Source organism: Anomaloglossus baeobatrachus, chromosome 7, assembly GCF_048569485.1.
Source record: "Anomaloglossus baeobatrachus isolate aAnoBae1 chromosome 7, aAnoBae1.hap1, whole genome shotgun sequence".
Taxonomy (NCBI): Eukaryota; Metazoa; Chordata; class Amphibia; order Anura; family Aromobatidae; genus Anomaloglossus; species Anomaloglossus baeobatrachus.
Genome location: NC_134359.1, coordinates 215,335,509 through 215,479,687, shown reverse-complemented (window position 1 = coordinate 215,479,687; position 144,179 = coordinate 215,335,509).

Sequence of the window (144,179 nt, the reverse complement as noted above, 5' to 3'; positions counted from 1 at the left end):
ACTCTTTTGAATGCTGCTTGTTTTCAGGGTTATACAAATAAATCCAGGTCTCATTCATAGTGACCAGTCGATCCAGGAAGTTCTTATCAATCCAGAAATGCTGACAAATGGACCGGGAAGTTTTCACTCGCATGTTTCTCTGATCTTTTATCAAATATTTATGGATCCACTTTGCAGATAGCTTCCTCATGTCCAAATGTTTATGGATAATGACACAAACATGTTCACGGGAAATCCCCATGATGCCTGCTATTACTTTAGCTGAAATTCGTCGATTCTCCAGTATGAGATTGTGTACATCATCAACAATCTCTGGAACAACAAACACTCTCAGTCGTCCAGGACGTTCCTCATCATTGGTGCTGAAGCGGCCTGTTTTAAATTTGGCAACCCAGTTCTTGACTGTGGAATATGAAGGGCATTGACCCCCAATGTCTGGGACATATCACCATGAATATCTTTTGCAGACTTTCCTTGCAGAAACAAGCATTTTATCACTCCTCTGCTCTCAGTTGCTGCGAATATTGCATTAGACTGTGACATTTTGCTCTCCCACATGTGTAGAACACTGTTGCAATAAGCAACAAACGCAAATTTTGAAAACATATATTAGACACAAAAAAGCTTTCACGTGATGTAAATTCGTTACCACAGAATCAAAAAAATATTATAAAGCCAAAGACTTATTAGCAGCCCCTCATATAAAGCCCTTTTTTCCGTGTGGCATTTGGGTCTGGTGTACCTTATGGGTAAGGTTGGGTTTATCTGCATTATATACTGCATAATAGGTGTTTGGTAGACATCCTATTATACCCATAGCAGTTTTCATTGTGGAAATGATGTCTCCCTTTGCATTGTAATAATTATTTGCAATAACTGGTCACCCTTCTATACCCATATCACCTGAATAATTGCCTTTCACCCAGATACCTATCTGCTGTTTGTGTTCATCCTATGAACTTTTTCATGTTTGTAGTCATTCAATAAAATTATATTTCTTTTATCCACATACTCCAGGGGTCTGTGCTGTTTTACTTATTTAGACCCTATACCTGGGTGTTCAAATGTTACTTGTTGACATCGAGCGCAGACACATTCACCCTTGAACGGATGTTCAAGGCATGCTTAAATCTCACAAGATGCTCACCTGGTAGCATTGTCCATAGACCACATACTATTTTGGGATAAATAGTACAGATTACAGCAGAAAAACAATGGAAAACACCACACTGTGCTCTGGTGTTAAACTATGATATTGTGTTTAACTATGCACTTATCTGCAGCCCAAAACTAAATGCAGCCATCATCCGCTCAGCAGCTGTCACAATAACTTTGGGATAGCGAGGAACCAGAGCTTCTAAGCTGTCCCTTAAGCTATAGGACTCCCTTAAGCTATAGGACCATATGCTATCTCTAATCTCAAGCTTACTCCTAATGGTGTAGATGCCTGAGTCTCCTTCCTGGCCCTGCTCCTTACCAGTCGTGATCTGATTCCCTCTGCTCAGTGACACGGACCATGTACGTGTGTTTTCCGTATGGTCCGTGTGCGTTTTTTTTATTTTTTTTAATGGTGAAACGTCTCAAGACACACGGACTCCATACGACTGCACACGGACAGGAAATGTACGTATCTCACGCATACACGGACATTCAATACGCATGCACGGCAAGCATGCACCATCACAAGGATGTCATACGTACCGGAGAAGTGGACATCAAAAACGGAACACGCACCAGAAAAACGGAACGTAAGACACGTACGTTTTTAATCCTGAAGTGTGGCAGAGGCCTTATCCAGCATTCCCCTGGTTGGACTTTAATTCACTGTGCGTAGACATACTGTGTGCAGTTTTACTTTTTTCCTGCCACATCCTTGATCTATTATTATTATTTTTGTTTTACTTGCAATTTTTGGACTTTAGTAATTTTAATTCTATTACATGATAAAATTTGATATTTTATCCAAACACTCTGTTTTCTCTGTTTTTCTATATATTTGACACGGAGTGGGCATATTTAATATGGTTAATGATGTGCCAGCCATTCTTTAGGCAGGACATGGATACATACTGCCCCATAAGTCCCCTATAGATATTTACATATACTTTAGTTACCTCCAATAACTTTTTGTATGGTCTGCCCCATTTTGTACCTTTTGTACTTTTTTGTAGTTTACTATATATATATGGGCTACTTTACACGCTTTGTGATGTTTTTAATGGTATTTTGTACTGAATAAAAATTAATTACTGTTTTCAGCTAAATAGTCCTAGTGTTCTCCTATATTTCTCTGCACTTAATGATTAAGGATCCTGAATAAAAAAAAAATCTGCCCTATGCTGTGCTTCTAAATAAATAAATGCCCCTCACTGTGTTACCTATACAAAATATGACCCACACACTGTCCCTCTTATGGTACATGCCATCCTCATTGCCCTCTTCTTTCCATACTGTGTCCCCTCTATACTACCCATTCTTCATACTGTGCCCCTTCATCACACTTCCTCTTCTAGGTATACTGTCCCCTCTTGCCACTGCCTCTCCATACCATCCCCTCCACACTACCCCATCTATATTCTCTGCCCTTTCACACTTTTCTCCCCGCATATTGTTGCCTCATACTATTGTCCTCCATAGTCTCATACATTTCCCCCTCCCTTATACTGTCTCTTTTCACATCCCCCCCTAACCATAATGTCTCTTCCTATACACTGATGAGCAAAACAGTTATAATACAATGATATGACAAGAATCTGCACAACTAATCAAATAGTTGCAAGTCAAATGTATGTATGTGATCGCCAAGATGATTGTCTGTTCTATAAAATTAAGGTAGTATTATGTTTAAAAGCTGTAGTGGATGGTAAGATATGGAGCCTGGAAGTCAAAAGTTCAAAACATTGTTACCCTTTTGCTTGTCAGTATATTTATCCCATTGCTCTCAGCACTCTCTCCTCACACATTCCCGCTGATCCCCATGGTGTGCCCGCTCCCATCCCCCTCATTTCCCATACTGTGTAAGCATACATTCCCCTCTTGCTCCTCAAACTGTTTCCTCATTCATCCACTCTCACTCCCCATACTATGTCTGCATCCATTCCCTGCCCTAGCTCATCATACTGTGTCCTCAAATTTCTCCCTCCTCACTTGCTCCACATATTGTGTCCGCACCCATCCCCACTCATACTGCTTCCTCATACATACCTCCTTCACTCTCCATACCATGTCACCTTTAGAAATATATTTACTTAAAAAATTGTTAATGTATTCAATATTTAATTCACCCCGCTGTACATACTCTTGCCATGGAATGCTAGAAAGAGACTGGTCTGCCATTTTGGATGTGCAAATTGGTAATTATCAGAGTAGATTGAGAGTTGTACACATATCTATTTAGAGACCAGCCCAGCAACATAATAATAATGGATAACATCTTCTAAAAATCTTGAGACACACATGGGAGGAAAGAGAAGAGGAAGTGGGTGGGTGAAGATCTGATTTTTGATTTTTATTTAAGTTAAAAAACAAAAGAAATGAAAAGAAATATGTTCTCTTTTTGTTTTCCTGTTGCTTTTTTTAATAAAAAGATTGAAAAAAAATATATAGCTTAACTTTAGATTTGTAAAATTGTGTCTGATTGCATCAAAAGCAGAACACTTTTGAAAGGTCAAAGACAAATTATAATTAGATCAGTATTTTCTTAAAATACAGTACACATTCTTGGGGGATAAAGGGGTTAAATACTGTACTGATGGAAGGGAGTCAATAAATGCTAACGATCTATGGTTTTAGGGGTGTAGGGGTTCCATTGCTCTGTGTGGTGGCAACCCATGCTTTTCCACTAATTATCATGCTATTTCATCAACCAAGTACATTTTAATTATATGTAATTGGAGCACCCCACGAGGTCTGGGGGAATACTCGTCGCCGGGCCGCTGAAGGATCAGGGGATGTCACGGGTGGCCCTGCCCAGCTTTGTGACCCCGAGTTGTCCACGGAAGGGAGGATGGATGGGATGGATGATGGTGGGGTTGATGATGAGGATAAAAGTGGTTTCACGTGACACCACCTGCGATTAGCTGCCACTGCTGTCGCTGTCCTCAGGGGCGAATGGTATCGCAGCAAAGATGTTTCTGCTCACCACAGGTAGAGCGGGCCCCGGGGAGGATGATGAGAGGAGTAGTGGTCATTGGCGCCAAAGTGCGGGGCGACGGCGCTGGCAAGGTCAGGCTGACATGGTCTCTGTGGTTCAAGGTTTCTTTACTCACAGTCCGGTTGCCACCCCAGGAGTACCGGTGTTCCCACTGTGAGTCCTTTCTGGTCAGGTTCCCTCCAATCCCTGTGTGTGGAATGTGAAATGGGCTGCGGGTGTTTCCTGCACTCTCCGCAGACCCAGGAATCTCGTGTAGCTGTAGAGAACTCAGGCTGAGCTACCTACTCCAAGCCACAGGTCATATGGTGCTCCCAGAAGTGTGAGAAAAAAGAAGAATGGACTGAAGTCCCAACTGTGTCCCTCACCCCAAGCTGTGCCCGGGGTTGATTGGCTAACTGTGAAGATGCTCCTTCCCTATTCCTCAAATGGTGCCGGCCCCCCAGGTGGTTGTCCTAGTGACTGGGAAAGTCCATTGCCTTGTGATGGCCACCTCCCTGTCTACCCTAGGCCAATCCCAGTGGGAAAGCACCTAACGGTGTGTGTGGTGTGTGAATGGGAGAAACAGTTTAACAGCAGAAAATACTATTGGAATTGTTTAGGTTAGGTTTACAAACGTGTAATACAAATCCTTTAAAACTCAATTTTTATTTAATTAATCTTAAAATTGCCCAGGTGATTAACCCAAAAACTCAAACAAATTAAATTGATATAAAATAGGGAGCTCATATGAGTCTGGGGTAGTCAAATTTGTAGTACATGTAGGCAAATATGATAATACCAATCCAGTACACACACACCTATACTCAAGTGACCCTAATATGTCACTGTGCCTGGTTCTGCCTATCAACGGAGGGTATGACACCCTAACGTAACTGGGCGCCCCCGTTCCTCGACGACTGGCCCTCACTCTCCCTAAAAAAACCCTACCAATAGATGATAAACACTGTACCTAATAGTTTTTACAGTTTATAGGGGTATCAGTACTCCTCATTCAATTACACCAAAGGATCAATACCTTAATACTAGAAAACCAGGTACAGAAAGATCACACCTGCTGCTACAATATGCTCACAGCATTTTACAAAATAAGATACTGCACCTAATGATTCTTTACAATTTATAGGAGTACCAATGTTCCATATTTAATAACATACAAGGATCAATATCCTAATATTAGTAATCCAGGTACAGAAAAACACACCTGCTGCTACAATATGCTCACAGCATGTTAGAAAATCAGATACTGCACCTAACAATTTTTACACTTTATAGGAGTACCAATGCTCCATATCTTATAGCATACAAGGATCAATATCCTGATATTAGTAATCCAGGTACAGAAAACACATCTGCTGCTACAATATGCTCACAGCATGTTGTTCTTAGATGAAACAAAGAGAGATCAAGGTACTTCCCTCAAGCTGGTGCTATACGCATGGCCTCGACACGTTTTCCCGCCCGTCATCGGATCATCAGGAGGCCCGGGAAAAAGATATATGAAGGAAGCTTTCAGCATCATGTATGGTAGTGGCCGGCGCCACTGAGTTGCTGGATTAAATAGACCAGACCCAAATACCAGAGGTCCACTTCTAGAGGACATCTGAAAAAGACTACAGTCCTCAAAGCGCTAATGCGCATGTCTGTTCAGAACAGCAACTAGAGCACCCAAAAGCATCAGAAATGGGCTACTGCGCATGTCTCTGACACATCAGTCCTGATATATTTTTTGACATGGGTTTGGGTTCTGTAACCTAACCTGTGTATTTATGATATATTACTTAAGGTGATTACACCATGGCGGAATCTAATGTGGCCCCCCTAGTATTACTCTCTGGATTGGGGTTTGGAAGGGATTAAAGAATTATTATAGCAATACAGATTATCCCTAATTTTTGTGGGGATTGCTTGAGACCTCTCAGGAATATAATATACACAAACATACTTAATTCCCCTGTGTGCTGCTGATATGTAATAATGGTCCCCATCACAGCATGAGGAGACCTATGAGCATCAGATTATGAGATATAGTGGAAAAATGATTGGATCTGTGCAGACAGCATGGCTATCTGCAGTTATAAAACGCTTAGGATCTTAAGATCGGGCGCTACTATAATGACAGTTAGCTGTCAACACGGGGATATTATTTCCTGGTAACAGCGATGCCTATCACTGATTGGCTGCTCCTGCCCACGTGTATTATGTTGCTGATATGCCCCTTATTGTGGTGGGATGTGTCTCTTCCTGAGCAGGCGGAGTGGCGCCTTACCGACAGTATGGGACACCATTTCCTGGTTATGACAACACAATCATTTGATTGGTTGCTGAGGGCTCGTCATCAGTGACACACGTGATAGTGCCTGGTCTCTGTCGTCCTGGTAACGGCGATATGGAGCATTGGTACTCCTATAAAGTGTAAAAATCGTTAGGTGCAGTATCTGATTTTCTAACATGCTGTGAGCATAGTGTAGCAGCAGGTGTGTTTTTCTGTACCTGGATTACTAATATTAGGATATTGATCCTTGTATGTTATTAAATATGGAACATTGGTACTCTTATAAATTGTAAAGAATCATTAGGTGCAGTATCTTATTTTGTAACATGCTGTGAGCATATTGTAGCAGCAGGTGTGATCTTTCTGTACCTGGTTTTCTAGTATTAAGGTATTGATCCTTTGGTGTAATTGAATGAGGAGTACAGATACCCCTATAAATTGTAAAAACTATTAGGTACAGTGTTTATCATCTATTGGTAGGGTTTTTTTAGGGAGAGTGAGGGCCAGTCGTCGAGGAACGGGGGCGCCCAATTACGTTAGGGTGTCATACCCTCCGTTGATAGGCAGAACCAGGCACAGTGACATATTAGGGTCACTCGAGTATAGGTGTGTGTACGTGAATGGGAGAAACACCAGCGATTAGTCTCTTCCTTACCCGGGATGAGTACTGCACCTTAAGTGAGATGCACTAACCTTTGGCGACTGAAGCCTCAGGGGCACCACATAATGGTACAACCACATCCTTTAGGATAACAAGATCCAATAGATAAGATTGCAATTTGTTCCCTTTACTCTTTGCATTAGTAATTGAGCCTCTTGCTGTTATGGTCAGGGTTGGGATGCCAACCGTCTAGATATTTCAGGACAGTCTGTAAACATTTTTTTTGTGTCTGTGATTTTTTGAGGCTGAAAAATTTTATTCAGAATATATTGGCTTTTTTTACAGTTTACATTGAATGCAACTGATGTCTTCATATCAGAATTATGGGCTGTAGACATGAATCATTTATAATCATAATGATTCAATATGGTTTTTCAATGTGTCAGTGATAAATATTGTCTGTCTGTGATTTTTTGATAAGCTGTCCAGAAAAAAAAAATCAGTTGGCAACCCTTTCAGGTAGGAGAGGCGTTTGGGAGGTTTATGGATACAATCTCATTATATTCTGGTGATACTTTATCTCAGCAAAATTCCCTGAAGCCTATATTTGATTTAATTGATTCTTTTGGTACATTTTCAGGATTAAAGATCATTTGCCCAGAATTATTGTAAAGCTGCCACATGAATTCTTATAGTTAGAGAGGTCAGATCAGAGGTTAATAGGTGCAGGAGAAAGTCTCCAATATCTCGATATTGATATCTCAAGGGAACTATCAGATTTTGAACATTTATAGTATGCTCTGTTATATAACGCTCCAAAATAGGAAAAAAGAATAAACTAACAAACCATCTGCTTCTGGATATGGAAGATAGCAGTAACCTTAATAAAATGATCCTTCTTCTGTATGTACAAGAAAGCTGTTAAATTTTACCGAGTAATACATTTTTCAAGCCATTTTTAAAAAATGTATTTTAAAGGGCAAAAAAGTCCTTTTAAAACTTAGAAATCTATATTTTAGATAAATAGAAAAGAGCTTATTAGTGATGGCCATGTGTGCTCGGCACTGATCGGTACTTGATTGAGCATCGGAATGCTCAAGGTACTCATGCTCATATTCAGGTGCCATGCTTGCGTCCCTGTCCACCTGTTTTTCAGCCACTAAACATGCTGGGATTGCCTGCAAATTATAGTAATGCCATAGCCATGCTGACTTTACTGTGATTGGCTGGCTGCATAGCATCATTGGGTCTGTATAAGACCTAATGACGCCATGTTCAGTACACTGTACCTGGAAATAGTGTAGCAAGAGTTTGTCGTGGAGAACAGAGGGTGTTTTATAGTATTATAGCACCTTCTGGTGCAGCATTAAACCAACAGTCCAATTCAGGGCTTATTTAAATAGATTCTATTCTCTAATAATACCATTCTTAACCTGCAATTAGTGTAGGGCTAGTTTCTGGAGTAGAGATAGTGTACTGAAGGCATGTAGGCAAGGATTCTAGCCTTACAGACCTTCCTGCTGCTACGTAAAAAATCTATTATATTCTCTAATAATACTGCTCTTAGCTGCATTTAGTGTAGGGCAAATTGCTGGAAAAAGGATAGTGTATTAGAGACATGTAGGCAGGAATTCTAGCCTTACAGACCTTGCTGCTACTATGTAAAAAATATATTCTATTCTCTAATAATACCGCTCTTATCTGCATTTAGTCTAGGGTAAGCTGCTAGAAAAGGGATAGTGTATTGGAGGAATCTTGGCAGGGATTCAAGCCTTACAGACCTTGCTGCTGCTATGTAAAAAAATGTATTCTATTCTCTAATAATCCCGCTCTTATCTGCATTTAGTGCAAGGCAAGCCACTGGAGAAGGGAATAATTTATTAGAGGCATGTAGGAAGGAATTCTAGCCTTACAGATCTTGCTACTACGTAAAAAAATCTATTCTATTCTCTAATAATAAATCAACTGAAAATTCTGACAGGCTGACTCTTACCAATATTAACAAAGAGTGGGTTAGACCAGACTTCTCAACCTCACTGGATGACAGCAGCCAAACCTAAAGTAAATTGGAATGCTCCTTTTATTGCTGTGTATTCCCATGCACCGCTTCTCAACGGTGTTGGTTTTTTCTTTATTGTGTCCCCTTCCTCCTCTTTCACCATATCAACAGGGTCATGATGCAACCCTTTCTTTTAATTTTTCCAGGACTTGTATGTTACCTTAATACATAGTTTTTAGAGGCCTATCTCATATAATCTCCTATATATATATATATATATATATATATATATATATATATAAATATATATATATATATATATATATATATATATATACACACACTCATATGACAAGGTTTGGGCACCCCTATTAATGTTAACCTTTCTTCTTTATAACAATTTGGGTTTTTGCAACAGCTATTTCAGTTTCATATATCTAATAACTGATGGACTGAGTAATATTTCTGGATTGAAATGAGGTTTATTGTACTAACAGAAAATGTGCAATCCGCATTTAAACAAAATATGACCGATGCAAAAGTATGGGCACCTCAACATAAAAGTGACATTAATATTTTGTAGATCCTCCTTTTGCAAAAATAACAGCCTCTAGTCGCTTCCTGTAGCTTTTAATCAGTTCCTGGATGAAGGTATATTTGACCATTCCTGTTTACAAAATAATTCCAGTTCAGTTACGTTTGATGGTCGCCGAGCATGGACAGCACTCTTCAAATCATCCCACAGATGTTCAATGATATTCAGGTCTGGGGACTGGGATGGTCATTCCAGAACATTGTAATTGTTCCTCTGCATGAATGCCTGAGTAGATTTGGAGCGGTGCTTTGGATCATTGTCTTGCAGAAATATCCATCCCCTTCAACTTCGTCACTGATTCTTGCACATTATTGTCAAGAATCTGCTAATACTGAGTTGAATCCATGCGACCCTCAACTTTAACAAGATTCCCAGTGCCGACATTGGCCACACAGCCTCAAAGCATGATGGAACCTCCACCAAATTTTACTGTGGGTAGCAAGTGCTTTTCTTGGAATGCTGTGTTTTATTGCCTCCATGCATAATGCCTTTTTGTATGACCAAACAACTCAATCTTTGTTTCATCAGTCCACAGGACCTTCTTCCAAAATGTAACTGGCTTGTCCAAATGTGCTTTTGCATACCTCAGGCGACTCTGTTTGTGGCGTGCTTGCAGAAACGGCTTCTTTTGCATCACTCTCCCATACAGCTTCTCCTTGTGCAACATGCACTGTATTGTTGACCGATGCACATTGACACCATCTGCAGCAAGATGATGCTGCAGGTCTTTGGAGGTGGTCTGTGGATTGTCCTTGACTGTTCTCACCATTCTTCTTCTCTGCCTTTCTGATATTTTTCTTGGCCTGCCACTTCTGGGCTTAACAAGAACTGTACCTGTGTGCTTCCATTTCCTTACTATGTTCCTCACAGTGGAAACTGACAGGTTAAATCTCTGAGACAACTTTTTGTATCCTTCCCCTGAACAACTATGTTAATCTTTGTTTTCAGATCATTTGAGAGTTATTTTGAGGAGCCCATGATGCCACTCTTCATAGGAGATTCAAATAGGAGAACAACTTGCAAGTGGCCACCTTAAATACCTTTTCTCATGATTGGATACACCTGCCTATGAAGTGCAAAGCTCAATGAGGTTACAAAACCAATTTAGTGCTTTAGTAAGTCAGTAAAAAGTAGTTAGGAGTGTTCAAATCAAGAAATTGATAAGGGTGCCCATACTTTTGCATCGGTCAAATTTTGTTTAAAAGCGGATTGCACATTTTCTGTTAGTACAATAAACCTCATTTCAATCCAGAAATATTACTGAGTCCATCAGTTATTAGATATATGAAACTGAAATAGTTGCTGCAAAAACCCAAATTGTTATAAAGAAAAAAGGTTACCATTAATAGGGGTGCCCAAACTTTTTCATATGGCTGTATATATATATATATATATATATATATATATATATATATATATGTCTTTTCCCAATTTCTGAGTCAATTTGTTTTTAAAATTGTACCAGAATTGAATCACGATCCACTTTCCACGTCTCTTATAGGGAATATTGCAATGCCTGCTTGTCATGTTAGCTGGGCCTTTCTCTGAGAGCATATGCTTTCCCAGTTTGGTAGTTATAATGGGTTTTTTTTAAATTGTACCAGATTTAAATCAGAGTCCCTTCTCTACATCTCTTGCTGGCTGTATTGTAATTCCTCCTTGTAATTTTAGCTAGACCTCACACTGAGTGCATAGGCTTTCCCAGTTTCAAAGCCAAAATATTTTTAAAATTTTTCCAGAATTGAATAACAGTCCTTCCTCTACTGTATATCTCTTCCAGGTTGTACTGCAGTGCCTCTGTAATTTTATCTAGGCTTCACACTGATTAGCTTTCCCACTTTGGGAGTCAGAATGTTTTTAAAATTGATCCAGAATTGTATCAGAATCTCTCTACTACATCCCTTGCTAGCTGTAGTTCAATGTCTTCTTATAATTTTAGCTAGGTCTTGCACTGAGTGCATACGTTTTTCCAGTGTCTCAGTTAAAATGTTTTTTAAAATTGTATCAATGTCTCATCAAAGGTGCATTGCAATACCACCTTGTAATTTTAGCTAGGCCTTGCACCCAAATGAAATTACAGTACTCACTCTACTTCTTTTCCAGGGTGCACTGCCTTGTAATTTTAGCTAGGCATCACACAGAGTGCAAAGGTTTTCTGAGTAAGAATGTTTTTAAATTGTACCAGAATTAAATTACAGTCCCCCCCTCTAGGTCTTTTCCACGTGTGTTGCAATGCCTCCTTGTCATTTTTAGCTGAGCTTTTAAAATTGTACCAGAATTGAATCATAAGGCCGCTTTACACGCTGCGATATCGTTACCGATATCGCTAGCGTGCGTGCCCGCCCCCATCGGTTGTGCGTCACGGGCAAATCGCTGCCCGTGGCGCACAACATCACTCGGACCAGTCACACATACTTACCTGCCTAGCGACGTCGCTGTGACCGGCGAACCGACTCCTTTCTAAGGGGGCGGTTCGTTTGGCGTCATAGCGACGTCACTAAGCGGCCGCAAAATAGAAGCGGAGGGGCGGAGATGAGCGGGACGAACATCCCACCCACCTCCTTCCTTCCTCATTGCCGGAGGACGCAGGTAAGGAGATGTTCCTCGTTCCTGCGGTGTCACACATAGCGATGTGTGCTGCCGCAGGAACGACGAGCAACATCGTAGCTCCAGCAGCAACTATATTTGGGAAGAGAGCAGCGTGTCAACGAGCAACAATATGGTGAGTATTATCGCTCATTAACAGTTGCTCCTGCGTGTCACACGCAACGACGTCGCTAACGAGGCCGGATGTTCGTCACAAATTCCGTGACCCCACCGACATCTCTTTAGTGATGTTGTTGCGTGTAAAGTGGCCTATAGTCTCTCCTCTACGCCACTTACTGCCTGCATTGCAAAGCCTCCTTTTCCAATTAGCTGGATCTCTCTGAATGCATAGGCTTTCCCAGTTTGAGAGTCCGAATGTTTTTAAAATTGCACCAGAATCGAGTCAGAGTTTCTCCTTGATGTCTTTTGCTGGCTATATTGCAATCCTTCTGTGTAATTTTAATTAGGCTTTGCAATGAGTGCTTAGGCTTTCTCAGTTTCGGAGTCAGAATGTTTTAAAAATTGTATCAGAATTGAATAACAGTCCCTCCTCTACATCTCTTTCAGGGTGTACTGCAATGTCTCCTTGTGATTTTAGTTACAGTCCTACTCATCATTATTGACACTCATATAGTTTAAGTACATAATGTGGAATATCTCCTGGAAAAAAATGAATAAAGTTAGACAGCTTTTTTGTATCGAGCACTCGTGTTAAATACAAAAGAGCAAATGATAAACAACGATTTTCAACAAAAAACAATGGGAGGGAAAAATAGAAAAACCTAAAGCTTGCTGTGACGCTGGTATTGACTAAATTAGTATGGAAACACATTTTGACTCACTTGTGGTAAATCACAAATGAGAATCACTTGTGATAAATTATTGGTGCCCATGGGACATGAATTAGTCAATGAATGATGACTTCAAAGTTTTAAAACGCCACATCGTAGGCTCTGTTTCTTCATCACAAGGATATGAGGACATTAGAACTGCTATTATTAGCAAACACAAAACTTCCAAAGGGTATAAGGCCATCTCCAAGACCTTGGTATCTTAGTTTCAACAGTGTGCAATGTTATTAAGAAGTTTGCCAATTATGGAGCCATCAAGAACCTCCTGGATATGGGGGAATGAGGAAAATTGACAAGAGAAGTCTTCGAAGGTTGGTGCAAATGGTGTAAAAAACACTTCAAACATCCAAAGACATGTAAGCCAATCTAGAACTGAGGTCATGGTTTCAACAAGTACTATACACCGCATACTAAACCAAGAAAAGCTTTATGGGCAAAGGACAATGAAGAAACCATTGCTGAAGAAAAGACATAAAAATGAACAGCTAATCTTTGCCAAAAAGTAACTTGACAAACCACAATCCTTGTGGGAAAATGTTTTGTTAATAGATTAAAAAAATAGAACTTTTTGGCAATGCAAGCAACAGTTTGTTTACAGATGGCGTAATGAAACTTATAAGGAAAAGAACACCCTACCAACAGTTAAGCATGGGGGAGGATCCTTAATGCTGTGGGTTTGTTTTGCGGCACCTGGTACTGGATGACTTCCTGTACCTCAGGAATCATGAAATCAGAGAATTATCAAGAGATTTTAGAGTGAAATGTCCTACCTAGTGTAAGAAAACTTGGTTTAAGTCGAAGATCATAGGTCTTCAAGCAAGACAATAAGAAGTAAATGGCACTTCCTCTGTGCTGATGGTAATAGATGTAGGGGTGCGCTTCAGGTTCCAAGGCCTTTTGTCAATAGAAGAATACAAGGCACTCCCAAGATTGGCTTTCAAGCAAGACAATGACCCAAAGAACAAATTCAAAAGTACACAGGAATGGTTGATAAAAAATATGAACTATTTTAAAATGTCCAGCAATGAGTCCTGATTTCAGTCCTATTGAAAATCTTTGGGGTAAGCTAAAATCTGCCATTGGGAAAAAGAAGTCTCCAAACATTCGAGAGCTTGAACAAACTGCAGAAGGAGAGTGTGAGAAAACACCAGCTGAGGAGTGCAAGAAGAGATGGCTACAAGAAAGGTTTGAAGGCTGTCATTAATGCCAAAGAATATGCAACCAAGTATTAATTAGCGATATCTTTATTGCTGCACATGCTGTTGATTTGGTTTCTTCTTTGAATTTGCCACATGTACGTTAACAAACAATGTTTTATTGTTGGATTACTTTGGACCACTAATTAAAAAGTCCTGAGTATATAACTTTGGTACATTTCCATTTATTTCTGAAGATATTGTACAATCTATGAAAAAATGAAGGGGTACCATAACTGGTGAGCAGCATTGTAGGCCACTGAGTGCCTAGGATTTCCCAAATTGTTTTTAAAATGGTACCAGAATTGAATCAGAGTCTCTCCTCTACATCTCTTGCTGGCTGTATTACAATGCCTCCTTGTCATTTTAGCTGGGTCTCTCTCTGAGTGCAGAAGATTTCCTAGTTTGAGATTTAGAATGTTTTTAAAATTGTACCAGAATTGAATCATAGTCAGCCCTTACACATAGTGCATAGGCTTTATTAGTGAAGAAATCCTACTCTTTAATAATGAGAAAAAAATGTATTTTCAGGTCCTCCTCTATATGTCTTGAAGGGTTAATTGCAGTCCCTCCTTGTAATTTTTGGATAGTCATTGCACTTAGTTCATAGGCTTTACCAGTCTAGGAATCTCACTCATTAAAAATGGTAAAATAAAAATTGTCTAAGTCCCACCTCTACTTTTCTTTCATGGAGTATTGCAGTCCCTCCTTCTAATTTTTGGCAGCCATTGCACAGTTTTTATGAGTGTAGGAGTCCCACTACCTATCATTTTTAACAAAATTTGTATGAGGCCCTCCTTTGTGTCCTATACAGGATATATAGGAGTTCCTCTTCCTTCAAATTTTTGCCATGTCTTGCACTATCCTCAAAGGCTTTGTAAGTTTCAGAGTCCCTCCTTCATAAATTAAACTACATGTGTCTGACCCTGTCACACACACCAATTTCCTAGACAAGGCAATAAAATGTTAACATTACATTTACCGGTGAATGCTTTTTCTCACCATTGAAAGCAATGAGGAAGTAAAAAAAAATCACCTTATATACTATACAAAGCGTTATACTGGAATTAATGTTTCCTAACATTTCTTTCCTGAAAAATCAATTTTATCCTCAGTTTTGTATTTTTTATTGTTAGTCCATAAAAGTAGGGTAATACTCTGACAACATTGTTTCTGACAGAAATCTGGGAGTCAAAAATGCATTCAGACATCTTCTCAATGCTACTCCCATTCCATTTTAGTGCTGTTTACATCCATTTTTATCGATTTTCATTCCTCTCCAAACATCCTGGGAGGGGTTCCCAGAAAAATGCTCAAGTTTCCTATTGTCTTGCATTATACTCGTTACTCAAGATGAGCACTCAAGCATTTTACTGCTCACTCATCACTAGCATATACACATCCAGTTCAACACTTGACCAACACCCGCCCAGGGTGGACATATGGACCTCCATTACTGGTAATGTTGAGGTTCTATCATGGTCCTGTTTATTGAGCAAGAAGAATGAAGCTATTAAATTGTATATATTTTTTATACAACAATTATACAACAATTAAGCAGTGATTTAAAAATATGCAAGATGTTATAAATTGGACTAGATAAAAGTATGTACAGTTACATAAAAAAATAAAAGGGATAAACAAAAAAACGTTACTAGACCTGTTGCTGTAGGAATGGAACAGATCTTGGGAAGGGGAGCACCCCATTTAGAAAATGGCACAGTTCTTACAGCATGCTGTATGCCGCTTCATCAAATATGGGTTCTTGGCCAGGATCTGCTTTTACCAGGTACCAGCCACTATCATATACCTCCATTTGTGAACTCAGATGGGGGCCTGTAAATAAGATGTGGACCCAGGTACCATAAATTATGTGATCCCTGATCTTAAGGATATCTTCCCCTCTAGAGGTCCCTGGAGGATGACATAGCATCATATTTTCTATTACATATGATATATAACATATACCACTTTGTCCACCTGGTAGATATTAATTCTAGTGTTATGGGCAGAAGATATAGCGCTAACCCAATTGTGTATTATGGTATTATGCACTTTTTAGGGATCAAGTGTATGTAGCATAGAGAAGTTATAATATAAATTTTAATAAATACCTTAAAATGACATATTTATACAAATAGCATTGAAGTAAAAAATGCAAGTGCTAAATCAACAGTGCATCAATGGACCATATAGAAAGGGTAGATCTCACCAGTTACTTTAGTTGAGAAGAGTGGTGGAACGCACAGGGATCATAGAGTGCGTCGCGCCACATAGGCGATGCCGCTACTATTTCATGTCTTTTCCCAATGTCGGCACCGCCTGTTCAATTATGAATGCTGTAGAGTGTGATGTTTTCCATCCCTACTAACCAGCGTCCAATCACACTGTAGATGCCGCCTGAGTAGTGACATCTGTGGTCACATGTTAGCAGCCAGTGGAGCTGCTGTTATCACTTCTATTGTCACTGAACACAAACCACAGTACCAACCACAGCCTACCAAACACTATTCAGATAGGTGACTGTTTTCATTCACAATAAATCACCCATTTCAGAAGGTTCCACAAGTTCGCAATAGGTTTTAGATCAGATGAGAAAGAGACCCTGTTATTATTATTTCATGAGTAAAGGGTACTTTACACGCTTTAACATCGCTAGCTAGCGATATCGTGCGCGATAGCACTCGCCCCCGTCGTTCGTGCGACATTTGGTGTTCGCTTCCGTAGCGAACATTATCGCTACTGCAGCGTCACACGCACATACCTGTGCTGTTCTGCGATGTCGCTGTTGATGCCGAACAATCCCTCCCACCGACGTCACAAAACGGTCATCCAATAGCAGAGGAGGGGTGGAGATGAGCGGCTGGAACATGCCATCCACCTCCTTACTTCCTCATTGCCGGTGGACGCAGGTAGGGAGATGTTCGTCGCTTCTGTGGTGTCACACATAGCAATGTGTGACGCCGCAGGAATGACAAACAACCTCGCTACTGACCTGACAACGATTTTTGGTAAATGAACGACGTGTCACAGACCAACAATTTTTGCCTCTTTTGCGATCGTTTAAGGTCGCTCATAGGTGTTACATGCTGCGATATCGCTAACGACGCCGGATGTGCGTCACAAACACCATGACCCTGATGATATATCGTTAGCGATGTCGCAGCATGTAAATGGCCCTTAAGACCTTACTGACTGGCCAATCAGTGAAGACTTTCATGCATGAGATGGATCATTGTCCTGCATCCAAATCATGGTTTCTTGAAAGATGCAGATGTTTTCCTGTGTTGCTGCTTCAAGAAAGTGTCATCTAAAAACTAGAGGTGGGTTTGGGAGTTGATTTTAAGTCCATCTTTAATTAGTAAAAGGTCCAACTAACTCATCTCTAATAATCGTAACCCATAGCAGTATCCCCAACACCACCAAGTTGAAGTGAAGATCTGTGCCGTTACTGATTCAGCCAATGGTTCATCATACCGGTTTGTCAAGAGCCCCTCTCATCTCATCAGTCCATAAAACGTTTGAAAAATCTGTCTTTTCATATTTCTTTGTCCAGTACTGACATTTCCACTTCTGTGCCTTGCTCACTGGTGGTCGGGTTTCTGCCTGTTACTTCAGCCATGTCTCTGAGCACTGAACATCTTGTACTTCTATGCACTCCAGTGATGTTGCAGTTCTGGAATATGACAGCGCTAGAGGATAATAGGTTTCTAGTTGCTTCATGTTTGATTCCTATCAATTCTTCTTAGTTTGGGCATCTATTTTTCTCATCATGTTTTTTCCGACCTTGTTGACTATTTACATCAAAACTTTTGATGGTTCTGTGACCACCTGATCTTCTTCATCCATTAAGCATTCAAGTTTATACAGCTTGAAGGTGGAAGATTGCATAAAAGTGCTCATATGGTCAAAATACTCACTTTCCTAATAATTGTGCACACATTGTAACAAATCAGGGATGACAAAGTATCTACTGAATAATTATGTTTATCATCACATATCTCTTAGTAACATATATGTTGCATATGGTCTATCCTTGGGTGGGGTGTCACTGTCAATCCAAGGAAGAGAGGACATCAGGCAAGAGGGAACGTCAGGACCTGGTGCTAGGGAGAGGGGTGCAAGGTCATGTCTTAACACTCACCTGAGGCTGCTCTCTGCACTCTCCAATGTCCCTAGATGGGTCCTTTCCCTTGTGCGCCGTTACGTGCCTAGGCCCTCACTGACCCTGAACTCCCTCTGATAACTGAAGCCCAACTAGATGCTAGTCTCACCACTGCAATAAGACAACAAGAGGAAGTTAAGACAAACAGGTGGGGAAAGATGCAACAAATAACACTGCACAGGTTCTCCAGGGGACACTTTACAGCTGCAACAGAAGTGACGCCTCAGCTTCCCCAGAGACTGGCTCCTTCAAAGTGGACAGTATAGACATGAGTATAGATATGAGCTATAGCCAACATATAGAGGAACTGATATTTATAGCAGAAAGGAGTGGCTGCAGTTGAGGTTACAATTACCTGTTAGGTCCCTGAAGGAGAGAAAGGAACCTTAACCCCTTCAGTACCGGATGGAATTAAATACGCTCAAATTCAAAGTAAACAACTAAATTGGATCAGCGATCAACAATGCGCTGTGTCTTTCTGATCCCAGATCTCCCAAGATCACATCAGTGAGTGACACACTCATGACACTCATGACAGTAACATGTGTGAGTATAATGTGTATGTACTGTATATGTATCATATATATGGGTTGCAAATAAATAAAAGCATACATTTGTTCAGTAAAAGTTGTGTATAGTGGCATGTGTCTTGTGTGTAGACAGTAGCTGGTGGCATATGTACAAAACGTAAATGGCACAATTGCATTTTTGAAACATTTCTAAAATTATTAAAAAAAATCTTTCAGCACCTATTTTCATACAGCACCAGTGGTATGGCTGCATGAATAGAAATTATACATTTTTTTCATAGAGATTCAATGTGGTAATCATGAGAAATATAGCAAATGAGCCATATGCAAATCAGCCTGGAAGTGGATTTAGGGAGTGTGAATGGGGGAGAACTGCTTCTTCACTTGCCCCGGTGCAATTCCACCCTGATTTACATATAGATTCTTCCAATTTACATGTTTCTTCACTACATTTCTCATAACTTGCACAAAATGGAACATTTTACTGGAAAATCATCTATACAGGCATACTATTACTGTCATATGTAAATAGTTATTTAAAACAAGACGTGAGAGAGCTACGTATAGTGTATATGATATAATATGACAGAGCAAAGACATGGGAATTTTTTCCAAAGGTTTTGTTTCTATGCTTTGTTATAATGGAATTTACAGGGTATTTTATTCGCGTTTAAGCTGTTGTATGCCTAATATGACAATGAAAATACTTCTCAGATGGCGGAATATTGGTTTAGTATTTTAGTGCAATGCTGGAGATGACCTCACCCGAAATATGAATAATTTAGCTTTTACATCTTACAGCATGTTAGTCCGGTAATAAACCGGCAACAGCAACAGTCTAGTTTTCACATCATCCTGCAGTATCCAGCATCTAGCGCTTAGCTATTTGTAGACTGGTCAAAAAGCGAAGTAATTGTACAGCTGAGCACTCGTTAATGGATTTAAATAGACATAACTCAGAGAATTTCCCAAATAAAGCCAATGCCAGATTTAGTCTTACTTAAAGGGGTGGTCTGAAATACAAGAGTTTTTATCCTAAATCTCTATCTATTTAATGCTATAATCTAAATAATTTACTAATATCCTTGAATTCAACATTCCCTCTCCTTTCCTAACTACACTATCTAAGGCCTAAAACACACTTCCGCAAAAAAAAGTACGTGTCTTACATTGTTTTTGAAACATTTCTTTGCCAATCTCAATATATGCTTCAGGTCGTTGTCCTGCTGGCACACTATGTCATCTTTATCATACCTGTGGTGCACCTGACTTGGTCAGGCACCACTGAGTACTGCACCCATGCTGGGGGCAGTACAAAACAGTTAATCCAGAAGGCTGACCGGGGTGTGGTTACAGGTCTCCCACATTGACCTTTGAAGGGACCCCTGGGTAATCCAGGAGGGTGCGTGGCCTCCATCTCCACTCAAGGTGTGTGGTAGAAAGCCTGGTTGCTAAGTTGCGTAGGCAGGCACAGAGGGGAGGAAGCAGCGAGCCAGTCTGAAATGAAGCTCAGGGAGAGCAGTCACAGAGGAGGAGACCTGGAGGCTGTCACTAGTCAGACACCGCAGGGGCAGTGGTTACTGACGGAGGAGAACGGTCACCTGGTAGTGCCGCCCCAAATCCACCCAAGGCTGGAGTGCAAAGGGATGGCTGAGTACGGGGACTGCCAGGTGAGGACCAGGCCCGCACAGGGTTACAGGTCCCCAGAACAGGGGCCCATTCAGTTGGCCTGCTCAACCTGCAGGTGGGGGTACTTCACACCCTCCACCACAACACCACAGAGTCCAGAGCCACGTAGCAACGAGAGGGCCCATAGTTCACAAGAGGCAAGCAGCCAGAGTGACCTGGTCCAGGCTACAAGCAGACGGGTCGAAAAAGGGGAGAACAGGCAGAAGCAACTTCCCTGGGTGACCCCGTAGGACTATAAGTCTGGGTCACCACAAAAACACAAGGGCTAGGAAGGCGAGTCAGTAGCCACCCTCACAAGTCAGCCTGAAGGAATTCCTGGTTCCACCTGTTTATCACAGCTTCGCCCGGGTTACTCACCCCTGCCACCTGAAAGTAAGTAAAAACCCTGAAGGACATTCTTGCTGTGCGTGTGAGTCATTCTGCAACCTGTGGTTCCACACACTTACACCGGGCCCTGGGGCTAGCCTCACTCTTGGGAGGCCACTACATCTAACTTCATCCAACATCAGCCCCAGGCGTCCCCTAATCTGCAGTGGCGGTCACCCTGACCACAATACCGAGAGTGGCGTCACGAATGCAATAGAAGTCAACCTACCTGTGACCAGAAGGACCCATCATGCGCCTACCCTGAAGACCCTGAGACGACCTGAAGTTAACGGGGCACTGGGCGGCACATACCGATCGTACTGAAATGTACAAAGTAACTCATCTTGTAGGATACTCCCATATAGCTCAGCATTGAGACGACCATTGAAACTGGTTAAGTATCCAATGCGTTTGGCTGTGAAACAACACCATATCATCATTCTTCCTCCATGGAACCTGACAGTTCCTTAAATTTTTTGATCCATTAACCTCTTTTTCCAGTGTCTTTTCCAGACTTAATTGCACTCATCATGACCAGCTGAGGGAGAGTTCTCCGGTTGTGATGTCTGTGTTACCCAACCCCTTTAAGCTAGTTTCACACTTGCGTTGAACGGCATCCGTTGCATTGCGTTGTGTGACGGATGCAACGGATGTGTTGCATATAGTGGCACAACGGATGCAACGGATGCTGCAAAACAACGCAATTTGTTTTGTTTTTTTGTTTTTTTTTTTTACAGTTTTATCATTGGCAGACTATTGTGAGCGATCAGCTGATCGCTAACAGTAGTCCGCCGCCGGGTGATCAGCTGATCACTAACAGTAGCCGGCAACCGGGTGATCAGCCGCTCACTCACAGTAGCCGGCCGCCGGGTGATCAGCCGATCACTCACAGAAGCCGGCCGCCGGGTGATCAGCCGATCACTCACAGTAGCCGACCGCCAGGTGATCAGCCGATCACTCACAGTAGTCGGCCGCCGGGTGATCAGCTGATCAGTCACAGTAGCCGGCCGCCGGGTGATCAGCTGATCACTCACAGTAGCCGGCCGCCGGGTGATCAGCTGATCGTTCGGTCGCCGACAATGTGTGCGGGGAGCGGGGGGCGGAGTGCGGTGGGTGGAGCCGAGCAGGGCCATGGCTGAGGACGTCAGTGCCGCGGGGACTGCATCGCTGGGGGATAGGTGAGAGTGTGTGTGTGTGATTGTGTGTGTGTATACATACGGAGTGCGGGGAGGGGGCGGAGCCGAGCAGGGAAGTGTCGGGCTCCCGGCACTCGGAACCAGGGTTCCTTGGTTACCCGATGTGTACCCTGGTTACGGGTGGAGGGAGCCAGAGAGAGCATGCACAGTGAAATCAAAAGGTTTCCGCTGCTCAAAAAAACGTTACATGCTGCGTTCCTTCCGCCTGACGCAGCGCCAAAATAACGACGCTGCGTCGTCCGGCGGATGCAACGCTGACACTTGCGTTACAGTGCGCCATCCATACAAGTCTATGGAGAATAGCGCAGTGCGTTAACGGACTGCGCTATTCTCCATAGTGACGGACTCCGCTGAACGCAAGTGTGAAACTAGCCTTACATATATAAATAAACATGCGGACTGCATGCAACTTGATTCAAATGGCCACAGCAGCCTTTATTGCCTATTGTTTACAGACTAACACCTTGGGGATGCTATCCACCGGGCGACCCAAAACAACAACATAAAGGTAACAATAGACAATACCATTTTACATGACCCCCCGGGGCAGGCCCAGTCCATGAACTACTACTCCCCCTATCCCTGGCCGCAACACACCGAACCCAGGGATGAGGTGCCAATCACCCACGGATTGACACCCCCACACTTTAGCAGAACCCTGTGCCTGCCACATACCGGAACTGAGAGCCACCATACCAAGACGATGACTCCCGGTCCAGTTACCAATCACTTCCAAACCTCTGGACCAGACCTACCCCCCACCCGCTGTGACAAATAGCACCCCAACTTCCAAACCACATCCCCCAGACAACAACTCAAAGGGAGGGTGGGCGGGGATCGCTCGGCGTCCGGAAGAAGAGAGGAGGTAACCCCTTAGACTCCCAGACTAACCCTTTCCCTACTCCTCCTCTTCCTCCCCAACTAAACCACCCACCAATGCCATATTTGGCATCCCTGCACAAACTGTCCCTATTAACCCCATCACTCCCTAACCTCCCCCTTGGTCATTTCGCCCCTCCACCCCAGGGGTTCCATGGCTTTCTTGACCAGCTGAGGGAGGATTCTCCAGTCATGATGTCTGTGTTACCCAACCCCTTAACAGATATAAATAAACACGCGAACTGCATGCGACTTGGTTCAAATGGCCACAGCAGCCTTTATTGCCTATTGTTTACAGACTAACACCTTGGGGACGCCGTCCAACGGGCGACCCAAAACAACAATATAAAGGTACCAATAGACAATACCATTTTACAGGCCCAGTCCATGAACTACTACTCCCCCTATCCTTGGCCGCAACACACCGACCCAGGGATGAGGTGCCAATCACCCACGGATTGACACCCCCACACTTTAGCAGAACCCCGTGCCTGCCACATCCCGGAACCGAGAGCCACCATGCCAAGACGATGACTCCCGGTCCAGTTACCAATCACTTCCAAACCTGTGGACCAGACCTACCCCCCCGCCACAGGACAGACCACGTGACAAATTACGTGGCCTGGACCCGCCACACACCAAAAGCTCGCTCCACACCATCCTGCAGACCCAACGCCTATAAATCTGCACCGATGTCGTTGAGGTGCACACCATCACCCCTCCGAAACTGCCAATTCGGCGACTCCAACTCTCTGTGCCTCACCACAATCCCACAATTCCGGATCACAAACTGCGCCACCACCCGATTCACCTGGGCCCTGGCCTTATTGACCTTGCCAACCGACCGAGCACCCCTCCACGACAACCTGGTCACTATTGCGAACCACACGACAATCAATCCCGGGTACTGCTTCCACAACCGCAGCAAGTCAATCTTTATATCCCGGATCAGATCCCGCGACGCCCGGACACCCAAATCGTTACCTCCCACATGTAATACCAGCACGTCCGGAGGCCGTTCTAGCTTACAATGACACCGGAATTCCGGAACCACCCTGCACCACTCCATGCCCCGTACGCCGATCCCCCGAACGGTCATCTGCGCACGATCCAGATCTAGTTGCCAACCATTTGGACGAACCCCAAAATCCAGATCAGGCACATCCCTACAACAAAGTGAAACAAAAATGAAAATCAAAACAATATTACAACAGCAATCGAACACAACTCATAAGTACCACCTCTGCATCCGTCTTTTTTTTTTTTATATATATAGCAATTCAAAACCAGCAGACCACCTTCACCCAAACCAAAATTACCCTCCAGCTACAACAACTGCGGTCTCACATACCGCCAAAAACAAGCTGATTCCCATCTACCAATGCGCTTTACCACCTCATCTCCAAGCCCTCAACGAGCAGCCTCCGTAGCGGCACCAATCCGGAAGGAATGTGACCCGAAATCCTCCGGGTGCTCCCCTACGCTCCGTAAACTTCTCCGCAGAACCGCCACAAACTGAAATCTCGACAAGAAAGAACCATCCGTATGCCGCAAGAACAGGCCCGGTAAGCCCCCCCTCACGGCCACAAATCTCTCCACCAAACGCAACGGGCACAATTCCTCCCCCGGAACCACGTGATCCACGCTTTCCCCTTCAAACATTGAATCCAACAACTCCTCCCATTCAGCCCACACCTTGGCATACTGGCACCATGTCACCTCGGTCACCGAATTCCGGATCAAGTCTGAGATCACAGCCTCACCAGATTCCACAATTTCTCGGGACACTTCTCTCCGACCTCGTCCGCCCATGGCAACAGCGCCCGAAACCTGCTGAACTGAAAACGAGACAAAACGTCAGCCACCCCATTGTCAACTCCTGGAACATGTCTCGCCACCACCTGTACATTCTGCTGCAGACATCTCAACAACAAGCGCTACAAATACACCACTACCGGCTCTGATTTCGCAGACAAATTGTTAATAGAATGCACCACTGCCTGGTTATTGCAATGGAAGCACACCTTCCTCCCAGAAAATTGCGACCCCCATAACTCCACTGCCACTACGATGGGGAATAGTTCCAACAGCGCCAAATTACTAACCAACCCGCTCTCACGCCACGCCTCTGGCCACTGACCCACACTAGTGACCGCGAAAAACCGTCCCAAACACGGCCGACCCAGCCGCATCCGTGAACAGCTGTAACGCTTCATTAGACGCCACCTTCTCCATCACCAACGCCCGGCCATTAAAACACTGCAAGAAATGATCCCATACCAGAAGATCGTCCCTGATTGCCTTTGTGATTCGCACAAAATGAACCGGCGACCGCACACCTGCTGTAGCCGTTGCCAAACGCCTCGCAAATACTCTCCCCATCGGCACAATCCGGCAAGCGAAATTCAATTTCCCCAGCAAGGACTGCACCACTTTAAGCCGCACCTTCTTTGCCGCTTTCACCCCCTCCACCGCGGCTCTCAAGTCACGAACCTTCTCCTCTGGCAACCTACATTCCATAGCAATGGAATCAATCTCAATCCCCAGAAAACGCATCAGCGGCACTGGGCCTTCCGTCTTGTCCGGTACCAAAGGAATTCCGAAGCTGCTCGCAACTTTTTGCAACGAAAATAGCAACCCCGCACAAACCATCGAACCCGCCGGCCCGACACAAAAGAAATCATCCAAATAATGAATAATGGATGTAAGCCCGGACACATCCCGAACCACCCACTCTACAAACGAACTAAACGCCTCAGAATAGGAACACGAAATTGAACAACCCATTGGCAAACAACGATCAACATAATAACTGCCATCCCACCAGCAACCTAACAAATGCTGACTATCTGGATGAACCGGTAAAAACCGAAACGCCGCCTCTACATCTGCCTTTGCCATCAATGCACCCCAACCCGCCGCCCTGACCAGGTCCAACGCCTTGTCGAACGACACATAATACACCGCCAACTCTGGTGCAATTCCATCATTCACCGACATCCCCTCCGGGTAAGACAAGTGATGAATGAGCCGAAATTTGTTCCGCTTTTCTTCGGCACAACCCCCAGCGGCGAAACCAACAAATTCAGACACGGCGGGTCGTCATAAGGACCGCCCATCCTACCCAAATCCACCATCCATAAGGAGATGTCCTTATGGTCCCACCGCATACTCGGCCGCAACGCCTTCCTCTGCCTAAATTGCTTGTCGCAACGCAGCCACGCCAACCCGCCGTAAACCCGATAGGCCTCCTCTATCGCATCCATGTAGCCGAACAAAGCTGAACAACGCTCCGGCTCCTTTTCCCCGACAACGCTTGCCAATATCGCAAATGCCTGCAACCAGTTCGCAAAAGTCCGAGGAATAAGCCTATATGGCGTTTTTCCTCCTCATCCTTCTCTTTTTTGGAGTCGCTTGGCTTAACCTATCTAGATTGAATTTTTACAGGGGAAGCAGAGAAAATATCTCCACATATTCCCCTTTCCAAATTTTTTCCCGCACCTCCTTCTTTAAATGTGCCCCCAGCGGGCCCTCGAAACAAACATAAACCTCGCTTTTTGCCCTATCGTCTAGCCGCACAACTTCGTCCTCCTCCTTTTCCTTCGCACCCCCGCCGCACTCTCCGCCTCGCCCCCACCCCCCGCCTCGTTACCCCCTGCCGTCGCGGCACCCCGGCCCGCCGTCCCGACCCACGCCGCCGGCGGCGCCTGCGCCCCCTCCCCCGCTGCACAGGTAACCACCGCCAGCCCCTGCAACAACCCCAACAACTGGCTCCATACTGCTGAATCACCGGGCCATGCCATATCTGCAGCCACCCCCCCAGAACACCCCACCAGCACAACCCCTGCCGACACCGCGGCCGTCTCACCCAACCGCGGCTCGGTGTCCCCCGGAACCGCCGCCTCGCTGTCCTCTGTCTGCTGTCCATCCGATTCATCCGAGATACCGAAATCCTCTTTTTCCTCCTCACTGCTGGCCTCCTCTTCCATCCGACATCCGGGAGGTGCCGCCACAGCGCCTCCCCCACCACGGCCGCCGGACCGGGCCGCCGCATGGGCAGAGCCGTCCCCGCTCCGTCTCTTGCCCTGAGGAGACAGCTCAGGGGACCGTCCTGTCCTCCGCGCCGGCACCCCGGGTCTCGACCTCTTTCGCCCGCGCCTGCCCCCTTGCCGATTGCCAGGAGGCTCCGGATGCGGATGTACAGACGCCCGGCTCTGGATCCTAGCCATCGCTGCCTCCAGCCCTCCAGGGCTATCGCAGGCCTCCTGTTGCTGGATCCTCCCTCCCCCAAGGGGGGACAGCCACTACCGAGGGCTGCACAGCAGCCCTGAGTGACCGGGCGGTCGCCGCAGGGCTCCTGCCATCACTCCCACGCACTGCCGCACCAGGGTCAGGCACCACAGACCTCCCCCTGGCGCTGGACCTACCGCCGCCTGCAGCCCCGTGGTCCCCCCACCGACTGCAGAGGGATCTGCTGGCCTCTCTCAGCCGCCAAGCGCGCTTCTGACCTGGAGCCGCTGCTGTCTCTGTAAATCCAGTCCGGAGGCCGGGACCGGAAGTAGGCCCCATGCCAGCCACTCCCACCTCCCGACCACCGCGGCTGGAGCGCAGATTCCTCCCGCTGGCCTGCACAACAGCCAGACGCTGCTGCTGCTCAGCCCACTGCGGAGGGTCCCTGGAGGGGCTCTGACAACTCCTCCTCGCCCCCCCCCCCGCACCCGGGGAATACCTGAGGGGGGGCCGTGACTGCCGCCCGCTGCTGCTGGGGGAGCGAGGGGCAAACACCGACGGGTTAACCCTGGCAGCCCTGATGTGGGACTGCACTGCCAGGGGTCCGTGTGCTGCTACTGCTGCCTGGATGATTCACTGCATGTCCTGGATGTCCGCCATAAAGTCCACGTGTTGATCACTCGGCGTCTGGAAGAAGAAATGAGGTAACCCCTTAAACTCCCAGACTAACCCTTACCCTACTCCTCCTCTTTCTCCCCAACTAAACCACCCCCTAACTAACCTTCACAAACTGTCCCTATTAACCCCATCACTCCCTAACCTCCCCCTTGGTCATCTCGCCCCTCCACCCCAGGGGTTCCATGGCTTTCTGAACCTAGTCTATTGCCTTTCGCCTCATGGCTACTAGGATGGTAAGCGCTGATGATGTCACCAGTCCTGCTGCACCTGCAACTAATTAGCATAATACTTCAACTGGTAATTACAGAAACGTAATTACATGGATTGCTTCAACAAAGGTATCATTTTAATCTATATTGCAGCTCCATTATTGGCATGTCTTTACTTTAGATTCCAAATTTATGCTGCCAGATCCTCTTTAATATCAAGTGTAAAGAATTATGTGACAGTAGAGACTTCTTTATTCTTAACCCTATCCAAAAAGATCATATGAATCCTTAAGACACCTATCCTGTAATAATAGCCTTTGAAAAATAATGTTTGTTGTAGAGTACCAGTATTAGACTTACAATAACTAATTCAAGCTTTTTAGATTTTTTTCAGAGATCATCAAACAATTGATTAAAAGCTTCTGCAACTTAATCAGTGCAATCCAAAACCACAATCATATCGTTCTTATGCCCTTTCCAGCTTTTGTTTTACCACAATGGATTTTTAACAAAAAAAATGATTTTGTTTCTAATTGTTTCACTGTAGTTTATAGGAACAAAAAAAACTCTGACTGTTGGTTCAATTGACTAATAGGGCATGGAAAAAGTGAGCGATTAGATATTTACTCTCAGTATTGCCAGTTAATTGCTTTTTGGTTACATGGGGCTGAACACTTGTTTCCTGGGACTTTCAGAGAAGGGTATTTGACACCAGTTTGAAAAGGTCCCAATTCAACATGGCTGTTTTTCCAGTTTTCTTTAGTAGTTAGTGTGACGGGGTCCTTCTCCCATATCACACAATCAACAGAGCGAGAGATGAGGGAACAATCCAAAAAAACATTTATTACATGCAATCCAGAAGGTTCATAAAACATAATCCACGACATAGAGGGTAAAATAGTCCAGAAACACGGATACAGCCCAGTAATGGCATAAATGTCCCGGGGATCAGTCCCACTCCTCCAGCAGTCCTTCTCAAGGGAAATCGGAGTTTCTCACAGTCTCTCTGGGGTGCTGGCTGCAGCCTCAGCGTCTCCCTCAGAGGGTCAATCCTTCTCTCTTGTCCTTCCCAGCCTGACTGACTAATTCTTCAGGTAAGCAGAGAGTTTAGGTGGATCCCACGCCCCCCTCCCCCAGACTTAGGGACAGAAACACTACAAGGGGTGATTACCTACAGACAATACAATGTACACACAAGCAAAACAGAGAATGGACAGTGAACCATGCCTAAAATACGTACCTACACAATATGATACACAACTCCCCATATTTCACGATCACAGCTTCTTTTTAGTGGCTTTATTATTTGAACTTCATACCCTATACAATGTTCGCCACTCTATAAATTGTTTTAATCTTTTTTTTTGTCGTTGACAACTTTACATATCTAGATATTTTATACGGAGTCATAGATCACATTGTGAGCCTCAATGAGGACAGTGTTGCCAATGTGTGTAAAGAGCTATGGAATTAATAGCGCTATATAAATGTGTAAATATTATTATTACATTATTATTATTACTGCCAAATGTTGCAATTTTTTCAATTTCCTCCTGGAATAAGGTTTCTAGAGGCATTTTCAATTTGGCGCTTTTGTTGCAACTTGTGACAATATTTTTATCTTAACATCAAAAGAAATGTTATTTCACATAGTAACAAGTTACTTTTTCTCTATTGATGCCATTCACATTTAGTGATTGTATGATTCAACTTGTCAGAAAATACAAGGAAATGGCTTTCTAATTTGATTAAGATTTTCTACACATCAGTGTTATTAGAGTAAATTATGCATGCAAAATATAATTATGTCACTGAGTGTTCCTATCAGCACAATGTAAATGATTTGTTGAGCATGACAAATTAAAGGGTCAATTTTGAAAACCATTGTCATAATCGAATGCAGGCAAAACGATAGGCTCCAAATGACAGGTCGGTGTATATGATCACTGTATAAAATCATAGTCTTTCCATCACAAAATATTTATAAATAAATAGCCATAAGGTAATGCAAAATTCTTTCCAACAATACCCTAGATCCCAGCAAAGGAAATTTTCTTAGTGCTGATATTATTTTTTATCTACCAGGGTGATTAATTAGAGATATGACCTGCTGAGAATGTTAAACACTTTTATTGTAGGTGAAATAGTGGAGCTTAGAAGGCCCGAAAGATTACATGTATCAAGCCAACATGCTATAGTCAATACTGTAGAAAGAAGATTCCACCTGGTAACCTCAATTTATCCTCAATATTTAGTGTTTTCCCTTCTCTTTCAAGACTTCTCAATTGACCCTGATATTTTGGATATCAACTTTTGAACCAAATGCCGACTTATTACAACCAAAGGATTGACCCCAGGTTCTCCATCGGGTTGAGACATGGGGATTTTCCCAGCCATGAACCCAAAATTTCAATGTTTTGTCCACTAAGCCACTTAGATATCACTTTTGCCTTGTGACATGGTCTTCATTAGGTTGGAAAAAATATTGTTCATCACCAACTTTCTACTGGATGGTTGGGAGTAGTTGGAGGATTTTTAGATATTTATTTGTTGTCATGATGGTGCTCTTAGGCAAAATTATGTGTAATGCTCTTTGAAACTGTAGTGGATGTTGAGATATGGAGACTGAATGTCAAAAGTTCAAAATATTGTTACCCCTTAGCTCGTCAGTATATGTGCACTCCCGCTGTATTCTAAAGAGGATAAAAGTGCCCTGTTCTGCTGATCAATGCAGGTCATTATAATTAGACTAACACAATAAGTTATTATTATTATTTATTTTTTAATATAGCACCATTTATTCCATGGCGCTTTACAAGTGAAAGATGGTATACGTACAACAATCATTAACAGTACAAAACAGACTGGTATAGGAGGAGAGAGGACCCTGCCCGCGAGGGCTCACATTTTACAGAGAATGGGTAATGGTACAATAGGTGAGGACAGAGCTGGTTGCGCAGTGGTGTACTGGACTGAGGGTTATTATAGGTTGTAGTCTTGTTGGAAGTTGGAAGTTATCACCTTTTCTATGGATAGGCGATACGTCTTGCAGTGTTGGAGTCTTGGGTTGAAATCCACCAAGGACAACATCTGCAAGGAGCTTCTATATTCTCTCCATGTTTGCATGAGTTTCTTCCCAGTAGTCCCGTTTCCTCCAACACTTGCTAAGACAGACTGCTGACATTGAAATTTAGATTGTGAGCCTCAATAGGGACAATAGTGATGTTGTCTGTAAAGAGCTGATAAATTAATGGCGCAATATAAGCGAGTACAATAAATAAATAAAAAATATTTTCACTGGACAGCCCCTTTAATACTATATAAACCTGTAGAAATACGAGTCAAAAATCCACCAAAAAGTTATATGCAAAATTTCAATTTATTGGACATATATCATAAATAGTAAACAGTACAAAACAACAAGAATAGGTGCCAGTAAGGGAATCAAGTAAGGAGGAGCACAGTATTGCAGGATAAAAATACATATATAGGGTGGGTGTAAAGTGCACGTGCATAGTAGCAGCAGAACAGTACTTAGATTCAACAAATTCAGAAAATTCCAAGCCCACCACTAAGAATATGGTGCCAGTGCAAAAACATAGCTAGAGGGCTGAATATGTCAATGTGACAAAACACTTACCCATAGTCCCCAACTTCCAGCAATACAGAGTCCTTCCAATACCCCTACGCTCGTTTTGCGTGGGCTTCTTCCAGGGGGTCACGAGGTTAGTGTGTTATACGAGCCCCTTTAATACTGCATAAGCCATTGACAGATGTAAAGTTTGCTGTCGAATTACAGTTTTTTTGCAGCATGATATTTTCACTGTTACGTTATCTGTCAGGATAACCTTTGTTGGGTTATGTCAGGAAAACCTTTGTTAGAGCTGTAGTTTTATGTATGGTAACTCACAAATTTGTTGGACAAGACAGTAGTTATAATACTGTATTTCCAGCAGCTAAGAACTGTTTTTATCCTGTAGAGTAAAGTTTAGGTCCCGATTATTGTAGACATTACAGTAATTGTTTTGATATTTTGTACAGACGCAGTAATTCAATTCTAGTAGGCATTTAAGTCACCAACATGCCCACACTGAATGAATGTTTGTCTTTGTGTGCAGTTAGCATTACTATCTGTGTCTTCTATTACAGGATGTTCCACTTCATAAGGAAGAGAAAAGACAGACTCATCCCCGAATGAAGAATCCTTTAATTAAACAAAACTAATAACGTTGAAATGAGAACATGGATGACTGCTACTATCTTCCCGGAAATCACTGCTGAAACAAAACCAGTCATGTCATTCTTTGACATAGTTTTAATTTACTTGGTTAACAAACCTAGAATAATTGAAGTGTTATATACAAAAATCAGAAGATAAAAGTAGGCAAGTAGATATGATAAGTAGGGATGAACGGACCTGTGGAAGTTCAGGTTTGCCAGGTTCGGCCAGACTTTAGTTAAACGTTTGCTTCGGGACCCACACTTGACACCGGAACCCGAATCTCATATAAGTCAATGGTGACACAAACTTCTGTGCTATAAAATGGTTGTAAATTAGTAGCAGTAAAGGCTAGAGAGCTGTAAAAGGAAACAATATGGGGACATTGCCCTAAAAACAAATGTTTATAGGGAATATAGAAAATAAATTACACGGGCTCCCACCTATTTTTGACAACCAGTGCAGGTAAAGCAGACAGCTCTTGGCTGCAACCCTCAACTGTCAGCTTTACCTTGGCTGGTTATCAAAAATAGTAGGGGAACCCACCCCATTGTTTTAAATTACTTAAGTAAATGATTTTAAAAAACGACGTTGACTCAGCCGTATTTTTGCTATTAAGCAAGGTAAAACAGACACCTGGACTGGTATTAAAAGAGTGGGGATTTGGGCCCTCCAGGCCTAAAAATAGCATCATGCAGCTGCCCCAGAAGGGGTGCACAAGTATGAGAAATTCCGAGCTGCCCCTGAACCTGCCTGAAGAAAGGTCAGGTCGCTTCTTTTTGACATTTCAATGCTCTTCAAGCCTGAAGCAGTTAAAAGATGTTAAAAAAGCCAAATAATCAACAACTAACTGTTTTGACATTACAGTATGTATGGTAATTTTTTCAGCATTTTTAAGTGCTTTTTCAGGTGGGTTCTGGAGCAGATTTGCTTGAAAAAGATTTTGTCTGCACATACTCTTCGACCTATGGCGATATGGAGAATTTCTGTCAATTAATAAAGAAAACCTATAGATTACTCCTCTGATCAATAAATATGAATAAATAAAATAAATCATAAAATGCTTAATTCAATTCTATAATGCCCAATTCACTTTTTTTTAATTATTTGTATTGCGGGCATAAAAAGTTTGAATAAAAATGTTGTAGTTACAAGGTATGGTTAAGATTTGGAACAACATGATCATACAAAGACTGATAGATCATATGATCTATGATATTAAAATGTTATGGTCACCGAGGGGCGGCAACCATCCAGGGGTGAACCCACTGAGCCATGCACTGAAGGAGCAACCAGCAGTGGACCCCTATACAGGGATTGTGAGGTGCTCCAAACGGAAGGCCTAAAAGCACGGCAGCCAGGGACAAAAGGTGATAGTCTCTTATGGACAGTTAGAGTCACAATGTTAAGTGGAGGAGTTCTCAGATGTGGCGGCACAGAGGTGTAAGCTGAGATGAGACAACACTGTGGTGATGGCTCTGGCTATGCGGCACTGTCGTATAGACTCAGACATAGCGGCACTATGGTGGCTGTACAAATGTGACGGCACACTGGCAATGGTGGAGAACAGGCTCTAGGACGAGACAGAGGTTAGCAACAGGAGACTGGTATAGGGATAGACAAAATAACATACAGGGACCTGATAACTAGCAGTGCACTATAGGCAATGTTGCTCAGGCGCCTTCTGTCAGGGGAGGTGGTTTTAAATACTTTTAGGGAAATACATGACCTCAGGCATTGCTTCCGGGTAATGGGACACTGGCCCTTTAAGAAAGAGGGCGTGGCCACATGCACCCTACGGAAACTTACTGAAGCCCTGCGTGTGGCCTGAAAGCAGAAAATGGTTGCAGCAGACTCCGAGACATGAGAGGAGGGAATGGAGCTGCCGGATGGGTGAGAGGGAGGACGTCCCCGCCATGGTCTGGGAGCGGGGACGCATGGAGATACCATGTTGGGACCAGAAGCTGCAGAGCTGCTAGACAGGTAAGACGGGAGATGCCCCCACTGATGTTTGATAGCGGGGGCGCGCGTAGACGCCACGCTAGGATTGGGACTGGGTGCTGCATAAAGCAGATGATTGGTTCCCTTTAAATCATTTTTAAAAGCTTAAAGAGCAACCATCATTTTTATTTTTTTCATAATTCAGTAGTAGAAATCCCACGAAATTTGAGTTATTCTCTACAAATGGAATGTCACTTATTATGCTGTTGGGTCTTCATCAAAGCATAATACTCAACTCATCGCTCACTTCTCTGGCCCTCCGCTACTCACTGCAACCCATCCGGTCCTTGTCACATGTTCTGATTACTGCTGTTTAACCTGAAATCTCATGCTAACTCAGGCCTTCCGTCTCTGATAAGCCCCAGGAAGATTCTGCGGAAGGAAGTGAAAGGTCATAGCATCATGATGTGCGCCGTAACCTTGCATATGCATATACAAAATCATTCTCATCAGAGTGAGAAATCTTGCCCTAGTGTGGGAGACCTGGAAATTTCAGTGCGAGCTTCGGGGATCAGAAATTGTGGCGGAGACTGGATGGGTGTCTGGAGAGTGCAGAGGCTGCAGAAGTGAGAAGTATGGTAAGTATAAGGATTTTTATTTTATTTTACCTGTTGATGGACTTATGGGTTTCCGAAAAATGGTGGCTAGTGGTCGCCATTGTGCTCAATACGCGAGGAATCCAGTTACAAAAAATCCACATATTAGTGAATGTTTATTTTTGTAAAATTTCACTAGAAGATCTACTCTAGTATATTCACTCATCAGTATTGCCCATATGGCTATGGTTTTCTTGCTATGGGCTCTAAGAAATTTACCAAATAAATGCTGTTTATTATAGTGAAATCATGATTCATTAAAAGCACAGACAATGAACCAACCTTAGAACCTAAAATTATGTAGCCCCAAGTTACCAATAAATAGAGGTAGGGATACAAAAAGAGAGGACCACGGATAATCACAGTGAAATACAAATTTTGTTAAATGTAAATGTAAAGGTGATACAGGACACACAGTGGTGGCAGGCTAGATGGAAACAGCCTGCCAGAAAACAACCCACAGCAGTACCAGGACAGACCACCAGATGGCAAAAACCTGCTGACAGGCAGCAATATAATGGAGGATTGTACAGAGTGTAAAATGGCCCGTGAAAAGTCAAATAGGGACAGTGTAAAGTAAACAGTTTATGTGGGAGATCTGTAGAATCCCATAAAAGTCCCAATGGCAAGGGGGCATAAGTAGTTAATCAGTATTACCTTGCGTCATGTCAGAGCAGAGATGGTGGATGTGTCCGGGCGTGGGGGCGGGGCCTCGATGCGCGTTTCACCAAAGGCTTCGTCAGGAGGCGTGGCTATAGGTGATGAGTGAAGGGTATAAGTAGGGAAGTGTAGGAGCCCATTAGCAAGTCGGCGCGCACAGCGTCATGTTGCCACGCCCCCCGACGGCAGGGCACACCGAGCCCCCAGGTCATGAGCGTGAGAAGGAATTGACTTCATTCCCACGTTCAGCACAGGGACCCGCCCGGGCCCAAGCCGCAGGGGGGAGGAGGCAGCGCATGACAGATGCGCGTCTGTGCCAATCAAGTGATGAGTCAGTCATGTAGCAGAGAATGGGGGAGAAGCCAAAGACGTCATGGGGAGCTGATAGTAAAGCACGAATGTGTAAACACAGCAGTGTGAACAACAGACGTGCAAGGATAGACAAATCGGTATGTGCTGCAGCCAAATGCTGCAGGGAGGACAGTATATGTCCATATGGAGAGACAGAATCTGTCATGGTCAAAATATATCAAAGGTGCAGAAGTTACATGCATGTATGTCACCCTCTGGATAAAGAGAAAAAGAGGAAGGATATATAAACAAAATGTGTGCATGAAATACATGCTCACATGAACCGTAGGTCCAAATACACATAAATGTACAGGAAATGGATTTTCCATATATAATAAATGGAGGTTGGTGTGTAGTAAAAAGGCCATGGAGCATGTATGTATCATAAGGACATCGGCATATATATACACACATTTGTATACAGGAAGTGAATACATATCAAAAATATTCGATATCAATAATGATATGTACAGTGTTACAAACACAGAATTAATAATCATGCAGACTGTATCCAATCCCGAATAAAGATACGAAAGGGAGGATTCCATATGAAGCAGCACTCCACAAGGCAATTGCTCCCGACGTCCCAAGCATGACATCATGAACTGCAACAGAGATGCAAATGGGCGCCTAAGAAAAGAGAATAAAAATTAAAACCCAGAAAAGAAAAAACACAAAAGACCCACCATAAAATTCGCGCTGTTTACAAAAAAGACTTAAAGCTAACCACCTCATTGAGGCCCAATGGAGCAACAGTACCCAAAACCGTCATCCATCTTGTCTCCTTTTGCAGGAGTTTACGTTTGACATCACCCCCCCTAGAGCCGGTGTAAACGCGGTCAATTCCACGCACACAGAGGCCTCGGGGACTGCATCCATGGCAAGCCCGACAATGTTTGGGAATAGTCTTTAGTTTTTCGGGTTCTAAAGACTTGGCCACATTCCGAATGTCACGCACATGTTCTTGGGTACGGACACGCAAAGTACGTGTTGTCATGCCAATATAGATAAGACCACATGGGCAGGTAAGATGGTAAATAACTGCCTCCGTACCACAAGAAATGGAGTGGACAATTCTGAAGGTCTTACTACCACATGAACTCAGAAATTCTAATTTCCTAGGAATGAACGGACAAGCAGAGCATGTACCGCAAGGTGAAGAGCCCCAAGGAGGGCCACGGCTATCAAAATAAAATTTACTGCGAGGAGAGATATAATGGCTCTTAGACAACATGTCCTTGAGATTACGAGATCTGCGCCATGTGATAGCTGGATGTGGGGTGAGAGCCAAACGCAGGTCCCTGTCGGTAAGTAGCACAGACCCGTGTTTCTCCAGGACATTACGGATCTCATGGGATTCTGCGTTAAACATAGTAATAAACCGAATGGTTTGATCCGCAGGACCACCCTGAGATCGATTTCTGGAGAGCAAAGACTGTCTTGTAGTCTGACAGGCACGTTGGTAGCCGGCAGTAATATCTGTAGGCCTGTAGCCCCGATCACGGAATCGGCGCGACAGAACTGATGCCTGCCGATGAAATGTAGTGTCATCAGAACAAATTCTCCGAGCCCGGAGAAACTGCCCGACTGGGATAAAACGCTTGAGCTGCAAGGGATGTGAAGAAGAGAAATGAAGGAGGGAGTTGGTGGAGGTGCTCTTACGAAAAATGTCAGTATGTAATGAACCATCAGGCGTAACAGAATTAGACAAGTCCAGGAAATCAATTGTATCTCGACTATACTTCCATGTCAGTCTGATGTTCCTGTTGTTGTGATTGAGGAGGCCAAGGAAGGTGTCAAGCTGCGATGTGGAGCCCTGCCAAATAAACAGGATGTCATCTATGTAGCGCATCCAGGAGATGACCGCCCCATGTCCCTCAGTGTCAAGGACCGTATCCCTTTCCCATAGGCCCAGGAAAAGGTTGGCATATGAGGGTGCGCAAGCAGCCCCCATAGCCGTACCCTGGAGCTGTAGGAAGGGGCGGTCCTTGAACACGAAAAAATTACGACTGAGGATAAACCGGAGGAGGAGAATGATGAATTCCCTCAATTCCGGTTCCAAGTTTGTCATGTTGAGAAAAAACTGGGATGCTGCTACACCTTGTTCATGACTGATGGATGTGTAAAGTGACTCCACATCACAACTGACAAGCCACATACCATCCTCAAGAACAACGCCATCAAGCCTCCTAAGAACATCATTAGTGTCCTGGACAAAGGATGGTAAAGTCAGGACACTTTGCTGCAAATAAAAATCAATGAACTGACAAGCCGGTTCACAAAGACCCCCAATCCCTGAGACTATGGGTCTCCCAGATGGGGACCGGGGGTCCTTGTGGACCTTGGGAAGAAGGTAAAAAGTAGGGATGGTAGGGCAAGTGGGGTACAAGGCATCCCGCATTTTAGATGTAATAGCCCTGCACTCAACTCCATCATCAAGGAGGGATCGTAGCTCCTGAGAGAAAGTAGCTAAGGGAGAGCAAGGTAGACGCTTATAGCACTGTTTGTCGTTAAGCAATCTAAAGACCTCGTCCTCATACATGCGCACCGGCCACAACACAACATTCCCGCCTTTATCCGCAGGTTTTATCACTATGTCAGTTAGTCCTTTAAGTGAACGGAGGGCCGCCCTTTCAATGTGAGATAGATTATCATGACGGATGTGAGTCCGCAAGCAGGAAAACTCGTCCCGGACCAACCGTACAAAAATCTCAATTTGTGGGCAACCATATTTAGGCGGGAAATGCTGCGAGTGGCGGTGCAGATGCGTAGGGACAGAGGGATTAAGAGGGCTGTCATGCTCTTGGGCCAAGGACTCAAGGTCCCTAAGGGCCTGAAGCTCTGCATCAGAAAAGGAAGATGGAACATCTGAAGAAGAATACTTTTTGAATGTTAATTTTCTTGCAAAGAGCTGCAGGTCCTTAATGGCCTCAAAATAGTCAAATCTACTGACCGGTGCAAAGGAAAGACCACGAGATAGAACACTAATCTGTGGTGGTGTGGGTACATGTGAGGACAAATTGATTACCTTTAGAATCTCCTGTTGGTCCTTTTCCTGGTGTTGTAACCGTGGGGTTGTCCCCGCCCCATAGGTGTTTTTATTTGTAGAAATATAGGACCAGGAGCCTCTCCAGGAGCTGACCGTATTCCTAAAAAACGAGTAGTACATTCTTCCTCCGAAAGAGAAGAGACGCTAGAGGCCGACTGTAAACGAGGGGCACCCCTAGATCCCGGGTGCCAGTGGTAGACCTCGTTACACTGATAATCGTTAAGATCACGCTGGAATTTTTTGGCCTTAGAGGCCTGGATATCACGTTCCCACTTGTCAAGTGTTTCCTCTAAGGAGCACTCAAAGGTTTTCAAATCCTCAGCAGAAAGGGCAGTCTGAAGTTTGGACCTGATGTTCTCAATGTCTTTCTCAAGAGTGTCCAAGCTCCTTTTGTCCGCACCAATAAGAAGTTCCAGGAGAGTGAGGGAACACTTAGAAAGTGCCTCCTCCCACCTATCAGTAAAAGTAGTATCCTGCACACCTAGGGTGGGAAAAAGTTGTACCCTCAGACCCCTAGGGATTATGTTTTTCTGCAGGTAATTCTCTAGGGCAGCCTTATTCCACCACACCTTGACACGTTTCTTGAGGAGAGACTTAATTTCTAGCTTTAAATCAGTAACATTCTGTGTTTCTGTACCAACCGTGGCCTGTTCACCAAATACAGCACTGAGTTGTGATACCCAGGCTCTATCACGTTTTTTAAAATCCATGAACCCTGTATGGGACTCTGTGGAACAAGAAAATCAACATAACCTAAACAAACTTTCCTATGACCGGAAAGGGGTCCACAAGAAATATAGAACCTAAAATTATGTAGCCCCAAGTTACCAATAAATAGAGGTGGGGATACAAAAAGAGAAGACCACGGACAATCAGAGTGAAATACAAATTTTGTTAAATGTAAATGTAAAGGTGATAGAGGACACACAGTGGTGGCAGGCTAGATGGAAACAGCCTGCCAGAAAACAACCCACAGCAGTACCAGGACACACCACCAGATGGCAAAAACCTGCTGACAGGCAGCAATATAATGGAGGATTGTACAGAGTGTAAAATGGCCCGTGAAAAGTCAAATAGGGACAGTGTAAAGTAAACAGTTTATGTAGGAGATCTGTAGAATCCCATAAAAGTCCCAAAGGCAAGGGGGCATAAGTAGTTAATCAGTATTACCTTGCGTCATGTCAGAGCAGAGATGGTGGATGTTTCCGGGTGTGGGGGCGGGGCCTCGATGCGCGTTTCACCAAAGGCTTCGTCAGGAGGCATGGCTATAGGTGATGAGTGAAGGGTATAAGTAGGGAAGTGTAGGAGCCCATTAGCAAGTCGGCGTGCACAGCGTCATGTTGCCACGCCCCCCGACGGCAGGGCACGCCGAGCCCCCAGGTCATGAGCGTGAGAAGGAATTGACTTCATTCCCACGTTCAGCACAGGGACCCGCCCGGGCCCAAGCCTCTTTTTTGTAAACAGCGCGAATTTTATGGTGGGTCTTTTGTGTTTTTTCTTTTCTGGGTTTTAATTTTTATTCTCTTTTCTTAGGCGCCCATTTGCATCTCTGTTGCAGTTCATGATGTCATGCTTGGGACGTCGGGAGCAATTGCCTTGTGGAGTGCTGCTTCATATGGAATCCTCCCTTTCGTATCTTTATTCGGGATTGGATACAGTCTGCATGATTATTAATTCTGTGTTTGTAACACTGTACATATCATTATTGATATCGAATATTTTTGATATGTATCAACTTCCTGTATACAAATGTGTATATATATATGCCGATGTCCTTATAATACGTACATGCTCCATGGCCTTTTTACTACACACCAACCTCCATTTATTATATATGGAAAATCCATTTCCTGTACATTTATGTGTATTTGGACCTACGGTTCATGTGAGCATGTATTTCATGCACACATTTTGTTTATATATCCTTCCTCTTTTTCTCTTTATCCAGAGGGTGACATACATGCATGTAACTTCTGCACCTTTGATATATTTTGACCATGACAGATTCTGTCTCTCCATATGGACATATACTAAATTAAGTCTCTCCTCAAGAAACGTGTCAAGGTGTGGTGGAATAAGGCTGCCCTAGAGAATTACCTGCAGAAAAACATAATCCCTAGGGGTCTGAGGGTACAACTTTTTCCCACCCTAGGTGTGCAGGATACTACTTTTACTGATAGGTGGGAGGAGGCACTTTCTAAGTGTTCCCTCACTCTCCTGGAACTTCTTATTGGTGCGGACAAAAGGAGCTTGGACACTCTTGAGAAAGACATTGAGAACATCAGGTCCAAACTTCAGACTGCCCTTTCTGCTGAGGATTTGAAAACCTTTGAGTGCTCCTTAGAGGAAACACTTGACAAGTGGGAACGTGATATCCAGGCCTCTAAGGCCAAAAAATTCCAGCGTGATCTTAACGATTATCAGTGTAACCAGGTCTACCGCTGGCACCCGGGATCTAGGGGTGCCCCTCGTTTACAGTCGGCCTCTAGCGTCTCTTCTCTTTTGGAGGAAGAATGTACTACTCGTTTTTTAGGAAAACGGTCAGCTCCTGGAGAGGCTCCTGGTCCTATATTTCTACAAATAAAAACACCTATGGGGCGGGGACATCCCCACGGTTACAACACCAGGAAAAGGACCAACAGGAGATTCTAAAGGTAATCAATTTGTCCTCACATGTACTCACACCACCACAGATTAGTGTTCTATCTCGTGGTCTTTCCTTTGCACCGGTCAGTAGATTTGACTGTTTTGAGGCCATTAAGGACCTGGAGCTCTTTGCAAGAAAATTAACATTCAAAAAGTATTTTTCTTCAGATGTTCCATCTTCCTTTTCTGATGCAGAGCTTCAGGCCCTTAGGGACCTTGAGTCCTTGGCCCAAGAGCATGACAGCCCTCTTAATCCCTCTGTCCCTACGCATCTGCACCGCCACTCGCAGCATTTCCCGCCTAAATATGGTTGCCCTCAAATTGAGATTTTTGTACGGTTGGTCCGGGACGAGTTTTCCCGCTTGCGGACTCACATCCGTCATGATAATCTATCTCACATTGAAAGGGCGGCCCTCCGTTCACTTAAAGGACTAACTGACATAGTGATAAAACCTGCGGATAAAGGCGGGAATGTTGTGTTGTGGCCGGTGCGCATGTATGAGGATGAGGCCTTTAGATTGATTAACGACAAACAGTGCTATAAGCGTCTACCTTGCTCTCCCTTAGCTACTTTCTCTCAGGAGCTAGGAACCCTCCTTGATGATGGATCTGAGTGCAGGGCTATTACATCTAAAATGCGGGATGCCTTGTACCCCACTTGCCCTACCATCCCTACTTTTTACCTTCTTCCCAAGGTCCACAAGGACCCCCGGTCCCCACCTGGGAGACCCATAGTCTCAGGGATTGGGGGTCTTTGTGAACCGGCTTACAAATAAGAAATAACGTTTGGAACTCCATTCTATGTCTGAACTGGGTGCAAAAACCTAAAAAACATCACTATGGGGAGATAAGGTATGCACACCAGTGACTATGTAAGGGGAATACTGCTATTCCATGTATTCCCCTTACATAGTCACTGGTGTGCATACCTTATCTCCCCATTTGTGAACCGGCTTGTCAGTTCATTGATTTGTATTTGCAGCAAAGTGTCCTGACTTTACCATCCTTTGTCCAGGACACTAATGATGTTCTTAGGAGGCTTGATGGCGTTGTTCTTGAGGATGATATGTGGCTTGTCAGTTGTGATGTGGAGTCACTTTACACATCCATCCGTCATGAACAAGGTGTAGCAGCATCCCAGTTTTTTCTCAACATGACAAACTTGGAACCGGAATTGAGGGAATTCATAATTCTCCTCCTCCGGTTTATCCTCAGTCGTAATTTTTTCGTGTTCAAGGACCGCCCCTTCCTACAGCTCCAGGGTACGGCTATGGGGGCTGCTTGTGCACCCTCATATGCCAACCTTTTCCTGGGCCTGTGGGAAAGGGATACGGTCCTTGACACTGAGGGACATGGGGCGGTCATCTCCTGGATGCACTACATAGATGACATCCTGTTTATTTGGCATGGCTCCACATCGCAGCTTGACACCTTCCTTGGCCTCCTCAATCACAACAACAGGAACATCAGACTGACATGGAAGTATAGTCGAGATACAATTGATTTCCTGGACTTGTCTAATTCTGTTACGCCTGATGGTTCATTACATACTGACATTTTTCGTAAGAGCACCTCCACCAACTCCCTCCTTCATTTCTCTTCTTCACATCCCTTGCAGCTCAAGCGTTCTATCCCAGTCGGGCAGTTTCTCCGGGCTCGGAGAATTTGTTCTGAAGACACTACATTTCATCGGCAGGCATCAGTTCTGTCGCGCCGATTCCGTGATCGGGGCTACAGGCCTACAGATATTACTGCCGGCTACCAACGTGCCTGTCAGACTACAAGACAGTCTTTGCTCTCCAGAAATCGATCTCAGGGTGGTCCTGCGGATCAAACCATTCGGTTTATTACTATGTTTAACGCAGAATCCCATGAGATCCGTAATGTCCTGGAGAAACACTGGTCTGTGCTACTTACCGACAGGGACCTGCGCTTGGCTCTCACCCCACATCCAGCTATCACATGGCGCAGATCTCGTAATCTCAAGGACATGTTGACTAAGAGCCATTATATCTCTCCTCGCAGTAAATTTATTTTTGATAGCCGTGGCCCTCCTTGGGGCTCTTCACCTTGCGGTACATGCTCTGCTTGTCCGTTCATTCCTAGGAAATTAGAATTTCTGAGTTCATGTGGTAGTAAGACCTTCAGAATTGTCCACTCCATTTCTTGTGGTACGGAGGCAGTTATTTACCATCTTACCTGCCCATGTGGTCTTATCTATATTGGCATGACAACACGTACTTTGCGTGTCCGTACCCAAGAACATGTGCGTGACATTCGGAATGCGGCCAAGTCTTTAGAACCCGAAAAACTAAAGACTATTCCCAAACATTTTCGGGCTTGCCATGGATGCAGTCCCCGAGGCCTCTGTGTGCGTGGAATTGACCGCGTTTACATCGGCTCTAGGGGGGGTGATGTCAAACGTAAACTCCTGCAAAAGGAGACAAGATGGATGACGGTTTTGGGTACTGTTGCTCCATTGGGCCTCAATGAGGCGGTTAGCTTTAAGTCTTTTTTGTAAACAGCGTGAATTTTATGGTGGGTCTTTTGTGTTTTTTCTTTTCTGAGTTTTAATTTTTATTCTCTTTTCTTAGGCGCCCATTTGCATCTCTGTTGCAGTTCATGATGTCATGCTTGGGACGTCGGGAGCAATTGCCTTGTGGAGTGCTGCTTCATATGGAATCCTCCCTTTCGTATCTTTATTCGGGATTGGATACAGTCTGCATGATTATTAATTCTGTGTTTGTAACACTGTACATATCATTATTGATATCGAATATTTTTGATATGTATTCACTTCCTGTATACAAATGTGTGTATATATATGCCGATGTCCTTATGATACGTACATGCTCCATGGCCTTTTTACTACACACCAACCTCCATTTATTATATATGGAAAATCCATTTCCTGTACATTTATGTGTGTTTGGACCTACGGTTCATGTGAGCATGTATTTCATGCACACATTTTGTTTATATATCCTTCCTCTTTTTCTCTTTATCCAGAGGGTGACATACATGCATGTAACTTCTGCACCTTTGATATATTTTGACCATGACAGATTCTGTCTCTCCATATGGACATATACTGTCCTCCCTGCAGCATTTGGCTGCAGCACATACCAATTTGTCTATCCCTGCACGTCTGTTGTTCACACTGCTGTGTTTACACATTCGTGCTTTACTATCAGCTCCCCATGACGTCTTTGGCTTCTCCCCCATTCTCTGCTACATGACTGAGAAAAAAAGGGAACCAGCACGATCTGAAATTGGCATGCATCATATAAAAAGTGAAAATTCACAAATTTATTCCAACTGTACTATAATAAAAAAAATGAGATTTTTAGCAAATAATTGATCAATTTTTTGAGCCACCCCTGCCAACGTCACGGCAAATCTCAATAGGGGGGTCCTACTCTACATTCTGTATTTCATGTGCCATGCGGCCTCCTAGATAAAGTTAAAAGCAGAACCATAATGGAGCACACATACCTGCAACCTGTATATAGCCGCTTCCATGTTGCAAAAAAGGCACTTGTGGATAGAGACCAGCCCAGGTCCCAGCATGTGCAGCAAGCCCTACACATACCAGGACTATATCACCTCTATCCACAATTGCCTCTTTTGCAACATAGAAGCGGGTATATATACATGTTACAGGTATGTGTGCTCCATTATGGTTCTGCTTTTAACTTTATCTAGGAGGCCGCATGGCACATGAAATACAGAATATAGAGTAGGACCCCCCTATTGAGATTTGCCGTGACGTTGGCAGGGGTGGCTCAAAGAATTGATCAATTATTTGCTAAAAATCTCATTTATATTACAGTACAGTTGGAATAAATCTGTGAATTTGCACTTTTTATATGATGCATGCCATTTTCAGATCGTGCTGGCTCCCCTCTCTCTCTGTTTGGTTGTAGTTATGCTACAAATGTCTGGTGGCTGGTCACCACCATGCTATGCACGCCTGATCTTGGTTTGCAATATATTCCTCCTGTTGGTAGCTGTACACATTCAGTTGCCTCACCCTTTCCACAGGCATTGCTAATTAAGCACCATACTTGGATCTGGTCCGCCTTTATCAATGGTTGCTCACTGGCACTGGGAGGGTCAGTTCTGATATAGTCCTGGTATGTGTAGAGCTTGCTCCACATGCTGGGACCTGGGCTGGCCTCTATCCACAATTGCCTCTTTTGCAACATAGAAGCGGTTATATATACATGTTACAGGTATGTGTGCTCCATTATGGTTCTGCTTTTAACTTTATCTAGGAGGCCGCATGGCACATGAAATACAGAATATAGAGTAGGACCCCCCTATTGAGATTTGCCGTGACGTTGGCAGGGGTGGCTCAAAGAATTGATCAATTATTTGCTAAAAATCTCATTTATATTACAGTACAGTTGGAATAAATCTGTGAATTTGCACTTTTTATATGATGCATGCCATTTTCAGATCGTGCTGGCTCCCCTCTCTCTCTGTTTGGTTGTAGTTATGCTACAAATGTCTGGTGGCTGGTCACCACCATGCTATGCACGCCTGATCTTGGTTTGCAATATATTCCTCCTGTTGGTAGCTGTACACATTCAGTTGCCTCACCCTTTCCACAGGCATTGCTAATTAAGCACCATACTTGGATCTGGTCCGCCTTTATCAATGGTTGCTCACTGGCACTGGGAGGGTCAGTTCTGATATAGTCCTGGTATGTGTAGAGCTTGCTCCACATGCTGGGACCTGGGCTGGCCTCTATCCACAATTGCCTCTTTTGCAACATAGAAGCAGTTATATATACATGTTACAGGTATGTGTGCTCCATTATGGTTCTGCTTTTAACTTTATCTAGGAGGCCGCATGGCACATGAAATACAGAATATAGAGTAGGACCCCCCTATTGAGATTTGCCGTGACGTTGGCAGGGGTGGCTCAAAGAATTGATCAATTATTTGCTAAAAATCTCATTTATATTACAGTACAGTTGGAATAAATCTGTGAATTTGCACTTTTTATATGATGCATGCCATTTTCAGATCGTGCTGGCTCCCCTCTCTCTCTGCTACATGACTGACTCATCACTTGATTGGCACAGACGCGCCTCTGTCATGCGCTGCCTCCTCCCCCCTGCGGCTTGGGCCCGGGCGGGTCCCTGTGCTGAACGTGGGAATGAAGTCAATTCCTTCTCACGCTCATGACCTGGGGGCTCGGCGTGCCCTGCCGTCGGGGGGGCGTGGCAACATGACGCTGTGCGCGCCGACTTGCTAATGGGCTCCTACACTTCCCTACTTATACCCTTCACTCATCACCTATAGCCACGCCTCCTGACGAAGCCTTTGGTGAAACGCGCGTCGAGGCCCCGCCCCCACGCCCGGACACATCCACCATCTCTGCTCTGACATGACGCAAGGTAATACTGATTAACTACTTATGCCCCCTTGCTATTGGGACTTTTATGGGATTCTACAGATCTCCTACATAAACTGTTTACTTTACACTGTCCCTATTTGACTTTTCACGGGCCATTTTACACTCTGTACAATCCTCCATTATATTGCTGCCTGTCAGCAGGTTTTTGCCATCTAGTGGTGTGTCCTGGTACTGCTGTGGGTTGTTTTCTGACAGGCTGTTTCCATCTAGCCTGCCACCACTGTGTGTCCTGTATCACCTTTACATTTACATTTAACAAAATTTGTATTTCACTGTGATTATCAGTGGTCCTCTCTTTTTGTATCCCCACCTCTATTTATTGGTAACTTGGGGCTACATAATTTTAGGTTCTATATTTCTTGTGGACCCCTTTCCGGTCATAGGAAAGTTTGTTTAGGTTATAATGAACCAACCTTACTTTACACACATGAATATTTATGGGACTCAATGGAAATGATTCTTTATTTCTAACTATGAAAAATACTAGTAATATAAGAATGGGTAATTGTATGAAAAATGTCATCATTAGTGTATGAAAATCATCTCTTAAATATACTTACAGCGCCTAATCTTAGAGAACCAAATTTATCACTTAACGATACGTACGTCGCTTTACAAACATAAATGATCTATATACTGTGAGGTAGCGTGGTCGGCTGCGCAGCAGAAGACACGGGATCCAGGCATTAAGGTTCACAGCACACGGTTTTAATGTCCAAACAAAAAAAAGTCCACAACAATATATACATGTGCCTCTCCAGCAGAGAGCTCAGGGAGTTCTGTTCACTCCCTCACACCCGGCACACCTGCCCTCGTTCCTGTTTCCATTTAACCCTTCCTTCAGCCTGTAGGGAAACAGGATTAACCCTAGAGTGGATTTACTTTCTATCATGGAGTGAGCACAACCGGGGCGAGACATACCGGCCGTCATAGATAACCCCGGTCACAGTCTCACATACCCCCCCCCTCAGTTCAAGCGTGCGGGGTTGAACTCCCGCCATCAAACACGGGCCGCGGGACAAGGCATTGGCGTTGCCCTGCAACCTACCGGCCCTATGTTCAACCGTAAACCGGAAGTTCTGCAGAGAAAGGAACCACCGGGTAACCCGGGCATTCCGTTCCTTGGCGGACCTCATCCAGACCAGTGGAGAGTGATCCGTCACCAAGCGAAACTGCCGTCCCAGCAGGTAATAGCGTAGGGACTCCAAGGCCCACTTGATCGCCAGGCACTCCTTCTCCACTACGCTATAATTCCGCTCGGGAGGGGTGAGCTTCCTACTTAAGAAGGTGACGGGGTGTTCCTCCCCCTGAACCACCTGAGACAGCACTGCCCCCAGGCCGACCTCTGAGGCGTCAGTCTGTACTATGAACTCCTTCCGGAAATCAGGGTGTACAAGAACGGGCTGTCCGCACAGGACCCCCTTCAGGGCCCGGAAGGAGTCCTCGGCCTGCGGAGTCCAGCGCACCATGACGGACTTCTTGCCTTTGAGAAGGTCCGTCAAGGGGGCTGATAGTCCCGCAAAATCCTTTACAAACCTCCTGTAGTATCCCACGATACCCAGGAAGGCCCTAACCTGCTTCGTGGTCAGGGGTCTAGGCCACTTCTGGATCGCCTCAACCTTGTTAATTTGGGGCTTAATCACTCCTTGGCCTATCACGTAGCCCAAGTAGCGGGCTTCCGTGAGTCCCAACGCACATTTCTTGGGATTGGCTGTCAATCCGGCTGTTCGAAGCGCGTCCACCACCGCTTGTACCTGTTCCAAGTGGGTCTGCCAATCGGAGCTGTAAATAATGATGTCATCAAGGTACGCTGATGCATACGCCTGGTGGGGTTCCAGCACTAAGTCCATCAACCTCTGGAACGTGGCTGGAGCGCCATGTAACCCAAAAGGCAAGACAACATAGTGGAAGAGACCCTCCGGCGTAACAAAAGCGGTTTTCTCCTTGGCGGACTCCGTCAGTGGCACCTGCCAGTACCCCTTGGTCAGGTCGAGCGTGGTAAAATACCGCGCCTGTCCCAGCCTATCAATCAGCTCATCCACTCTGGGCATGGGGTAGAGATCGAACTTGGATATTTCGTTCAATCTCCTAAAGTCATTGCAGAACCTTAAGGAGCCATCGGGTTTTGGTATTAGGACGATCGGACTAGCCCATTCACTCCGGGATTTTTCGATGACCCCCAGGCGTAACATTGTCTTTACTTCCTCCGATATGGCTTGTCGTCGAGCCTCCGGTACCCGGTATGACTTTAGGCGTACCTTCAGGTGGGGCTCGGTGACAATATCATGTCGTATCAGACTGGTCCTACCGGGCAGCTCGGAGAAGACATCGGGGTTCTGCTGAACCAACCGTCTGGCCTCTCGCCTCTGAGTCTTGGTGAGGGCTTCTCCAATCCTTACTTCCGGTTCGTCCTCTCCGGAGGTCGCTGGAGCCGGAGGTGAACGACCCGAAGAGGAAGGAGATGGGGAAAAAACAGCCATCAGGCTTTCCCGTTCCTGCCAGGGTTTTAATAGGTTGACATGGTATATTTGTTCAGGTTTCCGCCTACCGGGCTGCAATACTTTATAGTTAACCACCCCAACTCTTTCCTTTATCTCGTAGGGGCCTTGCCACTGAGCCAGGAATTTACTCTCCGCCGTGGGGATTAATACCAACACCCGATCCCCGGGTTTAAAGGTCCGCACGGTGGCTTGTCTATTGTAGCGGCTGCTTTGCGCGGCCTGAGCCTCCTGTAAATGCTCCTTCACAATTGGCATGACCGCGCTTATGCGGTTCTGCATACCCAAAATGTGTTCAATCACACTTTTATGGGGGGTGGGCTCTTGCTCCCATGTTTCCTTTGCCAGGTCCAACAATCCCCGGGGATGTCGCCCGTATAACAACTCAAAAGGCGAAAACCCCGTGGATGCCTGTGGCACCTCACGGATGGAAAACATCAAATAGGGAAGCATCATATCCCAGTCTTTCCCGTCTTTTGAAATCACCCTTTTTAGCATGGTTTTCAGGGTTTTATTGAAACGCTCGACTAAACCGTCCGTTTGAGGATGATACCCAGACGTACGCAACTGCTTGATCTGGAGTAGCCGGCATAGCTCTTTGGTCACTTTAGACATGAATGGGGTCCCCTGATCCGTAAGGATCTCCTTGGGCAACCCCACCCGGCAGAACACAGCAAACAACTCCCGAGCTATAAGCTTTGCTGCAGTATGTCTGAGAGGTATCGCCTCGGGATACCGGGTGGCATAGTCAACGATCACTAGGATGTGTTGGTGCCCTCGAGCGGACTTTACGAGGGGCCCCACCAGATCCATCCCTATCCGTTCAAAAGGGACTTCTATAATGGGTAACGGTACCAACGGACTGCGAAAATGGGTCAGGGGTGCGGTAAGCTGACACTCCGGGCAGGTTTCACAGAACCGTTTTACCTCCCCAAAGACTCCGGGCCAATAGAACCTTTGCAATATTCGCTCCTGCGTTTTCTTGACCCCTAGGTGGCCACTCATCAGGTGTTTATGAGCCAAGTCGAGGACCCGCCGACGATGCGGCTGGGGCACCACCAACTGCTCTACCCCCACGCCCCGTATTTCATCTACCCGGTAGAGTAAATCCTGCTTAAGAGCGAAATGGGGGTACCCTACCTGGGCACCGGGCAGCTGTGCCACCCCGTCAATTACTGTCACCCGACTCCGGGCATGTATTAATGTAGGGTCCTGGAGTTGGGCAGTCCCAAACGTATCCGGGGACGCCTCCAACTCCGGGATGGGTTCGACCGTATCAGCCTCTCCTGCCAATACCTCTAGGGGCGACCTATCGGGTTCACATTCTGTCCCTATGATGGGGACCCCTACGGCAGGTGTCCCGGATTCAGGATTGTAGGGCTCAGGTCCCGGACTGACCAATATCTGAGGAGACTTAGGGGGTCCCTTCCATAAAGTCCAAAAATAGGGCAGATCCCTTCCTAGGATCACGTCATAAGGAAGAGTATTAAGAAGTCCCACCTCATGTTGCACCTGACCGCAAGGTGCTGTGATGGTGACAATCCCCGTGGGATAGTCTCGGCGGTCCCCATGTATGCAAACCACCCCCACGGTACGTCCTGTGGCCTTTACTTTAGCCCTCAAGGTGGATCGCACAAGGGTCACTAAGCTTCCGGAATCCAACAATCCTGTAACCGGACATCCATTCACCTGTATTTGGCACAAGTGGGGCTCCGTCTCTGGGGAGACCAGGTCAGCGGTACACACCACCTGAGCATACATTGAACCCCGCCGGGTAACCCCACAATCCATGGGCTCCGTGGTGAGTGGACACTGGGCTTCCATATGTCCCACCCGCTGGCACCGCCAACATCTAATGGGGACGGAAACCCCCTTGACGGGTTGTCGTTTAGGGTACAGAACCTTCCGGACCTCAGGATTGGCGGCCGCGGCCTCAGGCGGGACGGTAGGGGACTCCTGCACCGTTGTCGGCGGTGGGTCCTTGGCCCTAGGCTTGGAGGGGCCGGACCGACGGGCGGTACGCAAAGTCTCAGTGTCCCGTATCAAGTCCTGCGTAGCCACATGCCGCTCTACCAGGGACACTAACTGGTCCAGGGTACTCGGGTCGCCCTGTCCTACCCACCGTTGAACGGTGACAGGTAAAGTGCGCACAAAACGATCCACTACTACCCTTTCCACCATCTGCGCCGGGCTCAGAGTGTCAGGCTGCAACCATTTTTTTACAAGATGCAACAAGTCATAGGCCTGGGAGCGTACAGGTTTGGCTTCCTCATAGAACCACTGATTTACCCGCTGAGCCCGTACATAGGTATTCACCCCCAACCGTGCCAGTATTTCGGCTTTTAGGGTCACATAGTCAATGGCGTCCTCGGTACAGAGGTCCAGGTACGCTTTTTGGGGTTCCCCCGTCAGATAGGGCGACAATACCTCAGCCCACTGGGGGGTCGGCAGCTTTTCCCGCTCGGCCACCCGCTCAAACACCGCCAGGAACGCTTCCACATCGTCCCCCGGGGTCATCTTTTGCAACGCTTGTCTCACCGCTTTCCGGACGCTGCCGTCATCACCCGGTCCCGGGGTTGTTGCTGCCGGTCCGGCACGGATCGACTTGGCCAGGAGAACCATCTGTTCTTGGTGCCTTTTTTCCTGCGCTTGCAAGGATTGCTGCTGACGTTCCAACGCCCGGAGCAGGTGTGCATTGGTCTGTTGCTGCTGTGCATTAGCCTCTTGTAGCTGTGCATTAGTCTGTTGCTGCTGCCTTAGTATGTCCTCCATGGCGTCACCGGGTTTGGGCTGTAGTATAGCCGCTCGGATCCAGGACATGTGCTGCTGGGTCACCAGGGATGATGCTACACCTCACCGGCTGTCATGCCCGCCGATTCTCCACCATATGTGAGGTAGCGTGGTCGGCTGCGCAGCAGAAGACACGGGATCCAGGCATTAAGGTTCACAGCACACGGTTTTAATGTCCAAACAAAAAAAAGTCCACAACAATATATACATGTGCCTCTCCAGCAGAGAGCTCAGGGAGTTCTGTTCACTCCCTCACACCCGGCACACCTGCCCTCGTTCCTGTTTCCATTTAACCCTTCCTTCAGCCTGTAGGGAAACAGGATTAACCCTAGAGTGGATTTACTTTCTATCATGGAGTGAGCACAACCGGGGCGAGACATACCGGCCGTCATAGATAACCCCGGTCACAGTCTCACAATACTTACATACATTTATCAAATTTTATACATGTCATTTTATATTTCTGTTCACCTCATATGTGATCATGGGAAGGAACTGTATAAAACCCTCCCATCTTGTAAAGATCTTGCTATGAGGCTTACACAACTCCTATGTTGCAACCTTCATATGTGTCTTCATCCATGTATTCTTATAATTATACACGTTTTATTAATTGCCAAATTATATTTGCGCATAATGATTACTAATGCAATGCACCAATTTCCACCTGTATTACAACTATCCAGGGAAATAGCACAACGGATTGAAGTCAAGTACAAACTATACTCTATTTCAAAATGTGGAATTGCAGTAAATTGATTTATGTTTAATGGTTTCCTATGAGAGCTCTATGTCCTGAACCTAAATTACTCCAACAATGAATTTTCTACCTTTCTAGTAGAAGATTCTATATCGTGTGTGTTATACAATTAATGCATGTATTATACATGTTCAAAGTGTAATATATACAAGGCGTGTATAATTTAGTCATGTTAAAGTAATTTAGATAACTCAACATATTGTATTCTTAAAGAAGACTTTCCTTACATGAGACGGTCTACTTTAATTTTCATTAAAAATATAAAAAATTCTTAAGAATCTATTCTTACAACTCTTGTGCAGTTCCTGTTATTCTTCAAGAAGTTCCCACTCTGACAAATCAGCACTGGCACTGTCGAAGTATGCAAGTACATACAGTACCTTAAAGGGTCCACTACTGTTACATTGATGCTCTACCCTTAGGATAGGCCATTACTGTCTAATCAGCCAGGGTCCGACACCCTGTACCTGCCGATCAGCTGTTCTCGGTGTCGGCAGTGGAAGCAGGTGTCCGGAAATGCTCAGTTCTGAAGCTGCCCCGTCAACTGATAGCAGCCGCAGCCACGTCTGCACATCCGCCTCCCATCCAAATCAATAGGAAGCAACTATGTAGTTCCCAGCTGCAGGTGATGGGGCAGCTCTGGAACTGAGCATTTCCAGCTGCCTACTCCCACCACTGGCACCGAGAACAGCTACTCAGCGGGGTTGCCGGGTATCAGAACCTGGCCGATCAGACATTGAAGACCAATCCTAAAGATTAGCCATCAAAGTACAGTAAAAGTAGTGGATTACCTCTTTAATTATAATTCTTGGTGAGGAATCACACAAGAACAGAACAATGCACTATTATGAGCAAAAATGCTGTAAAGGCTACGTGCGCACTCTGAAATTTTAACGGCACCCAAACTGCAACCAAAACTGTACTTTGTCACAAAGAGCCTAGAAAAGTAAAAAAAAACATGCTTGTAATGGTGCGTTTTTGACATGTTTTTGTTAATGTGTTTTTTAAAGGAGAAACAAAATATGATAGAATAGGATAATTTATAGGTACCTAAAATGGAAAGATAGATAGAAAAAATAAATAGGTAGAAAGAACATAGAATAGATAGAAAGAACATATAGAATAGATAGTATGAAACAACATATAGAATAGAGAATTGCTCAATAGAGGGATAGCTAGCTTGGCCAGCTGTTTTGTTTTTTTTTTTAAATTGTTTTGTAAACAAATAACAAGGGGTCCCCCCCATTTTTTACATCCAGTACAAGAAGAGCAGCAGCTGTAGGCTACAACTCTCAGTTGTCTGCTGCACCTTGGCTGGTTATGAAAAAGTGAGGGGATCCCATGCATTTTTTTAATATTATTCATTATTACTTTTTTAATAAATGACGTGAGGTCCCCCCATTTTTATAAAACCAGCCAAAGTACAACAGCCAACTGGGGGCTGATATTATTAAAGTAGGTAGAGCCATGGTTATTTGAGCCTTTCCAGCCTAATAATAGCAGCCCACAGCGGCCTCAGATGTGGCGCATCCATAAAATGCACCAATTCTGGGGCTGGACCCGGCTCTTCCGTTGCCCTAGTTCAGTGGCAATCAGGGTAATAAGGAGTTAATAACAGCCCACAGCTGTTACTAGGCCCTAGATTGGTTATTTCAGGCATTTATGAGACACCCTGTATCACTGATCTGTAAGTGAAAGTAAATAACCACAAACACCCCAAAAATCCTTTATTTGAAATTAAAGACAAAAAAGCACCCTCTTTCACCACTTTATTAATCCCCAAAACACCCCTGCAGGTCAGATGAATCCACACGAAGTCCCACGACGCTTCCAGCACTACTACATATGACACTCACAGCGAGCGCCATAGAACATGACTGCCCACTGTGAGCTCCACACAGCAACTGAGGTGAGCAGCGTGGTCAGTAGTGACGTCACTCAAGTTAGCCGCGGCCACAGTTGGAGTCCTACACCTGTGACAGCAAGTCACCCGAGTGACTGAAGTGAGCTGTGTGATCAGCAATGATGTCACTCCGGTGATTTGCGGTCACAGCTTGAGGGGTGTATGAGGAGGGAGAGAGCGAGAGAGGGACTCCAGCAGTTGCATCCAGTGTGCGCATGTAGCTTTTGATTGTTATTTTATGAGAAATACAAATAGTCACTAAAGCTGACGTCAAGAAAAGGTAACACGTCCTCTTTAACCCTATGTAGAGCATACATTACCCCAGGAATATTGACCCTGAATCACCAAAGTGTTTTTGCCAGAAAACACTTGGAAATGTCGCATTTTTGATATTTTGACATATTTGAAGTACAGAAAAAAGTTTGCAACTTTTGGCATTTTCATGCCAGCTTTGGTTCAATCTGCCAAGATGGGCGGGACAGAGTGTGATGAAGAACGAGTGGAAAATTTCTGAAAAGCTTTGCATTGGCATAACTTACACCAGAAATGTACGCCAATCAGGAATAACATTCCTGGAGAGTCACCTAATTCATTTTCTGGTTTTGGCCAACATTTTAGAAATCCAGGAACACCCTTTATAGGGCTCTTGTCCACTTGAGTTAAAAAAACCCCTGCGATACTCAGCTATAAATGTGAGTCAAGTGTCCTGCGTATGGTTTGCGTACAATGTTTTTTTTTTTCTCATGTAGCATCCGTTGACATGCGAGCATCATGTGAGTGCTATGCAAGCAGCGTTGGACTAGCTACCAGAGGAATCTCCAGTAATACCAGTCCTGGCCACGGTTACCTGCACTGAACTCTGGAGCTGTCACCTGAGCTCCGGAAATCAGCCCGATCTGTCTGCAGCTGTGCTGAACTGAACAGCAGGGAATCAAATACTCAGCGCTCGCTGTTCAGGCTGCACACCGGAGCTCAGGTGACAGCTCCGGAATTCAGTGCATGTAACCATGGCCAGGACTGGTATTACTGGAGATTCCTCCGGTAGCCAGTCCGACACTGTATGTAAGTGTCAAGGTTCCGTGTGACATGCGTATGCCATCTGTATGACATGTGTATGCCACCTGTATTCTGATTTTTTCTCTCGCTCCCATAGGCTTGCATGGGGGTGCGAGAGCTGAGACTCGGTGCAAATCGCAGCATGCTGCGATTTCACCGAGAGCACGAGTCGTGCCGTTAAAAATTTAGCAAGAGGACACAGACGATTTTTTTTTCGTATCACACTCGCACTTGGAAATCGCAAGTGGACAAGAGCCGATAAAATGAGACATCATGTAAAGGCTGAGAATGGTCCTGTAAAAAAAAGCACCCCTCATTTTTATCTAGTAAAAGAAAACTGAAAAAAGAGACAGCACAAGTCGGAAACACTGTTTGAGGCCAAGCCCCTGCTGAAAAAAAATACCATATGTCCAACATGTAAAAATTATTTCTACAGTAAGAAGAACACAGTTTAAAATGTTTTTAGCAATGCTTTGTACTTTTAAAACCAAAATAAAATTATAAACAATCTATATATATAATTGCCTTATTCTGTCTGTCTGTCTGTCTGTCTGTCTGTCTTGCTCCAAAATTGTGTCCTGTGTCCTTACGGTGACAAACAGTGGATTGGCCGCTGGGCTCGCCATGGCCCCGCCCCCCTGCACGGATTGGCCGCTTGCCTCGCCTCGGCTCCGCCCCCTCGCACAGATTGGCCTCTCGCCCCGGCCCCCTGCACGCATTGGCAACTCGGCCACGCCCCGCCCCCTCACGCATTGCACGCTCGCTCTGGCCCCGCCCCTGCACGCATTCCCCGAACCGACTCCCAGGTGAGTGCTGTACCCCCGGGAGCCCACATCAGCGTACACCGGCGTACGCTGGTGTGGGCTCCCGTGCGAGCGGGGGGCGGGGTACGCTGGTAACCATGGAACACATTGAGTAATATTGTAGCATGGTTACCAGCGTACACCGGCTCCCAGGTGAGCTCATCAAGGTCCTGCAGCGGTGGAACGCACACACACGCACACGCATAAGAACAGACACACACACACACACATCAGATCACACTCACTCTCACACACATCTCACACACATATCAGATCGCATCCACACACTCACAACATCCCGTGATATCGCTTGCTTCTCGGCGGCGATACTGTGCGGGCAGTGACCTTCCAGGACCTGCTGGAGGATCACATGGCCGGAAGCATGTGTCGCGGGCGGAGGAAGGGACGCCGCGCTCTCCCACTGCTCGGGTCCGGCTGCCGCTGCGACTGCTGCGGCCTGCTGCTGCTGCTCGGTTGCTCGAGCGATGGGCCGGATCCCGGGGACTCGAGCGGCGCTCCTCGCCCGTGAGTGAAAGGGGATTGAATTTTGGGATTGTTTATTGTCCGTGACGCCACCCACGGTTGTGATGATTGTGTTGACACCACCGCTGCTCTGTATGGGGATCCCGGGAGCGGTGACAGGGAGCAGCAAAGTTGTTGGTTCTCCCCTCCGTGGGTAGGGGGTAGTTGTCCCGGGGCCCAGTGATGAGGTGGGTGATGAGGGATGGCGGGGCCGGTGCAGGGCTTGGTGGGGTGCAGGGACGCAGGGGCAGCGCTGTGCCTTACGGCACGGTGGTACTCACTCAGCCAGAAATCAGGACACAGTTCTTAGTAAAACACTCGGCTGAATGGACGGGTCCCATAGACGCTGCGGTGTTTTCCCCTGACCCAGTTTGGTGGTGTAAGTCCTTTCCTGCACCTTCCGTACACTCCTCCTGCGCTCCGGCTTCCAGCTGGCTCCCCGATTCAGTACCGGTGGGCCACCGCCCAGCCCCGGCTACCTACGGTTCAACCAACTGTCTCCCCCGGCTCCCTGCAGACGGCCACTACCGTCTGCCTGACTCTCTGCTGCACGAGGGCCCTAGGCTCCAATCCTAGGCCCCAGTCTGCATCTGCCTCTCTGCAGACCTCTTCTCTCCTCCTCCGCCTGAACTTGACTGGGCTTGTTTCCTGCCTCAGGCCAGCTAACTCCTGGGTGGGCGTCTCCATCTCCTGACTCCGCCCACCTGGTGTGTCAGTCTGAGCCCGAGGAAAGGAATCAAGTTTCACTGGGGGTGTCTGCTGTGAAACTATGGGGGTGGGGGTGTGTGTGTGTTGTTACCTGTGGCCCCTGGCTTGTCCAGGGCGCTACACATGTGGTATCTCCGGATGTTGTGATTGTGTGAGCGCGTATGTGCGATATCGTCAGTGTGTGTGCGTGTATGCGATAGGATGTGTGTGAGTGTGTTCTGATGTGTGAGTGTGTGTGTGTGAGTGTATGCGATCGGATCTGTGAGTGTCGGCAGAGGAGCATGGCGTGCAGCACAGCTGCTGGGACCGCCCACCGGTGGGCACAGGGAGAAGTGGGGTGTGTGTGTGAGTGTATGCGATCAGATGTGTGCGTGTATACTGTCTGATGTGTGACTGTGGAGCACGATGGGGGGTGCACAGCATGGGGGATGGAGCACGATGGGGAGTGCGCAGCATGGGGGATGGAGCACGATGGGGAAGTGCGCAGCATGGGGGATGGAGCACGATGGGGAGTGCACAGCATGGGGGATGGAGCACGTTTGGGAGTGCGCAGCATGGGGGATAGAGCACGATGGGGAGTGCGCAGCATGGGGGATGGAGCACGATGGGGAGTGCGCAGCATGGGGGATGGAGCATGTTTGGGAGTGCGCAGCATGGGGGATGGAGCACAATGGGGAATGCGCAGCATGGGGGATGGAGCATGATGGGGAAGTGCGCAGCATGGGGGATGGAGCACAATGGGGGCAGTGCGCAGCATGGGGGATGGAGCACAATGGGGAGTGCGCAGCATGGGGGATGGAGCACGATGGGGGGGTGCGCAGCATGGGGGGATGGAGCATGATTGGGGGTGCGCAGCATGGGGGATGGAGCACGATGGGGGGTGCGCAGCATAGGGGATGGAGCACGATGGGGGGTGTGCAGCATGGGGGATGGAGCACGATGGGGGAGTGCGCAGCATGGAGGATGGAGCACGATGGGGGGTGCGCAGAATGGGGGATGGAGCACGATGGGGGGTGCACAGCATGGGGGATGGAGCACGATGGGGGGTGCACACCTCCCCCCAAAACACACACACCGCCACACACGCACTGCACAACACACCACACACACACTGGGAACCACAAACACTGCCCTACACAGACACCCACACACACAGACAATGCCGCACACACACAACACCCAACACACAAACACCGCGGCACACACAAATATACGCACATACCGCACAACACACACATTGCACAAAACATACCTCCCCCCAAAACACACACACACCCCACACCCACACAAACCGCGCAACACACACACACAACCCTACAGACACACAGCGCTCTACAAACAACGCAACACACAAACAACACCGCTCTCACCCCCCGCCACACCCAGACAACACCCAGAGCATGTACAGCGCCCTACACGAACACTTGGTAACTACACACAACAACATCTATATATATATATATATATATATATATATATAAAACAAAAATCATACATTAACTACGCAATACGTAAATTCTAGAATACCCGATGCGTAGAATCGGGCCACCTTCTAGTGTGAAAAATAATCACATACTTCTTATTTTGCTTTACACTCTCCAAAAATATCAGCGAAGTAAAAAAAAAAAAGAATATACAAATGACAACTATAAATGTGTGTTTGCAGATAAATAATACAGAAAGGCATTATTTTGAAAATATTTATCAAACTGTATAATTATCTCATTTGTCAGTGTGAAGAACCCTGTGAGTATCACATCAATAATATGCAAGGCATCCCCCTCACACATGCAAATTTACCCAGCTTCTTCCACTGACATTATTCACTGGGATTTGGAGACAAGTGACGCATGTTAAGGCGGCTGCCTCAGTTCTGTATTATCTAGGATCAAGAAGTGTGACGTACGATACAAATAGGTCCATGTAATGCTATTCATTCATTACATTTTAGTTCTAGAATCAATTCTGCTATACATTTTTATCATTGCTTATAATACAGTGACCACATGCAATTTTATAGCATTTAACCCCTTCCCACCATTGCCAATTTTCATTTTTCAACTTTCAATTTTTCTTTACCTTCCTTCCCGGAGTGTTAAAGGGGTGGTTCACTTCCTGCAGTAGTGACCAAATCTCTGTAAAACTGATAGGTGAGGCTTTTTCTAAATACCTTGTTCAGCCAATTCAGCCTCTGAGCGGCGCTGTCACGGTTTGCTCATCCACATTGCATGACCCACCTAGCCTCTGTGATCTCTGGGATCTGGTGATGTTACGTCAATTTCCAGTTGACCTGACATCACCACGGCTGGCCCCAGTCTTCCTAAGTGACTGTACTGTGGGTGGCATTTCACCGCTAGTTACAGCCCAATGTCACAGCTTAGCATCTCTCCTGCTTGTGGTGCTCTGCAGTGAAGCACAGCGCACGTGACATTCTGCGCTTTGACGCTGGGCTGTTATGAGCAGTGAAACCCCCCCAAAACCCCATTCACTCAGGAAGACTGGGGCTGGCTACAGTGATGTCGGGTCAACTGAAAGTTGACCCGACATCACCGGATCTCAGAGGTCTCGGAGCCCGGGCGCCACTTCACGGAGATGAGAGGACCGCAATAGTGCCACTCAGAGGCTAAATTGGCAAAATACGGTATGTAGAAAAAGCCTCCCCTATAAGTTTTACAGGGATATGGCCATTGGAGATGAGCCAGCCTCTAGAGGCTCGAGTTCAGTTCGGTTCGTCGAACGGAGGCCGCGTTCCAGTTCGGTTCGGCGAGCCGCTCGACGAACCTCTCGAACCCCATTGAAAACAATGGGAGGCAATCACAAACAGATAAAAACACATTATAAATGTACACATACAGTTAATAAACATTGCCATAACACTTACCTGTCCTCGCGATGCGTCCTGCAATCTGTCTCCTCACGCTTTTCCTTCCGATAATCACTGCGTCCTCCCGGTAACCAGCACTGATGATAGGACCTTCCGTGATGTCAAAAAAGCATGTGACGAGTCACATGTCTATTATCTCATTGGCTACAGACTGGTCACATGGCTAGACGTAATTGCGAGGTCCTGTCAGTGCATCTTTCCAGTACGCGGTGCTCGTTTGTGCATCCCCGTGTATCGGCGAGATGTTCTGGCTAGAGTTGAGCGCGGTTCGTGGTTCGTGGTTCTCCAGTTCTAGGCTCGAGTGATTTTGGGGCATGTTCTAGATCGAACTAGAACTCGAGCTTTTTGCAAAAGCTCGATAGTTCTAGAAACGTTCGAGAACGGTTCTAGCAGCAAAAAACAAGCTAAATCATAGCTTGGTTTCTGCTGTAATAGTGTAAGTCACTCTGTGAATCACACTATTATGACATTTCAGTGTATAGTGTGCGTGAACAGCGCCTTCAGATGACTGCTGTTTGTATAATGGCGATCGCCATTTTTTTTTTCTTGTCTTCCTTCCCTAAGCGCGCGCGTCTTGTGGGGCGGGCCAGCATGTCAGCCAATCCCAGACACACACACAGCTAAGTGGACTTTGAGCCAGAGAAGCAACGGCATGTGTGATAGGATGTCCATGTCACATGTCCCTGCATTATAAAACCGGACATTTTCTTCCAGGACGCCATTATCTGCCTTCTGCGTCTTTGGTGTCAGACATCACTGTCGCAGCTCCGTCCTCCTGAGTCCTATAGCCGATACAGCTGTATGCGCTGCATACACAGCGTTAGACAGCTTAGGGAGAGCACTTTATAGCAGGCCTTTTAAGGGCTCAAACCGGCAGGGTCAGAGAGCCATAGGTGACAGGTCCTGCAAACAGCAACAGCGTCTGTGTAGCCAAGGTCAGGGATTTCCTCCCTGCATTTCACCATTAGGAGGGAATAGAAAGGCAGGCTTCCATTCCTCTACCCAGAGCACCACAATCCTGCCACTGTACCCTCTTGTCCTCTGCACACTCCAACTCATTATAACTAAGCCATTATACTAGCAAACACTCAGTGTACCTAGTGGCATCCTATCTGTGGCTATTGGACTTTGCTATAGTCCCACTAGTGCAAAGACATTTGCAGAGCACGTCTGCCTGCATTGCACACTCCAACTTTTTTAAACTAAGCCATTTTACTAGCAAACACTCAGTGTACCTAGTGGCATCCTAAACGTGGCTATTGGACTTTGCTATAGTCCCACTAGTGCAAAGACATTTGCAGAGCACGTCTGCCTGCATTGCACACTCCAACTTTTTTAAACTAAGCAATTTTACTAGCAAACACTCAGTGTACCTAGTGGCATCCTAAACGTGGCTATTGGACTTTGCTATAGTCCCACTAGTGCAAAGACCTTTGCAGAGCACGTCTGCCTGCATTGCACACTCCAACTTTTTTAAACTAAGCCATTTGACTAGCAAACACTCAGTGTACCTAGTGGCATCCTAAACGTGGCTATTGGACTTTGCTATAGTCCCACTAGTGCAAAGACATTTGCAGAGCACGTCTGCCTGCATTGCACACTCAAACTTTTTTAAACTCAGCCATTATACTAGCAAACACTCAGTGTACCTAGTGGCATCCTAAACGTGGCTATTGTACTTTTGTCTATTTACACTATTGTAAACATATTTGCAGCATGTCTGCCTGCATTGCACACTCAAACTTTTTTAAACTCGGCCATTATACTAGCAAACACTCAGTGTACCTAGTTGTATCCTAAACGTGGCTATTGTACTTTTGTCTATTCACAGTATTGGAACGTTATTTGCAGCACGTCTGCCTGCATTGCACACTCAAACTTTTTTAAACTCAGCCATTATACTAGCAAACACTCAGTGTACCTAGTGGCATCCTAAACGTGGCTATTGTACTTTTGTCTATTCACACTATTGTAAACATATTTGCAGCATGTCTGCCTGCATTGCACACTCAAACGTGTTTAAACTCAGCCATTATACTAGCAAACACTCAGTGTACCTAGTTGTATCCTAAACGTGGCTATTGTACTTTTGTCTATTCACAGTATTGGAACGTTATTTGCAGCACGTCTGCCTGCATTGCACACTCAAACTTTTTTAAACTCAGCCATTATACTAGCAAACACTCAGTGTACCTAGTGGCATCCTAAACGTGGCTATTGTACTTTTGTCTATTCACACTATTGTAAACATATTTGCAGCATGTCTGCCTGCATTGCACACTCAAACTTTTTTAAACTCAGCCATTATACTAGCAAACACTCAGTGTACCTAGTTGTATCCTAAACGTGGCTATTGTACTTTTGTCTATTCACAGTATTGGAACGTTATTTGCAGCACGTCTGCCTGCATTGCACACTCAAACTTTTTTAAACTCAGCCATTATACTAGCAAACACTCAGTGTACCTAGTGGCATCCTAAACGTGGCTATTGTACTTTTGTCTATTCACACTATTGTAAACATATTTGCAGCATGTCTGCCTGCATTGCACACTCAAACTTTTTTAAACTCAGCCATTATACTAGCAAACACTCAGTGTACCTAGTTGTATCCTAAACGTGGCTATTGTACTTTTGTCTATTCACAGTATTGGAACGTTATTTGCAGCACGTCTGCCTGCATTGCACACTCAAACTTTTTTAAACTCAGCCATTATACTAGCAAACACTCAGTGTACCTAGTTGTATCCTAAACGTGGCTATTGTACTTTTGTCTATTCACAGTATTGGAACGTTATTTGCAGCACGTCTGCCTGCATTGCACACTCAAACTTTTTTAAACTCAGCCATTATACTAGCAAACACTCAGTGTACCTAGTGGCATCCTAAATGTGGCTATTGTACTTTTGTCTATTCACACTATTGTAAACATATTTGCAGCATGTCTGCCTGCATTGCACACTCAAACTTTTTTAAACTCAGCCATTATACTAGCAAACACTCAGTGTACCTAGTTGTATCCTAAACGTGGCTATTGTACTTTTGTCTATTCACAGTATTGGAACGTTATTTGCAGCACGTCTGCCTGCATTGCACACTCAAACTTTTTTAAACTCAGCCATTATACTAGCAAACACTCAGTGTACCTAGTGGCATCCTAAACGTGGCTATTGTACTTTTGTCTATTCACACTATTGTAAACATATTTGCAGCATGTCTGCCTGCATTGCACACTCAAACTTTTTTAAACTCAGCCATTATACTAGCAAACACTCAGTGTACCTAGTTGTATCCTAAACGTGGCTATTGTACTTTTGTCTATTCACAGTATTGGAACGTTATTTGCAGCACGTCTGCCTGCATTGCACACTCAAACTTTTTTAAACTCAGCCATTATACTAGCAAACACTCAGTGTACCTAGTGGCATCCTAAACGTGGCTATTGTACTTTTGTCTATTCACACTATTGTAAACATATTTGCAGCATGTCTGCCTGCATTGCACACTCAAACTTTTTTAAACTCAGCCATTATACTAGCAAACACTCAGTGTACCTAGTTGTATCCTAAACGTGGCTACTGTACTTTTGTCTATTCACAGTATTGGAACGTTATTTGCAGCACGTCTGCCTGCATTGCACACTCAAACTTTTTTAAACTCAGCCATTATACTAGCAAACACTCAGTGTACCTAGTGGCATCCTAAACGTGGCTATTGTACTTTTGTCTATTCACACTATTGTAAACATATTTGCAGCATGTCTGCCTGCATTGCACACTCAAACTTTTTTAAACTCAGCCATTATACTAGCAAACACTCAGTGTACCTAGTTGTATCCTAAACGTGGCTATTGTGCTTTTGTCTATTCACAGTATTGGAACATTATTTGCAGCACGTCTGCCTGCATTGCACACTCAAACTTTTTTAAACTCAGCCATTATACTAGCAAACACTCAGTGTACCTAGTTGTATCCTAAACGTGGCTATTGTACTTTTGTCTATTCACAGTATTGGAACGTTATTTGCAGCACGTCTGCCTGCATTGCACACTCAAACTTTTTTAAACTCAGCCATTATACTAGCAAACACTCAGTGTACCTAGTGGCATCCTAAATGTGGCTATTGTACTTTTGTCTATTCACACTATTGTAAACATATTTGCAGCATGTCTGCCTGCATTGCACACTCAAACTTTTTTAAACTCAGCCATTATACTAGCAAACACTCAGTGTACCTAGTTGTATCCTAAACGTGGCTATTGTACTTTTGTCTATTCACAGTATTGGAACGTTATTTGCAGCACGTCTGCCTGCATTGCACACTCAAACTTTTTTAAACTCAGCCATTATACTAGCAAACACTCAGTGTACCTAGTGGCATCCTAAACGTGGCTATTGTACTTTTGTCTATTTACACTATTGTAAACATATTTGCAGCATGTCTGCCTGCATTGCACACTCAAACTTTTTTAAACTCGGCCATTATACTAGCAAACACTCAGTGTACCTAGTTGTATCCTAAACGTGGCTATTGTACTTTTGTCTATTCACAGTATTGGAACGTTATTTGCAGCACGTCTGCCTGCATTGCACACTCAAACTTTTTTAAACTCAGCCATTATACTAGCAAACACTCAGTGTACCTAGTGGCATCCTAAACGTGGCTATTGTACTTTTGTCTATTCACACTATTGTAAACATATTTGCAGCATGTCTGCCTGCATTGCACACTCAAACGTGTTTAAACTCAGCCATTATACTAGCAAACACTCAGTGTACCTAGTTGTATCCTAAACGTGGCTATTGTACTTTTGTCTATTCACAGTATTGGAACGTTATTTGCAGCACGTCTGCCTGCATTGCACACTCAAACTTTTTTAAACTCAGCCATTATACTAGCAAACACTCAGTGTACCTAGTGGCATCCTAAACGTGGCTATTGTACTTTTGTCTATTCACACTATTGTAAACATATTTGCAGCATGTCTGCCTGCATTGCACACTCAAACTTTTTTAAACTCAGCCATTATACTAGCAAACACTCAGTGTACCTAGTGGCATCCTAAACGTGGCTATTGTACTTTTGTCTATTCACACTATTGTAAACATATTTGCAGCATGTCTGCCTGCATTGCACACTCAAACGTGTTTAAACTCAGCCATTATACTAGCAAACACTCAGTGTACCTAGTTGTATCCTAAACGTGGCTATTGTACTTTTGTCTATTCACAGTATTGGAACGTTATTTGCAGCACGTCTGCCTGCATTGCACACTCAAACTTTTTTAAACTCAGCCATTATACTAGCAAACACTCAGTGTACCTAGTGGCATCCTAAACGTGGCTATTGTACTTTTGTCTATTCACACTATTGTAAACATATTTGCAGCATGTCTGCCTGCATTGCACACTCAAACTTTTTTAAACTCAGCCATTATACTAGCAAACACTCAGTGTACCTAGTTGTATCCTAAACGTGGCTATTGTACTTTTGTCTATTCACAGTATTGGAACGTTATTTGCAGCACGTCTGCCTGCATTGCACACTCAAACTTTTTTAAACTCAGCCATTATACTAGCAAACACTCAGTGTACCTAGTGGCATCCTAAACGTGGCTATTGTACTTTTGTCTATTCACACTATTGTAAACATATTTGCAGCATGTCTGCCTGCATTGCACACTCAAACTTTTTTAAACTCAGCCATTATACTAGCAAACACTCAGTGTACCTAGTTGTATCCTAAACGTGGCTATTGTACTTTTGTCTATTCACAGTATTGGAACGTTATTTGCAGCACGTCTGCCTGCATTGCACACTCAAACTTTTTTAAACTCAGCCATTATACTAGCAAACACTCAGTGTACCTAGTTGTATCCTAAACGTGGCTATTGTACTTTTGTCTATTCACAGTATTGGAACGTTATTTGCAGCACGTCTGCCTGCATTGCACACTCAAACTTTTTTAAACTCAGCCATTATACTAGCAAACACTCAGTGTACCTAGTGGCATCCTAAATGTGGCTATTGTACTTTTGTCTATTCACACTATTGTAAACATATTTGCAGCATGTCTGCCTGCATTGCACACTCAAACTTTTTTAAACTCAGCCATTATACTAGCAAACACTCAGTGTACCTAGTTGTATCCTAAACGTGGCTATTGTACTTTTGTCTATTCACAGTATTGGAACGTTATTTGCAGCACGTCTGCCTGCATTGCACACTCAAACTTTTTTAAACTCAGCCATTATACTAGCAAACACTCAGTGTACCTAGTTGTATCCTAAACGTGGCTATTGTACTTTTGTCTATTCACAGTATTGGAACGTTATTTGCAGCACGTCTGCCTGCATTGCACACTCAAACTTTTTTAAACTCAGCCATTATACTAGCAAACACTCAGTGTACCTAGTGGCATCCTAAACGTGGCTATTGTACTTTTGTCTATTCACACTATTGTAAACATATTTGCAGCATGTCTGCCTGCATTGCACACTCAAACTTTTTTAAACTCAGCCATTATACTAGCAAACACTCAGTGTACCTAGTTGTATCCTAAACGTGGCTATTGTACTTTTGTCTATTCACAGTATTGGAACGTTATTTGCAGCACGTCTGCCTGCATTGCACACTCAAACTTTTTTAAACTCAGCCATTATACTAGCAAACACTCAGTGTACCTAGTGGCATCCTAAACGTGGCTATTGTACTTTTGTCTATTCACACTATTGTAAACATATTTGCAGCATGTCTGCCTGCATTGCACACTCAAACTTTTTTAAACTCAGCCATTATACTAGCAAACACTCAGTGTACCTAGTTGTATCCTAAACGTGGCTATTGTACTTTTGTCTATTCACAGTATTGGAACGTTATTTGCAGCACGTCTGCCTGCATTGCACACTCAAACTTTTTTAAACTCAGCCATTATACTAGCAAACACTCAGTGTACCTAGTGGCATCCTAAACGTGGCTATTGTACTTTTGTCTATTCACACTATTGTAAACATATTTGCAGCATGTCTGCCTGCATTGCACACTCAAACTTTTTTAAACTCAGCCATTATACTAGCAAACACTCAGTGTACCTAGTTGTATCCTAAACGTGGCTATTGTACTTTTGTCTATTCACAGTATTGGAACGTTATTTGCAGCACGTCTGCCTGCATTGCACACTCAAACTTTTTTAAACTCAGCCATTATACTAGCAAACACTCAGTGTACCTAGTTGTATCCTAAACGTGGCTATTGTACTTTTGTCTATTCACAGTATTGGAACGTTATTTGCAGCACGTCTGCCTGCATTGCACACTCAAACTTTTTTAAACTCAGCCATTATACTAGCAAACACTCAGTGTACCTAGTGGCATCCTAAACGTGGCTATTGTACTTTTGTCTATTCACACTATTGTAAACATATTTGCAGCATGTCTGCCTGCATTGCACACTCAAACTTTTTTAAACTCAGCCATTATACTAGCAAACACTCAGTGTACCTAGTTGTATCCTAAACGTGGCTATTGTACTTTTGTCTATTCACAGTATTGGAACGTTATTTGCAGCTCGTCTGCCTGCATTGCACACTCAAACTTTTTTAAACTCAGCCATTATACTAGCAAACACTCAGTGTACCTAGTGGCATCCTAAACGTGGCTATTGTACTTTTGTCTATTCACACTATTGTAAACATATTTGCAGCATGTCTGCCTGCATTGCACACTCAAACTTTTTTAAACTCAGCCATTATACTAGCAAACACTCAGTGTACCTAGTTGTATCCTAAACGTGGCTACTGTACTTTTGTCTATTCACAGTATTGGAACGTTATTTGCAGCACGTCTGCCTGCATTGCACACTCAAACTTTTTTAAACTCAGCCATTATACTAGCAAACACTCAGTGTACCTAGTGGCATCCTAAACGTGGCTATTGTACTTTTGTCTATTCACACTATTGTAAACATATTTGCAGCATGTCTGCCTGCATTGCACACTCAAACTTTTTTAAACTCAGCCATTATACTAGCAAACACTCAGTGTACCTAGTTGTATCCTAAACGTGGCTATTGTGCTTTTGTCTATTCACAGTATTGGAACATTATTTGCAGCACGTCTGCCTGCATTGCACACTCAAACTTTTTTAAACTCAGCCATTATACTAGCAAACACTCAGTGTACCTAGTTGTATCCTAAACGTGGCTATTGTACTTTTGTCTATTCACAGTATTGGAACGTTATTTGCAGCACGTCTGCCTGCATTGCACACTCAAACTTTTTTAAACTCAGCCATTATACTAGCAAACACTCAGTGTACCTAGTGGCATCCTAAATGTGGCTATTGTACTTTTGTCTATTCACACTATTGTAAACATATTTGCAGCATGTCTGCCTGCATTGCACACTCAAACTTTTTTAAACTCAGCCATTATACTAGCAAACACTCAGTGTACCTAGTTGTATCCTAAACGTGGCTATTGTACTTTTGTCTATTCACAGTATTGGAACGTTATTTGCAGCACGTCTGCCTGCATTGCACACTCAAACTTTTTTAAACTCAGCCATTATACTAGCAAACACTCAGTGTACCTAGTGGCATCCTAAACGTGGCTATTGTACTTTTGTCTATTCACACTATTGTAAACATATTTGCAGCATGTCTGCCTGCATTGCACACTCAAACTTTTTTAAACTCAGCCATTATACTAGCAAACACTCAGTGTACCTAGTTGTATCCTAAACGTGGCTATTGTACTTTTGTCTATTCACAGTATTGGAACGTTATTTGCAGCACGTCTGCCTGCATTGCACACTCAAACTTTTTTAAACTCAGCCATTATACTAGCAAACACTCAGTGTACCTAGTGGCATCCTAAACGTGGCTATTGTACTTTTGTCTATTCACACTATTGTAAACATATTTGCAGCATGTCTGCCTGCATTGCACACTCAAACTTTTTTAAACTCAGCCATTATACTAGCAAACACTCACTGTACCTAGTTGTATCCTAAACGTGGCTATTGTACTTTTGTCTATTCACAGTATTGGAACGTTATTTGCAGCACGTCTGCCTGCATTGCACACTCAAACTTTTTTAAACTCAGCCATTATACTAGCAAACACTCAGTGTACCTAGTGGCATCCTAAACGTGGCTATTGTACTTTTGTCTATTCACACTATTGTAAACATATTTGCAGCATGTCTGCCTGCATTGCACACTCAAACTTTTTTAAACTCAGCCATTATACTAGCAAACACTCAGTGTACCTAGTTGTATCCTAAACGTGGCTATTGTACTTTTGTCTATTCACAGTATTGGAACGTTATTTGCAGCACGTCTGCCTGCATTGCACACTCAAACTTTTTTAAACTCAGCCATTATACTAGCAAACACTCAGTGTACCTAGTGGCATCCTAAACGTGGCTATTGTACTTTTGTCTATTCACACTATTGTAAACATATTTGCAGCATGTCTGCCTGCATTGCACACTCAAACGTTTTTAAACTCAGCCATTATACTAGCAAACACTCAGTGTACCTAGTTGTATCCTAAACGTGGCTATTGTACTTTTGTCTATTCACAGTATTGGAACGTTATTTGCAGCACGTCTGCCTGCATTGCACACTCAAACTTTTTTAAACTCAGCCATTATACTAGCAAACACTCAGTGTACCTAGTGGCATCCTAAACGTGGCTATTGTACTTTTGTCTATTCACACTATTGTAAACATATTTGCAGCATGTCTGCCTGCATTGCACACTCAAACTTTTTTAAACTCAGCCATTATACTAGCAAACACTCAGTGTACCTAGTGGCATCCTAAACGTGGCTATTGTACTTTTGTCTATTCACACTATTGTAAACATATTTGCAGCATGTCTGCCTGCATTGCACACTCAAACTTTTTTAAACTCAGCCATTATACTAGCAAACACTCAGTGTACCTAGTTGTATCCTAAACGTGGCTATTGTACTTTTGTCTATTCACAGTATTGGAACGTTATTTGCAGCACGTCTGCCTGCATTGCACACTCAAACTTTTTTAAACTCAGCCATTATACTAGCAAACACTCAGTGTACCTAGTGGCATCCTAAATGTGGCTATTGTACTTTTGTCTATTCACACTATTGTAAACATATTTGCAGCATGTCTGCCTGCATTGCACACTCAAACTTTTTTAAACTCAGCCATTATACTAGCAAACACTCAGTGTACCTAGTTGTATCCTAAACGTGGCTATTGTACTTTTGTCTATTCACAGTATTGGAACGTTATTTGCAGCACGTCTGCCTGCATTGCACACTCAAACTTTTTTAAACTCAGCCATTATACTAGCAAACACTCAGTGTACCTAGTTGTATCCTAAACGTGGCTATTGTACTTTTGTCTATTCACAGTATTGGAACGTTATTTGCAGCACGTCTGCCTGCATTGCACACTCAAACTTTTTTAAACTCAGCCATTATACTAGCAAACACTCAGTGTACCTAGTGGCACCCTAAACGTGGCTATTGTACTTTTGTCTATTCACACTATTGTAAACATATTTGCAGCATGTCTGCCTGCATTGCACACTCAAACTTTTTTAAACTCAGCCATTATACTAGCAAACACTCAGTGTACCTAGTTGTATCCTAAACGTGGCTATTGTACTTTTGTCTATTCACAGTATTGGAACGTTATTTGCAGCACGTCTGCCTGCATTGCACACTCAAACTTTTTTAAACTCAGCCATTATACTAGCAAACACTCAGTGTACCTAGTGGCATCCTAAACGTGGCTATTGTACTTTTGTCTATTCACACTATTGTAAACATATTTGCAGCATGTCTGCCTGCATTGCACACTCAAACTTTTTTAAACTCAGCCATTATACTAGCAAACACTCAGTGTACCTAGTTGTATCCTAAACGTGGCTATTGTACTTTTGTCTATTCACAGTATTGGAACGTTATTTGCAGCACGTCTGCCTGCATTGCACACTCAAACTTTTTTAAACTCAGCCATTATACTAGCAAACACTCAGTGTACCTAGTGGCATCCTAAACGTGGCTATTGTACTTTTGTCTATTCACACTATTGTAAACATATTTGCAGCATGTCTACCTGCATTGCACACTCAAACTTTTTTAAACTCAGCCATTATACTAGCAAACACTCAGTGTACCTAGTTGTATCCTAAACGTGGCTATTGTACTTTTGTCTATTCACAGTATTGGAACGTTATTTGCAGCACGTCTGCCTGCATTGCACACTCAAACTTTTTTAAACTCAGCCATTATACTAGCAAACACTCAGTGTACCTAGTTGTATCCTAAACGTGGCTATTGTACTTTTGTCTATTCACAGTATTGGAACGTTATTTGCAGCACGTCTGCCTGCATTGCACACTCAAACTTTTTTAAACTCAGCCATTATACTAGCAAACACTCAGTGTACCTAGTGGCATCCTAAATGTGGCTATTGTACTTTTGTCTATTCACACTATTGTAAACATATTTGCAGCATGTCTGCCTGCATTGCACACTCAAACATTTTTAAACTCAGCCATTATACTAGCAAACACTCAGTGTACCTAGTTGTATCCTAAACGTGGCTATTGTACTTTTGTCTATTCACAGTATTGGAACGTTATTTGCAGCACGTCTGCCTGCATTGCACACTCAAACTTTTTTAAACTCAGCCATTATACTAGCAAACACTCAGTGTACCTAGTGGCATCCTAAACGTGGCTATTGTACTTTTGTCTATTCACACTATTGTAAACATATTTGCAGCATGTCTGCCTGCATTGCACACTCAAACTTTTTTAAACTCAGCCATTATACTAGCAAACACTCAGTGTACCTAGTTGTATCCTAAACGTGGCTATTGTACTTTTGTCTATTCACAGTATTGGAACGTTATTTGCAGCACGTCTGCCTGCATTGCACACTCAAACTTTTTTAAACTCAGCCATTATACTAGCAAACACTCAGTGTACCTAGTGGCATCCTAAACGTGGCTATTGTACTTTTGTCTATTCACACTATTGTAAACATATTTGCAGCATGTCTGCCTGCATTGCACACTCAAACGTTTTTAAACTCAGCCATTATACTAGCAAACACTCAGTGTACCTAGTTGTATCCTAAACGTGGCTATTGTACTTTTGTCTATTCACAGTATTGGAACGTTATTTGCAGCACGTCTGCCTGCATTGCACACTCAAACTTTTTTAAACTCAGCCATTATACTAGCAAACACTCAGTGTACCTAGTGGCATCCTAAACGTGGCTATTGTACTTTTGTCTATTCACACTATTGTAAACATATTTGCAGCATGTCTGCCTGCATTGCACACTCAAACTTTTTTAAACTCAGCCATTATACTAGCAAACACTCAGTGTACCTAGTGGCATCCTAAACGTGGCTATTGTACTTTTGTCTATTCACACTATTGTAAACATATTTGCAGCATGTCTGCCTGCATTGCACACTCAAACTTTTTTAAACTCAGCCATTATACTAGCAAACACTCAGTGTACCTAGTTGTATCCTAAACGTGGCTATTGTACTTTTGTCTATTCACAGTATTGGAACGTTATTTGCAGCACGTCTGCCTGCATTGCACACTCAAACTTTTTTAAACTCAGCCATTATACTAGCAAACACTCAGTGTACCTAGTGGCATCCTAAATGTGGCTATTGTACTTTTGTCTATTCACACTATTGTAAACATATTTGCAGCATGTCTGCCTGCATTGCACACTCAAACTTTTTTAAACTCAGCCATTATACTAGCAAACACTCAGTGTACCTAGTTGTATCCTAAACGTGGCTATTGTACTTTTGTCTATTCACAGTATTGGAACGTTATTTGCAGCACGTCTGCCTGCATTGCACACTCAAACTTTTTTAAACTCAGCCATTATACTAGCAAACACTCAGTGTACCTAGTTGTATCCTAAACGTGGCTATTGTACTTTTGTCTATTCACAGTATTGGAACGTTATTTGCAGCACGTCTGCCTGCATTGCACACTCAAACTTTTTTAAACTCAGCCATTATACTAGCAAACACTCAGTGTACCTAGTGGCATCCTAAACGTGGCTATTGTACTTTTGTCTATTCACACTATTGTAAACATATTTGCAGCATGTCTGCCTGCATTGCACACTCAAACTTTTTTAAACTCAGCCATTATACTAGCAAACACTCAGTGTACCTAGTTGTATCCTAAACGTGGCTATTGTACTTTTGTCTATTCACAGTATTGGAACGTTATTTGCAGCACGTCTGCCTGCATTGCACACTCAAACTTTTTTAAACTCAGCCATTATACTAGCAAACACTCAGTGTACCTAGTGGCATCCTAAACGTGGCTATTGTACTTTTGTCTATTCACACTATTGTAAACATATTTGCAGCATGTCTACCTGCATTGCACACTCAAACTTTTTTAAACTCAGCCATTATACTAGCAAACACTCAGTGTACCTAGTTGTATCCTAAACGTGGCTATTGTACTTTTGTCTATTCACAGTATTGGAACGTTATTTGCAGCACGTCTGCCTGCATTGCACACTCAAACTTTTTTAAACTCAGCCATTATACTAGCAAACACTCAGTGTACCTAGTTGTATCCTAAACGTGGCTATTGTACTTTTGTCTATTCACAGTATTGGAACGTTATTTGCAGCACGTCTGCCTGCATTGCACACTCAAACTTTTTTAAACTCAGCCATTATACTAGCAAACACTCAGTGTACCTAGTGGCATCCTAAATGTGGCTATTGTACTTTTGTCTATTCACACTATTGTAAACATATTTGCAGCATGTCTGCCTGCATTGCACACTCAAACTTTTTTAAACTCAGCCATTATACTAGCAAACACTCAGTGTACCTAGTTGTATCCTAAACGTGGCTATTGTACTTTTGTCTATTCACAGTATTGGAACGTTATTTGCAGCACGTCTGCCTGCATTGCACACTCAAACTTTTTTAAACTCAGCCATTATACTAGCAAACACTCAGTGTACCTAGTGGCATCCTAAACGTGGCTATTGTACTTTTGTCTATTCACACTATTGTAAACATATTTGCAGCATGTCTGCCTGCATTGCACACTCAAACTTTTTTAAACTCAGCCATTATACTAGCAAACACTCACTGTACCTAGTTGTATCCTAAACGTGGCTATTGTACTTTTATCTATTCACAGTATTGGAACGTTATTTGCAGCACGTCTGCCTGCATTGCACAATCAAACTTTTTTAAACTCAGCCATTATACTAGCAAACACTCAGTGTACCTAGTTGTATCCTAAACGTGGCTATTGTACTTTTGTCTATTCACAGTATTGGAACGTTATTTGCAGCACGTCTGCCTGCATTGCACACTCAAACTTTTTTAAACTCAGCCATTATACTAGCAAACACTCAGTGTACCTAGTGGCATCCTAAACGTGGCTATTGTACTTTTGTCTATTCACACTATTGTAAACATATTTGCAGCATGTCTGCCTGCATTGCACACTCAAACTTTTTTAAACTCAGCCATTATACTAGCAAACACTCAGTGTACCTAGTTGTATCCTAAACGTGGCTATTGTACTTTTGTCTATTCACAGTATTGGAACGTTATTTGCAGCACGTCTGCCTGCATTGCACACTCAAACTTTTTTAAACTCAGCCATTATACTAGCAAACACTCAGTGTACCTAGTGGCATCCTAAACGTGGCTATTGTACTTTTGTCTATTCACACTATTGTAAACATATTTGCAGCATGTCTGCCTGCATTGCACACTCAAACTTTTTTAAACTCAGCCATTATACTAGCAAACACTCAGTGTACCTAGTTGTATCCTAAACGTGGCTACTGTACTTTTGTCTATTCACAGTATTGGAACGTTATTTGCAGCACGTCTGCCTGCATTGCACACTCAAACTTTTTAAAACTCAGCCATTATACTAGCAAACACTCAGTGTACCTAGTGGCATCCTAAACGTGGCTATTGTACTTTTGTCTATTCACAGTATTGGAACGTTATTTGCAGCACGTCTGCCTGCATTGCACACTCAAACTTTTTTAAACTCAGCCATTATACTAGCAAACACTCAGTGTACCTAGTGGCATCCTAAACGTGGCTATTGTACTTTTGTCTATTCACACTATTGTAAACATATTTGCAGCATGTCTGCCTGCATTGCACACTCAAACTTTTTTAAACTCAGCCATTATACTAGCAAACACTCAGTGTACCTAGTTGTATCCTAAACGTGGCTACTGTACTTTTGTCTATTCACAGTATTGGAACGTTATTTGCAGCACGTCTGCCTGCATTGCACACTCAAACTTTTTAAAACTCAGTCATTATACTAGCAAACACTCAGTGTACCTAGTGGTATCCTAAACGTGGCTATTGTACTTTTGTCTATTCACAGTATTGGAACGTTATTTGCAGCACGTCTGCCTGCATTGCACACTCAAACTTTTTTAAACTCAGCCATTATACTAGCAAACACTCAGTGTACCTAGTGGCATCCTAAATGTGGCTATTGTACTTTTGTCTATTCACACTATTGTAAACATATTTGCAGCATGTCTGCCTGCATTGCACACTCAAACTTTTTTAAACTCAGCCATTATACTAGCAAACACTCAGTGTACCTAGTTGTATCCTAAACGTGGCTATTGTACTTTTGTCTATTCACAGTATTGGAACGTTATTTGCAGCACGTCTGCCTGCATTGCACACTCAAACTTTTTTAAACTCAGCCATTATACTAGCAAACACTCAGTGTACCTAGTGGCATCCTAAACGTGGCTATTGTACTTTTGTCTATTCACACTATTGTAAACATATTTGCAGCATGTCTGCCTGCATTGCACACTCAAACTTTTTTAAACTCAGTCATTATACTAGCAAACACTCAGTGTACCTAGTTGTATCCTAAACGTGGCTATTGTACTTTTGTCTATTCACAGTATTGGAACGTTATTTGCAGCACGTCTGCCTGCATTGCACACTCAAACTTTTTTAAACTCAGCCATTATACTAGCAAACACTCAGTGTACCTAGTGGCATCCTAAACGTGGCTATTGTACTTTTGTCTATTCACACTATTGTAAACATATTTGCAGCATGTCTGCCTGCATTGCACACTCAAACTTTTTTAAACTCAGCCATTATACTAGCAAACACTCAGTGTACCTAGTTGTATCCTAAACGTGGCTATTGTACTTTTGTCTATTCACAGTATTGGAACGTTATTTGCAGCACGTCTGCCTGCATTGCACACTCAAACTTTTTTAAACTCAGCCATTATACTAGCAAACACTCAGTGTACCTAGTGGCATCCTAAACGTGGCTATTGTACTTTTGTCTATTCACACTATTGTAAACATATTTGCAGCATGTCTGCCTGCATTGCACACTCAAACTTTTTTAAACTCAGCCATTATACTAGCAAACACTCAGTGTACCTAGTTGTATCCTAAACGTGGCTATTGTACTTTTGTCTATTCACAGTATTGGAACGTTATTTGCAGCACGTCTGCCTGCATTGCACACTCAAACTTTTTTAAACTCAGCCATTATACTAGCAAACACTCAGTGTACCTAGTGGCATCCTAAACGTGGCTATTGTACTTTTGTCTATTTACACTATTGTAAACATATTTGCAGCATGTCTGCCTGCATTGCACTCTCAAACTTTTTTAAACTCAGCCATTATACTAGCAAACACTCAGTGTACCTAGTTGTATCCTAAACGTGGCTATTGTACTTTTGTCTATTCACAGTATTGGAACGTTATTTGCAGCACGTCTGCCTGCATTGCACACTCAAACTTTTTTAAACTCAGCCATTATACTAGCAAACACTCAGTGTACCTAGTGGCATCCTAAACGTGGCTATTGTACTTTTGTCTATTCACACTATTGTAAACATATTTGCAGCATGTCTGCCTGCATTGCACACTCAAACTTTTTTAAACTCAGCCATTATACTAGCAAACACTCAGTGTACCTAGTTGTATCCTAAACGTGGCTATTGTACTTTTGTCTATTCACAGTATTGGAACGTTATTTGCAGCACGTCTGCCTGCATTGCACACTCAAACTTTTTTAAACTCAGCCATTATACTAGCAAACACTCAGTGTACCTAGTGGCATCCTAAACGTGGCTATTGTACTTTTGTCTATTCACACTATTGTAAACATATTTGCAGCATGTCTGCCTGCATTGCACACTCAAACTTTTTTAAACTCAGCCATTATACTAGCAAACACTCAGTGTACCTAGTTGTATCCTAAACGTGGCTATTGTACTTTCGTCTATTCACAGTATTGGAACGTTATTTGCAGCATGTCTGCCTGCATTGCACACTCAAACTTTTTTAAACTCAGCCATTGTACTAGCAAACACTCAGTGTACCTAGTGGCATCCTAAACGTGGCTATTGTACTTTTGTCTATTCACACTATTGTAAACATATTTGCAGCATGTCTGCCTGCATTGCACACTCAAACTTTTTTAAACTCAGCCATTATACTAGCGAACACTCAGTGTACCTAGTGGCATCCTAAACGTGGCTATTGTACTTTTGTCTATTCACACTATTGTAAACATATTTGCAGCATGTCTGCCTGCATTGCACACTCAAACTTTTTTAAACTCAGCCATTATACTAGCAAACACTCAGTGTACCTAGTTGTATCCTAAACGTGGCTATTGTACTTTTGTCTATTCACAGTATTGGAACGTTATTTGCAGCACGTCTGCCTGCATTGCACACTCAAACTTTTTTAAACTCAGCTATTATACTAGCAAACACTCAGTGTACCTAGTGGCATTCTAAACGTGGCTATTGTACTTTTGTCTATTCACACTATTGTAAACATATTTGCAGCATGTCTGCCTGCATTGCACACTCAAACTTTTTTAAACTCAGCCTCTATACTAGCAAACACTCAGTGTACCTAGTTGTATCCTAAACGTGGCTATTGTACTTTTGTCTATTCACAGTATTGGAACGTTATTTGCAGCACGTCTGCCTGCATTGCACACTCAAACTTTTTTAAACTCAGCCATTATACTAGCAAACACTCAGTGTACCTAGTGGCATCCTAAACGTGGCTATTGTACTTTTGTCTATTCACACTATTGTAAACATATTTGCAGCATGTCTGCCTGCATTGCACACTCAAACTTTTTTAAACTCAGCCATTATACTAGCAAACACTCACTGTACCTAGTTGTATCCTAAACGTGGCTATTGTACTTTTGTCTATTCACAGTATTGGAACGTTATTTGCAGCACGTCTGCCTGCATTGCACACTCAAACTTTTTTAAACTCAGCCATTATACTAGCAAACACTCAGTGTACCTAGTTGTATCCTAAACGTGGCTATTGTACTTTTGTCTATTCACAGTATTGGAACGTTATTTGCAGCACGTCTGCCTGCATTGCACACTCAAACTTTTTTAAACTCAGCCATTATACTAGCAAACACTCAGTGTACCTAGTGGCATCCTAAACGTGGCTATTGTACTTTTGTCTATTCACACTATTGTAAACATATTTGCAGCATGTCTGCCTGCATTGCACACTCAAACTTTTTTAAACTCAGCCATTATACTAGCAAACACTCAGTGTACCTAGTTGTATCCTAAACGTGGCTATTGTACTTTTGTCTATTCACAGTATTGGAACGTTATTTGCAGCACGTCTGCCTGCATTGCACACTCAAACTTTTTTAAACTCAGCCATTATACTAGCAAACACTCAGTGTACCTAGTGGCATCCTAAACGTGGCTATTGTACTTTTGTCTATTCACACTATTGTAAACATATTTGCAGCATGTCTGCCTGCATTGCACACTCAAACTTTTTTAAACTCAGCCATTATACTAGCAAACACTCAGTGTACCTAGTTGTATCCTAAACGTGGCTATTGTACTTTTGTCTATTCACAGTATTGGAACGTTATTTGCAGCACGTCTGCCTGCATTGCACACTCAAACTTTTTTAAACTCAGCCATTATACTAGCAAACACTCAGTGTACCTAGTGGCATCCTAAACGTGGCTATTGTACTTTTGTCTATTCACACTATTGTAAACATATTTGCAGCATGTCTGCCTGCATTGCACACTCAAACTTTTTTAAACTCAGCCATTATACTAGCAAACACTCAGTGTACCTAGTTGTATCCTAAACGTGGCTATTGTACTTTTGTCTATTCACAGTATTGGAACGTTATTTGCAGCACGTCTGCCTGCATTGCACACTCAAACTTTTTTAAACTCAGCCATTATACTAGCAAACACTCAGTGTACCTAGTGGCATCCTAAACGTGGCTATTGTACTTTTGTCTATTCACACTATTGTAAACATATTTGCAGCATGTCTGCCTGCATTGCACACTCAAACTTTTTTAAACTCAGCCATTATACTAGCAAACACTCAGTGTACCTAGTTGTATCCTAAACGTGGCTATTGTACTTTTGTCTATTCACAGTATTGGAACGTTATTTGCAGCATGTCTGCCTGCATTGCACACTCAAACTTTTTTAAACTCAGCCATTGTACTAGCAAACACTCAGTGTACCTAGTGGCATCCTAAACGTGGCTATTGTACTTTTGTCTATTCACACTATTGTAAACATATTTGCAGCATGTCTGCCTGCATTGCACACTCAAACTTTTTTAAACTCAGCCATTATACTAGCGAACACTCAGTGTACCTAGTGGCATCCTAAACGTGGCTATTGTACTTTTGTCTATTCACACTATTGTAAACATATTTGCAGCATGTCTGCCTGCATTGCACACTCAAACTTTTTTAAACTCAGCCATTATACTAGCAAACACTCAGTGTACCTAGTTGTATCCTAAACGTGGCTATTGTACTTTTGTCTATTCACAGTATTGGAACGTTATTTGCAGCACGTCTGCCTGCATTGCACACTCAAACTTTTTTAAACTCAGCCATTATACTAGCAAACACTCAGTGTACCTAGTTGCATCCTAAACGTGGCTATTGTACTTTTGTCTATTCACACTATTGTAAACATATTTGCAGCATGTCTGCCTGCATTGCACACTCAAACTTTTTTAAACTCAGCCATTATACTAGCAAACACTCAGTGTACCTAGTTGTATCCTAAACGTGGCTATTGTACTTTTGTCTATTCACAGTATTGGAACGTTATTTGCAGCACGTCTGCCTGCATTGCACACTCAAACTTTTTTAAACTCAGCCATTATACTAGCAAACACTCAGTATACCTAGTGGCATCCTAAACGTGGCTATTGTACTTTTGTCTATTCATACTATTGTAAACATATTTGCAGCATGTCTGCCTGTATTGCACACTCAAACTTTTTTAAACTCAGCCATTATACTAGCAAACACTCACTGTACCTAGTTGTATCCTAAACGTGGCTATTGTACTTTTGTCAATTCACAGTATTGGAACGTTTTTTGCAGCACGTCTGCCTGCATTGCACACTCAAACTTTTTTAAACTCAGCCATTATACTAGCAAACACTCAGTGTACCTATTGGCATCCTAAACGTGGCTATTGTACTTTTGTCTATTCACACTACTGCAAATCTATGTGCAGCACCTCTGCATGACAACCTCCTGCTCTGTTTTTAATAAGCTATAATGATAGCACAAAATACTGCCATTTAGTGGCATCATAGAACTGGCTGTTGTATTCCATTAGTGCCCCACTGGTGACAAGCTATTTCTAGCACCTCCACATGACACCCTCATGCACATTTTGATACGCTAATGTTATAGCAAACTCATGGAATTCATTGCTGCATTTCATAATTCGGAGGGATAGAAAGTCAGGCTTCCTTTAGCTTTTCCTTCTGTTCATAGACAGCATCTCCAAGAGCAATTTCCCCTCCACGTCTAAGTGTGGAGAGGCAGCTAGTGCGCATGCGTGTGCCGATGTACCCCAGCTGCAGCATAATTACAGTGTTTCGCGTAGTGAGTATGCTCAGCCTGACTGTGTTATTCCTGACGCTAAGTCTTCTTTTCGGGATACAGCGCATGCTCCCACACTAAGTGTGAAAAGCCTCTTTGCACAGGTGCTTGCATTCCGTGCCGGGTCTAAGTCCTGTTTTGTGCCTAGATACCATGCTAAAGCTGATAGTCTTTTTTCAGAGACTGTATTTCATGCTACTGAGCATGCTCAGGCACTTCCTGCATCAGAGACTAGGTCCGGTAATGAACTCTTTGGCCCTGGCCCTGATGTGGGGGTCCCATATAGACCACAGGGCATCAGGTGTCCTCCCAAATGGCTTGCAGAGGCCCACACCTATGACTTGTCACCGCATTATTGATGGTCAGACGATGACTGGTGAGGTGTTTGGGTCATGGCAGCCATGAGGTCATAATTGAAGTTGCGTTTCCAAATAGGACGCTAGTTATGCCACTGATGACGTGTCACTCTACTTTTGTCTCCAGGAGGTGCATTGTGGTTCACCCTGGTTTGGGGCGGACCCAGGTTATAAAAGGGGCTGGAGCCAACAAGGAGGTGCGCAGTCTTCTATTATGCTCCGAAAGAGCACACCTCCATGTGTTGAACCCATTGCGGCTTTAGGCCAGAGGTAGGCAGGGATAGGGTGGTGGATGCAGGCCACCACCACAGTTGGTAACGCAGAACGGTTAAGACCAGCTCCTGTCCTAACAGTCCTGCTTGTGCAGCCCAGTGGCATTAACAGGCCTGCTGCTGCTGATGCGCCTGCTGTCCACAGGTGTGGCCCCTACGCACACGGTCAGCGTACTCAATGGCCCCTGTGTTGTTAACAGGGAGTTCCTGGGCTGGGTGGGCATGTGGACCCTGTGACGCTAACAGGGCTCACAGTCTCCAGATCCGAATGGCGTCTAACTCGGTTCAGGCTACTATTAGTTTCATAGCCACACAGCTCTGTATCCTCCACCAAACCTTCAAGTTGCCAACCTCTCCTTTTCCAACTGGGAGCACGGTGGACACTGACTGCTGATGGGGATATATACCTTTCTCTTTCTTTTCTTATTAAATTTCGTTATATAGCGGTCACAGATTATATACCACTTTATCCAAATCTGCCAGTCCCACTGTAACAGATGTTGTTTCTTCAGCAAATGTTACAGTTGCTTAACCACCAAATCCACGGACCAAAACTTTTTTCCCCTTTCCAACACACCTGTTCCCCTTTCCAACAGCATCTGTCCTTTTTCAACTCATTTTGGGATATGACCAAAAGTGCAACTGTGCAGGGACACCGTACTCAACGCCATCTCAGCACAGCAGCCATCCCTCGGTCCCTCCCATGTGGACAAGTAAAAGACCATTGCCTCCTATCCATGACAAAGCGTTGAGATTCACTCTGTGCAGCACTGGTGTTTAGTGGAAAAGTAGATCTAAGATTGCGTACCACATTCTGCAGATACTCCTGTATACGTGCGTCCATTTCTATGGCAGGAATTAGTTCGCCAAATTTTGTCTTGTACCGGGGATCTAACAGTGTGGCAACCCAGTATTCAGGATTACTTCAAATTCATACAATCCGAGGGTTATGTAGGTAGTGCAGCAAGAAGGCGCTCATGTGTCTTGTGCATCCAGGAGGACCAAGTCCTTGGTGTGTTGGTGGCAGAGAGGTGAGAATCGTGCATCCTTCCTCTGCCCTCTACCCACAACCTCGCACAACCGAAATGTGAGCAAGCTCTCACTCATCTGCTGAGTCTTCCATGCCCATCGCCAGTTCGTCCTCCATTTCTTCATGGGCTCCTGCACTTTCATGAACACTTTTTGCTGATACTATGCGCCCTTGTTAATCCCTCTCCCTCACCATGACTGCCGCATAGGTGCCGCTGACCATCTGGAGCTCGTAGATCTTGTTATCCCTTCCGCATATGACTCCTCCTGTACTTCCTCCCCTTCCTCTTGTCCCAACACCTGACTCCGAATAATAATTACAGTGTGCTCCATCATGTAGATGACCAGAATTGTCACGCTGAGAATGACATTGCCAGTGCTAAACATCTTCGTCGACATTTGTGAACTGTGTAGCAGGGTGCATAGGTCCTTGATCTTACACCACTCCAGCAGCGTGATCTGCACCACCTCTTGATCAAGTTATCCCAGGCTATATGTCATACCGTATTTCAGCAGGGCTCTGCGGTGCTGCCACACACGCTGCAACATGTGCAGATTCCAATTCCTGCGTGTCGGAACATCGCATTTCAGGCGTTTAACTGCCAGACCCTAAGACTTCCGGAGTGATGAAAGTTGTGGAGCTGCTGTGTGCGCACGATAGAAGTGAGCACATAGCGAGCGTGCACGCTGCACAAGGCCATGTAGGCCGTGATGGTGTTTTAAAAATTGCTGGAGAATCAGATTCAACATGTGAGCCATACAAGGCACGTGTGTCACATTGCCCTGAGGATGGCCCGCAGCCAGGTTTGCATCATTGCCGCACACGGCTGTTAAGTCACCAACGGAGTCCGCTCCGGCAATTTGTACTCCAGTCGCCAGGTGACAACGTGTTCCTTTCATGCATAGTGCTGATGATGGGAGAGGAGTCGATGCCAGCGGCGCAGGTGGACGCAGGTTATGCTCACCCACTGGGCTGCATTACCTTGACAGATGCAGAATCTCTGGCTGAATGTAGCTGGTGGGTATCTCACAGATGAAATACCATCATTCAGCTACAACCAATGTGAAGACACCACACCCTTTTTTATGCCCATCCTGTCTGCAGACCACTGCCAGACATAGCTATGAACCTCTGGTTAATTTTATCCCCAGTTCAGTTTTATGATTTTGTGTGCTTGTTACCTGACTACTTTTCCTGCTTGCTGTTTATGTACCTTGTTTGCCGATCCGCATTTCACCTCTGCTTGTTTTCTGATTAAGTCATGGCCGTCCCATTCTGTTCCTGTTCCTCAATTAATGTTTTGACCCTGCCTGACTACTATTCTCTGGAATAGCGGTGTGACTCACATTTCCCATACATTTCAAAGTAAAACTTTGACCGCCTGATGGCATTGAGCTCTGCTGCCAGCATAGTAAGGAGGTGTGTGGTAGTCCTTGTGTGCAGTTGCAAGGAAGGGTGGCCTGACCACACAGGGTTTGCGCCAAGGTGGAGGACCCACACGAGGTTGAAGAGGCAGAAGCAGTGTATTAACTTCTACATACAGAACAAGGATTGAAACAACTCGTGGGGACGGCAAGACTTGTACAGCAGACCCTTCTCCATCTCTCACCATAGTTTGCCAGTGCCCAGTCAGCGACATGTAACGTCCCTATCCATGCTTACTGGTCCAAGTATCGGTGGTGAAATGCACCTGTTCACACACAGAGTTTCTCAAGGAAGCGGTGATGTTGTGTGCGACATGCTGGTGTAGCGCAGGCACACCTTTCTTAGAGAAGTAGTGGCGACTGGGCATCTGGTACTGGGGCACAGTGACAGACATAAGGTCTCTAAAATCCTGTGTGTCCACCATGCGGAAAGGCAGCATTTCGGTAGCCAACAGCTTACAGAGGGATAGAGTTAACCTCTTAGCTTTGTCATGGGTCACAGGAAGTGGCCTTTCATTTGACCACATCTGAGGGACAGAGATCTGGCTGCTGTGTGTAGACGGTGTTGAGTAGGGTGTCCCTGGAAAAATGCAGGTTTGTGAGGAAAGTGCAGGCGGAGACATGATGTTGCCTTCATCTTGCCTTCAGATCTGTTCATCTTGTATCATTTTTAAAAAACACAGCAAGCAAGGGTTACTCCAAGCGGAGTCTACCTTTTTTCCAAAAATTGGGCACACAGACACCCCATCAGTGGCAGCACTTGTGCCATAGCTGCAAACAGGATGTTTTGATTTGCATCAAGCACATTCAAAAATACGCCATAATTAACCGTCCCCAGCATGACACCGGGGTAGGTAGATAAAGTCTTTGCTGAACCATGACTTGGTCATCTTGTCTCCTTTTAAAAACAATGTAAGCAAGGGTTACTCCAAGCGGAGCCTCCCTTTTTTCCAAAAATTGTGCCCCACACACACCCACCCATTCAGTGGCAGCACTTGTGCCCTAGTTGCAAACAGGATGTTTTGATTTGCATCAAGCACATTCCAAATCCACAAGCATTTACTCTCCCCAGGATGACACAGGGGTAGTAAATTCATTCTGGATCCATGACTTGTTCATTTTGATGAACGTCAGTCTGTCCACATTGTCACTGGACAGACGCGTGTGCTTATCTGTCAGCACACACCCAGCAGCACTGAAGACACGTTCAGAGACAACGCTGGCAGCTGGACACGACAAAATCTTCAAGGCGTAACTGGAGAGCTCTGGACATTTTTCTAGATTTGAAGCCCAAAAGGAGCAAGGCTCCATTTGAAAAGTCATTGCATCGATGTTCATTTGGAGATACTCCTGTATCATCCTCTCCAGCCGTTGACTATGTGTCAGACTTGTTGTCTCTGGTGGCCTTGCAAAGGAGGGTCTAAAAAAATTATTAAAAGATTCCATAAAATTGCTGTTACCAGCACCAGATCCGGTCCTAATGGTACGGGTAGACTGTTGAAGATGACGAGGCCGTCCCATGTTTGTCAAGTTCCAACTGGAAGAATCACTCCCTTCACCTGCACGGTTGTTTGGTGGAAAAGCCGAGCTAAGATCGAGTAACAGCTTCTGCTGATACTCCTGCATACGTGCGTCCCTTTCTATGGGTGGAATTATGTCATAAAATTTGGACTTGTACCGGGGATCTAATAGTGTGGCAAGCTAGTAGTCATCATCACTTCTAATTTTGACAATACGAGGCTCATGTTGGAGGTAGTGCAACAAGAAGGCACTCATGTGTCTTGCGCAGCCATGCGGACCAAGTCCACGCTGTGTTTGTGGCATAGAGGTGCTAACCGTTCTTTCTTCCTCTGACATCTCCCCCCAACCTCTTTCAACTGAAATTTGACCAAGCTCCCCCTCATGTGCTGAGTCTTCCATGTCCATGGACAGTTCGTCCTCCATATCTTCATGTCCTCCTGCACCTTCCTCAACATCTCTCCTGCTACCATGCGCCCTTGTTGATCCCTGTCCCCCATGGTCCCATGCCTGCCGCGTTGGTGATGATGAACGTCTGGACCTTGGTGATGTTGTTGTGTCTTGCGCATATGAATCCTCCTGTAGTTCCTCCCCTTCCTGTTGTCCCACCCCCTGACTCCGAATAGTGTTTAGCGTGTGCTCCAGCATGTAAATGACTGGAATCGTCATGATGATAATGGCATTGTCAGCGCTAAACATATTCGTCGCCATGTCGAAACTGTGCAGAAGGGTGCATAGGTCCTTGATCTGAGATCACTCCATCAGGGTGATCTGCCCCACCTCTGCATCTCGTTGGCCCAGGCTATACGTCATGACGTATTGCACCATGGCTCTGCGGTGCTGCCACAGTCGCTGTAACATGTGGAGAGTTGAATTCCAGCGTGTCGCCACATCGCATTTCAGGCGATGAACCGGCAGGCCGAAAGACTTCTGGAGCGATGCAAGTTGCTCAGCTGCGGCGCTTGAACGGCGGAAGTGAGCAGACAGTTTTCGTGCCCTGTTCAGAAGGCCATCTAGGCCGGGATAGTGTGTTAAAAATTGCTGGACGACAAGGTTCAACACGTGAGCCATACAAGGTACGTGTGTCACCTTGCCCAGGCGAAGTGCCGCACCCAGGTTTGCAGCATTGTCGCACACGGCCTTACCAGGCTGCAGGTTGAGTGGAGACAACCATTTATGAAACTCGGACCGCAGAGCTGACCACAACTCCTCAGCTGTGTGACTCTTATTCCCAAGACATGTCAAGCTAAAGACCGCCTGATGCCGTTGCGCTCTGCTGCCAGCATAGTAATGAGGGTTGCGTGATTCCTTCTGCGCAGTGAGAACGCTGGTGGCCTGACCAGGCAGGCTTGGGGCGGAGGTGGAGGACCCAGATGAGGTGGAGGATGCAGAAGCAGTGGCGGAACTTGGACAGACAGAGGATTGACACACAAGTCGTGTGGACGGCAAGACTTGTGCAGCAGACCCTTCACCATCTATCACCATAGTTACCCAGTGGCCAGTCAGCGACATGTAACGTCCCTGTCCATGCTTACTGGTCCAAGTATCGGTGGTGAAATGCACCCGTTCACACACAGAGTTTCTCAAGGAAGCGGTGATGTTGTGTGTGACATGCTGGTGTAGCGCGGGCACACCTTTCTTAGAGAAGTAGTGGCGACTAGGCATCTGGTACTGGGGCACAGCGACAGACATAAGGTCTCTAAAATCCTGTGTGTCCACTAGGCGGAAAGGCAGCATTTCGGTAGCCAACAGCTTACAGAGGGATAGAGTCAACCTCTTAGCTTTGTCATGGGTCGCAGGAAGTGGCCTTTTATTTGACCACATCTGAGGGACAGAGATCTGGCTGCTGTGTGTAGACGGTGTTGAGTAGGGTGTCCCTGGAAAAATGCAGGTTTGTGAGGAAAGTGCAGGCGGAGACATGATGTTGCCTTCATCCAACGTTGGTGCTATCGATGTTTGAGAGAGCTGTACACAATCACTTGTTTCCCCTTCCAAACCAACTGACGACCTACCAAGCAAACTGCCTGTTGCGGTTACAGTGATGGAAGTTGTGGGTGGAAAAACAGGTGTGACAGCTGTCCCCACAGTCCTAGAAGATGACGAGCGCGCGGATGCACTGGAAGGGGCAGGCGGTGGATGGTTGGCTCCGCTAGGCCGCATTGCAGCACGGTGAGCTTCCCACCAGGCCATATGATATTTATTCATGTGACGATTCATGGAAGAAGTTGTCAAACTGCTGAGGTTTTGACCTCTACTAAGATAACCATGCCAAATGTTACAGATCACATAATTAGGGCGATCTTTTTTTATGTCAAAAAAGGACCAGGCTAGGCAAGGCTTAGAGGCCATGCGACCTGTTGATCCACCCCGAATAATGCTCAGAGGCCGAGTGTTGGCTGAGGATGCAGTTGTAGACGTGCTACCAGTGCTCCGACTGTGTCCAGGAAGGCGCAAGGTTACTTCGACGTCGGTTGCATCCTCCTCCACCGCCTCTGTTGACCTCCTCGAGTGTCTGACTGTGGGTTGACAGTAGGTGGGATCTTGGACTTCATCATCAATTGTTGTGTTTGCACTCCCCTCCCCCTCAGACAGAGTCTCTTCTTGCCCTGACCGAATATTTAAGTTGTCATCCCAATCAGGTATCTGCGTCTCATCTTCATCAGTATGTTCCTCATTGTCTATAACCACATTTGTTGGAAAGGCAGCATTTTAGTAGCCAACAGTTTGCAGATGATGAAAGTCAACCTCCAAGCCATGTCATGCCCTTCTAAAAGCATGTAAAACACAGCGAGGGGACTCCAACCACAGTCTCCCTCGTTTCCACTAACTGGGCCACACACACCCCACTTGACTGGCATCGGTTGAGCCCCCTTTTGAAAAAGAAAAAGATGCTTTGCATGAAGCACTCTCAAAAATACGCGTGCCTTTCCCGTCCCCTGGCTGACCCAGGGGAAGAAAAGTCCTCTGAGAGCCATGACTTGTTCATCTTGGTTCTTTTAGAGACACAGCGAGGGGACTCCAACCACAGTCTCCCTCGTTTCCACTAACTGGGCCACACACACCCCACTTGACTGGCATCGGTTGAGCCCCCTTTTGAAAAAGAAAAAGATGCTTTGCATGAAGCACTCTCAAAAATACGCGTGCCTTTCCCGTCCCCTGGCTGACCCAGGGGAAGAAAAGTCCTCTGAGAGCCATGACTTGTTCATCTTGGTTCTTTTAGAGACACAGCGAGGGGACTCCAACCACAGTCTCCCTCGTTTCCACTAACTGGGCCACACACACCCCACTTGACTGGCATCGGTTGAGCCCCCTTTTGAAAAAGAAAAAGATGCTTTGCATGAAGCACTCTCAAAAATACGCGTGCCTTTCCCGTCCCCTGGCTGACCCAGGGGAAGAAAAGTCCTCTGAGAGCCATGATTTGTTCATTTTGGGTCTTTTAGAAACACAGAGAGGGGACTCCAACCACAGTCTCCCTCGTTTCCACTAACTGGGCCACACACACCCCACTTGACTGGCATCGGTTGAGCCCCCTTTTGAAAAAGAAAAAGATGCTTTGCATGAAGCACTCTCAAAAATACGCGTGCCTTTCCCGTCCCCTGGCTGACCCAGGGGAAGAAAAGTCCTCTGAGAGCCATGACTTGTTCATCTTGGTTCTTTTAGAGACACAGCGAGGGGACTCCAACCACAGTCTCCCTCGTTTCCACTAACTGGGCCACACACACCCCACTTGACTGGCATCGGTTGAGCCCCCTTTTGAAAAAGAAAAAGATGCTTTGCATGAAGCACTCTCAAAAATACGCGTGCCTTTCCCGTCCCCTGGCTGACCCAGGGGAAGAAAAGTCCTCTGAGAGCCATGACTTGTTCATCTTGGTTCTTTTAGAGACACAGCGAGGGGACTCCAACCACAGTCTCCCTCGTTTCCACTAACTGGGCCACACACACCCCACTTGACTGGCATCGGTTGAGCCCCCTTTTGAAAAAGAAAAAGATGCTTTGCATGAAGCACTCTCAAAAATACGCGTGCCTTTCCCGTCCCCTGGCTGACCCAGGGGAAGAAAAGTCCTCTCAGAGCCATGACTTGTTCATCTTGGTTCTTTTAGAGACACAGCGAGGGGACTCCAACCACAGTCTCCTTCGTTGCCACTAACTGGGCCACACACACCCCACTTGACTGGCATCGGTTGAGCCCCCTTTTGAAAAAGAAAAAGATGCTTTGCATGAAGCACTCTCAAAAATACGCGTGCCTTTCCCGTCCCCTGGCTGACCCAGGGGAAGAAAAGTCCTCTGAGAGCCATGACCTGTTCATCTTGGTTCTTTTAGAGACACAGCGAGGGGACTCCAACCACAGTCTCCTTCGTTGCCACTAACTGGGCCACACACACCCCACTTGACTGGCATCGGTTGAGCCCCCTTTTGAAAAAGAAAAAGATGCTTTGCATGAAGCACTCTCAAAAATACGCGTGCCTTTCCCGTCCCCTGGCTGACCCAGGGGAAGAAAAGTCCTCTGAGAGCCATGTCCACATTGTCAGTGGACAGACGCGTGTGCTTATCTGCCAGCAGACCACCAGCAGCACTGAAGACAGGTTCCGAGAGAACGGTGGCTGCAGGACATGACAAGATCCCCAAGGCGTACGTGGCGAGCTCAGGCAATTTATCCAGATTGGAAGCCTAAAATGAGCAGGGCTCAAGTTGCACAATAATGGAATCGATGTTTTCTTGCATATACTCATATATCTGTGTGTCCTCCTCTTTTTCCTTGTCCAGCTCTTTTGTTTTCACATGAGTATATGTCCTTGTCACTTTCCCATGTGTTGTGAGTTGTTTGTCACCTTTTGGACACCTTTGAGGGTGTTTTCTAGGTGTTTTTCTGTGTTTGTGATTGCCTGCCATTGTTTCCTATGCAGTTCAAGTTCGGTTCGTCGAACGTTCGACGAGCCGAACTCGAACGGGAGCTCCGTTCGGCGAACCGACCTCGAGCCGAACCGGGACCGGTTCGCTCATCTCTAGTTCTGGCACATGGTCGGCTCCCCGTTCTGCTTCCCCGTTCCTTTATTCACCGGCTGCCACAGCCGGTCAATAACGGAGATCACCGTTGCTATAGCAACGCGCCTGTCAGCAGTGACGTCACCACTTACAGCCAGAAGACTCAGCTCACTCATGGAGTGAAAAGACTGCACGGGAAGCAGCAGCGTCTTTCTCCCATGCAGTGCTGCTGATGTAGCAGAGCTGCATGGGTTGAAGGAGAATGAAGACAGAAGACCATGGATCGTGGAGGGCTGACAGGGAGTAATAAACATGGAGTCTCTAAGTGTGTCTGTGTATTTATTTCTATTAAAGTATTTTTTCTCTGTGTGGTGTGTTTTTTTTAGCCCTTTATTGGAGATTCTTAATGGCCGGGTCAAACTTGCCTGACATTAAGAATCTCTGGCTTAATACTAGCTAGTAAAACAAAGCTAGTATTAACTCATAATTACCCAGCAAGCCACCCGGCATCAGGGCAGCTTGAAGAGTTGGATACAGCGCCAGATGATGGTGCTTCTATGAAAGGGCCATTTTCTGGGGCGGCTGCGGACTGCAATTCACAGCAGAGGGGCCCAGAAAGCTCCGGCCAACCTGTGCGGCAGATTCCAATCCCCAGCTGCCTAGTTGTACCTGGCTGGACACAAATATGGGGTGAAGCTCATGTCGATTTTTTTCTTAATTATTTCATGAAATTCGTGAAATAATTAAAAAAATGGGCTTCCCTATATTTTTGGTTCCCAGCCGGGTACAAATAGGCAGCTGGGGCTTGGGGGCAGCCCGTAGGTGCCTGCTGTACTTGGCTAACCTACAAAAATATGGCGAAGCCCACGTCATTTTTTGGGTGGGCAAAAAACTCCTGCATACAGTCTTGGATGGAGTATTCTGAGCCTTGTAGTTCTGCAACTGCTGTCTGCTCTCCTGCATACACTAGTGAATGGAGCATGCTGAGCCTTGTCGTTCTGCAGCTGCTGTCTGCTATCCTCCATACAGACAGACAGCAGCTGCAGAACTACAAGGCTCAGCATACTTCATCCAGGACTGTATGCAGGAGTTTTTTGCCCCCCAAAAAAATTACGTGGGCTTTGCCATGGTTTTGTATGCTAGCCAGGTACAGAAGGCAGCCACGGGCTGCCCCAACCCCCAGCTGCCTATTTGTACCTGGCTGCAAACCAAAAATATAGGGCAGCCCTTTTTTTTTTTAATTATTTCATGAATTTCAGCCAATTTTTGTGTCCAGCCAGGTACAACTAGGCAGCTGGGGATTGGAATCCACAGAGCAGGGTGCCCAAGCTTTCTGGGCACCCCTGCTGCAAATTGCAGTCGCAAGCCGCTCCAGAAAATGGCGCTTTCATAGAAGCGCCACCTTCTGGCGCTGTATCCAACTCTTCCAGCTGCCCTGGTGACGAATGGCTCGCTGGGTAATAATGGGGTTAGGGCTAGCTGTATAATATCAGCTGGCCCTAAGCCCGAAATTCATGGTGTCATGCCAATATTAGACATGGCCACCATGAATTTCTAGTAAAGATAAAAAAAACTACAACACACAGAAAAATATTTTTATTAGAAATAAAACACAACACAATTAGTGACTCCATCTTTATTGAAATAAAGAACCCCCCTCCGCAGTAATCCTGGGTCAAGGGTCCCGCGCTGTCCAATCTGGATCCAATATCATCTGATCAGTTTTCTGGAAGGAAAAGTGATCAGATGACGTGTCAGGTTCAAGGGACTGAATCACATGACACAGCAGCTGATTGTATAAACGGTCATACAATCAGCGTATGCATCAGTGCAAAAAAACCCCCAAAAAACTACACACTTCTGTGCAGACTCCTGTCCGACGGACAAAAAAAAAAAGAAAGAGAGAAAGAAAGAAAGAGAGAGAGACATAAAGAAAGAAAGAAAGAAAGAAAGAAAGAAAGAAAGAAAGAAAGAGAGAGAGAGAAAGAAAGAAAGATAGAAAGAGAGAAAGAAAGAGAGAGAGAAAGAAAGAAAGAAAGAAAGAAAGAGAGACAAAAGAAAGAAAGAAAGAAAGAGAGAGAGAAAGAAAGAAAGAGAAAGAAAGAGAAAGAAAGAAAAAGAAAGAAAGAGAAAGAAAGAAAGCGAGAGAGAAAGAAAGAAAAAGAAAGAGAGAGAAAGAAAGAAAGAAAGCGAGAAAGAAAGAAAGAAAGACAGAAAGAAAGAAAGAAAGAAAGAGAAAGAAGGAAAGAGAGAGAGAAAGAGAGAGAGAAAGAAATGAATAAAGAAAGAAAGAAAGAAGGAAAGAGAGAGAGAAAGAAAGAAAGAGAGAAAGAAAGAAAGAAAGAAACCAGAGAGACAGACAAACATAGACCTTGATAGATGATGTCCGGCTACTCCCCTCTGTGCATAATTAAAATAATAATATTGCATAATTAATTATAAATAAAGAATAATCATTAATTAATTTAAAATTAAAAAAAAAAAAATTACCAACACAGCCGGGAATTGAACTCATGAAGTTATGCTTCTTAAGCGAGCGCTCTATCCATTCAGCTACTCGCTGTAATGAGGAACATAGGCAGATTTCGTTATCTTGAGCTCTGCAAAGCAGAGTGAAGTCAGGTGACAGCGCGATTCTCTTCATGTGCTACGTGGAGCAGAGACAGAGCACTCGTGTTCTGTAGCAGAGCTGACAGTGTTGTGTGGATTACGTCGGACCTGGATGTGTATTTGGGGATTAATAGAGGGATGAAACAGGATGGTTTTTTGTCTTTTATTCCAAATAAAGGATTTTTCGATGTGTGTGTGTTTCTTTACTTTCACTTTCAGGTTGATCATAGAAGGTGTCTCGGGGAGACGCCTGGCATGATTAACTCTTTATTACCTCGATTGCCACCGCACCAGGGCAATTCGGGATGAGCTGGGTAGAGTCCTCCGGGACTGTCGCATCTAATGGATGCGGCTATTCCGGGCGGCTGCTGGGTGATATTATTAGGCTGGTGGGCACCCGATAACGTGGTGCTCCCCATCCTGACAATACCAGCCTCTAGCCGTGTGGCTTTATCCTGGATGGTATCAAATATGGGGGGAACCGCATTTTTTAAAATCTTATTTATTTATTTATTTATTTTACTGCACGATATAATTAAAAAAAAAAAATAAAAAAATTAAAATCTTCACCGGGACGGCCAAGACCAGAACTCGCGACCTAATGCTTCATAGGTGAGCTCTCTATCCACTGAGCTATTGCCTCTATTAATAAAGATAGGCAGATTTTGTAATCTTGAAGCCTGCAGTGCTGACTGAAGTCTCTGCTGACAGCGTGATTCCCTTCATTGCTACGTGAACCTGATATAGCGCGAAGGTGTTCTACAGTGCACTGCCAGGCAGTGAAGTGAATATTAAATGAGAATAATGAGCGGCGGTCAGCAGCAAGAGGCAGCAGCGGCAGAGACAGGAGGGCTGGAGAAGGTGAGTAAATGGGGTTTTTTTTTTCAATGACACGTGTGTTTTCTCCGGCGCATGTCACACGGGACCGCATCCACACTACACCCGTGTGGTACGGGTGCGGGCTGTGTGACACCCGTGCTACCGGAGAAAACACTGACATGTCAGCGTTTAGAAAAACGCACACACGTACAAACGCACACGGACACACGTTCCGTGTGGTTTTACATGTGTGTGCCTGCTACAATAGGGTAGCATTGCTTAACGTGTCTCCGTGCCGCCGGTAAATGCAAAAAATGACAAACACGTGCCGGTGGTATGGATGTGTGTCGCAGGCCTTAAGGTGAATAATATTCTGAAATATGTAAAACAAAAAACCTCAACTTGGTGGGTATTGCTATTTTTGGCCACTGGTGACGCTTTTTAAACTTTTTCCATTGATAGACCTCTGTGTGGACTTTTATTTTTGGGTGGGTGTTTATTTTTATATAGTGAACTGATATCTTTACTGAAATCATTACTGAGTAAGTACAATGTTTTGATCCCTAGTAATTGAATTTAAATTAGAGGGAGATGCGGCAACCAAAAAAGCGCTAAAGCTAAGAAAAAGTCAATCAACCTGTGTGTGGGTATAAATACAGTAGGTGTCTATCTGATTATGCTATTCCAGAAGCAAATCTTACTGAATTTCTATTGTTGTTTCTAGATATTTATTGTAATATTGGCTTGTTAGTTCAACAACTAAATCTTTTTTTGTACGTGTAAAAAACAAAAACACATTTTTAATCCAGAATTAATTTATATGTAAATGTTTCTCTACTCTCTTATTGCTGTTTTATTTTATTACTTTTTGCTTTACAATTCCAATCAAACCAAACAAATAATACCCTTGAATCAATGGAAATATTTTAGCGTTTTTTTTTTTACTAAAGAGAAGAAACAACTAAATATTTATGCTTCCCTGGCATCTAAAAATAAAAACTTGTATAAAATTAATGTAAATCATAAATACCAGTGAGAACCAAGGTGCTATTTTCACCTTGATTATAAACCTGATTCATCCATTGCTGTAAGATAGTTCAATGAATGAATGTATGGATTGATGATTACAAATATGGGCTTTGATAGGTAAAGTGGTAAGATATTGAGATGCTGACTGTGCCCTGTCAAGACCATGGTGTGATTGTGCAAAACAATAATATCTATCATGAATGTGGAGGCAGTACATAAGTGACAAAATACGGTATATACATTGTGTATAACAAAATATGATAGTATATAGATAGTGCATAATAGGAAATATGTAGTGTATAGTAGTGTATAATAGTAAATACGTAGTGTATAGTAGTGTATAATAGCATATACATAGTGTACAGTAGTGTATAATAGTATATACAGTACATAATGTATGTTAGTGTTCAATAGTATATACAATTGAAACCAGAAGTTTACATACACTATCAAAAAATACACATATGCATGTTTTTCTCACTATCTGACATGAAATAAGAAAAACCTTTCACATTTCAGGTCAACTAGGAACCAAAATTATTTATATTTACCAAATGCCAGAAAAATGAGAGAATGTTTAAGACATTTTTATTACTTTTTGCACAGCCAAAAGTTTACATACAGTAAGAGTACTATGCCTTTAACCCCTTAACGACAGTGGATAGTAATATTACGTCTTAAGTGGTCATAGTCTAATCCCCCCAGCTGCTGCCGGCGAGGATCCACGCACATGTCATATGATTTGTACAGCTGACATGTGTGCCTCGCAGGCACGAGTGGAACTGCGTTCCTCCCGCACCTGCTAACCACTTAAATGGTGCTGTTAAAATGTGACAGAGCCATTAAAATCCTCGGCGCGGTAAATCTGTACTCACGGGCTACATCAGCGTCACAGTGATGTGATCACTAAGAGCCGATGGTTGTCATGGTAGCACAGGGTCATGTGATGACTACTGTAGCTATCATAACTCACTACCTCTTTCACAGGGCCGGCTGCTGCCAGTGACAAGAGGTGAGTTTTTCTGCTGATCTCAGCTGTGTATCTGTGATCAACAGAAAAGAATAAGCAATCAGACTGCTGATCCTTATAGTCCCCTAGGGGAACTAGTAAAATAAAAAAAAAAGTTTTTAAAAAATAGAAAAACCTAAAAGTTCAAATCACCCCACTTTCACCCCATTGAAAATTAAAGGGTTAAAAAAAATAAATGAATATACACATATTTGGTATCGACACATTCAGAAATGCCCAATCTATCAAAATATTAAATCAATTAATCTGATCGATAAATGGTGTAGCAGCAAAAACAATCCAAACGCCTAAATTACGCTTTTTGGTCACAACAAATTTTGCACAAAATGTAATAACAGGCGATCAAAATGTAGCATCTGTGCAAAAATGGTACTGTTAAAAACGTCAGATCAAGATGCAAAAAATAAGCTGTCACTCAGCCATAGATGTTGAAAAATGAGAATGCTACGGGTTGCGGAAATGGCGCAAAACATACGCCACTTTTTTTGGACAAACTTCTGATTTTTTTTTTATCCCCTTAGAAAAAAGTACATCTGTGCATGTTTGGTGTCTATGAACTCATACCAACTTGAGGCATCATACCAATACATCAATTTTACCATATAGTAAATACAGTGAATAAAATATCTCAAAAGCAATCATCCAATTGCACTTTTTTTGCAATTTTTCCAAATTTGGAATTTTTTTGCCATTTTACAGTACACGATATGGTAAAACTTATGGTTTCATTTAAAAGTACAACTTGTCTCGCAAATAACAAGCCCTAATATGGCAAGATTGATGGAAAAAGAAAAACATTACGGCTCTTAGAAGACGAGGAGCAAAAACAAAGAACAACGGAAAATTGGCTGGGGTGAAGGGGTTAAACAATATGGTACAGCACATATGACATGTCTTTGGAAGCCTCTGATAGGTTTATTTCCATCATCTGAGTTAATTAGAGACAAACCTGTGGATATATTTTAATGTACAACTGAAGCACACTGCTTCTTTGTTTACTATCATGGAAAGGTCAAAATAAATCTGCCAAGATCACAGGAAGAGAATTGTGGACTTGCACAAGTCTGGCTCATCCTTGAGTGTAATGTCCATATACCTGAAGGTGCCTCGTTCATCTGTACAATTATACCCAAGTATAAACAAGATGGGAATATTCAGCCATCACACCGCTCAGGAAGGAGACGGGTTCTGCGTACCACAGATGAACGTGCCTTGTTCAAACATGTACATATCAACCAAGATTTCAGTGCTCTTAAGGCCCTGTCACACACAGAGATAAATCTGCGGCAGATCTGTGGTTGCAGTGAAATTGTGGACAATCATTTCCTGGTTTGTAGCTGTGTACAAATGGAACAATATGTCCACGATTTCACTGCAACCACAGATCTGCCAAAGATTTATCTCCGTGTGTGACAGGGCCTTTAGTGAGAGAAGGAAGTTGTTGGCCAAAGTCTTGCAATATATGACCCCATAAACTCCCTTCAATACAGTTCAGTTGTCCTGTCCCCTTTGCAGAAAAGTACCCTCAAAATATGATGTTTCCACCCCTATGAATCATAGTTGGGGCGTTGTTTTTGGGGTTGTATTTATCCTTCCTCCAAACACAGTGAGTGGAGTTGATACCAAAAAGTTCTATTAGAGCTCTGTGCGCACGCTGCGGATTTGCCGCGGAATTGCTGCAGAAATTGTGTCTAACAGTGCTGCAGTCATTCCCCAGCAAATCCTATGGGTTTGAAAATATGCTGTGCGCACACTGCGTTTTTTATACCCGCGGATTTTCCGCTGCGGAATTAATTAGCATATCACTTCTTTTCCGCATGTACCTGCATTTTTTCTTATAGATAATGGGACCAATTTGCGGAAAATCTGCGGTAAATCCGTGGCAAACCGTGGCAAATCGCGGCAAAAACGCGAGTGCGGTTTTACCGCGGTTTTTACCGCGGGTGCAGGATTCCTTCAGAGGGTCAGTTTTTTTCTTAAGAAAAAGGCACTTTTTAGTGCGCACATAGCCTTAAGGCCCAGTTACACGCAATGACGTATCTCATGATATATCGCTGGGGTCACGGAATCTATGACGCACATCCGGCATCGTTAGCGACGTCGCTGCGTGTGACACCAACGAGCGGCCGTTAATGATAGAAAATACTCACCATATCGTCGATTGTTGACACGTCGTTCATTTTCATAAAATCGTTGATTGTTGAGGACGCAGGTTGTTCGTCGTTCCCGAGGCAGCACACATTGCTATGTGTGACACGTCGGGAACGACGAACGACAGCTGACGCTGGTTTCACATTAGATTTTTTCTGCCGCACTGCCAGATCCGGCACAAGTACAGTACAGTTCAATACAGTTCACAGACAGTGCGGCAAGCCCCGGTCACATGCTGTCACATGCTCCGGTCACATGACCGCATGTGCCCGGAGCTTGCCAGTGAACTGTATTGAACTGTACTACACTTATGCCGGATCTGGCAGTGCAGCAGGAAAACGCTGATGTGAAACCAGTGTTGCCGCCGGCAATGAGGAAGGAAGGAGGTGGGTGGGATGTTACGGTCGCTCATCAAAGCCCCTCCGATTCTATTGGATGGCCGCTTAGTGACGCCACTGTGACGCCGCATGAACCGCCCCCTTAGAAAGGAGGCGGTTCGCCAGCAACAGTGACGTCTCTAGGCAGGTAAGTCCGTGTGACGACTCCTAACGATATTGTGCGCCACGGGCAGTGATTTGCCTGTGACGCACAAACGACGGGGGCGGGTGCTTTCACCAGCGACATCGCTAGCGATGTCACTACGTATAAAGCCCCCTTTAGTCTCATCTAACCTTTTGACCCTCTTCCATGCCTCCTCTGGATCATTCAGATGGTCATTTGTGAGCTTAAAACAGGCCTGGACATGTGCTGATGTGAGCAGGGGGACCGTGCGTGCATTTTAGGATTTTAATCCATGACATTTCCAGGAGGGATTTTCCGGTCGTTGATTCCTATATTATTCCCAATTACCCTTACCCGGTATTAATAATACACGGACACTGCTTGCGACTTGGTAAAAAATGGCCACAGCAGCCCTTTATTGCCTATTGATACACACTAACACAAGGGGGCGCCATCCAACGGGCGTCCCCAACATTTAACAATAGGTAATACCATAATAATAATAATACAGTACGTAATACAATACGTAACCCTGGGTAGGCCCGGTCCAGAAACCACCTTCCACCACCAAAACATGATCCCTGGCCGCAACACACACCGGGCCGGAGATGAGGTATGAATCACCTACGGATCAATACCCCCCACCTTGCAAGACCCATGCCTGCAAGATCCTTGTAACCGGAGCCACTATATCCTACAAGTGACTCTCCAATCAAATAACATTATCCGTTAAACTGCCTCTGGACCAGACCTACCCCCGCCATAAGTCCGGTCCAGAAGCCATACTCCACCACCAGAACACAATCCCTGGCCGCAACACACCGACCCAGAGATACGAGGCATTAATCACCTACGGATCAATACCCCAACCTTGCAGGACCCCATGCCTGCAAGATCCCTGTAACCAAAGCCACAGTATTCCGCAAGTGACTCTTCAATCACAAAAACCGTCAGAAAAACACGATCCCTGGCCGCAACACACCAACCCAGAGATACGAGGCATTAATCACCTACGGATCAATACCCCAACCTTGCAGGACCCCATGCCTGCAAGATTCCTGTAACCAAAGCCACTGTATTCCGCAAGTGACTCTTCAATCACACAAACCGTCAGAAATACACGATCCCTGGCCACAACGCACCGACCCAGAGATACGAGGCATTAATCACCTACGGATCAATACCCCAACCTTGCAGGACCCCATGCCTGCAAGATCCCTGTAACCAAAGCCACTATATCCTACAAGTGACCCTTCAATCACACAACCGTCAGAAACACGATCCCTGGCCGCAACACACCGACCCAGAGATGGGGGCATTAATCACCTACAGATTAACCCCCCCCCAAGAAGCATCAAGTATCAACCGTGTCTCAAAACCTTACATTCCTCTTTACCTCCAACTCAATATTATCCCTGGCTGCAACCTCCAGCCCAGAGATATGAGGCATCAATCACCTACGGATCAATCCCCCATGTGCATAACAGTAACTGTGACCTCAAAAACCTTAAAGCCCGTTAGCGACTTTAATCCAACAACATCCCCGGCTGCAACCAGCCCAGAGATAAGAGGTATTAATCACCTACGGATCAAAACCCATATGCCTTGCAGAACCACGTGCTTGCACTGCACTTGGATCCAGAACCATGACCCCAACCAATGACTCCTCCTGCGATTACCATTTCACCAAAATGGATCACTGACCATAACAATGGTCCCATATTTAAATGAGGTAAAAGTCACCAAAGGAGTAATAGCCTTACCCAAACCAAAAACTCCCGTACTTTCAATTACCTATCACCTGGGGCACTATAGCCACCTGTGACTCCCTGGCAACCATCAACTCCTTAATATATAATCCTTGGCAACAACCCTGACCCATATATAAGGCATTGATCACCAACGGAGCAATACCTCCTCCCTGCAGACAACCTTGTACCTGCAGGTCACCAGTAACCGGAGCCACTGTACCTTCCCGAGTGGCTCTCCATCCAAACACCAGTAACAAGTAGAGCTCCTCTGGACCAGACCTACCCCCGCTGCTGTGACAAAGAACATAATCCCCATTATTTATACACATATACATCATACACATCATATACATATACATATATTCCCACATTACCACCATCTTATTCACCCACTTACAAGAATCCCAAATGACAATATACATCACAATCCACAAAGAAACCTCTTTTCTTTTTTTTTTGTTTGTTTTATTATTTTATACACGACACTTTCTCCAATCCTTTCTTTTCTCATTTTTTTTTTTGTAATGGCTCTTAAAATTGAATAATTATACATGCATATAAACACACCAATAATAACAATACACAATAGAAGGTAGGGTGGGTGGGAAGCTGTAATCCAGGAAGTGCAAGAGGAGGTAATTGACTCCCACCTCCTATTATATACACCATGAAGCTCCCTCCTTTCCTACCACCACACTCCACCCCCTAACCAATCACCTTCTTTTCCTCATTCCTAAACGAACCAACACTGTTTAACCCCATCAACTCCCTACCCTCCGGGCTGTCATGTCGCCCCTACACCCTATGGGTTTCATGGCTTTCTTGACATTTCCAGGAGGGATTTTCCGGTCGCTGATTCCTATATTTTTCCCAATTACCCTTACCCGGTATCAATAATACACGGACACTGCTTGCGACTTGGTAAAAAATGGGCACAGCAGCCCTTTATTGCCTATTGTTACACACTAACACAAGGGGGTGCCGTCCAACGGGCGTCCCCAACATTTAACAATAGGTAATACCATAATAATAATAATACAGTACATAATACAATACGTAACCCTGGGTAGGCCCGGTCCAGAAACCACCTTCCACCACTAAAACATGATCCCTGGCCGCAACACACACCGGGCCGGAGATGAGGTATGAATCACCTACGGATTAATACCCCCCACCTTGCAGGACCCATGCCTGCAAGATCCTTGTAACCGGAGCCACTATATCCTACAAGTGACTCTCCAATCAAATAACATTATCCGTTAAACCGCCTCTGGACCAGACCTACCCCCGCCACAGAACAGGCCATGTGACACCTTGCGTGGCCTGGACCCCCACACACCCAACGCTTGCTCCCCCAACTTGCAAGCCAAACCAACCATTAAAACCTTTCCATCCATCACTTAAACTCTGAGCATCCAATATATGCACTAGCCAGCGTACCCAGTCCACCTTACTGCACCGCACTCCCCTGATCCTTGGTGGCAGGAGCCACCGGGTCCCTCTGACGGCCACTCAGGCCCACCATGCCACAAGCTCCCAAACTATACCGGAATCCACACCATGCCCCGCTGGCCTTATTATAACCAATTAAATGCAGTACCGACTGTACCATCATCCTCCCCAGTACCGACCAAAGAACCACTTTACAGTCACCCTGTACAGTCAGTCCTCCTCCTGTCTCCAGCTGAATTAAACCACCACTGGGGTTGAGATACAACAACAGGATGACACTCACACTGCTTATGCTACTGGGTCACTTCGCACCCCAAACCTAGTTCTCCCAGGAAACCGCTAAAGTGAAACCCCGCTGTAAAACGACTGCAATCCATAGCCTTGAAATTTCCCCTACAGCTGACCTTGCAAGCTGCCCCAGAGCCAAATATCACTACCGGTCTCCCCTGACCGATTTATTCCACCATCACACCCTCTGACAACAACAGAAGCTCGAGCTGTCTTCCCCAGAAAATCCCAAAATCTTCCCACATACTCAACTACCACACTAATGGACCTTCTTCATCCGAAATCAGGCCCACTTAATTTCAACGAGGCCCACAAGGCCTAACGAAACCATGCTCCACCCCAAAATTAACACGGCCTCAAAAACAAAACAACCGCAACCATCGCCCTGTACCCCTTACTGAGGCAAAGATATTGAAGCATTACCTTCGATCCCAAGGTCCCCAACAACACCTCAAACCATAATGCATAGTCCGCTTGCCTCCGCAAACCGGACCACGACAAGCTCCCTGTACTACAATGCCCACCGGAAAATTGCAGCCACACCACTGGCCCAATTTACTCCATATGCAACTATGGGCATCAGAAGGCACAACTTTACCAAACACCATGTCCGGGCCTTTCTATCTCAAGGAATAACCTTGTGACACGCAACCCCCTTTGAGCTCTCATATTACACCTAAAGATAAATTAAAACCTTGGCCACACCATAGTATCCGCTCAAAGCCGACCACCGAGGGGCGTACCACTATTTTCCCATAACGCACAACTGCACCTTCAAACCAAATACCTTCGTGCTGTGAGACCGGAGCACCACGACTGCCTAAGCAAACCCTTACCCAGATGCCCATACCTACCACCGGGCCAAGCATTCCTTTTTTTTTTTTTTTTAAATTGTATATGAATATAAAATAGACTCCACCAGCCCACAGATGCCAGGAGTCCACCCATGCAAAACACCCAATAATACCAGATGGCCATAAGCTATCCGACTTACACTCTATGCACCACAAGTACCCAATTCTCTAGTCCAAACCATAACTCGCATAGTCCCCACCCGTAATCACGGCTGTCCGAAGAACTCCATTATTCCGTCCGCAGCCCACCATTGCTGATTAACCGAGTTCACCCACAGCAGCCCAAAGCTGCCCAACACCTACATTGACACCAATTCAGTCACGCTGGACTCAACATTCCTCCCAGCACCAACCTCCACAATGGGATAACATGCTGACTAGCCACAAATTAACCCCATGTTACCATTGATCCGGTTGCAAACCTACAAACCCATTACAGCGACCAACACTTCACCTTCTCCTACATTTCCGCTCTCCTTTATTCACTTATCCACAGCAACCCTCGCGCCATACCAGGGCCCCGCACCTACACATCACTCACAAAAACCCCCTGAAAACTCCTCGCACACACCGTACCGCGGGACCCCTCGCCCCTTTACCTTACCCACCATAATTCATCCAATAAGAACCACCATGCATCAGAAGATTAATAATGAAACACCCCAGCAAACCTTCAATAACTGCGCCGTCTCACCCGCTCACATGTGCCGCAATCATCAGCCCCCTTAACCAAGTCTCACAAGACCTAAACTGCAGTAAACGCCGAACCTCCCCATCCCCAACCTGCAACTGTAACCACCGGACCTGACGCCACCTGCACCCTCACGGCCCCCGCTGCCATGAGACCACCCCATCCGTAACTCTGCCCCTGGCCTCCAGAACATGAACCCACACCCCCCGGGGACCACGGCACCAACCGACCTATGAACTAACCACATGCTCCAAACCCCCCCAGCTGCTACCCATATCTCCAGACACTACTCCACTACAGCGACTGTCCCCCCACCACTACAAAAAGGCTGAAACTTAAATTGATTACCGCGCCAGGCTGCCTCCAGAGGACGCCCTCAGATCAGCCGTCACCGTCCTTTTCGCCAGTCGTCCGTCGCTGATCCCGGGACAGTCCCTCAAGCTGCAGGCACCGAATGCCCACCGGGTTCGCCCCCTGACGCCAGGAGCACCGTGTCCACATGCCCTGTTTGGGCCGATTGTCGCCTCCACAATGCTGGGCGCTCCCCTCCTGGGGGAAGCCGCTACTGATGAGAGCTGCACCCTTGTCCCAATGCCTGCTCCAGGAGGCCTCCTGTCTCCTCCTCGTTGCCACCTGCTGCGCCCAGTCCTCCGGTCCCGATGATCCAGCCACACAGGTGAGGTGACCCTGCAGGCGCCTCCTGTCTCCTCCTCGCCGCCGCCTGCTGCGCCCAGTCCTCCGGTCCCGATAATCCAGCCACACAGGTGAGGTGACCCTGCAGGCAGCCATCCTCCGGCCCCCCCGCGGAGGGAGGGGGGGTGTTGTCCATCCACCGCCGCTGGGCGCGCTCCCGGCCGGGAGCGGCCGCATCGCTCAAAAAATCCAGCCTGAGGCCTCACACCGGAAGTAGGCACCTGGGCTGGACACGCCCCCTTTTCGGTCATCGCGGCCCTGCAGGAGATTCCTCCCGACAGCCAGAGCGGGCGCAGCAAGCTACCACCGCCCGCCCAGCTGCGGAGGGTCCCCACAGGAGTGGGGGCTCTCACGTTGTCCTCCTCACCCCCACCTTCCCCAAAAGACCCCGGCGAGTCCTGAAACTGCCAGCACTGCAGCAAAGAGGGGGGGGGGAGGGAAGGTGCCGAGGAGACACCCAGGCAGCTTGGGTGTGGGACTGCACTGCCTGGGCGCCCTGCACCGTCATGCTGACCAGATCCGAGGATTCCTCAGGACATCATGATGGCGGTTCCCCAGTCCGTCCAAGCTGCAGATCTGCGATGTCAGGCTGGATGTCATGATGGAGGTACCCCAGCCCGTCCAAGCTGTCATCGAGGAAGTGCAAGAGGAGGTAATTGTCCCTGCTGAAGTGTGTGCAAACCTGGTCAAGATCTACAGGAAATGTCTGACCTCTGTAATTGCAAAAAAAGGTTTCTATAGTAAATATTAAGTTCTGTTATTCTATTGTATCAAATACTTATTTCATGCAATTAAATAAAAATTGATTATTTAAAAATCATACAATGTGATTTTCTGTATTTTTTTTAATCTGTCTATCACAGTTCAAGTGTACCTGTGACGCCCTGGCCTACTAGGTCATCACAGGGTATTGTGAAATCTGCCCTTCTGTGCAATATCCACCTCCTCCATGGTTACGGGTCCCCAACTATGGTGTTGCCAACATCAGCCAATCAAAATCCTAGGAACACTCTGCACCACACCCACGAGACACACCAGTGGACGGCCTTAGTGGAATAGGGTCGCCCACTTGAGGGGTTGATAAGGGGAGGTCAGGAGTGTAAGGAGTAGGTCAGTGAAGTGTAGGAAGTGAAGGAGAGAGGAGGTCAGGAGCCGGGATCCTTGGAAGCAACTAGGTAGCAGATGGTGGTCTGGGCCTAGTAGGAGCTGGACGCAGGGGATTGTGACAAGGTGCACGGAACAAGGTGCACGGAACTGTCGAGGAGGACAGCCAGTGGCCTTGTACCATCACCGGGCTGGGACCAGGGCACGACTGGGTATGTGGATCCTAGGTCAGGGAGTAGCTTCAGGCAACCTGATAATTTACCCGACGAGAACGGAGCCTTCATGATCCGCTCTCCACCCGCTCCAAAATCGGGGTACTAACGCAACGAGGGGGACTTTCCACTAAAACGGTCCAGGAAATCTCAAGCGTGAACCCTGAGAGCAAGCTCCCACAGTTAGCCACACTGGGGAGCGGGACTCGACTAATTCTATACTACCGGGACTAACTGACAAGTGAACTTAGTGTGATGAGGAAGGTCACGGATCACCAGGCAACACTAGTGGGGGCAGGACCCAAGCGTCCTCCCCTCAGCGGCAGTGGTGTCCAGAACTTTGGTTTACCAAGTTGTCGGTGTCAGCTTTATGGACTGAGTACGCAAGTGACCCTTTCACCCCCAACGGCACTCCCCAATACCATAACCAAGTCCCGGGGCATCCCCCCTACCCATTGAGGGGTTAAAACACCTAGCTGCCCACTCCATCGCCAATTGGGTACTCCCAGCTGCAGCGGTGGTACTCCACCTTACCACACACCATGAGTTGCGTCACAAACTTTAAATATTAACTCCCCTGTAAATACCCCCTTTATTTGAGTGGCCACATGACCCCTGGGTCCGGACGCCCCTCGAGCCACCGTGGACCCGGATCCGAGCAGTCCGTCTCCTGACACAGGGGTGGCACACCTCAAATTCCTGATGTCATGAACAGGATATGAGCAGGACCCACTTACCTGGGTGACGTGCGCCTTGAAGACCGAAACCATGAGTCAAAAGCCCTGTTTCCCGCCAATTCCGGCATCTTCCGGCATCTTTTGGCGCCAAAACGCCATCTTCCCTACAAAAGCGCAAGAAGCAGAAGCCCCGCCCTTCGTCCTGAGTGTGAAGCCCTAATCGGAAGTTCCCAGAGGGCCACAGCATTGAGAAGAGTGCTGAGTGAAAACCGAGGGGGCGTGACGGCATGTAATAGCAGTGGAAGAGAAGCAGGGATGCCAGGACTCTGCCATAACATTCCTGGACAGCGCAGAGGAAATATGGCTGAGCGGAGCTGGTCACCGGAACAAGCTGTTCCCGGGACCTCGACCTGGATTGAGGAAGAGACGGAGCAGCAGTGGAGGAGAATGCGGACGCAATTCCTGTTTATACTGGACCACTGGAAGGAAAAGATGAGGAGCCTGGCTATGGCGGTGCGATTCCATGAGATCGAAATCCCACGTGAAGAGAGGGTAAGCGGTTACCCAGTCCCTGATGATTGCCCTAATCCTAATGCGGCCGAGGGATCTGGACCGCCCCCGCGCCCGGTGAACAATCCGCCGCCACCAACCCCGTCCTCGGTGGACGCCGAGCTGCCTACTCCAACCATGGCAGCGGAATCTTCAGCCCCTGTGTACGAAGATACAGCTGCAGAACCCCCGGTTCCGTCCCTCGACCAGGTCATGACAGCCGTCACCCCGACACCATCCAGACCAGACCCGGCGGCATCACCGAGCCCGTCCTTAGAGGCGGAGCACCCAGACTCTGCAACCCTGGCTGCTGAGCAGTCGGTACATCTACCCAATGTAGCGGAGGTGGAGCCTGAAGAGCTGCCGGTTCCACCGCCACACGGTATCCCAACGGCCGTTGGGACCGCAACAGCATGCTTAAAGCCAAAGCCAGCTAGGGAGCTGAGGCCGGACGCTGATGGCCCCTACTGGGAATGACAACATGCAAAGTTGAATTCAAAGATGACGAATCCAGATCAGAGGCAACGGGAGATGGTTGTCTGTGCACAGCGAGAAAAGGAGCACTTGAGAAAGGCCAACTTCCGTGTCAGAATGCCGTGGCGCAGGGGCCCTGTAAGGTGGTTTAACCCCGAAAAAGGGTGGGGTTTCCTCTGGGAGGCGAACCTCTCTGAAGAAGTGTTTGTCGCTCAGAGAGATATAGAGCAACATCTCCCGAGAGACCACCTGCACCCGGGCCGTAACCTGGAGCCAGGAAAGGTGGTTATCTACACTCTGCATTGGAGCGAGCAGGGCTGGTACGCAATAGATGTGAAGTGGCTCACTATGGTTGAAGAGCGGGTTGTGCCAGCCTCCACTATTGATAACCAGCCTCCCAGTGAGCGGTACCAGTAATGTATAATGTTAAATCAGAACTGTTAGGTATCAATGTTTCATTTGTTATTTTCCTAAGTTTATTATTTTCCATATAGAGAATGTTAGAAAATAAGTGTCTAATCAACAGGGTCTGAATGAAAAAGAGTAAAAGTTACCTGATTTGCGATAAGATTTTCATAGTGTGTACACCCGGTGCATGGACTTCGTTACATATATATAGTAGTAAAAATGGACCATGGTCACAGGACTGGTTGTGACCAACATAGACTTGTGTTCTTGTAAATAATTGCATCTCCTGTGCCCACCAGAGTCGTCTATTACTACACCTGGGACCTTAACCTGGTCACGGACCCACCATAGGTATGCAGCGGGTCAGGTTGTTTGGGTGGCGGGTTAATGGGATCCGGGACATTGGGACTGGACTGTTGCAGGAAGAGGCTGCAATGGAGCAGGTTGAGCTTCCGCTACTAAATAAACCAGTAGTTGGAACGATAAACTCTAAAAGTATAGCAACGTTCAAGTGTCCAGCCTCCCTAATGTGGGAAGTATTTGTAAATAAAAATGTTTCTTTTTCTATTTTCCACTTTTTCAGTTTCACAAAAAAATAATAAACCTCTGATTTCCTGTAGCTCGAGGACAAGCTACGTTTAACCAAGTATTGTATTGTGCAATCTGCCCTTCCGTGCAATATCCACCTCCTCCTTGGTTACGGGTCCTCAACTATGGTGTTGCCAACAACAGCCAATCAAAATTCTAGGAACATTCTGAACCACACCCACCAGACACACCAGTGGACAGCCTGCATGGAATAGGGTCGCCCACTTGAGGGGTTTTGTAAGGGGAGGTCAGGAGTAGGTCAGTGAAGTGTAGGAAGTGAAGGAGAGAGGAGGTCAGGAGCCGGGCTCCTTGGAAGCAACTAGGTAGCAGATGGTGGACTGGGCCTAAGAGGAGCTGGACCCCCAGTCGCAGGGGATTGTGACAAGGTGCACGGAACTGTCGACGAGGACAGCGGGCGGCCTTGTACCATCACCGGGCTGGGACCAGGGTACGATGGGGTAAATGGACCCTAAGCAAGGGAGTAGCTTCAGGCAACCTGACAATTCACCTGACGAGAACGGGGCCTCCAAAATCAGGGTACTAGCACAACGAGGGGGATAGGACTATCCACTAAAACGGTCCAGGAAATCCCAAGCGTGCACCCTGAGAGAAAGATCCCACAGTTAGCCACACTGGGGAGCGAGACCCGACTAGTTCTACACTACCGGGACCAATTTACAAGTAAACTTAGTGCCAGGAGGAAGGTCACGGATCACCAGGCAACACCAGTGGGGACGGGACATAAACGTGCTTCCCTCAGCGGCAGCAGTGTCCAGAACTTTGGTTTACCAAGTTATCGGTGTCAGCTTTATGGACTGAGTGAGTATGCAAGTGACTCTCTCACCCCCAACGGCACTCCCCAACACCATCACCAATTCCCGGGGCATCCCCCCTTCCCGTTGAGGGGTTAAAACCCCTAGCTGCCCACTCCATCGCCCCTGGGTACTCCTAGCTGCAGTGGTGGTACTCCACCTTACCACACACCACGGGTGGCATCACGAACAATACCCCCTTTATTTGAGTGGCCGCATGACCCCCGGGTCCAGACGCCCCTCGAGCCACCGTGGATCCGGATCGGAGCAGCCCGGCTGCTGATGTGGGGACTGCACACCTCTACGATAAAAATTACAGACCTCTCCATTCTTTGTAGGTTTGAAAACTTGCAAAATCTGCAGTGTATCAAATACTTATTTTGCTCACTCAATAGAGGGTGGATCCCGGCACAAAAACGTCCATTTCAGAAGTATAATATAAAACTTCACATTTATTGGAAAAATAAAAACAGCATAAAATAAATTCCTCCGATCAACGCGTTTCAGACGCGATCGTCCTTAGTCTTGAAATCGAAAATTTGTCCGAAAAAAGGGGCGCACGTTTTACGCCATATTCCGTGACCCGTAGCGTTCTCATTTTTCGGGATATATGGCTCAGTGATGGCTTATTTTTTGCGTCTTGAGCTGACGTTTTTAACAGTAAAATTTTTGCGCAGATACTACGTTTTGATCGCCTCTTATTGCATTTTGCGCAAATGTTGTGGCAATAAAAAAAACGTCGTTTTGGCGTTTGGAATTTTTTTGACGCTACACCGTATACTGATCAGATTAATTGATTTTATATTTTGATAGATCGGGCGTTTCTGAACGCGGTGATACTAAATGTGTGTATATTTTTTATTTTTATAACCCTTTAATTTTCAATGGGGTGAATGGGGGGTGATTTGAACTTTTAGGTTTTTTTTTTTTTTTTTAATTTTTTAAAACTTTTTTTTAACTTTTTTTTTTATTTTACTAGTCCTCCTAGGGGGCTATTGCGATCAGCAATCCGATCGCTCTGCAGTATCTGCTGATCACAGCTACAAGGCTGTAAACAGCAGATACGCTCTCTTTCTCTTTTGCTGTGCCGCTGGCACAGCGAAAGTGAAAGCAAGTCAGGTGTAGTACAGGAGTCATCACATGACCCGGTGCGACCATGACAACTATCGGAAGTCACGTGATCGCGTCACGTGACTTCCGGTATCGGGCGGTAAGTAAAAGTTTACCGCGATCGCGCTTATAATGGCGCTGTCACATATTGACAGTGCCATATAAGGGGTTAAACGGCACGAGCAGATAACAATTTTGCTCGTGCCTAGCAGGCACACATCTCAGCTGTGAAAATCAGCTGAGATGTGTGCCGATCGCAGCATGATGCTGCCGGCAGACCGCGGGCAGTAACGTTATGACCGCTAGGATGTAATTTTACGGCCCGCGGTCGTTAAGGGGTTAAAGGCCCTGTCACACACAGAGATAAATCTTTGGCAGATCTGTGGTTGCAGTGAAATCATAGACATATTGTTCCATTTGTACACAGCCACAAACCTGGCACTGATTTCCACAATTTCACTGCAACCACAGATCTGCCGCAGATTTAGCTCTGTGTGTGACAGGGCCTTAAGTCAGGGGCAGTCATATCCTTGATGCAACCTGTGCAGCCGTACAGGGGCCCTTGTGGTAAGGGGGCCTATTTCTACCTCAAAAGCAGGTGTCATTGTTGTTTGGATTTTGAGGAGCTTTTGTGTTGTAGAGGGCCCAGATATTGTTCCTGCACAGGAGTTATCTTCTGTCTACGTCCGATAGTGCATTGGATGCTGAGGCATATTCCACACAATGTTTCACATCAAACAATGCTTAGTTCTTAAAGCGTAACTGTCGTTTTATGTTTTATTTCATAAATCAATAGCACACATGATAATAAGTAACTTTGTAATATATCATATCAGACAAATTTGCTTCTTTCTCTGCCAGAATTGATCAGCCATTGTCAAAATTCTCAATTCTCAATTCTGAGGTAAAATCTGTATTCAGTGAAGACTTTCCCATTACTGAGATAGGAGATGGCAGTTGCTATGGATACAATTCCGTGTAGACCGGAGGTAAGAGGAAGAGGTAGAGCTTCTCCCTCTTATTCTCTCTTCTATCTACATAGAATCTTATCAGTAGCAGCTCTCATCTCCTCTCAGTGATGGGAAAGTCTTCAGTGAATACAGATTTTACCTCAGAATTGAGAATTTTGATAATGACTGATCCATTTTGACAGATAAAGAAGCTAATTTGTCTGATAAGATAGATTACAAAGTTACTTATTGTCATGTGCACTATTGATTTATGAAATAACATTTTAGGTGACATTTACACTTTAATACTATGAACAGTGGTGTGGTTGTAGGGAAACTGGTATAGAAGTTCTTCCAATAGCCTGTTGGTTCAATTGTTGATATGCTTGAAATATTCTAAAACCTACATATAGTGTATTTGTAGTTTCGCCATATTCAGTTGCCCTATGTGAAAGTTTGTTCTGGGAAAACACCTCCCTCTTCACCCCCAATAGGACAGTACAGAAAAAAATCATAATGCTTAAAGGGGACCAGTCACCAGGTCAAAGTGGCCATTTTTTACTGTTATTGTATTGCTGCTGCTCCCCCGAGTAGGCCATTTCTGTTTTAAAAACCGCCATATGGTTCAAAATAATTAGGCCTTTTAATTTACTGCTGTTTTTATGGTTTTTACCAAGGGGAGTGGATCACAGGATTTTTTAGGATTTTTTTATGCTGTCTTGGTAAATAGTTGTACCATAATAAAATTCCACTAAATAGGCTCATATTTTTGGAGTCATATGGCAGATTATAATTTGAAAAAAAAAGGGAAGCAGTGTTTAGTGGTGTAATTGAAATGCTGCTGTCATTGTCTGATGGCGGCATTTAAATGTTTAAACTGCAGCAATCAGAGAAAACCCCAACCCAATCGGTTACAGGCAGCTGCTTGTTATGTAACTCATCCGGCATATGTAGCAGTTTCATAGGTATTTAATTCATGTCCTTAGATAAATATTGTTATGGAATATTTACAAGAATATTTCATATATTTGCACAGCGTAAGTGTGTATTGTAAAAGGAAAACTATGGGGCAGATTTAATAATTCTGCCAAAATCAGGAGTGGAACAATCAAATAAAGAGTATAATAAAAACTCATACACCACTTCTGCATTTTTTACCCACTCCTGATGATGGGCGAATCGGGACTGTAAAATTTGGGATCCGTGCTGGATACCTAGTATACGTGTACCAACCCCCGGACATGTCTCAGGGAATTCCATATAACTATCCGCATCTAACCATCCTGAAAATTAAAAAAAAAACAAACAAAAAAAACAAAGGGAATAATGCAAAACAATTATACTTATTGAGTCTCCTGCATGGCTGTAACACTACTTCCGGGGCCACTAACTACCCTCATACATATTCACTGTTTCCCCCGCCCACCAACAGACTCATTATCTGTGATTGGTGACAGGGTGTCTGACTGCTTGGAATCACACACGCTGTCTGCGTGTCTATTATAGTGGTGTAAAAATAAATAAATAAAATAATTAGCATAGGGTCCCTCATATTATGATATCCAACAAAGATAAAGCATATGGCTACATGCTGCAGCCCCCAGCCATGTGTTTATTTGGCTGTGTATGAAAATATGAGGGGCCCATGTGACTTTTCTAAAAATTAGTTAAATAAATGATTTTAAAAACTTGTGTGCGTTTTTCCCCAATTTTGATACTCAGCCATGATAAACCGGACAGCTGCGAGCTGGTTTTCTCAGGCCGGGGAGACCCAGGGTTATTGGGCCCCCCAGCCTAAAAATAGCAGCCTGAAGCCACCCAGAATTGTCACATCCATTATATGTGACAATCCCAGTACTTTAGACAGTTCATCCCAATTGCCCTGATGTGATGGAAATCAGGGAAATATAAGGGATTAAGGACAGCTCACAGTTGCCACTGAGTCCTAGATTAGTAATGAGAGGCTATAAGACCCCCCATTACTAATCTGTAAGTGAAAAAAAATATACAAACACAAAAAATACTTTTTTTGAAATAATGCCAGTGGGCAGGGGAAGCAGTGAATATGTATGAGGGTAATGATGAGTGGCCCCGGAAGTAGTGTTACTGCCATGCAGAAGACTTCTTAAGTATAACATGCCGGCTCTAATCCCCCTAGCCCTTTCTACCACCATTTTAAAACACAATATTCTTGTCCCCATAGATTTATATGGGCATCAGCGTCCGGACAGATATCCGGCTTTAATTTAGTTCCGGTTGGACCCGCCAATCCTGAATATCTTTGGGTTTGCCAATTAGTGCTTACAAATACTGAGGTAAAAAACTCAATACTCAACATGTGCAGGTGGCCAAAAAAAAATCTAAAAATGCATTAAATGTATCACAGTGGCTCATGCTGGAGGAAAAATGTGGCATGTCTTTGGACATTTTTTTTAAGTTTATGTGACGCCCTGGCAAAACCAGGTAGTCACACAAGAGGCCCCCTCATAACACCATCCCTCACAGGGTTACATGCAGCCGACCTGAAACCCTAGCCACCACCCCTCAGAGCAAGACAGGCACACCAGTGGGCGGGACCAGGCTGTTAGGAAACGCCCACCTAGGGGTCTAGACAGCCCGGGGCAGGAAAACCAGTAGTCGAAGTTGAAGTAAAGAGTCTAAGTCGAGAGTTCAAGTTGAGATTAGTGGAGGCTGGGGCTAGGTGTAGCTCCAGCGGAGGTGAAGCTCAAGTCGACAGGTGCCAGGGTCGGAGCCCTGGTGCCTTGGCTTGGTGGAAGACGGTGGTCTCCGTCAGCAGGCGATGAGGAGACGGCAGCCAGAGATCCGAGGTGGATCGGGACAGGGTTGGAGTCCGCCGGTACCGACACCAGAGAACTGAACCAGAAACCGTGCACAGAGGGGGTACTTGGACCCTGAAGCCAGGAACGGAACCAACGGCCTAGCTAATTAACCAATTGAGGGCAGGATTTTAGGTCCTGTTCCAACCAAAGTCCCAAAAGCAGACAACCACCCACAGAGAGGGATAGGGCAACCGCCAGTGTCCGATAGATCCCACGGGTCAGCGTCAGCGGGCACGGCTCCTCAAGTACACAACAAGCCAGGAAGTTCCATACCGGGAAGTCCAACACAAGCAAAAACAGTGCAGAGGGAAAAGACGGCGACCACCAGCCTGGGTGGGGGACCAGAGTACAACCGACCGCGGCAGCTGGCCACCAGCACCTTGGTTTATCAAAAGACTTGTGTGATTTACTCAACTGTGAGTAACCAAACATCCCCTGGTATGTCCGGGCGCGCAGGCCCCTGCCATCGCCATTCCCTGCACAGAGCCACTGGGCCCCGGGGCAACCATCCCTACCCACGGAGGGGTTAACATCCAGCTGCTATTACATCTCCCCCGGGGTGTCTCATAACAGCAGCGGTGGTGCCACCTTTCACCACACACCGTGGGTGGCGTCACGAACTGAATACGGCCAAGCCCGTACAACTACGTCCCCCTTTTCATTTGGCGTGTCCACGTGACCCCCGGGTCCGGAGGATCCCTCGAGCCACACAGCAGGTCCGGATCCGAGCAGCTCGGCTGCTACAGGTGTGGGGGCGGCACATTTACACAAGCTATTAGTAGTTTTATTTTGTGCCAAAATTTGGTGCAGTTTTTGTGCACGGAGTCACATCTCTCCTCCACTGCACCATGCTTAAACATTAAGCAAGGTACAAAAAGTGTCACATAAAAAATATGGTACAAAACATGGATGAGAGCTACTTTTTGTCACAGGTAAATGCCTCTTATGTTTGCATTATATGCCTCAGACTGATTCCTCATTCATATGTACATTTTTATTGTACGAGTGTAATCCATTTTCACAATTAGCCCTTGTACCCATAGTAGTGAATGGAGTTGGTCACATGTCCGTGATTTTTTGCTTACCAAGCAGTCCATGCAAAATTACGGAGACATGTCCGATATTGATCATAGAGTCAGTAAATAATCTGCAATGTAAGTTTATGAGTCCGAGAAAGAATCGGCTAGCTCTTGGATGCCATCAAAGTAAGTTCTAGTTGACACGAGCTGCTAGATTACAAAACAGAGATTGTTTTTTCCACATAGAAGAAAAACTGATAACACTCAGTTCCCACTATGATGCAACTTGGATAAAACTCTAAGGCCGGTGTCCCACTTACGATTGCCTCGTATGTATCTCGCGCGAGTTTCGCAGTGCATCACCCGGCACAGACTCACACTCTCCTCACAGGAGCATCTCACCTGCATAGAGATGCATGCAGCCTACCCGCTCCTGTGAACATAGTGTGAGTCCATGACGGGTGATGCACCGCGAAACTTGTGCGAGATACACGTAAGGCAATCGCAAGTGGGACACCGGCCTTACCGAAAAATTCAGTTGGTTTTTCTAATATGTGAAAAAAAATTTGACTTATGCATGAGCCCTACTTTACCTACAAGGTCTAGATGAAGATTTGGGTTATGCTCAGAGTTTAATATCCTGATATATATTATAGAACTCGCTTCTGCCAAAACAAAGAAAATAATTTTTAACTAAAATCATTAGGAACTAAAAAATGCTAATTTTTCCTAAACATTTGACACAATTTTGCTTTCATTGTCTACATGTTTTCTGTTACACATGTTTGGTGATTGTTTTTATCCCTACTTTTTAGTTTATGTACATTCATGCTCTATTTCTTTCTCTCTCCTTTCTTACTGTGCAGAAATTGATCCCAGGTGGGAAGAAGCTACTGTATTTTGTTGGTGTTAGCAAGGTACAGCGGCTATAAAGAAGCCTTTCGTACATTACTGGGGAATCACTAAACATTATGGATTACAAGCAGGTGTGCAGTCAGCCATTATTTTGTTCGCTTTTCAGCAACTCTGTCAGGTTCTTCCAACTATGGATTGCAGCAATCTGTTCATTGTGCTGCTATTAAGCTCTATTCAGATCACATTTGTTCTGTGTTCTTGAAATTTACTTGTAAAAAAAAACAACGAAGTAACATGCTACGAAAACATGAAAAGTTATGTTTTATTTTTTAATCGCCAATCAATCCCTCCTTCAAGGGGGAGGTGCGTTCGGCGTCATAGCGACGTCACTGTAAAGGTATGTGCATGTGACGCTGCCGTAGCGATAATGTTCGCTACGGCAGCGATCACCAAATGTCGCACGAACGACAGGGGCGGGTGCTATCGCGCACGACATCGCTAGCTATCGCTACCGATGTTGCAGTATGTAAAGCACCCTTTAGACAAAGTGGGGCCTTGGCTCCTGGGCAAAAGTTTACAGTGGGGCCCTAAATCCTCACATATTGCACCATCACTCTCAAAAATTTAGGTTGCATTTATTTGCAATGAGTTCAGAATGTTAAACAAGTGCAGCCGCCGACAATATTGAAGTCATTGCATGCTTGGTTACAAAGGATTTAATAGATCAATCTGTCTCCACATAGTTTCATGTTATCAGCAGCATATCTTCACTTTACACTGGGCGACGTGATGCTAAGAACAATGATATTTGTTCCGCTATAAACAAGCTAATCACCCAATGAATAAACAGCATTTTGCTTGTTCGTATCACGATTGCCGACCTGTTTACACGTTTGATCTCTTATATTTGCATCTGGGATTTATAAATGGATGCTACATAAAGACAGTATTGGAAATAAACACTGTATGTTACACACACACATACAGTATGTATACACCAAGCACATATACACACACACATAGTGTACATTGGGCACATACACATATACCGTCATGGCTGAAAGTGCTGCCACCTTTGAAATTATTCCATAAAATTAAGTAGTTCTCCCAGAATATTATTGCAATTACATGTTTTGTAATACACATTTTTATTTTATTTGTGTTTATTGGAACAATACAAAAAAACAGAGAAAAAAAAGACAAATTGGACGGTTCTACTTTCTTTGTTCTCCATGCTTAGTGTGCGCATACAGACACACAATGCAAAGACTAAAGGCCCAGTCACACTAAACAACTTACCAGCAATCCCAACAACGATACAACCTGATATGGATCGCTGGTAAGTTGCTAGGAAGTCACTGGTGAGATGTCACACTAAGCGACGCTCCAGCGATCCCACCAGCAACCTTACCTGGCAGGGATCGCTGGAGCGTCACTACACGGGTTGCTGGTGAGCTTGTCACACAGGCAGATCTCACCAGCAACCCGTGACCAGCCCCCAGCGCCACGTGGAAGCGATGCTGAGCTTGGTAACTAAGGTAAATATCGGGTAACCAACCCGATATTTACCTTGGTTACCAGCGCACACCACTTAGCGCTTGCTCCCTGCACACCTAGCCACAGTACACATCGGGTTAATTACCCGATGTGTACTCTGCTATGTGTGCAGGCAGCAGGAGCCGGCTTCTGCGGACGCTAGTAACCACGGTAAACATCGGGCAACCAAGAAGCCCTTACCTTGGTTACCCGATATTTACCTTCGTTACCAGCGTCCGCCGCTCTCAGCTGTCAGTGCCGGCTCCTGTTCTCTGCACTCCTAGCCACAGTACACATTGGGTTAATTACCCAATGTGTACTGTGGCTATGTGTGCAGAGAGCAGGGAGCCAGCACTGACAGCTGAGAGCGGCGGATGCTGGTAACGAAGGTAAATATCGGGTAACCAAGGTAAGGGCTTCTTGGTTACCCGATGTTTACCGTGGTTACCAGCGTCCGCAGAAGCCGGCTCCTGCTGCCTGCACATTTAGTTGTTGCTCTGTCGCTGTCACACACAGCGATATGTGCTTCACAGCGGGAGAGCAACAACTAAAAATGGCCCAGGACATTCAGCAACAACCAACGACCTCACAGCAGGGGCCAGGTTGTTGCTGGATGTCACACACAGCAACATCGCTAGCAACATCGCTGCTACGTCACAAAAGTTGTTCCTTAGCAGCGATGTTGCTAGCGATGTTACTTAGTGTGACGTGGCCTTAAGTCAACTTCTCTTTTTATCTCATTTCAGGTGTGATTTTCACATTGCCCACACCAGTTACTTGCAACATGAACATCACATGCTGGAAGCAAAGTTGTTTACCCACAATTTTGGAACGGTGCCAACAATTTTGTCTGGCCCATTTTTGGAGTTTTGTGTGGAATTATGTACAATTTGCCTTTTTTTCCCTTTATATTTTTGTGTTGTTCCAATACACACAAAGGAAATAAGCATGTGTAAAACAAAATGTGTAACTGCAATAATTTTCTGAGAGAAATGTTTCATTTGCTGGAACAATTTCAAGGGTGCCAACATTTTTGGCCATGACAGTATATATACACAGAACACCTTCATACAGATATAAATAGAACATACATACAGGCCCATATATACCTACCAGGAGCCCATACATTCTGATGTCCTCAATAATATACACAATGTCATGAAAAAGTTTGGGCATCCCTGGTCAAAATTACTGTTATTGTGAACAATTAAAGTTAAGCAAGTTGAAGATGAAATGATCTACAAAAAGCATAGTGTTAAAAATGAAACTTTTCCTTTATATTTTAGTAATAAAAAAATATTTTCATCTTTTACATTTTTAAATAAACAAAATAGGAAAATGGGCCAATGCTAACGTTTAGGCACCCTGCATAGTTAGAACCTACCGTAGTACCACCCTCTTTGTGAAATATCAGTGCTTGTAACTGTTTCTAGCCAGCCAAGAGTCTTTTCATTTCTCTTTGAGGGATGTTGTTCATCCATTCTTCCTTGGAAAAGTCTTCCAATTCTGTGAGATTCCTGGCTAATCTTGCATGCATTTCTCTTTTGCGTTCTAGCCATAGATTTTCAATGATGCTCAGATCAGGAGACAATGAGGGCTTGCTCCTTTTGAGGTTGTCTATTGTGAATTTTGACTTGTGTTTAGGATCATTATTATTATCCATTTGTAGAAGCCACCTTCTTTTCAACTTCAGCTTTTTTACAGATGGTGTTATGTTTGCTTCAAAATTTGTTGAAATTTCATTGAATCCATTCTTCCCTCTAGCTGTGAAATGTTCCCCATGTTTTCCTGAAATTGTGTGCCCTTTTTTCTCCACCCATACCTTTGATCATTGTGGCCAAATAGTTCTATTTTAATCTCATTGATCCACAGGACTTGTTTAGATGTTCTTTTGCATACTTCTGATACTGGATTTTATGGTGAGGTTTTTTTTCTGATGACTCTTCAATTAAGGCCATATTTGTGCAGATGTCTCCGAACAATAGAACAATGTACCACAACTCCAGAGTCTGCTAAATCTTCCTGAGGGTCTTTTGCAGTTAAGTGGGAGTTCTGATTTGAATCTCTAGCAATCATTCAAGCAGCTTTCACAGAAATTTTGCTTGGTCTTCATGACCTTATCTTAACCTCCACTGTTACTGGTAACTGCCATTTCTTAATTACATTTCGAACAGGGGAAAGGGCAACTTGAAAATCTATCTTCTTATAGCCTTCTCCTGCTTTGTGGTCCTCTACCATTTTCATATTCAGAGTGCTAGGCAGCTGCTTAGAAGAATCCATGGCTGCTGTTTTTTGCACAAGGTTAGAGATGGCTGGGTTTTTATAAAGGTGTGGAATTTACATCACCTGGCCTTTCCTAATGGTGATAGAGAACAAATCATAACACTAACAGGCTAATTAAGTTCTGGGTCAAAGTTATTTGATCACACAAATCACTAAGGGTGTCCAAACGTTTTCAATGGCCCATTTTCTTTTTTTAAAAATTTTAGTGTAAGATACTATTTATTTTTTTGCCTAAAATTCAAAGAAAATGTGTAATCCATAACTAGCATAACTGTTCACAGAAACAGTAATTTTTGCCAGGGATGCCCAAACTTTTGCATGCCACGATAGCAACTTGAGCACTATCTCACTCCATTAGATGTAATAAAAAACATTTAGCTGCCCTCCATGGACTTCACAAATAGAAATCATAATACTTCCTGTTTAGTGCAATATTTAACATGTGGGGACTGAATGTGCCCTCTTGTTATGTATAAACAAATACTGGTGATAGACTGTCTTTTCAGAAATGCGAAATTAGCCATTCCTCAAAAAAATAAGTAAGTGGAATCCTGGGTATTTACCATCTATGGTACAACAACTATAGTCAGGATATTGTGGAGGACCTGTTTTTCAGGTCCTCTGCCTTGGGGAATTATATTGTGTAGACTGTTTGGCATCTTTGGTATTGACTGCCATTTGGTCCTCTAGTTTGCTACATATGACATAAATACAGTATATTATTCATATCTGAAAGGTGGTTTTGTGACTAATAGATTTTATGTTTTGTAATACTGCTTGGGCTCACCCCAGAGCTGGATTCACAGCTATACTGCTCAATAATGTCATACTGCTGCTGTTTTTGAACATGTGCTATATAGAGACTGGAAGGAGGACATGAATTCTTCATGTTTCTGTGTGCTATCTATGGGAGATATTATAGCAGCTTGTGTCAACATACTACCTCAGAGGATACTGAAAAGTAGAAACAGAGCCTGCAGAGGAGAAAACTAGTGAAAAATTCAGGTACGCCAGAAATAATGTTGTTTTATGGCACTTTGCACCAGTCTCAATTAGGATACTTGTGCATTAGTGTCTGTTAGGGCACTCTGCACTAAACTCAATTAGGGCACCCCCTGCGTCAGGCTCTATTACAGCATTGTGCAGCAGGCTCTATTATGGCACTCTGTACCAGGCTCAATTGGAGTACTGTGCATCAGGCTCTCTTAGGTTACTGTGCACCAGGCTCTGTTAGGGCACTCTGCACTATGCTCTGCTAGGGCCCTCTATATGAGGATCAATTAGGGTACTGTGCACAAGGCTTAATTAGGGTACTATGTAGCAAGCTCTGTTAGGGCAACCTGTACCAAGATCTGTTGGGCCACTCTGCATCAGGCTCTGTTAGGGTACTGTGCAACAGGCTCAGAACAGAATGTCGGCACAATCCGTGATCTGGACTTTAAACAGGCAGTGTCACGCAGTGCACCCAGCAGACACAGCTGTTTGCACCAGGTGGTATTAGAGCTGATTAAACCTGACGGTATAAGAGATGTTTACAACAGACGGTATTACAACTGATTAAACCCACCGGTACTAGAGCTGTTTGCACCAGGCAGTAGTAGAGCTGATTAAACTAGCCAGTACCAGAGCTGCTTGCAGCAAGCAGTATGCAAGCTGTTTGGACCAGGCTTTGTTAGAGCTATTTATACCAACAGGTATTAGGGGACTCTTCATTGTACCAGGATCAGAATGCAAAATGATGGCACAGTCCATGATCCAACCATTATGCAGGCTGGGTCACGTGTTGCGCAGGCCAAACATACCCATGTCAATACTTGGCATGGCTCTGATGGCTCCGGAAGTGTCCACAGCCGAAAAGCTCCTTGATTGGCTTCGCTGCAGTCTTTAAACAAACTAAATTCAGCATCTGAATGCTGAACTTGGACATGGACTTCCGTGAGAGTTGTGTGTTCAACACTAGGTGTCCGGTATGAACCCCAAACTTTACTGTTCGGGTTCTCTCATCACTAATTAAATATCTTTCTATCCTCTATCTATTTTTTCCTTTCAGAAGTGTGCGTAAAAATCAAATGCCATACAGATAGTCCGTGTGCCATCTAATTTTTTTCTCGCATCAATTCACTTGCATTGGTAAGTTTCATCCGATATACAGTGCCTACAAGTAGTATTAAACCCCCTGCAGATTTAGCAGGTTTACACATTCGGAATTAACTTGGTATTGTGACATTTGGACTGTAGATCAGCCTGGAAGTGTGAAATGCACTGCAGCAAAAAAGAATGTTATTTCTTTTTTTATTTTTTTTTTAAATTGTGAAAAGTTTATTCAGAGGGTCATTTATTATTCAACCCCTCAACCCACCAGAATTCTTTTTGGTTCCCCTAAAGTATTAAGAAGTATTTCAGGCACAAAGAACAATGATCTTCACATGTTTGGATTAATTATCTCTTTTTCCAGCCTTTTCTGACTAATTAAGACCCTCCCCAAACTTGTGAACAGCACTCATACTTGGTCAACATAGGAAAGACAAAGGAGCATTCCATGGCCATCAGAGACAAGATCGTGGAGGGTCACAAGGCTGGCAAGGGGTACAAAACGCTTTCCAAGGAGTTGGGCCTACCTGTCTCCACTGTTGGGAGCATCATCCGGAAGTGGAAGGCTTATGGAACTACTGTTAGCCTTCCACGGCCTGGACAGCCTGTGAAAGTTTCCACCCGTGCCGAGGCCAGGCTTGTCCGAAGAGTCAAGGCTAACCCATGGACAACAAGGAAGGAGCTCCGGGAAGATCTCATGGCAGTGGGGACATTGGTTTCAGTCAATACCATAAGTAACGTACTCCACCGCAATGGTCTCCATTCCAGACGAGCCCGTAAGGTACCTTTACTTTCAAAGCGTCATGTCAAGGCTCGTCTACAGTTTGCTCATGATTACTTGGAGGACTCTGAGACAGACTGGTTCAAGGTTCTCTGGTCTGATGAGACCAAGATCGAGATCTTTGGTGCCAACGACACACGTGACGTTTGGAGACTGGATGGCACTGCATACGACCCCAAGAATACCATCCCTACAGTCAAGCATGGTGGTGGCAGCATCATGCTGTGGGGCTGTTTCTCAGCCAAGGGGCCTGGCCATCTGGTCCGCATCCATGGGAAGATGGATAGCACGGCCTACCTGGAGATTTTGGCCAAGAACCTCCGCTCCTCCATCAAGGATCTTAAGATGGGTCGTCATTTCATCTTCCAACAAGACAACGACCCAAAGCACACAGCCAAGAAAACCAAGGCCTGGTTCAAGAGGGAAAAAATCAAGGTGTTGCAGTGGCCTAGTCAGTCTCCTGACCTTAACCCAATTGAAAACTTGTGGAAGGAGCTCAATATTAAAGTCCACATGAGACACCCAAAGAACCTAGATAACTTGGAGAAGATCTGCATGGAGGAGTGGGCCAAGATAACTCCAGAGACCTGTGCCGGCCTGATCAGGTCTTATAAAAGACGATTATTAGCTGTAATTGCAAACAAGGGTTATTCCACAAAATATTAAACCTAGGGGTTGAATAATAATTGACCCATACTTTTATGTTGAAAATTTATTAAAATTTAACTGAGCAACATAACTTGTTGGTTTGTAAGATTTATGCTTCTGTTAATAAATCCTGCTCTTGTTTGAAGTTTGCAGGCTCTAACTTATTTGCATCTTATCAAACCTGCTAAATCTGCAGGGGGTTGAATACTACTTGTAGGCACTGTATGCAACCATACACAACATGCTGCGAGGTTTCCCTTAGCCCAATTCCAGCTGAAGAAACAGTATGAACACTGTCTTATTAAATAACATTGAGATTTTTTTGTCCCATTTCACTTGGCGTATTTCTCCGCAGATGTGAGTGAACACTAATTGTGAAACGTCATGTGAAATGACATTTACACAACAGAATAATCTGTAACATATAATTATACAATTATACTCTAATTTACTTTAACAGAACAGCTAATGTATTTATGCTACACTGAAGATGTGATTGCATTCTCAATTTGATAAGTCCCTTACAGCCAAAGTCATGAATTTATTTCTTCTCTGTTTAGCCATTTTCTTATTTTCTGTATAACTGCAACACAGAATATGCTTAACCTGGAAAATACAATATGAATAGTTCATGCAGCTGTCAGTCTTCCTTGCACCTCAGTCATGGCAACTACTATGGTAGTAATGAGCAAGCACTAAGATGATCCAATGCTCGGCACTCGAAATTAGCACCTGGACGTTAGGACGGGCTCGACTCGATTACCCAGTATAATGGAAGTTAATGGGAAGACTCTTCTGAAAAAATGCTCCAGTTTCTCATTAGCTTCTATTATACTCTGTAAGCGAGTGAAGTCCGTCCAAGCATACGAACTGCTCATGTTGAGTACTGAACACTCAAGCATCCTAGTGCCCGCTCATTACTAATAACTGCCAATAACTAACTGCAATATAAAGATAAGGCATAATGGATATATAAGGCAGTGTTGGAAATCAGGGGGCAACAATATACCTAATGCACTAAAAAGGTAAAATCAGTTCTTGCTGAGTACTTGATATATAGCATGAAAATAAAAATAACAGAGAAGAGATGAGTGAGCACTACTATTCTCTGGTGCTCGGTACTTGTAACGAGCTATTGGACACTCAGATGGGTTCGACTCAAGTATTGAATATAAAGTAAGTCAATAGGAAACTTGAGCATTGTTCTAGAAGATCTTCCAGATTAATGATTGAATTCCCATTCATTCTTATTATACTACGTACATCATTCGAAGCCATCTGAGCGTCCGGCTGCTCATTAGCAGTATCGACCACCTGAGCATGGTAGTGCTCCCTAGTCACTGTAACAGAAGCGCTCCCTGTGTAAACCGGTATAGACAATACCACAGGAGCTCATAAGATGGAGTGGCTTACCTGGGAGGATTGCACTTGTCAGGCACTACTAATGAACAATTTTTGGAAGTGGGTACTACTGGCGACTGCACTAATCACATGTCCCATGTTGGGGACTTAGGATGAATCACAGATGAGTTAATTGACATGATTAATTGGGCGCTGTGACAGAAACAGGATGAATGGTGAAGATTGTTTAACAAATCTTTGGAATATCTTGTAACTATTGTTTGGCACCTGTTCTAAAATTGATAACCATAAATATTCTGGATTTTTTTGATGTGCAAGAAAAAAATGTTTAGAAAAACTGGTTGAAAATCCCATTTTTGATATTCAACCTATGCTTATTCATTCTAATGTGAACTGGTAACATAGTGCGTCCTACGTATTGCTAATTGTAATCACACTGTAGCAGATTGATTATGAACAAACTGTTATAGTTAAAAAAATGTTTAATTGGGAATAATGTCTCCCCCTTACTTGAGGATCTAAAGTCTCCACTTACATAGGCCAGCATTTTACAATTGCACTTAGGTCCCTCACAAAGAAAAGTCCACAAAAATTCATGAGTGGTAGCTGATTGTTTGCATGTTTTTATAATTTCACCTTTTATATCCAAATTGGTGCCACCAAGTTTTAAAAATTTTTATTTCTACTATATACAATATTGGGATTATGAAAAATTTCTTTAGATACAATGGGATAATATTGAAGTATAAAGCAATACTTCTTAAAAGCATCCTTAACCAACCCATGTGATTTATTGAAAGTGGTAATGAAACTATACTTATATTTATTATTGGGTGAAGTATTCTACTTTGTAGATGTTTCCTCCTTGGTAGAATCTATTGTAGGTTGGACTCCAGGTCCCGGGAATATTATGTTAGCAGAGAAAATATTTCATTTATTCCCATATAAAATTTTTATTAGGTATAAAATATCACACCACTGGTGTATAATACACAATTAATGACCAAAGAGGTCACTTCCATATAAACAACAAGATATACAAAAAGCATCAAACAGATACAATATGTGAAATATATCATGAGGTTCACAAGCAGGGGATCACATCAATAGCCAGAACTTAACTTAGGGACTGTAATTGATTGTTCAGGCAGCACCATATGATTAAGAATCATTAGAATAGTGCAGTCCATAGAGGTCCAGGTGGCTATATATTGATACAGTCCAAGTGTCCTTTTAGCAAAGGTGAACCATCAGCCATCATAGATATCATAGCAAGTCTCCACCTCGACGCGTTTCCCCACATAAAAACATGGTTCATCAGGAGGCTATAAGGTAAATACAGTCTATCAGGGATCAGGCAATAAATATAGTACATACAAACAGTACATAGTTAAATCTACACCACATATGGCGTGAAGGTGAAAGAAAAGAGAACAATATGAAGTACTTGCCCATAGAGATATAATGTCAGATATGCAGGTCCATAGCGCCAAACCATCAAAATCAATAAATTTGGTCTCCTCCTCTGACTTGGACACGTCTAACTCTGAAAGACCCAAGGTTAGTACTAATTCCTCCGAACCAATTAACCGCACTCCACATATATGGCCGGGTCCAAAAAACAGAGAAAAAGGAGGGAGGGTCATTTTGGCTATCATGGGCCTCCTCATTTATCTTCTGGTCCCTCTGGTTCTTTTTTGGAGCAGATACACATGGGGAGTTACTATCCACGTACAAGAGCACATCAGGCCAGGGATGGATTTTAAATCTATCTGATTTCCACCTTTCATGTGATGATTATGCGGTGCTATCTAAGGGTCTTGGTTTTATCCCCTCGAATCGTTTTGATTGTTTTGGTTGGATCAGGGACTTGGAGTTGTTCGGCAGAAAGCTGAAATGGAAATTATTTTTTGAACACAATACCCACGAGTAGTGTAAGGCCTTGGGCATTCTAGAGGAGGACTATGAGTGCTTTCAGTCCCTCACTGATTTCTTGAGGGATGGCACCAGGAGGAGGGCTGATGGTCCCTTCACTAATTTGAAGAGACCTAGTAAAAAATCTCCACCAGTTCATAGCTGCACAAGTGTTGATATTTTCCTAAGACTTGTGCAGGATGATCTTTTGAAAATGAAAATTCCACAAAAAAATGTTTTCTCCTTGGTAGAATGTCTAGTAGGACATTCTATTTGTTTCTATTTGTTTCAGCCCCTGGTTTTTTTTATAATCATCTTTAATTATATCAATTATATCAATGGGGTACGCTTTTTCAAGAAATCACATTTTCAGGATGTTTGATTCTCTCTTGAAATCACTAGAGAAAGTACAGTTTATTCTTTTATGTCAATAAGGCACATTTTTTTATCCACCTTGGTAAGTGTCCAGTGGAAAATTCAAGGTAACTGTTAACGTTGTCATTTCTAGAGATGACTAGATGCAAAATTTTTATAGGGAAATTGGAATAAAAAAAAAGTAAAAAGCAAACCCCATACATTAGTATTTAGTTTGTCCACATAGGCTTGAACCTCCTCTTGGGTTCCTCCCCAGACAAAAAAAAAATCTATAAAATGTCTATAGAAGATGGTGCGACCCATCAGCTGGAAGGACTATGCAATGTGCACAGACTCTAAAACAAACAAAAATAGATTAGCATAACTGGATAGGAATTTATTACACATAGCACAGACCCTCAACTGCTGATAGAGTGCACTCTCAAAGGGGAATGTTATGATTGAGCAGAAACTAAACACCTTGCAAAAAAACCCCAAACTTCTTTGTTGTTCCAGAATAGAATTATCCAGACTTATATAGTGTTCCACAGCTCACAGTCCCAATTTGTGGTCACAATTAGAGTACAAACAGCTTACATCTAATGCAAAGAAAGCAAACTCAACAGGGAGCTTTAATTTAACAAATATGCCTAGTAAGTATGAGGAATCTTTAATGTGCAATGTTAAATAATAACATGTTGTTGTAGCAAAAATTAATATGGTGTAAGATAAATTTGCGGTAATAGAATGAACCCCCGGGATTATAAGACATCTGGGGGGATAACTAATTTTATCAATTTTGGGGATAAAATAAAAATTGATGAAGTTGATACTTTGATACACAAAATGTTCCTTACTTTTTTGTTAACACTATTTTGACGAAGAGCACTCCTTATTAAATTATTATATTTTTCAAAAAGTTAAACTGATGGATCATACTCCAGTCGAGTGTAATAATTATCACTTAATATCCTTGTGGCTGCCAATATACAGTATAAGAAGATTTATCCATTACAACAACACCTACACCATTGCACGCACTGTGTATTACAATTTTATGTGACTTTCTTCAGATGACGGCTGAAAAAATCCGCTTTTGTATTTTCCTTGCATCTTAGAAAATTTGCTGATGGAGAGAGGACATTTTCTATGGCTAAGACTAAGGGGTACTTTGCACGTTGCGACATCGCTACTGCGATATCGCCGGAGTCAAATTGAAAGTGACGCACATCCGGCGCCGGTAACGACGTCGCAACGTGTAAAGCCTAGATGTGCCGATAAACGATCGCAAAAGTGTCGTAAATCGGTGATATGTGTAGCGTCGGACATTTTCATAATGTCGCACCAATAGGAGATGTTGTTCCTCATTCCTGCGGCAGCAAACATCGCTGTGTGTAAAGCCGAAGGATTGAGGAACATCTCCTTCCCTGCATCCACCGGCTATGCGGAAGGAAGGAGGTGGGTGGGATGTTTACATCCCACTCATCTCCGCCCCTCCGCTTCTATTGGATGGCTGCCGTGTGACGTCACTGTGACGCCGCACGACCCGCCCCCTTAGGAAGGAGGCATGTCGCCGGCCAGAGCAATGTCGCAGGGCAGGTAAGTCCTTGTGAAGCTGCCATAGTGATAATGTTCGCTACGGCAGCTATCACAAGATATCGCATCTGCGACGGGGGCGGGTACTATCGCGCTCGGCATCACTAGCATCAGCTAGCGATGTCGCAGCATGCAAAGTATCCCTAAGATCTCTGCTACTACTGACATGTGCTTCCTAGATCTAATACCCCCCTGCTTTTTTACATAGGTGACCACTGTAATATTATCTGACAAGACTTTGAGATGATAGCCCGTCAACTCCAGAAGGGCTCCGCTGAGTGCAAGTCGTATGGCTGAAAATTCTCTCAGTTTTTATTAAACCGCTTTTAAGTCCCAAGACCATTGCCCTTGCAGGATCTTCCCTCCAATGTGAGCACCCCACCCTGAGAGACTTGAGTCTGTTGTAATAACCCTGGGATTTTTTATGTCCCATGGGATGCCCAAGGAGAGGTTGCTTTATGTCATCCACCACTGCAGGGATTCTCTGATGTCCTGTGAGATGGTGATCTTCATGTCTAGGGTTCTGTTCACCTCCATTTCCCCTAAGATTTCCCATTGAAGTTTTCGGAAATGGGCACGTGCCCGGATGCATGATGTTATAGATCCAAGGGCTGACATTGCTTACCTCATAGTGGTAGCTTGTTTGGCTATTAATTTTCAGCTTCCCTATCCCTGTTATTTTCACCTCTGGAAGGAACAATTTTTGGCACGTGGTGTCCAGCAGGATAATTTAGAACACTTGTTTTTTCTTTGGGGCTAGGTTTGACTTTTTTGTATTTATTAACAACCCAGGGAGATTAAAATATCCCTGACCTAACAAACCGCGTTTGCGCAGTCTGATGTTGTTTTTCCCACAATCAGTAAGTCATTTAACTATGGGATGAACAGAGCATTTCTTTTTCTGATGTGTCCTGACATTTCTGCCACCAACTTTGTGAACACCCTCGGAGCCATCAAGAGCCCAAAGGGGAGGGCCATAACTGTAGATGAGTAATCTGACCCTGAATGGTTACCGCTACTGTCACGCTCTTTCCTCTGTGGCACAGTTTTGTGACAGGTTCTGGGTCTGAATCTCACTTTACCTTGGGTCAGTTTACCTTTCAGCAGCTCCTGACTCCTGGTCAGATGTTTGTGGTTGGGACCAAGCCCAGGTTCTATAAATACCCTATACTTCCACCAGAGGGTGCTCGTTATTTTCATTAATTTGGAATCTTGGCTAGGAGGAGAAAGGAGCTGGTTTAACCCTCTCACTTAGATTCGCTTTGTCGGCTGCAGCATTTCAAGGTGTGCTGGTTGTACGGTATGGATGTTACCCAGTTCTCTTTCTCCCCTTTTTATGTTATTTCCCCTTGTGCACTTTTAGTGGCTCCTTTGTGTGTGGTTGCCATGTGTTCGAGTTGTCATTGTTACCCCTGCCTTGTCTATATTTGACTGTGAGTTTGTTGACTTCTGTTCTTGTTCCTTTAGCCCCGGTGGTAGGTTGTGGAGGGGGGTTCTTACCATCAGGGACAAGGATAGGGGATACAGCCTAGTTTGGGGGCCCGGACCTCCCTACCTTCAAGGGTACCTCCGGGTGTTAGGGTGAGTGCAGGACCCCATCCTTAGGGCCAGTATAGGTTTCCCTGTGTTCCCTTGTCATCTGTGATAGCTACCCTGAGATATTTTTGGTGTTCCTGGAATATAGGCACGTGAAAATAGGCATCTTTGAGGTCTATTGTCGCTGTAAAATATTTTGGGTACAGAGGTTTCACAGCAGTGTTGACTGTTTCCCTTTTAATTATGGAGCTATACTTCTATGGACCGGGAAGCACTTGTGTTTATGCATCTCCAGTCCCCCAAATATTATGTCCTGCATGTATTTAGGTTCCTTAACCCCTTCTATTTGCATGGTGGCTATTACTGGTTTAATTAGCTTTCCTGCCTCTTCCAAAGGGAAACATGACTGTCCTCCTTCATTATCTGAAGATCACAAAGATGAGGACCTGTCTCAAGAAAATTCATCCTGTTCTCCGTCTTCACCCCCCCCCTCTTCCGGGCTAGCAACTCCTGCGGCTTCCTGTCCTGAAGACATACCCGGTTTAACTTCTTTTAGTGACCTTTTGACTTTGTGTCTTATTAGGGATCTCATATTCTCTAAAAGAAAGAGTCCTATCAATACAGCCCTGGCATAACCCTTTAGTATAGGCAGTGGCCAGTTTCACCCCCATAGCGCACACGCCCTATGCTTGGTTTTTAACTGGGCTTTCCTATTTTTGTCTTAGGGAATACAAAAGAAAAGAAAGAAACAGAAAAATTGCAGAAAACAGAATTTTGTACCCCACCAAGGGAATCAGAATACCAGGGTCGGGGACGCAATTTTCTCCACGATCTCCACAGGCTGAGCTGTGATCATTCTGAGATACAGCAGTAAACCTCTACACAGGGTTTAAATTTATGCTGTTTCCTGCTCCGTGATGTCACTGTAAGCTCCGAAAGAACTTTCTTCCTGCCCGGGTCAGAGATGCACCTGTAGACAGCGCAATGTACAGCACACCAGGATACACCCGGGCTCCCGCATGCCTTCTCTGCTCTCCTGCCCCACATTACTCCAGCATGCACTGAGGCCGAACCAAGTCATGCAATTCTTTCCAGGTGACGCCAGGGGTCTGCATCCACTGACCCTAAACCATGTTGTGATCCTGCCCACCCCGGAGATGGCTGCTCAGGTGAACTCTGTAGATATATCTTCTCCTGGCAGCACCGGGTGCTGTTGGTCTCCCTCCAAAGGACAGGAAACCACTGAAGCATATAGAGATGCTCCACCTTTTTTAAGCTGTAGGTTTCCTGTCCTTTGGGATGGATGGATCCGCTGTCCTGGTTGCTGTTGTGGGGAGGGGAAATGTTAGTTTCAGTATTCTTGCGTATATCTGATTGATTCCTCACAGTTGTCGATGATCGCCTCGAAAACTGGTATGAGTCTCTGGTTCTTTAGTGATTTGTTTCTTGATGATAAATGTACTGGGACCATGTTTCCCCCTTTTGTGAAGTATGAAGTTGTTTTAATTGATCTATCATCTGGAACTGAAGACAGATCACTAATTGCAAAATCAGAGATGCGCTTACGGTTGTACTGCCAACTGTGAATTAAGGCAAAAGGGTTGAAGGGATGGGACTCAGCACCAATACTATATGATAAAACTTGGAAGCTTTATTTCAATATTTAAAAGCGGTCACAGGTCATCCAGAAAAAAACGCTGTGCGGCTGCCTTGCTGAGTCCCATCCCTTCAACCCTTTTGCTGCTGTCTTGGACTACGGACCTGCCTGTCCGGGGGATTGCGGGCATCCATTCCAGCCTGGAGGTTATCATATGGGTGAGCTGAAACCTACATTTTCTCAACTGTGAATTAAGCAGGTGATAACGCCCGATGTCTCAGCAGATTTTTGGCTTTTTTGTTAATTATATCTGCCTCAAATTTATTTACTCTGATAGTGATGGACCTGTCAATCTGCCAAATTCTAGGTTGCTGATAAACTCTGATAATTTGCTTAGAATATCTTGAAATTTTTATATAGCTTGTTGTTTTTTTTCTTCCTTTTCCTTATCAATTTAGATAACATCCCCTTGAGCAATTTAATATAAAATCATCCCATTCTCTGACTAACTGAATATCATTGGGAAGGGTAGATATAAAGCGAATCCTGAGGCCTCTGGGGATGATATTTAATTTTAATAATCATTCAAAAAGATAGTGATAAGAGTGTGTTTAAGTTCAGTCTTGCACTGATCCACAAGTTTCATGAATAATTTAGTAATATGTTTGACTCTATCATCTGATGGGCCATCCAGTAGTAATGGCAGACCAATGATCTATGATTTGTTTAATCAGGGTGCTGCGTAATGTGTCCGAGTCTTAGAAAATTCCATGAATGACCTATTAGATCGAAGAATAGTGTTAACTGAAATGTGCTTGCTGTATAACTGAACAAATCCTAATTAAGATATAAACCTGTCTAAAAATATGTTCAGTAAAATAATTCATTTAGTTGATTTAGACAATCAAGAAGGTGAGCCCCTAGTGACCATAAGGAATCACCATTGTGAAATTGTAATAATGTCCAAAATCTAATATATTGGTACCAATTCCCCAAATAGATGGCAGTTACATTAACAGGTGTCCTTGGAGATTCAGTCAGGTTACAAGGTTTGGAGAGTATGAAAGAACACTGGATAGTATAACAATACCCCAATCACATAAGCAGGTGTGCTTGGAACTCCAGGTAGATCAACGTACTTGATAGTTGTGAATATTACTTGAATTATTAAAATACCACAGTCCAGTTGAGGTGCTGCTCTCTGTGGATTCAGGCTCAACATCCCCAAAATAGTCCTGTCTCTTTATAAAACATAAAAATAACAGAGGAACCAATATGCTGCAATGCTGCAGGAGCTCATAGGAAGAAGAGGCTCACCTGGGAGGATTGCGCTTGTCAACTCGTAGAACACTTTTTGGAAGTGGGTCCTGACTGCTGTGTAGGATGGAACGATTAGCGCCCTCTCCTATAAAGACAGTGTTAGTGTAAATTGCATGTGTCTGAAAGTATATTGTCTAATTCAAGGTAGCTATAGGGTGTAGCAGAGCTGAATGGGGATGCCGTTTGGCTCCACTCAGCGGTCACCGCTGGTATAGGCTATGTAGTAAGAAAATGTGTTTGTTTATATACTATAAATATCATGTAAAGTGTATAGAGAATACAGACCCCTCGTACTGTGTTAGGCAGGGGATGTCAAAGATCACTCGGAAACACTGTAAATGTGGAACCGTTACTGCGGTTCCACATTTACAGTATTCCCGAGTGATCTTTGGCTTCTTCAGCACATGGTCTCTGCAGCAGCTGGTTACAGGCTTTATGTCTGGTTTTGTGATACACAACCCAATAAGGTGAGCACATTCTCTTAGTATTTTTATTCCTTATTACTGGGTAAGACCCTATTGCGCTCTTTTGCCTCCAGCTTTTTACACAGGTAGGGGATGTAGTACAGGGCAGGCATGTGATAAAAGTAGGTTTAGAGATAGGAAGTAAAGTTAAGTTGAAACTACGGAAACAAGCAGCAGGAGGATGATCAGAGGAGTAGTTAGATAGCTATAATAAGGTGCACCAGGATCACAGGAAATGTAGCAAGATGGTTACTAGGAAGACGGAGATAGAAGGGAGGAGAAGCAGAGGGTAGTAGAATGTAGGAAGAGTTTATTTAGTCAAGTGGCAGGAGCTGAGGTAAATAGCAGGGCCGAGTGCCAGGGCCTGCCTAGCAAGGGGGATACCCCCAAGTTCTCAAGATCTAACCCAGTGAATGGGCGGCAGGTTGACCTTGGACCAATGGGAGGTTGGGACTCAGAGGCCCCAGCGGTACCTTGAACTGGCCAGGAGCGGCTGCATTCCCAGATGGGGTCACGAGTGAGACATGGTAGCTGCACAGAAGGGATTCCGTGGAAAGAAGATATATTGAGCTTAGCCGCTGGAGGACAGTACCCAGGGCAAGTGGACCAAGAACAGTGCAATTTTCCCCAGAGGTTAGTTGGAAGCAGCATGAGCGGTCCTATGGACCTGAACTGAAATACGGATATGGAGTGTGCCACACTAAAGAAGTTCCAGTTGCTTTTATTAGAGACTGTTGTGTGTTCATTGGCACCCCTTCCACGTCGATGACGAGGATCCCGCAAGGAGAAATGGGGACGACCCCGAAGGTAATGGCTGGTGCCAATGCTCCTGAAGGGAACCACACACCCACTTTCATAGTTGGCGAAGCAGGGGAAAGAACCGTTGGACATCACTTCACTCTCCTCTTCAGCTGCACCGATCTCACGTCCCCGTTGGGGACTTAGAAAGAATCACAGAGAAGTTAATTGAGGCGATTTGTTGTGTGCTGTCACAGGAACAGACTCTATGGTGATGATTTAAAAAAATGTTTAATAGTTAAAACAAATGCAATGTCTTTCTAGGATGATCAGCCCTCTTCATCAGGCATGATAAATCAGTAAACTGCTTTAAATTATATGTACCTTACTGTTTTATCATGCCTGATGAAGAAGACTGATTGTCCTATAAATGTGTTGCATTTGTTTTAACTATGATTTTTTTTTTTTTTTAAATCATCACCATTGTTCCTATGAACCCGCCTCAATTATCTCTTCTGTGATATATGATATGAATCACACAATGCTTGGTCCATGTTAGTGGCATGTTAGATTGCCGTCATACGGAGAAAAATGAATAGGGGATGCTTTTAAATAGTTGGAGTATGATTTCCTTTAATCTTGGAACAATAAGATAGCCATTTGATGAAATGACTTGTAGTAATGTGGAAAGTACAAGTCTTGTCATCACTCCTTCACTGGGCCTTTATAATTGGAAAACAGCTGTGAACAGAAAAGCATGTTCAAGATGTTTACAGAAAGGGAGATATGAATAGATACCTCTGATCACATACTATTATGTGAAGTGGATAATTCTTAGTAATTATGTATACCAATCACCACCCATGCTTTAATATATACAGCAGTTAAGCATTCTGTAGAATATCCATAAAGTTTTAGTCTTGTTCTTATAAAATATGGTATATGACCCTTGTACATAAGCTGTTTACATATAAAGCCCCTAAAAAAAACAAGTTTCTAGGATCTATACTAAAATCTGTATCCAAAAAAAAAGCCCAAAAGAAACAACAAAAACAATAAATATATAGGTCACAAAGAGCTTCAAAATAACAGAGCCTTATCTGATACCAGGCAAAAAATGGGAGAATCATAAATAGGCACTTTCAATACTTGAAAGATAAGTGTGGCGCCCTGTGCCTCAGTCACCACAAAGAATGGCTGCATCTGTAATTCAATATGTATAGCATCTACTGCCAGCTTTAATGAGATTGTTTTCTCTGCTATTCACCACATACAAACATTTTGCTCACACTCCCTTACTGGGTCTGTTCACCTGAGCTGATAACAAGGCTTGTGTGTGCGCCCTAGAAGGAGAAAGGGGAGGAGCTTAAGTGCAATATAAATTCAGTTGCAGTTGAGGAGTGTAATGTGAGTGTAGTGTGAGAGGAGTGTAATATGGAGGCAGTCCTGGTCTGGGGTAACTGTTGAAACCACTGGAGGGGCCAGCTACAAATTGGCAGGGTATCAGTCCCTAGGCCACCTGTACTTTCAAGGTTAGTGGCAAACTGAGAGACTGTTATTCGTTTTTTCATAAGGAGCAGTGAAATTTGCCAGGAGGTGAGTGACGTGTTTGAGTCTAGAAATTTCTACAAGAAATAGTGAGTTTTCCCTCAGAATTCAAGTCGCTTGCTCGTTGGAAGGGACTAAAGATCCAGAGTTTTTTTGTGTTGAAAATCCCAGGATTTCAAGACACCTTTTCCCAGGTAGCAAAGAAGCGGCAGGAGGAACACACTATCACCGCACAGCAGAGAAGCCAAACTCTGATTGGGGCAGGTCAACATTTTGAATGTTGTAAGGAACGTTGCGGACTGTTCTGCAGAACTTCAATAAGAGGTAAAAGCTCCCTGTCCTGTCACTGGCTGAATTATTTTCTGCTGTTTTATCCCTCCCTCAACATCCCCAGGAACCAGCCCTTGTTGGGGGGGGGGGGTGAGGTGATAACCCTGTGGCACTGTGCATCACTACCTAACTCTTGGGGACCTTCAGCAGTGCCCAGCCATACCAAAGATGGACATCCCAACTGGCATCAAAAACTTTTAGTTTATTTAGTTTATTTTTTTTCTCTCCCTTTTAAATATTATTTTAAACCCTCATCACAAAAGCCTGTCACACACGACCAATATGGACACTTTGCCACTCGGACCCACCACCGTGACATCAGAGGTCTACTGGGGCAGCACATAAACTCTATACATAATACTAACTCTAGCTGCAGAGGCTGGTGCCCTAAATGATAAACAGGAATGGCATCCTCGCTCACTAACGGCATGGTCTAAAGTATCCTATACGGTCCATATCATACAGAGAAAACAGGGAACAATGTTCACAAATAAACCTTAATTATCAGCCTGAAAATGAAGAAATAAAGGGCAATAAAAACAAAAATGTTAAGTGATAAACAAGTCCACAAAAAGAGGGTGCGAAAGTGTGGGTACTGATCCATTCACACCTGATGCCTCAATGCATTTTACTTCTTACAATGGTTGTTCGAGTGACCCGTAAAATAAAGGAAAAAAGGATATAAGTTACAGGCCCAGCATGGTGCACTTAAGATCTAGTCGTATGTGAAGATAATATACACTTTAATACAAAACCATATTATGATTCCATACATGAACCTTGTTTGGAAAGCTAAGGATGGATTATCTTCTGTGAAATCAGAAAAGAATTACCCAAAACTCAGGGCTTTAGACACAGGAACATAGTATGAGAGGTTAGCTGCTAGAAGGAGTATTGTAATGTCCTGTCACTTGATCATTACTGTTCCTGAATGTTCTCTAAATATTTGGTCTGTTCTGAGATATATGTACACTTTTCTGGTTTGGCTAAAATTAAGCTTCTAATCTTAGACTAGCTTTCATTTTCTTGTGCACCAAAGCCCAAAGGAGACAACATATTTACTAACAGTTGAAAGCTCATAATACATTTTTTGAAACTTACTCAAGAGAATTTCAGGTTCAGCACTAGCATATAAAATGTCAGTCTTGATAAATTAGTAGTGCACAGTGTTTTATACTACTTGTGAAATCACTCCAAGGGTATGACAATATTGTTATGAGGTTGCTCTGCTCTAAAACATGTCTGAAAAAAAAGTTAACTAAATGCTCAAATCAATTAACTATTGTATCTCTATACAAAAATGACTTGGTGTTCATATGTTCAGTCTTTTTGGTGTCTTTAACGAATGGATAGTGCCCTGCTCAACTGTTATAAAGTAAGTGCTTTGAGAATAAAGGCTATGGGTATGGAGGAATAGCTCCAGCACTCAGGAGGACACAATACAAGAATAATTAATGCAAATGTGTTTATTCATTTTCTGCAAAAAGACAGTGCACCTCAACCAAAGTCAACATTTTGGCTATTGACAGCTTATATCAAGGATTTGTATCTTATAAGGCTGAGGAAAATTAGACGAGTTAGTCGTCTTAGACAGTGCCTCTGGTGAGGGTAAGGTGCTCGAAATTGCAGACAATCTGCATAGTGATGCAAATGAAAGGAATGGGAGGTAGGTGGAGGAGGTAGGAGGAGCGCCTTGAGGTCAGCCCATGAAGATGAGGGCAGGGTCCAGGAAGGCAATGATGGCAGAGGTTGCGTAGGTGGTGCCTTTGGGTGGCTTAACACAAGAGAACTGACATGTTGCGGATTTAAAAAACCCACCTCAGGTCGGTTTACACAGCATAAAAGTAAAAGCTCAGTAGTCTTGAGATTTTTAGAATTTGAATTCACTTGGCTCGAAATATGTCTTTGGGTTTTTGACCAGGGAAAATATAAAGCATCAAAAACTCATTACGGGAACTGAATTAAACTTCTTCAGGTTGTTAAAGATGCCAAGTGGTTAAAAAGAATGATCAGACCATTTTCTTCTCTAAAGACACTATACCTTTCATTACAACTCAAGCAGAAAGCTGAAAAGATTCCCAGGTGTCTTTTGGAGAGTTTTGACAACCTTTTGGGTTGAAAAAAGCTAGTGTTTTTTTCATTGTTTAAATATTAAAAAAAATACCTAGAAAAGATCAATACAAATGATGTCACAAAGAAGATAGAATAATATTAAAAAATCACTGTGGACAAAGATGTGGAAATATTGCTCAGGAAATGAAAGAAATAAAATCACAAAAAGGTCCTTTCAAGAAAAAAATGCATACATTTTGAAAATGTAGGTGGGTTCGCCTGCCTCGAAAATACATTATCTTGTGTGCACATAACCTTAGGTCAGATGTCTCCAATCTGTGGCTCGGGAGCCACATCTGGCTTGCAGGTCTGTGATGTGTAGCTCCTGGATGTCATCCAGCTTGATGCATTAGTTCCTGATCTAGCAAGCAGCTATGTAGAGCAGGTCTCCTGAAGGTGACTTTTATGAGTAACCCCACGTACTGTAGAAGAGCTGATCTGAATGCGGGTAGGGTAGGAATCTCTGGATCTTTGTATACTCCTCAGTGTGATATCTGTGGTAAAGCTTTGCCTTTCATTGTTAAAAGTGTGGTTGGAGGCCTCAATAGTCATGGCAGAGCCTGCTTTTTGGCTGCAGCAGTGTTCTTTCTTTGCACCCCAATCACCACTTTAGTGCAATACAGTAATAAAACTTCTTCATGCGTCACAAGCACTTACAGTATAAAAGGTTCTTTCAACCAAACTTCTTTACTTTTTAACTTCAAATACAGTTTTTCAACTCGCCTTAGGTGGACACATTCTTGTTCTCCAAAGGGGTTACCATTCGCAATGAATAAATCATACGTTTTACCAGCTGACCGCTTCCCTGGTACTCGAGTTTCCGGTAGAGCATCTGAGCCCTTCATCCCCTAACTCATCTTCATTGTTCACCGCAGAATCAAAAGGAGTTCACTGATTGTCCACTGACTGAAGGGGTTCGATAAGTATCCCCCAGGGAATGGCCACCACCTGGACCACACTGCGTGACCCAGAAGGTCACACCAAATAAAAGTAAATGGTGTTCTCCTCCACTACGTCTCCCACAGATGCATTATGTTACTCTCCCACAGGGACTCTCCTGCTACTTTCTCTCTTCCTATCATTTTTATTACCTAAAGTCCTCTTTCCCTGAGAGTACCAAGGAATCAGTTTATACACTGTGGCCACCTAGTGACCATTTAAACACAGTAAACCATTATATTATTTCAAACATTACATTTTACACATAGTGGATTTGCAGCCAAGCCTTACACCCCCTTACGCTATTATACTCATGTGATGCCACTGAACTAGTCAGGGTGTCACAGGGTAGTGCACTCTTTATCTGTTGGAGCAGGACTCAACCCTCATGGTTCTGGGATCCTAACCTTTGGTGTTGCTCCATCAGCATTCAAATCCTAGACACCTTACACCACACCCTGTGAGGCACACCAGTGGGTGGTCTAGCTGGAATAGGGCCACCTGCCTAGGGGTCAGACAGACTGGTGGGAGGGGCAGAGTGAGTTGAGTAGTAGCTCCAAAACAGTGAGGAGCTGGGAGTTGGAACTCCCTGGGGACTTTTGGCTAGGTCGCAGGCGGTGGTCTGTGACCGGAGGAGTCGGAGACCCAGTCGCAGGGTATTGGAGAAAGGAGCCAGATTTAGTTTTAGAGAACGGTCGGCACCGGAGTACCTAGTAACCGAATCGGTACCGAGCACGGCGGGGTACTGGACCCTAGATCAGGGAGTAGCTTTACATGACCTGATAATTAACCTGAGGAGGATAGTATCTCTATGAACTGTCCCCAAGAGCTCAGAAATCGAAGGCATCAACACAACGAGGGGTATAGGGCTTTCCAACCCATGCAGCCTACTGAAATCCCAAGTGTCAGCCATCAAGAGCACAGCTCCTCTACTTAAGTGTAGAGAGCAAGACCCTGAAAGCTTCAAGCCGAGGGGGTCACTGGAAAACACATAAAATTAGTGCAAGGAGGCAGGCCAGGACCACCAGCAACATCAAAGGGAGCGGATTCCCGGGCACGCTTCTCCAGAGAGGCAGCGGCTGCCAGATACTTGGTTTACCTTTGTGTCAGAGTCTGCTTTGCGGTCGCATCACTACCAACACAGCCTGAGTGAGTACTCTGTCCTCCCCTGCTTCCAATCTGCCCCACGCTCCCCTACACCTCCATCATCCAGAGTCACGGAGCCTCCCCTACCCGTGGAGGGAACGTCATCTGGCTGCCCCACTCCATCTCACCCGGGTACTGCCTTCAGCAGTGGCGGTACTCCTGTACCACCCCGTGCTCGGCTGCAGCCGAGCTGCTCGGATACGGGCTCGTGGGTAGGTGGCTAGAGCGCCTCCGGACCCGGGGTCACTACAGCTCTAAAAGGGGATGCTAGGTGGGGTTCAGGTAGGTGCACGGCCGGAGCCGCGCTTGAGTTCGTGATGCCACCCATGGGATGTGGTGAAGGTGTAGACAGACACCACCGCTGCAGTTACGGGGCACCCGGGGGAGATGGTTATGCAGCAAGAGGTTAACCCCTCCGTGGGCAGGGATGACGGCCCAGGTACCCATTGGGGGTAATAGCCGGGTGGTGCAGGGCGGTGCGTGGCTGGGTGGCACTGTTGTACTCACTGTTATTGACACACCCAAGTCTCTGGTAAACAAAGTTGATGGTGGTCGGTGCCCGCAGCCGGCTGCGTCTGGTCCCCCACCCGGTTCGGTGGTCTTTGCCTTTCTCCTGCACCATGTAGTGTATTTGGGCTGCCTGCGTCTCAGCGATGAGAGTCCGCTCCCCGGCTGTGTGAATGTCGGGCGAGCCCTTTTTGCCCGCAGACGCTGGCCCGTGGGATCTCTCTGCTTGTGCGGTGGCTTTCTATCCCCCTCGGTGGGCTGTTGTCTTCAGTCGGGACTTGGGTGGAAAAGGACCTATAGTCCAGACCACAATCAGTCAATTAACTCAGTCTAGTCAGTTCTGGACCTCGTTTCAGGGTCTGAGTACCCCCCTTTGTGCTCCGGTTTCCCAGGTCGGTACCGGCGGGCCACAACCCTGTCCAGGTCCACCACGGTTCCACCGAGCCGTCTTCCCAGCTCCTGCAGGCTAAGGCCACAGTTTGCCTCCTAGCCAAAGATGCCCGGGCTCCAACCCCGGCACCTGTCAGACTCCTTCACTCCTCACTCACTGACTACTACTCTCAACTACTGATAACAACTGACAACTCCCTGTGTTTCCTGCCTCAGGCCCTCTGAACTCTTCGGTGGGCATGGCCAACCACCTGCCTCCGCCCCCTGGTGTGCTCATCAAGCCCTGAGGGAGGTGACTAGGTTTTTTATGGTTGGCTGATGTTACCCTATTGGGGGAAAGGTGTAATGCGGGGGTCTACCTGTGACTACCTGACTAGTCCAGGGCATCACACTCTCTTAACCGTGAACCACGAGTGGCGTCATGAACTCTTATCCCCTGTAAATACCCCTCCCCCTTGCATTTGAAGTGGCCGCGAGCCCCCAAGTTCAGAGACCCTCGAGCCACAGCAGATCCTGGATCTGAGCAGCACACCCATATTATGGGCTCTGGCCATCACTGCTGTGATGGAGTGGCGCTAAATGTTGCACACGACCCTCTCTCAGAGCTGAATGTGGATCTTAAACCTTTAGGGGTTTGTGCACAATGCATCTTTCAGATGCCTGCAGACAAAGATTTTTGTTGTCAAAACCACTTCAATAAAAAAGTCACAGATCTTTTTCTTGAAAAGTGTGCACTGGTGGTCTTGCTGCTAATTTTCCACTGCTAGTATCTTTTTTTTTTCTTTAATTTGAACTATAACTAGCTAGCAACTTTCTGACTGAAAGGAGCCCGAAGAATGAACATGTTACTTCTATTAACTGCTGCATGTGTTCCAAACCTTGAAACAGTTAAAAGAGGTAGCAAAAGGCTGAATATATAAACAGCAATTTCGCTTTTACATTGCTGTACATTATCTTTACAGTTTTTCAGGTGGTCAAAGGTGGAATCCGTGTGGAGAAGCTCACGGTCCCGGCACTCAAGAAGGGTTGTGATATAATTGGAGCCCTGTATCTAATCTTCCCGCCTTCTTACACAGGAGCAATCAACAGGAAGTGAGCGGTAGACGCAGCACTCACTTCCTGTTGATTAACTTGTTTTTCCAAAGGCGGAGAGGAAAAAGACATTGCTGATTGGACGCAGGGCTCCCATGAAGTCACTTGAGCTCCGGCATTGCAAACCCCATCATCGCTGGAACTGCAACAGCAGTGGAGGTTTAGTATATGCTTTTTCTTTTACCTGGGCAAAATATGAGGAATCAGAGGGCTTTGTCCTAGTAGTACACAACCTCTTTAAGTTATGTGGACACAACTAGAGATGAGTCCCCCCCTGGCTTTCGAGTTCGGTTCATCGAACGGAGGCCCCGTTCGACGAACCGTTCGTCGAACCACTCGAACCCCATTGAAAACAATGGGAGGCAAACACAAACACATAAAAACACATTATACATCTACACATACAGTTAATAAACATTGCCATAACACTTACAGGTGCCCGCGATGCGTCCTGCACTCTGTCTCCCGACGCTTTTCCTTCTGATAATCGCTGCGTCCTCCTGGTAACCAGCACTGATGATAGAACCTATCGTGACGTCAAAATAGCATGTGACCAGTCAAGTTTCTATTATCTCATTGGCTACAGACTGGTCACATGGCTAGACGTCAATGCTAGGTCCTGTCAGTGCATCTCTCCGGTACGCGGTGATCGTTCAAGCATCCCCGTGTACCGGCGAAATGTTCTGGCACATGGTCGACTCCCCGTCCGTGCATGTCGGCGCTCTTTACAGAGTCAGCCCACATGCAGGGACTAGCTGTCACAGCCGGTAAATAGCGGCACCAG